General features: G+C 35.0%; 6 protein-coding genes and 2 long non-coding RNA genes across 11 annotated transcripts; 6 read left to right on the top strand and 2 right to left on the bottom strand.

Moving 5' to 3' along the window:
* The first annotated feature begins 19516 nt into the window (after nt 1-19516).
* Nucleotides 19517-29248, top strand: LOC147076485 (uncharacterized). 2 transcript variants are annotated; one of them, XM_085941153.1, is made up of 2 exons: nt 19517-20005; nt 28593-29248. In XM_085941153.1, exons 1-2 carry the CDS (start codon nt 19964-19966, stop codon nt 28869-28871), a joined length of 321 nt encoding a protein of 106 aa, XP_085797279.1. In that variant the 5' UTR covers nt 19517-19963; the 3' UTR covers nt 28872-29248. The 2 variants fall into 2 exon arrangements, with proteins under 2 accessions (XP_085797279.1, XP_085797278.1); XM_085941152.1 differs by lacking the exon at nt 19517-20005 and adding an exon at nt 27087-27276 and having other exon boundaries at nt 28593-29244.
* LOC147076486 (uncharacterized) lies at nt 21681-22738 on the top strand (the record flags this gene model as incomplete). The annotated part of the gene is made up of 1 exon (XM_085941151.1): nt 21681-22738. A coding segment is annotated over one exon (1056 nt), but the record flags the coding sequence as incomplete, so codon positions are not given.
* Nucleotides 29249-31892: 2644 nt separating the features above from the next.
* LOC147076484 (uncharacterized) lies at nt 31893-42633 on the bottom strand. Its single transcript, XM_085941150.1, has 3 exons — nt 42283-42633; nt 38177-38359; nt 31893-35558 (listed from the first exon to the last, which is right to left on the bottom strand). Exon 3 carries the CDS (start codon nt 35418-35420, stop codon nt 32454-32456), a length of 2967 nt encoding a protein of 988 aa, XP_085797276.1. The 5' UTR covers nt 35421-35558; nt 38177-38359; nt 42283-42633; the 3' UTR covers nt 31893-32453.
* A 4390-nt stretch (nt 42634-47023) lies between these two features.
* Nucleotides 47024-53260, top strand: LOC147076483 (uncharacterized). The gene is made up of 3 exons (XM_085941149.1): nt 47024-47060; nt 48881-48932; nt 52688-53260. The coding sequence occupies exons 2-3, from the start codon at nt 48885-48887 to the stop codon at nt 53177-53179; spliced, it is 540 nt and encodes a 179-aa protein (XP_085797275.1). The 5' UTR covers nt 47024-47060; nt 48881-48884; the 3' UTR covers nt 53180-53260.
* Nucleotides 53261-57672: 4412 nt separating this feature from the next.
* Nucleotides 57673-60362, top strand: LOC147076482 (uncharacterized). Of its 2 annotated transcripts, none has more exons than XM_085941148.1 (3): nt 57673-57897; nt 58700-58751; nt 59860-60362. In XM_085941148.1, the coding sequence occupies exons 2-3, from the start codon at nt 58704-58706 to the stop codon at nt 60139-60141; spliced, it is 330 nt and encodes a 109-aa protein (XP_085797274.1). In that variant the 5' UTR covers nt 57673-57897; nt 58700-58703; the 3' UTR covers nt 60142-60362. The 2 variants fall into 2 exon arrangements, with proteins under 2 accessions (XP_085797274.1, XP_085797273.1); XM_085941147.1 differs by lacking the exon at nt 57673-57897 and adding an exon at nt 58038-58224 and having other exon boundaries at nt 59860-60359.
* Nucleotides 60363-61295: 933 nt separating this feature from the next.
* LOC147076481 (uncharacterized) lies at nt 61296-73179 on the bottom strand. The gene is made up of 3 exons (XR_015069507.1): nt 73109-73179; nt 64135-64197; nt 61296-62479 (listed from the first exon to the last, which is right to left on the bottom strand). It is a non-coding gene; the product is annotated as an uncharacterized LOC147076481 (long non-coding RNA).
* Nucleotides 73180-73258: 79 nt separating this feature from the next.
* LOC147076480 (uncharacterized) lies at nt 73259-81564 on the top strand. Of its 2 annotated transcripts, none has more exons than XM_085941145.1 (3): nt 73259-73539; nt 75030-75133; nt 78238-81564. In XM_085941145.1, the coding sequence occupies exons 2-3, from the start codon at nt 75080-75082 to the stop codon at nt 79132-79134; spliced, it is 951 nt and encodes a 316-aa protein (XP_085797271.1). In that variant the 5' UTR covers nt 73259-73539; nt 75030-75079; the 3' UTR covers nt 79135-81564. The 2 variants fall into 2 exon arrangements, with proteins under 2 accessions (XP_085797271.1, XP_085797270.1); XM_085941144.1 differs by lacking the exon at nt 73259-73539 and adding an exon at nt 74021-74160.
* A 6477-nt stretch (nt 81565-88041) lies between these two features.
* On the top strand, nt 88042-96111 carry LOC147076479 (uncharacterized). Its single transcript, XR_015069304.1, has 2 exons — nt 88042-88155; nt 95798-96111. It is a non-coding gene; the product is annotated as an uncharacterized LOC147076479 (long non-coding RNA).
* Nucleotides 96112-107928: the final 11817 nt, after the last annotated feature.

The raw sequence follows: 107928 nt of genomic DNA, 5'->3' as shown, positions 1-107928 counted from the left end.
ATGTCGCGTTTTTACTCGCGATTCCAGGTACACGTGCTCTCATTGAGCCATCCGCACAATCTCAGGGCGAGACAATTGTTGCGCGCGGTCAAGGTACAGGACGGTGACCTCATTGAGGTGCCCACATGCACTCTCGGCGAATCAAGCGACAAGGCATAATGAAAGGTCACTAATACTATTCCATTTTGGTTCTGCAAGTAAACACACAAATATTTTTTTACAATTCAGTGATATATTAATTGTTGTTTTATTTACTGTTTATAATTGAAGAATTTTCAAAGATAAATGAGGCCGTAGTATAAAAGAAAACTCTTTGCATGGTTTAGTAAAAAAACCACGAATGTTTTGCTGTAGATAAAAAATAATTCATCTTCGAAAATAGTTGTTTGCGGTATTATTTACCCAAAGATTGTGAAAATAGCGGCTTGCTATTTTTTTTAAAACCGAGTTAAGTAAACTTTCTTACCTAACAATATTTAGTTAGACTATTTAGGAAAATTGTGATGTCAGTCTATCTTTTCGGTTATAACCATGAAACATACTGTGGTTAAATAGTGGTTAGTGGTTTACCTTCTGTGCCAGGTTGTATCAAGGCTTAAATCTCTAGTGTGGAGACATATGGGATAAACTTAAACACGCGTTAAAAATGTGCTGTTTTCAATAGTTAAAGTTTGTCACATGCATAGGCAAAACGAGCACCCAATTTTGTGTAATATTTGAAAGTAATCGGCGCGTTCTGCGTTTCTTACGATTTATGGAGTGACAAAACTTTGCTCCATGGCGACTGGCTTTTACATTACTATCTTATTAATCTGTTCTGTGATTATAACTCAAAAACTGCTGGACCGATATTGATAAAACGAAGATTCCGGAGATACAACATAAAAATTCTCGAAATTAACGAATTGGATAAAAAGGTCATCACGCAGCGATGGACCGGTAAGGTGAGGTGTGGGTATATAATATATGAGCGTCTACATTCAAACGTTGAATAACGTATTTGCAACAAATTCATCATGAGTAAATAGTAGTAAAATCAGTTAGCAGCGCTGGAGTGGTGAGGTGAGGTGCGGAAATAAGGGAGCGTGCTTATATCCAAACGTTGTCGAATAACACTTGTAACAATCTTTCACGAGTAAAATAATCAAAATATCAAACGATGACAAATGAAAATGAATCATGCCTTTCAGATCAAGTGATTGCAGTCATATAAGTTAGGATAAGTGGGTATGTACGTTTGGAAGTATATTTTTTTCATGACTGAGAATGTCCCAGGAGCACTTACCCAAAACTGAAGTCACCATGCACTCAAATGTGCTTTGACTGAATTTAAATGACTTTAGGGCAAGGGTACCCTTTGAGAGAGGAGAACGTAGAGGCAAAATTAAAAAATATGTAATAAGTAGGTACAAAAAAAGATCTTCACGTTGGCAGTATGACGCCGCAAATTTTCTTAATGCAACAACATTGGTCTCTGTGGCGACCAGGTCGGACGGTCCGATGTGCCCAACAGCTGGTTGAACCGACTTGAGCAGGTCTTCTCTTTCCGTACACATTTTAGGACATTCCCAAAGGATATGGATTGCATCAAGTATTTCTCCACCACATGGAAATGTTAAGCGGGTAACAAGACCAAGCTCATAGAGCCGGGAAGCGAAGCCAGCGTCTCCAGTCATGAATTGACTTGTGTAATGGTCCAGAGTCAAAGCGATTATCGCCATTCGCCATTTGATATTTGGATGAAACATTATACCTAATATGTGTGCCTGCCTTTGGTAGAGATATCCCATTTTGAAAGTGGTCTGGTAGCAGCGGTGGAGTGGTGAGGTGGGATGCGAATAGCAGTGACGAAGAGTAGAAGTAGGCTGTTAAGATTCGACATAAATAGTGCTTCACTAAATTTTGTCAGTCAATCATATTTATTTTCAATGAACTAAGGCTATAATGTGTAGATGGTGTTTGTTAGTTTTTAATTTAATCCAAGTAATAGCAGATAATAGTAAAAAAATATTCGTTTATCTATCTATAAAATATCTAAAATTATGCCATTAAACCATACATTATTTTCGATATTTTATACAAAGAATAATATTTTTTATCGATTGTGGTTTTGTTAGGCAGAGCTTAATGATTTTTAGAAAACTAACCAACACTATCTGTAATATATATATAACAATAGCATACATTAACTATTATGGTTTGGTTTAGGTAGAGTTTAATTTATTTTAAAAACTAACCAGCACCATCCGAAAATTGTATTCTTATTTCAATGTAAACAAATAAGTATAAGTGACAAAGTTTAGTGGGCACTATTTATGTTGAATCTTAACAGCCTACCTCCGCCTTTCGCCACTGGCGGATAGAAGGGTCCACGTCTGTATCTGTCTATATTTTACTTGGATGAAGTCACGGGTTATAATATAGGTTTTATTAATAATATTTATATTACATATATTTTTTTAAACATTTTATTTAAAATAAATATTCATTTAAATAATTATTATTAAAACACACAGAATCAGTGCAACCTGAAACAATACTTATATGTAAATATAATGAAATGTAATTTATAATGATTTGTTTAAATTGTATACTTACATTAAATATATTAAAAATTGATTTGTTTAGCTGCATAATTTTGCTTTACTGTATAAAAACTAATAAAGCAGTGACGAAAAATCGATTCTAAGCGGATACTTAGTTTACCTTTGAAAACATTATAAAAATAAATTAAAAACGAGAAATTTTCTAACTAAATGGTTATCAAATATAAATCCTGCAACTTTCTCTCAATGAGTTGATTGTATCACATGCTGTATGGCATGTTGCACTATATTGTTGGAACCACACATCGTCCAGATCAAAATCATTTAATTCATGCCACAAAAAATCAGTAATCATGTTTCTGTAGCGTTCTCCTTTGAAGTGACGTCCCGTGGGGGTAGGCAGATTGAGCGTCGCTTAGGGGCGGCAGTCACTTGAAGGGTGGCAAATCGAGGAGAATCATTTGATATATTTATAGAAATAGGTACCTAAACTCAAAATAATAGAAATATCTTACTGAAAAAATCAGCTCTCTCGTTGGAAACAGAATGTATTAATTTACATAAAAGGTTTAACAGGACTTTGATTTTTTGTCGGATTTCCGTTGTCCGTGTAAATTTGCGAATTATATTAAAATTATAGGTAGGTACATAAGTAGGTACTAAAGTACCTAATTAATTTATAGAATCATTCTTGTCAGTCATTCGCGAGTTTTGAATTTTGTCAGGTGTATTTGATGGCATTTAAATTAGATTTAGTGCTATACAATATCCTGTTAGTAATGTATCCATACAACACATTTCTTAGATATTGGAGTCATGAAAGGGTGATAAAAAAATGCTGTATAAAAATATATGGTGCAGTTTTGGTGCAGCCTAGGGGCGGCATTTTGTCAAGGGACGTCACTGTTCTTTGACAGTAACTGCAATACCATTTTCATTAAAAAAAAAACCCCCGTTCTTTTACTCTTCCATACCGTAAACCACACCGAACTGTTAAGCTTTGTAGATGTGAAAGTGTTTCTAGAATAGCATGTGGGTTTTCATTACTCCCAATGCGCAATTTTGTGCTTATTTAGGAAGTCATTAAACCAAAAATGAGCAAATTATGTTTTCTTAAAATAATGGGTCTATTTCAAGTTGCTCTAATAAAATTTTGACACGCCAAATGGTCATTTGATTTAAATTCTCGTATTAACTGTATTTTATAAACCTTGAAATGCCAATCTTTATGAAGAATAATCCATTTAGTGACCATAAGAAAGTCTAAGGTCTCGAGAACGACGTGTATTTTTTTATTAATTCACAACATCGATATTTTCAGCAGTAAGTTTACGTTTTTGATAGGTTGGATACTTAACATTGCAAAAATTACCATTTTACTCGAATTTTACAATTAAATTACTAATAGTATCTAAGCTTTGTAGGTCGATTATTTTGACCATAAATAATGTCCGAAACGTAATTCGAATAGATTCATTATTGTAGTAATTCATTTTAACAATTTGTATGCGCTGTACAACTGTGTATCTTTTCTTGACAATCTGCCAAGCAAAATTAAACACAAATGTCACATTTGGTGAGAATCCGAAACAATGCTTGCTATGACGTTTTAAAAATATATAGTAAGTACTAATTAAATAACCCTTTATAAGAACAGCTGTTTAATACTTCCACAGATGCTGGCTGGATTATCAGAGATCTCCCATGTCTTCATATTATTGTCTAGGTCTAGAGTACGCCCTAGTTTTGTTCGGAGTATGTTGAGCATGGCCCCACAAGGGGGGGGGGGGCTGACAGGACTCTAGCCCAGTAGCGCACCCAGGGGGGGGGCCAGGGGGCCTTGGCCCCCCCCAAAATATGAAAATCATCAGAATGATTTTACACATTGAAATTGAAAGCCAATAAACTATACCTTGGGCTTAGACAAACAACACGGCAAAAAATGATTTGTAATTCTCCAGCACCCTTTTTAGTAAAATTTCTTAGATTTTAATTTCTAACACAAAAATTTCGAAACACTAATGTCAGGTTTTTTTAGAAACCCGTTCCCTAATGAAATTCTCGGTGTCCACCCGAATTCCGGAGTGGTATAGGTCATGGCTGGGGAGGGTTGACAGGGCTCTAACGTGGGGGCCCGGGCTGTGGGGGGCCTGGCGTGTCGGGTTGACCAGATAAGTGAGATAAACACACATCATAAATTAGCTTTAATAGTAAAAAAAGTCGCCTGCGGTGCTATTATACTTTAGGACTATGAACATTTTAATTTATATAATTGACCAATATATTTTCTGATTATTATGTGTCGATACTCGACAGCTCCATTATTAAAGTAGATGTATTGAAAATCGCCAATAATTCACTGTATAAGTACCCTCAATTTGAACTAAAACACAATTTGAAAAACGTTAATGTAGTATTTCACACTGCTTTTAATCTAAGCGGTGGATAGGGGGCCCGTCAAATACCCTAAACCAGTGGTCGGCAAACTCATTAGTCAATAGAGCCAAATATCAACAGTACAACGATTGAGATTTCTTTTGAGAGGCAAAATTCTTAAGGCCATTGGACCCGTTTTTTCCTGTCTTCTCAGAATCGTGGAAATGGCAAGGACGTTTAACACGAATTGACAAATAATAAACACTTTATTTATTTAAAATCTAATAAATAATATTCAAATAACACTTTTTGTGTCATTAAAATTTTCTGATTCGCTTTACTTTTTAAAATAAATGACAAATAGTCGGTCCTGTTTTCGAAATTGGCCAAAACGACTGTCACGCCACAGTGAATTTTTGAACTTAATAATAGTTTTGCAGGTATATATTGTATGAAAGAAATGGGTAAAACAATACATTTCATTGATTAACTCACGTACTTTTTTTAATTTCAGAAAAATAAAGATTTTAAAGCCATTTTAGTTTGAGTATACATCAGCCAATTTTGAATGATTTTTTCTCACAAAATAATATATACTGCACAATAAAAATATTTTTTTATTATAATATAACATTTTCGTAATACTATAAATAATAATTAACAATGAAAAAATAAATAAAACCCTATAAATTCGGTACAATTAGTGACGCTATATTACCAAAACACGTCGTACGTTTTCATGTATTTATCCTATTTTCAGACAATTTAGATATATAATTATTTTGCAAAATTAACAAAAAGAGACCATTTGATCGATTAATCCATATAGTTTTTCTAATTTCTCATTTCTAACCTTAGTAGGCTTCTAAATTTCAACGGGTGAGGACGTCTTTTTTTTCCAAATTTTTATCCGTCGCGAACAGTATTTTAACTCATAGAAAAATGACCTTTACTCGCATTGCAGTAACAATCAAATTGGCAAGACCACATGACGTAGACCAGGTGTTATAATTTGTGTTGACAAATCAAACATCATAAAATACCAGTGAATGTCAAACTGAGAAAAATGTAGTTATATTATATTATTTATTATCTTGTAATACAAATGGTTGCAGCATGTGAGATATTGTAAGATAACTGAATCTTATAACCACGATGGCTACAAAGAAGTCCTAAAGGTATTCGTTCGGTGCAACATTTATAAAAAAAAATATTTTGGACTTAAGCAGTTTAGATAAAATATAGGTGGACTTTAATTATTTTGATAAATACCTACTTGGTTGGGCTTTAAACGATTTGAAAAGCTTTGCATGTAGGTACTTAATACAGTTTTTATGTACCTGGGTCGCCATGTTTTGTTATTTTCAAAGGGACGTATCCAGGAGTATGTTCATTGGCATTATCAATAGAAACAAAATAATATTATTTTTCAAGGTCTATTTATTATCGATCTTAAGTGGTTTATGTCACAAATAGTAAATTTGTAGAAAATTTAAAGTAAAATACGTTTTCGAATGCTGTCATAGTAATGGCCACTGAAACATGTGTCATAATTTTCCTAATCGTCAAAATAATAATAAAATAAGTGTTTTGGGGCAGAAAATCACGTATATGTTTTATGATGTATGTATTTTTCAGATGGTTTGTGGTAAAATCTTTTTTTTTCATACTGCCACAATTCAACTATTCATAATTAATTGTTTGTTAAATTTTTCATTGTGCACTTTGACTTAATAGGTAGGTGATAAAGTTTTTACCTTACTTTATTGTATTAATTTATTGTATAGTGAGAATTAGCTGCTTTCGTTGTCAGTGTGTATTTGATGAGTGCGCATAGTGCCTGACGATGTCGAAAGGCGAAACCAGGATTGCATAAAACGACTCAAATGAAATAGTACAAAACTTAAATCCATTAGAATTTAATATATTTAATGCCGCGTTGAATTGAATGGAATCACCTTAGGCATTTATTAGTAATTATTTAACACAAGTAAAAAATATATTGAGGTAAGAACCTAGTTCATTGAATAATAAAAACAATATTACTCTTTACATCACAACTGACAAGATTTATATGAATTGTATATTGCCTGAACTCATTGATCCTAGACTAACACGGTCGATGGATATAAGAAACCCTCAATATCATAATTATATTAGATGCTATCAATAGAAAAGAAAAAAAAATAAAAAATAATAATTTATAATAGTTATTCTAATACATTACATACCGTTAAGCCTGTACACTAATTAAAGAACCAATTATTAATTTTCTATACACACTAATGTTCCGAAATCCTCCGCGGCGACCAAAACGTACTGCCGTCAAATACACGTTATTATAATAATGGTTTCTTAAATCTTGATTGTTGCGTAATAAATTTAAAAAAAATTGTACCTCGACAAATATTCATTGAATTGCTTTCTTTTATGAGTCATGTTTTTATAATTCAATAAAAACGCAATAATAACAGAAATATTTTATGCATCTTGTGAATGTTTTAAACTTATAATTTGTAATGTGAGCTCATGAAAAAATGAATAACTTTTGTATTCATACACACCGATATATATAAATAATATACCAATTTGAAACACCTCAGAAACATACATAAGTATTAGATTTTTTTTTGAAAAATATTTGAATTTGAACCCACAATATGATAGGTTCAAGAAAAGGTGTCACTTCACAAATTCAGCATATCAATAATATGAGGTTCTTATTTGGAGGTCTACTATTTTTATTCTTATAATTTATTCTACCTACCACAAAAATGTTTATAAAATTTGTTAGGAAAAAAAATATTATTAATTCAACACTTTTAAAACCTCTGATTTCGTATCTACTCACAGAGACGCCGAGCGAAGCGTTTTTGTTTTTTTATGCGCGCTCCGCGTATTGCTATTTTGTTGTGGCGCTTAAGAGGACGTTCTACAGAAATGGCCTTGAGAATTGAAAATATGATTTTTTAACATGTGGTCCATAATATCTGGTCTACTAGTTAATATAAAAAGGTCGTGTCAAAATTGTTTGTGTTAATAAATTTGCTCTGTGACTGATCCGACTCATATTTCACATTTATTTCATCAGGGCTGTCGAAGACATAAATCATAATATATATTTATAATTTTAAATTTTTATTTATAATATATATTATTTAAGTTTTGTGCATCTAATGCCGGGTCCACACTGGCAACAAGTTAATTTGCTGGCAACCTCGTTAGATTTTACGATAATTATTGTAAAATTTCTTAAGCAATTATGGTAAGTATCGTAAAATTTAATGAGGTTGCCAGCAACTTGTTGCCAGTGTGGAAATGGCTTAATATTCACTGTGGTTCACGTAGTGGCATGGACCTGGGGTTAGCTAATTCAGGAAGTCAACACCCATGATAGAATTTTTTCCAGTTTTGGTTGCATTATATTCCAAAACTCTTCTGTAAAAATCGTTTCCGAGTTTATAAATGGAAATTTCTCGGTGTACATAGTAAACAAACCTACGAATAAAAAAAGTCAAAAAGGAACATACTGATTCATCGCAGTAAAATCTGGTAATCAAATTCGCCATTTTGAAAAGCGACGATTTTGCGTAAACAAATATCACGTGGTCTGTACGTGTGCGGCAAACTTCGAATGTGTTTGTAATTTTGTGCAAAGTGCGAATGTAATGTTTTCAAATAATTGATATGGATTAATTATACCATCGTATTATTTTCTCGAAATCATAAACATACTATAATAGTATTTGAGTATCAACCTATGTTCAATTTGAATTGGGTTATAATAATAATATACCCGTATATATATCAATAGTATGTTTGCTACAAAATCCACCCAAGTTATCAGTACGTACTTGCACAGGTTTGATTAAAAACCATGATGAAATTAACATTTAAAAAATATGAATGCTTAATATTATTTTGACAGCGCTGTTTTCTGATCGGCTTCATGTCGCAGGTGTTCATAAAATAATAATAATTCTCCGCGTGGCAGAAATTATCAGTAATAATAATAATATTTCTTGAAATAAAATCTCCGATGATTAGTGATTTTTGCGAAAAGATCGATTTAAATTGACGTAGTTACGACGCCGAGGTCCTTTTTATACTAAATTATATTTGAACGGCGGGCTCTTCAGCGGGCCCTTAAGTCAAATTTGATTCTTACGAATGAACCCATAGGCCTTAAACTTAAATTATATACGTAGGTAGTAAGTAGGTACACTGCTAATTTACTTTATTATTAAACTGGCGCTAGGGGCCGTTCAGGTCCATGGCCGACTGCACAATGTTTCTCCAGGCATCTCTGTCCAGCGCTCTCTCTTCCCAGTTGACTATCCCCAGCCTTTCCGCATCCCTTTGAATGTTGTCCGCCCATCTCCGTCGAGGGCGGCCAAGAGGTCGAGTGCCAGCTGGTGTGCCTTTGTAAATCCTATAGAGAGTTCTAGATCTTTCAGATCGTACAACGTGGCCCGCCCATCTGAGCCTTCTTGACCTCAGAATATTAGTAATTCTAGGTTGGTATCGGTCGAAGAGCTCAGCGTTTGTGCGGATGCGCCACCGGTGGTTCTCATTGACGGGTCCAAGTGTTCTCCGGAGGATTCTGTTTTCAAACACTTGGAGCGCCTTTTCTTGTTTTTCTGTTAAACCCCACGTTTCACATCCATACATGACGATTGGTTTGATGACCACGTTATACACCCGGAATTTCGTTTTGATGGACAGCATTTTGGACTTGAACAGACGACTCAGCGCGAAGTACGCTGCATTTCCACTTCTCAGTCGGTCAGCGAGCTCTAGGGACATTTCATTTTTAGAGGTAATGTTGGAGCCCAAGTACTTGAAGAGAGAGGTTCTCTCGAACGAGGAGTTTCTTATTCCAATGTTTCCAGAGGGTTCAATGCCTCTTGTCATTTTCAAATACTTGGTCTTTCCCACATTTACTCGTAGGTTCAACCTTTTCGCTGTGTCCTCCAGAGGAGTAAAAATATCTCTGACTTCTTCTTCAGATTCTCCGAGCACCACCAAATCATCTGCGTAGCCCAATATTTTATGGGACCCATTCAGGGTAACTCCACCTTCTGCTTTCAGAGCTTCTCCAACTTACTTTAGTCAAAGTTTTAAGTCCTAAATAAATTATAGGTAGGTACACTGAATAAAACTGAATATCATACGTAATAATGATCTTATTTATTAATAAAAATTAAATTGTAAGTCAGGTATCCATAAAATTGAATCATGACAATGTGACAAACTCAATGTGAATAATGGCCTTGCATCTCCTTGTAAAGTTTGGTTAAGTCAGGTTCTTATGTTGTTGATTTAATTTTAAGCACGATTCCAGGTTCTCATCAATAAATCGATTTCTTAATTTACTCTTGATTTCCTCTCTTGGAAATCTTTTTACTAACCACAAAACTTGCAATATTAACATTGTTGACAGATTTTATTCAGTACCTAATTAAATACAGAACTTTATTTTTATTGACTCTTCTCCTCAGCTGCTTTCTTCCTTGCATCATCGACAGAATATTTAGCACAAAATTACGAGTTTTTAGTTGTATCTTTCTAAATTTCAATGCGCAAATTTTTCCCGAGACATAAATACAGGTCGGTAAGCCATTTAAGTTTTGAATAAACGCGAAGTCTCGGTCTATTCAACATTACATTTACGGTTATCTTCTTCCATTTTCTTTGTTTCTTCTTTGTAGCCATGTCAAATATGGCAGAGAGCATCTGTGGCAGAGCCGCACTCAAGGGGCCAAAGAGCCGCAGTTTGCCGACCACTGCCCTAGCCTGAGAGCCCGTTTCAGGATGTGGGGGCCATGGTGTAGGTACACCGAGTGCAATAGATAAAAGACCGATAAGCGAGATATTAGGCTGTGTTGTATTGAGTTGTGTATAATTTAAATGCAATAATCCCTTTTTGTCCATTTTCGATTAATATGTGGGAACCTCAATATTGAAAAACCAAAAATCTACGACAAACATTCGTCGAAAAGAACGACTACACCCACTACGGTGGTGGTGTAAATCAAAAGAACATTTTTTTCGGTGAAATTCGGCATAAATATTGTAGCTCTCTAGACCAGTGTTCCCCAAGCTTTCGACATCTGTGTACCCCTTCTATAATTTTCGTAACACTGAGAAAAATGCATATAAGTACTTTAATAACAATCAAAATATATTTATATATTCCTTTTGTAGTACATAAACAAAATAATAATAAACGACGAATAAAATTCATTCATAATAAAATATAAATCAAAGTTATATTATAAAAAATAACATTCATTGGTAATTAATTTTAATCTGAGGTGCGGTTTCACACCCAAAAGACTGTTCCTTTTTTACGTAATGTCTACAAATGCTGAAAAAGCAACTTCACATGGATATGAAGTTGGAAAAGGCAAGATGTATTTCAGGAATGTCTCTGTTAAAACTGGATACACATGTTGCATTTGCAACCTAAATGATGTTTAAGTACACTCCTTATATTTATTTTGCAAGAATCCGTCTGAAGTTAATAATTCCAACAATTGCTCTTCTTCCGCATGCGATAAACCTTCTAGCATGGATATTGTATTAATGCTTGTTGCACCAGGCGTAGCCATAACCCGGTGCAGCGCATACCCCCACCAAACTCTTCCCGTACCGCAGGGGGTACGCGTACCACACTTTGGGAAACACTGCTCTAGACCAAGCGGGTAGCACAGCCGATATTATTTAAGTAATCTTTTAGCATACTAGGTACACATGTCCAGCATGGTCGCTGTTCACTTCCAATCCGCCAGTCGCTGATGACACGCTCAACGGTTACCACCACTATGCCTCCAATTTAATAAAAACTAGGAGAAACTGTACAAATATATCGCCGCCGTGTATTGTGAAAATATCTAAAAATATTTATATGAAGAAGAAAAAGAGCCTATGGGACTAATTTACATTTTCCTCCTTGGGCCCCCTCCAATAATAAATCCTGGGTGCGCCACTGCTCTAGCCTGGTGGTGCGGGCTTAGGAGGGGCCCTGAATGGTAGGTCAATCAGTTAAGTGAGATAAACACAGGCCACAAATTTACTCTAATACTAAAAAAGTCGCCTGCGGTGCTATTTCAGTAAATATTAACATAACAAATATGTAGCTGTGTGAGGCAATTTGAAGTGATATGATAGTAGTGGTGGTGTGTAGAATTTATTTTATAATTATTTATGGTGTTTTGTTTCTTGTTTAGTGGCTATTTATCCGCTATTGTCGCAATTGTCGCGATCAGTGCTCCATATGACCTGGGGGCCCGCTTCAGGATGTGGGGGCCATGATATTGAGAGCTTTCCATGTATTTACTCGAAACTGGCGCTGGAGGGTGAATGCTCTGCTGGACTTATCCATAATTCTAGACCCTCTTCGACTATAACGTCAAATTACAAAAAACATTAAAAATAATTGAGCATAGTCTGGCGAGAGACATGGATTTTTGTAGTCAAAAGGTGGTATCCTAATACTCTGTAGTCTCCATTGAAGAGTGATGAGCTTAAGCTGATACTGAGGCTAAGAACAAGACAGACAATAGGTAAAAGATATTATATCCTCATGGAAAGAAGCGATTCGCAGCTCTGCAATGAATGTGATGTTTTGGAGGACATTGTACATAATAGAAGTACAATGCCCTAAATATGAACGACACAGAGTACAGATGCGAATTGCGGATATCTTTGGGCATGTCGTCGAGTGGAAAGGTGGTTGGACGGAAGAGCTTGCCAAAATTGTAATATTCTTTAACAGAATTGGAGTGAGGTCCTTGATCGGCGGATTCTCTTCTAGATGAGAAGAGGTGATATGACAGCAAGTCGCAGTCAAAGCCTCGGTAAAATCATGGAAAAATACTCTGCTCGATGAGCGAAATTGGAAGACACCAAAACAAGATGTAGATACGATGAGAAATAATTACAAGATAAAAATAACTTTTTATATAATCTTACCACGTTTTTAAATTTTTGTTGAATCATATAAACTTGACAATTTTATGCTATGTATTAATAATTTAGGACAAATAAGGCAATTGTCAACAAATCATTTCTTTGCTATTTTATAAAAAAACAAACAAATAATATAGAATACTGAAATGTCATTTTGATTTCCATAGTAACACACGTATATATTAATAGTTTTGTTGCTAGGACCGTAACTTTAGGAAAATTACGGATTTCTTCCGAAATAACTTTTCATGCAAAACAGAATTAACTGAAATTGATTTCAATTCTACTTAAAGATGGCTAAAAGTATTAAAAAATGCATTGGCATCGTGTTCTGATATATTCTAAAAGTTTCAAATGTCTAGCTATTCGGGAAGTTAGTTAAAAATCGATTGCAAGATTTGTATTGGATAAACAAACAAGAATACGAGCTAATAAAAACGTGTAAAATTCCACAAAATCACTCGAGCAGTTATTTAATTCTAAATTTAAAATAAATAATACAAAGGTACACTGTACAAAGTTGGTCTTTGTTTAGAGAAAATATTATTTATTGTTTTAAATCAATACTGCAAAGTAATCAAAGATTTATAATACTATATAAAAGATGGGCAACATTTACATTATCCGACAGAAGATAAGTTTTTCTGGTCCTGGTAGTTAGTATTGTAAAGATAAAATGAAGATAATTTTCGTATTGGCAGCGGTCTTTTTGGTGGTGGTAAGATGTGACATTTGTTATAATTTATATGTATTTAAAGATACGTGTTAAGAAGGTCTATAAACTTTAAATAACCCCATTAACAGAATACTTAGTTACGCACTAAAGATAAAACCGGAGGCTTGGAGCGGATCCTATTTTGAAATTCTCCGTTCCGTGACCCAATCCTTGCTCGAGCTCCGCTCCAGGGTCTTTTTTGAAATAAGGTTTATTATTCGTCCTTTTAATAATTAATTCTATTAAACAAAATTCCCGCCAGCAACTCGTCTTTCATTATCTACCTCTTCCGTCAAAAAAAGTGAGATGATTTATCACTCGGCAGTGTTTAGACAATTCCAGTGTTGCCAAGACGTGTCAAATATAATTTATTTTCATTGGATTTTAGGACGAAAATTTAATATTAAAAACAACATCTGCTCCACTAGCACTACAAATTTTCGGTGCTTCGGTCCTCTTCTGCTCTGGGTAAAACCCCATTGCTCCACTGCCCCTTGCTCTGCCCCAAAGCTTTGCACAAAACAATTCGTGGGGACATTGTCCAGTGATATTATGAATAATAATGGTACTCATTCTGTGACATATAATAATATATAACAGGGTCGCTTCGTTCATACGTGCGAAATATGCATTGTATAAGAGTTGCTAAAAATCTCAAGTAATGTATTAAAATGTGAAAAAACACAGTGTATAAACACTTGTGTTGTATAAACACACGTGTACTTATATGGGGCTAGTTTTTTTCCTAGAGAATAAAAATATTTTTGGGAAAACTTACTTTTTTCCCCTTTTACTTTTAACCCTCAAAATTAATTATTGGTTGTAAACATACAAGCTAATATATTATAATATTCGTTTTCTTCTTATGTGTTATAATAAAAAAATGCGCTTTATAAAAATTCTAGTAAAACATTTGTAAAAGTTATGATCGTATAAAGGTCAAAAATCAAACACACATTGAAAAATAATTGAACCCGTGCTTTAACGAGACGTCCGCTGCACCAAATTGGCCATCATGAACGTAAATAGTTAAATATTGTGTTTGTATTTTCTAGGACGCTTCTTCCATAATTCCATTGTGTCCGAAAACTACCAAACCACCGTGCCCGAAGACTACTAAGCCACCATGCACTCCAAAGCCTACGAAACCACCGTATACAAAGCCTACCAAGTGCCCAATACCTACTAAACCACCCACCCCACCACCCACTTTACCACCGACTTTACCACCTACATTACCACCAACTCTACCACCCACTCTACCACCCACTCTACCACCGACTCTACCACCCACTCTACCACCCACTCTACCACCGACTCTACCACCGACTCTACCACCAACTCTACCACCCACTCTACCACCAACTTTACCACCTACATTACCACCAACTCTACCACCAACCAAACCACCAACCAAACCACCAACCAAACCACCAACCAAACCACCTACCAAACCACCAACTAAACCACCTACTAAACCACCTTACACAAAGCCCACTAAACCATGCCCGGAGCCCACAAAACCACCTTGCCCGAAGACAACCAAACCACCGTGCAAGACAACCAAGAAATCATCTTCTTCTTTGCCCATATCCGCCCCTTAACTGGAGCATATGGACACCACGCGGCGCCTCCAAGAATCCCTGTCGCTCGCCAGTCTTCTTGCTTCGTTCCAGGTCAAACCAGCATCCCGTAGCTCCGCCGTATACACTCTGTAGATTGTATTTAGCGGCCTTCCAGGACGCCGGAATCCGGTCGGCTTGAAGAGCAGGCAAGCCAGGTTAAAGTTCTCTTCTGGCATCCGCAGCACGTGGCCGAGCCAGGTCCAACGTCGCCTCTTCACTTTCAGCGTGATGAGAGGCTGCTTGGTACGTTCTCTTATCTCCTCGTTGCTCCTAAAGTCATACCACCGCACACCCAGTATTCGTCGCAAACATCTGTTTTCGAAGCTCAGTATACGGTTGCTCTGAGCCTTCGTAAGGTGCCATGATTCGCTACCGTAAAGCAGCACCGTCAGAATGCAAGCGTCGAATAGGCGGCATTTGGTTTTGACCGAGTACAATCGTGAGTCCCAGACATTTCGCATCGAGTTGAATGTTGCTCCAGCCATTCCCATTCGGATAGCGAGCTCTTTCTGCAAAATGCCATCTCCCGTGATGTGTACCCCCAGGTACTTGAAGCTGTCGACGCTCTCGATGCTCTGTCCATCGCTAATCAGAGGGAAATCTGGATCAGGACAGGTGCTATTGCACAAGACGTTGGTTTTCTTCGCGTTGATTTTCAAACCAACGCGAGAGGAGTTGTTATGCAACCTGTCGATTGTCTCTTGAATGCCCTCGATTGAGTTGTCGAATAGGACAGCATCATCGGCGTATTCCAGGTCGCATAGCTTCACCGTGGGGGTAACAGGTATGCCTCGGTCGGGTGGTATTGACTTCCGTAGTATGAAGTCAAAGAGAATGATAAAGAGAAACGGTGCAAGGACACAACCCTGTCTGACTCCGGTCGTGACCCCGAACCATTCCGTGACAGTGTCTCCAATTCTGACACAGCATTCGCTATTCTCGTGCAGGCTTTTGATTATGGCAATGATCTTGGGAGGGATCCCGTATGCTCCCAGTATCATCCAGAGGGAGGGGCGGTGCGGACTGTCGAAAGCCTTCTCATAATCCACAAAACAGCAGGCCATCGGACTGTTCAACTCATGGCTCTGCTGGAGAAGACATCGAAGGTTGTGGATTTGGTCTGCACACGCTCGACCAGGTAGAAACCCGGCTTGGTTTTTCCTGAGGACGTGCATTATTGGGTCCCGTATTCTCATCAAAATGATGTTTGCCAAAATCTTTCCCGGAACACTGAGTAGCGTAATGCCTCGGTAATTGTCGCAGCTTAGAGGGTCACCTTTTTTAAGAAGTGTGATGATTTCACCGTTCACCCAGTCCCTTGGGCAGCGCTCTTCTTCCCACACCTTTGTCATCAGATGAAACATAGGGTGCAGGATTGCGCTCAAGCTGTACTTGAGGAATTCAGGATGAATCCCGTCTCCCCCCGGTGCCTTTCCGTTCTTGAGCCTTTTCACAGCCGATTTTATCTCAGTGTGCGTGGGCGGGCAATCGGAAATGTCGGTCGCTCGGGGAATGTCCAAAAGTAAAGCTTCCGCAGATATGTCAAAGGGATCCAAGGGGGGTGGGCGGTTCAGCACTCCGCAGAAATGATTCTTCCAAATCTTCTTGACGCATTCTGCGTCAGAATCTATTGCTCCACTGGGACCACGAATGGCTCCGGGAGTCGGTGGTCGCCTGCCGCAGACTTCACGGGTGATTCGGAAGAGTTTCCTGGTGTCATTTCTGCTTGCTGCCTCCTCTGCCGCTTCAATTTGCCGGTTCATAAAATTGCGCTTGTCCAACCGCACGGATCGTTTGACTACCCTGTCTTGGGTCTGGTAGTCAGTCCGGCGGTCCTCGGTTCGGTCGGGGTCTCTCTCCTCGTCTCTCAAGGCTTTCAGCCTGGCTCGTTCATAAATCAGAAATCATACCCTAAGTGAATTCCCTAGTGAATCCTAACCAGAACATTGTTGCAAGATATACACTATTCAAGGACTTAAAATGCTACCCTCTTGAGAGCATAAAGACCCCTGTCTCTGAATCAAAGATACATGCTGGTGACCCTGGACCCCCACTTAATTTATAATTAATTGTGTCAGTTTGAAGTAATTTATGTTTATCAAATATTTTTGTACATTGTAATAATATAACATTATGTGTCACCATAAAAAAAAAGTAACAATTGGTCAGGAGATTTAAAATTCGAGAGGCAGTATTTCCTCTCGAATTTAAGAGCCTCTCGAGTTAAAGTTTTTGTCCCATAATATTATCATTGGAGTGTATTGATTCAAGAAATCCAAAAAAAAAATATTTATTGATAATATTCATATTGTAGTGTTGAAGATTGTAATATAATATCTCACAACGCAGTGAACCGGTTGTAAAGAGTAAACTGAAAAACTAATTAATTATAGATATCATAATTTATATTACAGGTGTAATTTTATTGATAAAAAATCTGTAAATAAACATTATTGAATATTTTTATATAGAAATTGTTATTTTGAATATTAAACTTTTTTCCATTGATATTAATTTTGTACTTATTTATTTTATTATTATTATTAGGTATAATCAAAATGTGGTGTCTATACGATCCACTTGAAAAATATAACATATTTGATTTGATAAGATGAGAAAAACTGAAAAAATCACTTAAAAAACTGTTTTGATTATTCTAAATTGAATAAAATCTAATAAACACACTGTATAAACCAGGGTTGGCGAACCTTTTTACGTACGCGTGCCAAAGTTTCCGAAATATTATTTTTCGGTTGTGTCGCGTGCCGAGTAGTTTTTCATGGGAAAAAAATAGTTTTTAAGAATCCTATTTACAAAATGATGATGTTCTAGATATCACTAACAGAACTAGGGATTCCAATCCCGGGATCCCGAGCTATTTTCGATACCTATGAATCCCGGGATTGATAAAAATAATCCCGGGATTTCGGGATTGATTTTTTTATCAATTTTTATGGAACGTAAAATAAAAGCGAAAATATAACAGAAAAAATACTTTTAATAAAAAATAACTACATTAGAAATAAACTGAGTTTGAATGAAGTTTGATTTTTATACCCATGTGTAAGTTGCCGATTCATTTTATTTTATCACATAAATTATTAAAAATGAGAAAGATTGGAAAAAAATAATGCTTCGCACTTTTAACAAAGTAATTCCACCATAATCTCATACGTTTTACGTCAATTTCATATTTGGCTGGCTAATTAGATTTATGAAGCGGAAAGGCCATAAGTAGAAACGCCATGATTGTTTGCTTTACTATTTTAAATTTTGCTAATCTACTAAGTCTTTACTATCAGAAACGGCAATCTCGTATTAAATTCACATTATTATTTATATATATATATATATATATATATATATATATTTAATATTATTTATTCCATTAAACTTAAGTATTTGCAAGATTGAACATAGATATACAATATTAACAATAGATGTCTTAAATATTATAAATTATACTTGATTTTTTTTGACCGATTTTATCAATGTTATGTGTAAATATAACATTTTTGTATTAACAGTGGAAAAAAATGCCAATCCCGGGATTGTCAAATTGTAATCCCGAAATCCCGAGATCAGAATTTTGGCTGGGGATTGGATTCCCTAAACAGAACATAGCACACATAATATAGCTTTATCACTTTTTTCAATTACTATTTTTGAAACTGTCTGACAGAATTATACTAAGTTTTTGTTTCTAATATCGTGCATCCATTTTTTGTGGAAATAAATTTAATGATTTGTTGGTGTATTATTTAGTTTGATTCTTTACGTACAAATTGACACCAGAATTGCTCCGATAAAATGAGGCAATCTCTCGCTACAATGGTCTCAAGCAATGTAAATTGATCAAAATTAGGGGCTCGCGGTGCGACATCCCCCGCCGCCTGATGAAGTTAGTGCGATCATATTATATTTGACACGTCATAAAGCCTAAGGAATGTCGTATGCAATTATTACATTACATTTAATGTAATGCTTATTCTTGAAGAGTATTTGCCTGGTATTTTTTATACAATGCGATCTGTCATTTATTATTATTATAGGTATTTTTACAACGTTTTTCTTAGCTCGTATTCTTATTTGTCCGGTGGTTCTTTGTCCGGTACAAATCTCGCAATCGATTTGTAACTATCTTCCCAACTAGCTAGATATTTGAAACTTTTAGAATATATCAAAACACGATGCCAATGCATTTTTTAATACTTTTGGCTATCTTTAAGTAGAATTGAATTAATTTTCAGTTAATTTTGTTTTGTATGAAAAGTTATTTCGACACCATTATCGGTTGCTAGGGGTCTGGGGTCATAGCAACAAAATTATTAATATATACGTGCGTTACTATGGAAATCAATATGACATGTCAAGTATATTTTTTTTGATCGTTTAAGCTAGTCTTGTCAAGTTTATATGGTTCAACAGAATTTAAAAACGTTGTATATAAAAAATCTTTTTATCTTGTAATTATTTCTTTTCAAACGCGTGTTATGGAAAATCATCTCGCATACCACTGGTGGCACGCGTGACATAGGTTCGCCACCACTGGCTTAAACATTATCTTTGCCTATAGAAAATATTGTATAAATTTATTTAAACTAATACTGAAAAGTAATCAAATATTAATTAAAATACTATATAAAAGAAGAAGTAAGTTTGTACTCGTATTATTCGACAGAATAAAAGATTTTCTGGTCCCGGTAAAGTAGTATTGCAGATTCAATATGAAGATAATTTTCCTGCTGGCGGTGGTCTTTTTGGTGGTGGTAAGATATGAACTCTTATTTTATATTTTATTTTATTTATAAAACAAAACTTATGTGTACTTAGGATATTAGATTAAAAACAATTGAACATACTAGGGTCAAGATTTGATCCTTGAGGAACACCCGAATCTTTATATATTGACAATGACCTAATTCAGTGTATAAGAAGGTATACGGACCCATTATCAGAATAGTTGTCAAACACTAAAGATAAAACCAGAGAATACAAAATGAATGTCGAGTGTTGAAAAATAAAATAAACTTGTTAAAGAATTTTTTATTTTCTATAGTTACGGCTGTAATATAATATCTATTAACGTTTGCCTCGTTTATATAATGTGTATTCAATATTATTTGTAGATAGTCTGTGCGCTTTGTGTTCCTTGCTTTTATTTTTTCCCACTGAAGCGGACGAAACCGGTCCTAATATATTAATTAAAAGTGGAATAAGTACTATAAAAAATTGCGTTTTATTAAATAAAAACAACAATACAATGCAATTCCACCATGAATTGACAGTTAACAAAATAAAGGAAATTATGTAATAAAGTCAACCCTGCTTCAAAACTGTCACCATACCCGGTAGGATAAGCAAGTTCTCAAAGTGGGAAAAATAGAACAAGAATGGTTCGCTTTTTATGAATTACCTATAATGTGGTACGCTAAGATGGTCGGTTGCACAATTTTCAAAGTATAATAATATAGTGGCAATTTTATTTTAAGAATTTTTACTACCTATATATTATTATTTTGTATTGCACTGTGAAATGCATTTAAAAAAATCTCATTATTTTATTTTTCGTTGTGACATCGTGACTGAGGATGGTAACTGATGGTGCTCTGACAACCTTTTCCACGGCTACGGTCCATCCGTCTAGGCATTCGGCGGCACGCAGGACATTATTGAGACGACCTGTCAGAGGGAGATTTTATTAACCCCTAGAACCTTTCATCTCATCCAATACCAAGAGTTATTTCAAGTTCTCATCTTCGTCTCAGTCCTGCGAAAGCAAACCGAGGAGAATCTGTCGAATATGAAGTTCGCGATTGTTAATATCGAATTGTTTTAAATATCTCAATATTTCGTGTACCTACTGAAAAAAAATAAAACTGACACCAATGAGAGCCGACTGCTTTACAATTGTGCACGTGGTTTACATTATCAAAATAAACCTACATTCTAGTTTCTATTAGCGATCACATGGGTGAGCACTGTCCGATATCGACTCCTGAAAAAAGATCTCATGTACCTCTTCGATCATCTGCGATCGAGGAGGTGACTGCTGATTTTTTCGAATTCTGCTTGTCCACGAATTTTGAAATTAAAAACTAAACATACCATTACTATTGTGACCGAGTCTCCCGAACACAATAGCACCAGGTTTCAATTCCAGACGTTGAGTATTATGGACGTAAGGTCATGATATTTTTGAGTGAAATATAAATAAATTTAAAGACACTAGTTTTTTGGAACATGAAATATTTGTCACTATATTGTTAAAATAAATGATAATTTATTGTGGGTGTATTTTCTTCTCTGTAGGATGCTTCTCCCACACTACCAAAGCCACCGTATCCGATGACTACTTGGCCCACTTTATGGCCAACATTACCACCCACTTACCCTACCCTACCACCCACTTAACCTACCCTACCACCCACCTTACCACCTACCCTACCTCCTACTCTACCACCCACTATACTACCTACCCTACCACCCACTCAACCTCCTACTCTACCACCCACTATACCACCTACCCTACCACCTACCCTACCACCTACCCTACCACCTACCCTACCACCTACCCTACCACCTACCCTACCACCTACCCTACCACCTACCCTACCACCTACCCTACCACCTACCCTCCTACCACCTACCCTACCACCTACCCTACCACCTACCCTACCACCTACCCTACCACCTACCCTACCACCTACCCTACCACCTACCCTACCACCTACCCTACCACCTACCCTACCACCTACCCTACCACCTACCCTACCAGCTACCCTACCACCTACCCTACCACCTACCCTACCACCTACCCTACCACCCACTCTACCTTCCACTCTCCCACACACTCTGCCACCCACTATACCACCCACTTTACCACCCACTCTGCCACCCACTCTGCCACCCACTCTGCCACCCACTCTGCCACCCACTCTGCCACCCACTCTACCACCCACTCTGCCACCTACTCTACCACCTACTCTACCACCCACATTACCACCCACTCTACCACCCACTCTACCACCCACATTACCACCAACTAAACCACCTACGAAACCACCGACCAAACCTCCCAAAAAACCACTCACGAAACCTCCCACAAAACCACCCACGAAACCACCTACCAAACCACCAACCAAACCACCAACAAAGCCACCCACAAAACCACCGACAAAACCACCCACAAAACCACCAACCAAGCCACCCACAAAACCACCAACAAAACCACCCACAAAACCACCTACTAAACCACCCACAAAACCACCAACCAAGCCACCAACTGAACCACTAACCAAACCACCCACTAAACCCCCCACCAAACCACCCACCAAACAACCCACCAAACCACCCACCAAACCGCCCACTAAACCACCAACCAAACCGCCCACTAAACCACCCACCAAACCGCCTACCAAACCTCCCACCAAACCACCTTACACAAAACCCACCAAACCGCCCACCAAACCACCTTACACAAAACCCACCAAACCTTGACCGGAACTTGCAAAACCAGCTCGCCCGTAGACAACCAATAAACCATGCAAGACAACCATGAAGCCCTAAATCTAAATTCCATCTCAACCAAGATATAGCGGAATTGTGCTGCAAGCCATTATTCACTACTCAACGGTTCAAAATGCTACCCCCTTGAGAGTATAAAGACAAATTATTGTCTCTGCTCACCTGTTGGTAACCCTAGAACCCTATTGATTGTTTACAAAAATATTTTGTATGCGTTGACATAAAAAATGTAACAACTGGTCCGCAGATTAATAATTCACTAACATGTGGTAGGTATAGGTCTCTCAGCCAGAGTTGATGCGTACACAGATTCGAAAGATTGTGTGTATTATTGCATTTCTGAGGCAACGGACATTGCACAACGTCTACGAGAAACATACGTTTGTCTTGCTTACGCCTACTAATTGCGCTTATAGCGAAAAGAGGACAACATGCATATACGTTGATGTCGTTGAAACATCCTTTTTGTAAACAATGCGTCTGTGTGAGTATTACTTGGCCTCAACTCTTGTTAACACATCTATACTGCCTCTAACCGTAAAGCTAATTCATTGTAATATATCATAGATAATAGGTATTATTGATAACAAATGTATAATAATTATTGTTGGCTATTTTTGTAATACAAATTGTTATCAATTGATGTTAATTCTCTACTAATTATTTATTTGTTTTTATAATTATTATTTGTCTGGGTATTATAATTTCGTATATGGTATACAATATAAACCAATATATTATAATACAAGACAATAGATTAAAAAAATAAGGTTGTATAATTAAAAAAATTACAAGATAAAAATAACTTTTTATATACTTACCACGTTTTTAAATTTCTGTTGAATCATATAAACTTGAGAATTCTATGTATTAATAAAAACTTTTTATTGTATTATACTGAATAAATATTATAGAATACTGAAATGTCATTTTGACATTTCATATTGATTTCCGTAGTAACGCACGTATATATTAAATATTAATAATTTCGTTGCTAGGACCCCCTTAACCAACAATAATGACTTTCCATACAAAACAGAATTAACTGAAAATGAATTCAATTCTGCTTAAAAATGGCTAAAAGTATTAAAAGAATGCATTGTCGTCGTGTTCTGATATATTCTAAAAGTTTCAAATGTATAGCTAGTCGGGAAATTAGTTAAAAATCTTCAATCGTCCAATAAAAATCACGGACAAAGAAGAAAAAATCTGTACCGGACAAACAAGAATACGAACTAATAGAAACGTGGTAATAATACCTACCTGGTAATATATCAGCTGTCAAATACACCGCCGCTTGTCCGTATGGGTCTCCACAGAATGGAGGTTTGTATTAACATTTTTTTTAAATGAAAAATGGATGTTAGCCACTTGCCCATACTCTGACTCCAAATACAAATTGAAAATCAATATGCGTATTTTCCCTAACCTAGGAATCGAACCTGGAAACCGTGACATTATAAGCCGCCCGGCCACCGTGGGCGTCGATAAGTTAGTATGGTAATTATAATAGGGATAGGTTGCTGTAACCTTAGACAACAAATACAATCAATAACAATATAGAAACATTATGGATGCTATAAACAAATGTACGAGTTCAGCGATGGCGTGCTCGGAAAAGTCAGCAGACTCTACAAAGGATCCGCTGGGCGGATCCACCAGCTCACAGACAAATATTGAGTCTGAAACACCAGACAAAGACAGTAAGACAGAACATAAACGTATAAGAGAGAGGGAGACTGGGAGAAACATGATGAAATTTACTAGAACTTTAAAATAATTATATTTGGGTAATATTTTATCAATTTAAAGGCGTTCTAGGAAATTCAAGTTGAATCCCTTATTACAAAAATGTAGACGTTCTGGTATTGGATCCATCGCTATGCTCTTGTGAGGGTAATATTTTTGTTATAATGTAAATCTCATTTTGTGAACGTCTTTCCCATTCTCCACAATGTTTTGCTTAAAAAAATTGAATTGCTCAACATTTTCAAGAAATTATAATGTGTTAAATCAATAAATTGTGGTTTATTAATTGAGTACATAAAATCAATGCAGGCTGAAACAATAATTGAAATTAAAATAATGTATATTTGAATAAAATGTGTACTTAACTACTGAGATAATAGAAAAAAACAATTAACGTTTCTCCTCACAATATCAAATTAAATGTGGAATAATAATTTGCAAAAATGCAAAAAACAACAGGTGAATCTTATTTTAAGAAATTATTAAACAACACTTAACTAACTCACTCACGCAAGTGGAATATCGATACCTTATTTATATTAGGTAAACAACTCACTCAGAGTAATAATAATATAAAGAGAGTGTATTTTTCAGTGTTATATGAAGCCGTGTTTCTTGCTTATAACGCACTAATGTTCCTCAATTCTATTGTTATTAACTTAACTATGAAATTAACTATTTCCTTGAGAAGATTTAAGAATGTACCATTCTAATTATTATTGAACATACGTCATTTTGAAAAACACTATATATTATAACCAATCGGTTGTATCGGTAATCGTTAGGGATCGAACCTGCATCTCTTGGGTTTACGCCCCGTTCGCGCATTATCCACTATGCTACGAGGTGACATACTAATGACGACAAATTTTAACTATTGGCCTTTTAATACCTGCTCATTATCGTTCTTCCAAATCAAGCTACTATTGGCAATCGATTTTTGTTTATTAAATCAAAGTACGAAACGCACCGAAGCCCAGCTCCGGTTCGTGTAATCCTCAAGACTACCGCTCCGTCTCGTGGAAAAATAAATTAAAAATGGCACTCCAGTTCGGGAATTATTATGAAAATCATTTCATTTTTAATAAGAAACTTGAGATGTCATACATACATATTTATAAAAATAGTAATAGGATTCTGTGACATTTTGTTACAAAGTTTTTAGTCTATAACGATCTATAACTTATATTCAGATTTGTACTATTACAATAGAATATGAATCCAGGATTTGCCTTTCGACATCTTCAATGTCTGTATATTATATTGTATGATATTACTATTATTGAACTAATTACACGATTGTTAATAATATTATTATATTTAATAAGTATAATGCAGTGACGTCCCACGAGAGTAGTTGCAGAATGAAAAATATGAATACTATTTTTGACAGCATTTTGAAGTGGTACTCGGGCGGCAGCCATACTTGGCTGGCCCTCCATTCGATTATACAGACTTGACCTGCAGGTTGGCGAGCAATGGAGATTCTAATTTGAGACAGATACATAGTTTATTTATTTAAGAAAAGAAAACATTGTGGACATAACAAATCAAAATTCAGGACGTTCACAACATGAGATTTACATTATAACAAACATTACGCGAGACGTGGACCCTCAACACGAGAGATGTCCAAAGGCTAAGAGTCACACAGCGAGGCATGGAGAGGTGCATGTTGGGCATCACGCGAAAGGAACGTAAGAGAAACGAATGGGTTAGGAAGCAGACAAGAGTACGCGATGTAATAGACGTTGCCAAACAGCTGAAATGGAGATGGGCGGGGCACATTGCTCGCCGAAAGGACGGCCGCTGGACAAATGCCGTCATACAATGGTACCCAAGCGGTACGAAACGGCCACAGGGTTGCCCTAAAAGCCGCTGGATTGACGAACTGGTAAAGTTCGGCGGAAATACGTGGCAGCGAACGACACAGGACCGAGAGAGTTGGAGAAAGCTTGGGGAGGCCTTCATCCAGCAGTGGACTGACCCCGGCTGATGATGATGATGATGACTCTCACAAGAGAGAAGAAGAAAATAATAATAATAATAATAAAAACAACATAAACAATTTTATATGGTAAAATAAAGTTTCAAAAACAAAATCCAAAGTACATCATTGAAAATGTCTATGTGTTGGAGGAAGCACATTGACTAGTCTTGCATCCCTCGCTAATGGTGCCTGACAGACTTGACTCAAAGAAACAATTCTGACCCAGAATATATCATGGCTGCGACCGCGCAGGTAATTTATGATTGACAGGTGCATATCAATTTAAATTCTTTAGGACGCCAGGATTGGAAACCATCCCTCGTGATAGCAGGGAAAAATGTTTCAAGATCAGAAGTGACCTACGAGATTCAAGAGTGTGAAAGGTGAGCATGCCCTGTAGAAAGGCAGTCGGAAATCGTTTATCGTTAATTGTTTTCATATCTTCAATATATTCGATGAAGATCACGTTTTACTTGCTGGGTATTTCTTCTAAATAAAAAATAAACAACAAACGCATATGTAGTGCAAACTTTGTTTACTAGTTTAAATCTTTGCTTAAAGACAACAATATCATTTAATTTTAAATCAATAGTATAAAGTAATCGTAGGTTTGTGACTTACCTATATGGCATACCTATAAAAGAAGAAAAACAATTACATTTTTCGACAGATAGAATAATACGTTGCGAAGTAGTTATTCTGGTCCAGGCGAATTATAATTGCAGTTTCATTATGAAGATCATCTTCCTTTTGGCGGCTGTCATTTTGATGGTGGTGAGATATCTAATTTATTATTTCATCGATCAGTGGTTTCCAAACTCACTCACTTCAAAAATACCAATTAGTTGAATGAATAATCATGTTTGCGCAGTTTTACAATTCGAAATGGAGACGGTGGCTGACAACAATGGCAGTGCTGTTACGCCTCAGGCAGTGGCTAAGGGTAGAATTAGGCTGCTAAGATCCGACATAAATAGTGCACACTACAATTTGTCAGTCAAACGTATTTACGAGTATTTTTATTGAACTAAGTGTAGATAGTGTTTGTTCATTTTTAAAATTCCATGACATATAATAGTCATAAAAATATTCGTTTATCTATAAAAAATATCTAAAATTAATCCATTAAATCATACATAATTTTAGATATTTTATAGATAGAAGAATATTTTTTATCGATTCTGTGGGTCTATTCTATACTTATCGAACACTAAAGTGATAAATAGTATCAAACTTAGGGTAGGTTTGTATCAAAATATTAGCACTTATTGTAACAATTACACGAAGTTGGTTTTTATTGTTGCAATAAGTGCGATATTTCAACAGCAGCAAGATAGGTGCTGTTAAAATATAGCACTTATTGCAACAATAAAAACCAACTTCGTGTAATTGTTACAATAAGTGCTAACATTTTGATACAAACCTACCCTAAGTATGATAATATTTATTACTTTATCACTTTAGCGGTCGATAAGTATAGAATAGACCCAATGGTGTAGTTTAGGCAGGGCTTAATGAATTTTAAAAAATTACCGACATGTAATATTGTGTATTTTTATTTAAACGAAAACAAATAAGTATGAATGGAAAAGTGTGCACTATTTTGATCGTATCGTCTATCTATACATATAGTGTACTTAAACCATTATGGTTTAATTTAAGCAGGGTGTAATTGAATTTTAAAAACTAACTGCACCATCTGCAAATTGTATTCTTTGTTCAATGAAAAAAAAATAAGCATGACTGACTAAGTTTAGTGTGCACTATTTATGTCGAATCTTAACATACTACTTCCACTCCAGCATCAGGTTTATAATATCGTGGGTCCTGGATTCGAATCATGTGTCTGGAAAATTACAATATTGTTTATCAACGTGTGTTTAGTGTGTTGAGCAAATGGTTAAGATCCATTTCTCATAAAAATGTTATAAAATGTGAATTTGTTAACAGGTCCCATCTTATTATTACATATTATTTTATAGTCGCATTTATTATTAAAATTTATTTGATTAAGTGTTTTATATCGAAGCTTAAAGATTTTTGACTAATTCACAGTTTTAGCACAATTTTATTAAATTTCTACTTCACAGGATTCTATCAACGCTTGCCCGAAGCCCACGAAGCCACCATGCACAAAGCCCACCAAGCCTCCGTGCACTAAACCCACCAAACCGCCATGCCATTGCACTAAACCCACCAAACCACCCTGCACCAAGCCACCAGTGAATCCCTACCAGAACATGCTGGACTACTGCAAGAAGCACCCTCAACTGATCAAGTGTCGCTGCTTCCAGGCCTGGTACAAACAGTGCCATCTCCAGAAGCCCAAGAACGACCTCTGTCTTTGCATCAAGAGGAGGTGCTGGTAATCATGAAAACTCTCCATGCGATCTAATTAATAATTGATAATGACTTTTTCAAGTGTCTGAATTATTATTGAATATTGTAAGATCAGCTCTGTTATTATTATCTAAGAACCAGATCGCTGTTTAACATAACTATCTTTCGCGCATAATTGAAATTATATTCAATTCAGTGACATACATTATAAATTTAACAACCTGTTCGTAAGCTGAAATGGTGTAAAAACGGGCTAGCATAAATCCAGCTGTTAAAAATAAGTGTATGATACCACTTCAATAATACATTAAATATTAAATAAAAATATTATATCGACTGTGTAGGTATACATTGATTTGATTATTATTGAATAAAAAAATATTAAAACATTGCATATTTTGTCAATTGATGTTATTAATTTGTTATTTGAGACTTAGCTCCACCCCTTTGTGTTAGTGCGGAGAAATCCGGAAAAATCACTAAGAATTTCATTGATAACTACGCCCTGTATGACTGTTGTATACCCTGAATTTTGATTGGTGCACTACCAGTACCTCAGTGCACTATTTCTTGATAATGTGATGCGTTGGAAACTGTGATTTATAATATGGTATACCTACAAATCATACAATTGTAGTGTTTGTGAACTCAAAAACTATTTGACCCATATAGATGAAAGTTGGATATCTTATAGACTATCTATATTACAGGTATCAATTTAAAGAGTTTAGTATTATTTTGATGCTCCAAACATGTGGTCTTCATACAACCCTTTTCCTGTCGGCGTCGAAGATTTACTATTCGATCTCTCAAAAGAATCACAAAAGAAAGAAAAACAAAAGTAAATGACTATCAAATATAATATTAAATATTGATTTAGAGTCTTTACCCACTATAACAGCCAGTCGCTGAAACTTGACGCAAGGGCTGGCAGGTGATCATGCAGTCCGCGTAGAGTCTGTACTGTTTGGGTATGAAGAGAGAGGAGGAAAGGTACTGATGCGGGAGGAATAACGTAAGGTAAATTGAAGTCGTTGGTTATAATCGACTTATAATCCTCCTGCTAACACTTTTCAACACTTTTTGCATTATTAACACGTTTACACAGTCACGTTACACCAACTTGCAGAACGCATAAATAATGAACGTCAAATGTTTGCACGGCAAGGGGAACGAAGAGGAAAAGGCTAGGGAATATTGTAGTTCTCGAAACGGCCACGTTTCACGCTATACTTGCCGTACTCTATGTCTCTATGCCTGTAACCACCGCCATCTTTAGATTAATAAAACCTGAGCAAACAGATTGCTTGATATATTGATTTGGCCTTTCTCGTTAAAAATTGAATTATAAAAAATTCTCAAATCGAATATAATATCAACTATCAGTATTATTTATAAATAATATACATTCCTGTTATTCATCAGCTGTCAAAGTCAGACTAGTCCTTCAAAAAACCGGCGGTAATATCGATTTCCAAAAATATATAGCATTGATCTATGCATTACATTACTTTGTAGAAGGTGTATTAATGCTAGTGTACCTATTATTTATCATTTAACTCATTTATCCAAATCAAACCATTCCTTGTGTCAAGACAGCTGGAAATATCGATTTGTAATAACATCTTAAAACTCATATTTTTATTAGCAGTGTATCCATATATTGTGAATAGTGTAGGAATATTTTTTCTGAAAATAGAATAGAAATAGAACACGACAGATGTGTCAGTATGAGCACTACATAGATAATGACAGGCAATGACAGGTCATCCATAGAAAACGGGAAGGGCGGAAAGGTAGGACCAGTCGTGAATGTATCAGCTTTCTCTTCAGTCGGCAATGCTGTAACACATCAGCGCTGATGCTAGATGAAGCAATTGATAGTGAAATGACTTTTTGATTTTATGTTGTCGAAATTCATGTTGATCAGGCATAAGGTTATTGATCGCTACAAAAATAATATTGATGATATGCTCCACCTGGACGTAGGATAATATAGAGATTAATAAAATAAGACAATTGTATAATTTGAAAAATATATGTATGTTTAATAAATAAACGTGTTTAACACAGATACAATAAATTAATTATAAATAAGATAAGAGTTTACACATAAACTATACTATATAAATGGTACTTATAACATTAATTTTACGAAATTATATTGTTTTTTTAAATACGTATTACAATAATAAATATATAATTTACGAATATGATAAAAACATAATTGAATTACCAAAATTAAAAAAAAGGAAAAATAATGATTCATGATTGGGTGAAATAATTGTGAGGATGACTAGAATGAGATGTGAGTATGAAGAATGTGTGGGATATTATAATAATATGTAATAAAAATAAACTAAAGTATACACCTACTATGGCTGAGCAGCTAATGCGTCGGCTTTTAATGTCGTGGGTCCCAGGTTCGGATCCTGGGTCAGGCGAATGCAAATATTGTTTTTTCGATGTGTGTTTGTAGTCAGAGCAGGACTTAATAGGCTAAGCAAATGGCTAACATTCATTTCCCGTAAAATAAAAATGTTAAAAAAACCTCCATTTTGTAGATGCTCATAATAAATGATATTTTTAGGATAGGACATGGTCAAAAAATGTGTGTTTTACATCACTGTAAAAAATCACCTTTTCGCTTTTTTATAGTGTCGATTTTATTTGACGCAGATGACGCGATCGATTCTTCAGAAGATTTAAATGAGGCCTCGAGACAGCATGGATGCTAGGACGTTATTCATTATTTAAGCAGACATTGATAATACAATATAATTAGTAAGTATTAATAGTAATTCCAGTTACTTGATACCTATTAACCCAAATACAATATCCAATCATTTTAGGAGATATTTTAAATTATAAAATATGACGAAAGATAATATTTAACTGATTGGTTCAATTAATTTTTATCGTGCAGCTATCTGAATCATTGTGTGTAAAGTTTTGATTATATTGAGATGCATGTCGCGTACTGTCACGGCTATAAATTTAATATATGGTTTCGTCATTTTACAGAATATTTTGAACGAACACGATCTCTGTAAATTCAATAATATTTTGAAACGTACCTACCCAACCCGCAGACCATAGATAATAGACAACATTCTTATGGAAAATACATAGTGCCAATCGCTATAAACAAAAAACACGCGATTCGACATGATTCAAAAATGTGTAGGCATGTAGAAAATGATAAAAACGTCCATTGAGTCATGCGGGTGTCGGTGCAGTTCGGTACGCGTGAGGTGACCTGATTGTTGTTTTGGTATTTCGGTAGATTATGCTAACTGACAACAATGTTTGTTTAAAGATTCAAAATGTGTTACGAGATGGGAGCATCCCAGTCTGATAATATTTTAAATACCAAGAAAAACGACATTACACACCTTTTCCCGTAGAGGCAGCTTACTGTGAAGTCACGTGATAGTATGCGATATGAATCTCAATATAATCACAACTTAATAGTAGTTTCCGATTGGCTGTCAGCAAGAATCTCTAAATTCCTGATATTGTTCTTGTAATTAAGATTTTAATAGTTCACTGTGAATTAATATGAACAGTGAAAGGAGTTGAGGAGGTAAAAAGTAGTCCGACATTGATTTTTAATAGCAGCCACAATAGTTCTTGCAGCAACGCGATCGTCTTCCACAGTGACAGTCACTGTGGCATGGATTCTTCATGCAGAACTTCCATTTACTGTAACTCAAGTCCGAATAGCCACACTTGCATTTCTTGCAACACTTATGGTGTGATTTATTGAAGAGGTATTCATAGTCGAAATCATCGGCGTCACTATCGTCGTCGTGATATCGATGATGCCTATGGTGACGGTGATGTTTCAATATTGGTAAATACTCTTCAGAATCGTAGTCTTCGTCGGAATCTTCCAAAGCACTGGAATCATCGTCATCATGGTGATATTGGTGATAATGTATTTTAGAATGATCTGCGTGTACTTCTTTCTCTGAATTATCACCGTTGTGGTGGCGCTTATGATGATGGCTTAGATGCAGGTGAATGTTTTTATCTTCTGGTATTATTTCTTCTTCCAAAATATGCCTGTGTTTATTGAGGCACAGGCAATCTTCTGCGTCCGTTGCGCTGTCGTGATGGGATCCACACGAGTGGCAGTGGTACCCGGAGTGTGACTCTGAACTATTGTAACCTTCATCGTCTTCATATTCTATTTCTTCAGAGTCATCACCTGCCGAAGCGTGTCCACTAACTGGTGAGAAATTAGCACTACCGCCTCCAAAAGATGCATGTGCAATTCGAACAGGAGTATGGGATTCAGAATCATCTTCTTCCTCTTCTGAATCACTTTCTGCCCAAGCGCTTGCACTTCCTGAAGAGGCATGAGCTTTACTACCTCCAGCGGATGCATGTGCACCTCCAGATGATGCATAGGATTCAGAGTCATCTTCTACATCTTCTGAATCACCTTCTGCCCAGGAATGTGCGCCTGATGAGGCACGAGCCTTATTAATAGACGACGACGAAGCACTGGAACCACTGGACGTGCAAGACGAACTGCCGGCAGACGATAAATGAGAACTATCTGACGACGTATGCGACTCCTCTTCATCTGAATCACCACCCGCCCAAGCAGATGCACTGCTTCCTCCAGTTGAAGAATGGGTGTTACCGCCGCCAGCCTTTGCACTAGCGCCTCCTGCGGACACATGTACTACAGAAGCTGAATCATCATCATCATAATATTCTTCGCCTTCTTCTTCGGAATCACCACCAGCCCAAGAGTGTGCGTTACTAGAAGAGACATGAGAACTGCTACTACCAGAGAACGCTGACGCACTTCCACTGGAAGAGTTAGCAATGCTTCCACTAGCTGAAGAATATGATTTGTTTGACGAAAATTTTGATTTAGAATCTTCTTCTTCTTCTTCTGAGTCTCCACTAGCCCATGCTGATGAACTGCCAGTTGAAAAATGAGTGCTGCTTCCCCCAGAAGATGCATGTGCACTTCCAGCTGAGGAACACGTGCTGCCACCTCCAGCACTTGCACAAGCGCCTCCTGCGCACACATATACAACAGGAGCAGAATCATCATCATCATCGTATTCTTCTTCTTCTTCCTCGGAATCACCACCAGCCCAAGAGTGTGCGTTACCAGAAGAGGCATGAGAACTGCTACTACTAGAGGATGCTGATGCACTTCTACTTGAAGATTGGGCACTGCTTCCACCAGCTGAAGAATATGATTTTGTTGAAGAAGAATGTGACTTAGAATCTTCTTCTTCTTCTTCTTCTGAGTCTCCACTAGCCCATGCTGATGAGCTGCCAGTTGAAGAATGAGCGCTGCTTCCTCCAGAAGATGCATGTGCACTTCCAGATGAGGAACACGTGCTGCCACCTCCAGCACTTGCACAAGCGCCTCCTGCGCACACATGTACAACAGGAGCAGAATCATCATCATCATCATATTCTTCGTCTTCTTCTTCGGAATCACCACCAGCCCAAGAGTGTGCGTTACCAGAAGAGGCATGAGAACTGCTACTACCAGAGGACGCTGACGCACTTCCACTGGAAGAGTGAGCACTGCTTCCACTAGCTGAAGAATATGATTTTGTTGAAGAAGAATGTGACTTAGAATCTTCTTCTTCTTCTGAGTCTCCACTAGCCCATGCTGATGAGCTGCTAGTTGAAGAATGAGCGCTGCTTCCTCCAGAAGATGCATGTACATTTCCAGCTGAGGAACATGTGCTGCCACCTCCAGCACTTGCACAAGCGCCTCCTGCGCACACATGTACTACGGGAGCAGAATCGTCATCATCATCGTATTTTTCTTCTTCTTCCTCGGAATCACTACCAGCCCAAGAGTGTGCGTTACCAGAAGAGGCATGAGAACTGCTACTACTAGAGGATGCTGAGGCGCTACCAGCTGAAGAATGTGTCTCTGATTCTTCTTCTTCTGATTTCCCACTAGCCCAAGAAGATGCACTACCGCTTGAGGCATGAGCACTGCTTCCTCCTGCAGACGCATGCGCTTCAGAATCGTCGTCGTCTGAATCCCCACTGGCCCAAGCGTGTGAGCTACCACTAGAGGAATGGGTACTGCTTCCACCTGCGGAAGCACTAGAACTAGCACCACTTGAATATCCATCATCTTCGTCTTGTTCTCCTGACCAACCTCCATCTTCACTATACGAATGTGACTCAGATTCACTGTGGGAACCACCGCCAGAACTCGAAGACGTTTTAGAATGCGCTTGAGACATGCTACTGTCTTCTCCACTGTCATCAACTTTAGAATACGTATGTGATTCTGCGTGAGAAGACGATTCCTCATCATTATCTTCACCTTCTCTATCAATACTTAAATAAGAACTAGAATACGAATGGGATTCACTGTGGCTATCTTCATTACTGTCATTAATCTCACCAGAATCACCCCATTCTTCATTACTGTCATGGTGGTTGATACTGCTGTGGTGGTTGCTGATGTGGGAATGGTATGACCCACCGCAGTTTGATATTTCGCCTGAATCCTCATCGCTGTCGTCTCCACCGTGCGATTTACCATGTTTCTTGATCTTTTTGTGTATCTTCATGACTATACTAGGCGCCACGTGTGTCTCGACGCGCACGTGGGAATGTGAACTACTGCTATGGGAGTGTTTGTCCAGTATATCTGATATATCGTCATCTCCGTGACCATGGCATGGTAGTGAATTAACATAATTCAAAAGCTAAAATGAAGAAACATTTAATATAATATATTATAAAAAACTAGGTACAAATATGCAAAATAAAAATATGTTTAACTTGAAATCAGTTGTATTTATATAATCAAATCGAACTCGAATAATAACGAACACAATACACATTGAGAAGAAAGCCATTTATTTTGTACATCAAATGTCCATGATTAGAGTTGATATATAACTTTGTCAAATTATTATTTTCTAAATACGCCTACGATATATTAAAATTTAATGATAATAACATTATAATATTATAGTATATCAACGAACAATTCACATGATTTAAGAATGTAACATTTTTTTCTTGAACATACATAATTTGAAAACGCTTCTGAGAAATATATATTTTTTTTCGTCCATGTCTGATCCTAAAAAGGTTCATATTAGGTTTGTACTAACAGCTTTTTTTACGAGAAATGGTTTGTCAGCCACTTGCTCAACCTATTAAGTGCATACTCTGACTGATACACAAATTGAAAAACAATATGTGTACTTGCCAGACCAATGAATTGAACCTGGGCCCCACGACTTTATAGCCATAATATATAAACTAAAAAGTCTTTTTGAAAAAAAGACACCCATCTATGTGCACTAATTACTATGCTATATATAACTTATTTAATTGTGACAAATTTAAATAATGATTTTCACAATACTCTCTGAGGCGCTTTCTAAATTGCGTTACTAATTTCAAATCGGTTTTGTATTTTAAATCAAAGTATTAAATTACCCTAATTACCAAACGGTGTCAGGATCACATTTTTAGTTTTTACGTAATTCCACTTGCTGATAATTTAATAAACTATTTTTTTTATTCAGCAAATAATTATTCACAAGATTTCAGAATAATATAATATTATTTTGTTGAACATACGTAATTGTAAAACGTTTCTGAGAAATAAATAACCACTAAAAATCTTTTTGAAAAAGAAATATGATTTGAACCTGTGCCCCTCGGAAATTGCGCCCACGTTTACTGACCAATATGCTATAGGTATCTTATCTAATTGCGACAAATATTCGGTAAACAATTCAATGATGTCTCTAAAATGGCTTGTCTCAAATTGACGACATGATGACCGATTGACTGGAAACGAAAGGCGAAGAACTAGGTAAGCTGGAGTGGTTAAATTGTAGCAGCGAAGGTTCACCCAAGACTTTAGCACTAGTTAAAAATATGAAGGTAGTCAATGACCTTTGCCCCACGTTGGGCGCTAAATAATAAATTTATCGTCACTTTAATACTAAAACAATAGATAATTTGATTTTCACTGTTTTTGAGATAGCTATTGAATATTATGATTCTACATTTATTTCTCTACAAAATGTTAAAGCTAGGTAAGTCATAAGTTAATAGGAACTGCATTGATTGTGTAATTGAAAATATGTATTAGATACCTAACTTTAAAACCATAAATGCATTAAATAAATAAAATTATATAATATATACAATGTTTATTCATACAATTCAATATTATTTAATTGTTCCCAATTAGACAGGCACAATTTTCCAAATTTTTAAATTTCATTTCCCCAACAATGACCAAATCAGAGTTTGTTGTACTAGTTGTAGTATTGCGGTGACGATATAATTATTGTAAAATATCGATGAAATTTAATCTCACCGTAAATAACACAGCTATTTTCCAAATTTTTCTATATGTTTCCATGTTATTTTTTTGTTTATATTATATTTTTTTTGTCAATATAAATTACACCACTTCAATATCAACCTATTTAACCACTTAACAAGACTGTAAGATGGGCATATAGTTTTAGGGTATATATGGGAAGTACTTTTTTGTTAGTAAATATTGTATTAAATGATAAATAAATAAAAACATCTGCTGGGTAAAAAATACTACCTATTCAAAATCAAATGTATTATTCTATATTGAATAATTATAATACTACAGGGCATTCGTTAAACTATGCGAAGGTAATGTGTAAGTTTGACCATATTAGAATATTATTAATACGCATAGAAATTTAGGGTTCAACGAGGGAGATGGTTATAATCGTGATAAAGACAGCGGTAGTAGAGATGGATGTAGATTTTTATTGTATTGATGGAGAGTACAGAGTATTGCGGTGAACTAGGTGCTCAGACCGAGCCGTGTTCCAGTAATGATGATGAATGAGAGAGAGACAAAAGTCGAGTGTCGGACTCGAGTGGAGTGGCTCTTATCAATCGTCCTTCGCTATTTATATAAAAACAATCAATACCTTACGTGAGCCGCTGTTCATCTAAGGAATGGGACAACTGGGAGCCGCACTGTCGAATGAAATAAATAGACGTTCGTTACGATTTTATATAGAAAGTAAACGAGGATTTTATTCAGTTTCGGTCTGCTACTAAATAGTTTTAATTAATTTTGGTCTTAACATAATGTTTTTTTTATTGCAGATAGAGAAGTATCATGCCCGAGGCTTTATATAAAATAAAATAACTCTCTTCTCATTGGAACTTAAACGTATGCAGAATTAAATCATTATTTACGTGTGTATAATATGTAAATTCTCACCAAGTATTATAATAATACTTATAATAATTTAAATATAAATAATAGTAATAGGTAGATATACATTTTAAAAGTACATACCTTTATTCAAGAACGTCTATTTATTTTCGAATTCCGTTCGATTGCGTGGCGCCCAATTGTCCCTGCGCCGAATCGTCATAGACCCATTATCTAGGTTAATATTGAGAAACCAGTTGACCGCAATGTTAAACGATTACGAGGTGTTTTATGGGAAAGCATGAGATAGCCGATTGCTGTCATTGCCTGTAATAAAAAACGCCGATGTTAGATGAAGCCATTGATGGTAAAATGAATTGTTGATTTTACGTTGTCGAATTAAGCGACTAGCTATAAGGTCATTGATCGCTATAGAAAATGGTTGCATATTCGATTTCGGCCGTCCAGGTATTTTCTTGCCCTCGGGGATGGTGTACATAGTCCGCCTTGCTGGTATATCCTTCGATATTCTATAAATAATTGCATATAAAAGATAAATACCTCAATAAGTTCAATATTTATTTTATAGGAACTTTTAAGAATCGACATGTCTCAAAAACTCTTCAAAACACATTTAAGATGATCGTCAACTGCGAAGATACACGGAGAAGAAGATTATTTATGGACACCTCGTATTTTGTGTATAAAACAATAATTTGTTTACAAATCTATGAGTAGTTTTGATTTGATTCAGAGTCAAAACATAATTAATTATTCATATTTTTGTAACAATCCAAAACATGTGTTTTATTGTATATTGCCAATAGACAATAACTTCGATTACCATAGTCAATAAAATTAGTATTGCTGTCTTTCTATAAACAATAATTGTGCATTTATTTTATGTTGTCACATTTAAAAATTTAAATTATGTAAATGGGTTTTGAATTTGTGAATAGGGCATTTGACGTCAAATTGTCAAACAATTCTCATAGGGCAAATATAGGTACTTCGTTATGAATTAATTTATAGTACCTACCTACCCGGGCAATTACACGCATGGACAGACTGGCAAGCCTTACTTTCGTATATATTTTAAAACCCGAAAGAAAAGCACGTTCTATACAAAATAATAGCGCCTGTACACGTGAATGGATTTATTGGCAGCAATAGTGCGTATTTAAAACTATCGTTACAATAACTGTTTACACGTAAAAGTGCTAACTGTCTCTCCAGTCTCATTCTTCAAGAGAAAGCGAGACGCGATGTTGTCATTATATAGTACTATTTGACAGGTAGTGAAAATCTGGTAACCTCAAAATGAGTACAGTTTGTTTTTTTTCCGGCAGGTTCGTCACTATCGTTCTACTGCGCAGGCGCAGATCGACAAAATCCCTAATGTCGCATGAAAATTCAGAAGCTCTCAAACATTTTTGATTCATGCATGCAAGCTTGCAAATGCAGGATAATACATGTTTCCCATACATTTAATTATATTGGCCGCGATAATACTTACTGTCAACAGTAAATCCATGCACGTGTAAACGGGGTATAAGGCTTATCTTATTAGTCGAAAATTAGTAATTTGGAGAAGGTACCTATATTTTGGGAGTTTAGTTTTGAACAAATTGTAGACTATTTGTAGGAATGATGTATATTATATCATTAATATATGGAAACTTTACTCACTTTAGAACTAAACATTTCGTGATCATAATAACATATTTTAATAAGAGAAGGTACATCTGGTGTCAGTGATTATAGCAACTTTTAAAATATATTTTATTGTCAACACGTGCATTATACTTTCTATTAGACTTTATAATTGACTCGTATATTTGGATAAAAGGAAACATTTTGCGGTTTGTAATAAATGTCTTGAAATTTTTAAATTATAAAGTCAGATAGCTAAATCAGGCACACTGTACTTGTCTTTTGACGTATAGTATAACATGTATACATCAGTAAATCGTGTAGTTTAACTATGAATTTACGACACTGTTCTTCGACTTGTTGTTTTAGTAATAGCTGTCATTATCAGACCAAAGCATCAGCCGTCAGCAAAACATCAGCCAAAACCGCGCGTTTCTAAACTAACCGAAAACCAGGTAATTTTACGCAGTTAACCGACCAAATTCTTATTAGGTATTTGTACGAACAAAATAATAGAATTATGTAAATCACAAATATCAATAACTGCGCAGCGTGGCATGACAAAAAATTAATACAATAGGGTATTACATACTAATTTTGTAAACTATTATTATTGCTGGGGCTAGTCAACTAATAAAACATTTTTTCAATGAAAATCCCGAATCTCAGCTACTTAGCTGATTTCACATCGTCTCTGTTCTGGCAGAACACACTAACTGGAGAATACGTTTTGAGTAATTTGACTTTGAAGTTGTTAAAATGTTTGAAATAATGGGCTTCTATCATGTGAGTTTATTAAGTAATCGTAAAAATGATGACTTTAAAGTAAAGACTGTTTATTTATTAAGAAGGTTTCCAGACGGTAAAGTTTGAAATAAGGAACATTTTGGTATAACTAACTCAATATGTCATTTTTTCGAATAAGTGTCTTCTGCCAGAACAGTGACGACATTCTATGTGCATTTAAAAAATAAGCCCATTTACTTACATTCGGAGAAAGCACATATATATAATATGTATGTATAGATGGCCATGTAGGTATTATTTTAATTTATATACTATGGATCGAAATAAAATTGAAATTATTTAATATTTAAAAATGCAATATTTTTTTTTATTTGACGATTTAAACCGGTTAACCAGTTAGTTATTAGTATCATGAAGGTGGGGAATTGAGAAAACTGGATCTCATTTTTTTAAAGTGATGAAAAGAAGAAGACTAGTGTTTTCTTCATTCAACGCTGAGGCTTGAAGCTAAAACTTTTCGCATATTTCTGCATAACAAAGCAGCATACTTTTGAATTCATTAAGGCCTAAATACACAAGTAGATTCAACAATCGTTGACTTTTTACACTGAACGATTCAGCAACCAATGCAATCGTATTGACGCTTAATTTAATTGGTTCATAATAATATACCCTCAGTTGCTAAGTGAACAATTTAAAATAAAACAACAAACATAACGACTTGCTGTCTGTTAAAATAATGAACAAAGTCGGTTACATGTAAATTGTATATAAAACATTTCACCGTGGCACAGTTCGCCATGAGCTTTCTTATCGGAAAGAGATGACCGTATATCAGTGGCGAAGGGTGGAGGTAGGATGTTAAGATCAGCCATAAATAGTGCACACTAAACTTTGCCAGTCATACGTAAGTATTAGTTTTCATTGAAAGACAATAATTATTTGGTTAGTTTTTTAAATTCAATTAAGCACTGAGAACCAAGCCATAATAAATAATAGTCAAAAAATACTCGTCTATCTATAAAATATCTAAAATTACGCAATGAAATCATACATACAATTGGATATTTCATAGATAGAACTATATTTTTTATCTATTATAGCTTGGTTACGGCAGGGCTTAATGAATTTAAAAAAATGAACCAACAATATATATTATGTACTATGTATTCTTAATCCAACGAAAACAAATAACTAGGTATGAATGAAAAAGTGAACACAATTTTTTCGTATCGCACAAAGTATACCAAAACTATTACGGTTTGGTTAAGGCATGGTTTAATTGATTTTTAAAAACTAATCAATACCACCTGTAAATTGTAGTCAAAGTTCAATAAAAGCAAATAAGTATGACTAACAAAGTATGATATGCATTATTTATGGCGAATCTTAACATCCTACCTCTACCCTTCGTTACTACCGTATACTATACGGTCTCCAATTTTATTAGATTCAATAATTCAATTATCGTCATAGCTGATTTTGGCAAAATAAAATTCATGAATTCAAGAATGAAAACCTAACCTAACAAATAATCCAGTATATCGGCTATTTAAAAAAATTGTTTGCTGCTGGCTTCCTGTACCGACAAGAACCGTGTTTTATTTAGACATGAATTTTGTCAGTATTATACGACCCAAAAGAGGTTGGGCGGTCTTTAATATATTTCCGATCAACATTTCACGCTGAATTACAGCGAACTGCATACGTACAAGTTTCAGGACACGAATAAAGTCAAGCAGCCTTCATTAATATTATAAACGTTAAATTTGTGAAATGTCAAACGCTAGACATGACACGCTCGCGTAGCTACTTTTGGAAGCTCAATGTTAATTCGGATATTTTCGTACGTTTTCGGTAATCTTCGACACGATCATTGGCCTGAGAATCTACCAATGTAATTTGAGCTTTTATAATGTACGTACATATTATTATTTCTCTAGACATGTTTATATAACGAACTGTGGCATTGGAACAGTTGAACCAACATAAAGTCAGAAATAAAAATTCTTTTCTAGAAGAAAGTAAATACAATAAGTAGGTATTATGATTTATTATTTTTTTATTGTAATAACAATACGGTCGATTTACTGTGTATACAGATTTTAATTTTTGCAAAAGTAATTTATATTTATGGTTGCAAAGTCACGTAAACCAAATCAAACGATTGTGACAGTATCCAGAACAAACAAATCGTTATCCAATGTGAATTCAATGTTTTAAGATCAGAGCTAGAAATAGAACCAATACAAATGTATATCCCTCCAACCAGCACACCCGGTTTTAATCAAGTCTATCGCGAGACCCGGGGCTGACAGGGCTCTAACCTGGGGGGCTGGGCGTAAGAGACGGCCAGCGTTACAGGTCGAGCAGTTAAGTGAGATAAACACACAGCACAAAAATTTGCTCTAATGGTAAAAAGTCGCCTTTAATGGCTATTTATCCAATGTGGCGAAGGGTCAAATTTATTACAATATACAAAAAAAAACACTAACACTCTTCATTTTACCTCGTGGAACCGTGGAGTTCCGCGGAATACCATTTTGGGAACTCTATTGTAGAACATGATACTGCCCTTAACGTTAAAAATAGATAGGGGGCCCGCTAAAAATCCTGGCCTAGTGCCCCGCTCCAAGATATGGGGGCCATGATGAGACTGTACGTTTGTTGTGAAGAATCACCAGTTGTTTATACCTGGGAATGTTATCTAAGACTGGAGTTGTCTCGCACAGTGTGTTTTGATTGAGTTTACATGGCTTTGAAGTAAAAGTACTCATGGGAGAAGGTACACGAACATGGAGAACAGGCAAAAATTAATAATAAAAATATAAATGAAATGTTAATATTAAACTACGCTACATTTTTTTTAAAAGCAATAAAATTGTCCTTTGTGGCGACTAGGTCTTAATGCTACTTTGGTCTGTTAAGACATTTTAAGTCCCGTTTACTATCTCGCCGAACTAAAAGCCCTCTTTACATCGGAAACCTGGACATTAACTCTGCGAAATGAACGAGCCATGAACATCTTTGAAAGAAAAATTCTCCGCCGTATATATGGACCGGTCAGGTATGGCACCAATTGGAGGAGAAGATATAAAGCTGAGCTCTACGGGCTGTACGAAGATTGCAGCGCAGTTCAATCAATTAAGATTGTGAGACTGCGATGGCTAAGTCATGTGCACCATATGAATGACAATGAACCGGCAAAGAGAGTGATGTCCAGCAATCCAATAGGACGTAGAAGAAGAGGGAGGCCAAAGATTCGCTGGTTAGATGGAGCTGCCAGTGACTGCCGTATTCTGAGGGTACCAAATTGAAAAGCGGCCACACTGGATAGGGACAGGTGGAGAAAGCTTTTGGAGGAGGCCAGGACCCACACCAGGTTGTCGCGCCCCTGATGATGATGATGATGATGAGGTCGCACGGCATGATGCGCCCAGCAGATGGTTTAACCGACTTGAGCATTTCTTTTCACATATTTCATGGTATTCCCAGAAGATGTGGTTTCTATCCTATATTTCTTCACCACGTGGACATGTTGGTAAGATAATAAGTCCAAACTCATAGATTTTGGCAGCGAAGTCGCCATGTCCAGTCAAAAATTGTCTGGCGCAGTTCAGAAGTCTGAGAGATTATTTCGAATCGCTATTGTATGTAGGTACATTGGAGAAAAACAAATACCATAACTATAAGTACCCTAGAATTAGGGCTGGTTCTAGCAAATAAAAGGTGCCGCAGGTGAGTTAGAGGATGGTATTTAGTGGCTGTCCAGAACGGTAGAATCTGGTAACTTAAAGAACATATTGTAGATCGGGTTGAGAATTGAGAAATCCATGGCATGTGGCTAGGGATTGCAATACCGGTATTTCAAAACTGGTATTCTAGTATTTATCAATACCAAAATACTGGTTTTAAAAATCCAAAATACCGGAATTTACTGTATTAACGGCCCACTTACTCAGCGTACGTCAAAATTGAGCTTTTATGCTATTTTCAAAGCATGATCCTGGACATTCCTTAAACGTTGTAGATAATCTATCTACATAATTTTGAAGCCTTCTTATCCTTTATATTTATTTTAAACATTTGATGACTGCATAAAGTATTTTTATTACATAATATAGTATTCTTTTAAACCTCTCGCTCTAATGTTTTAGAATATAGTCATATTTCAATAAGTCCATATGAAGTGGTGTTAAAATTTTTTATATTCATTAATTTTTAAAAACATTTATAAAACCATTAGTAAAATTTATGTAGACATTGTTATAGTGAAATATTTACAATAAAAATTATATTGATAATCTCTGTGACAAGAATTAGGCATTTTATTATTCAAAAAATGGGTAAGATTTAAACATTTAAAGATAATTTTAAAGATATTGATTATAAGTTATGTCTGACCATTCAAATGTGATAAACATTCTACGAATAATGTTTGCTTTATAATAATTATTGACATAAGAATAAGGTAGAATTTTTTTGAAAAACTACATTTTTATTGGCATTTCCCAGGAGCTAAGCTACAACATACGGCCATGGCCATAAATTGACAAACGATAAATGAAGTAGGGAGTAAGATCGTGTTAACGCGCGTGTTTGTACAAGTAATTGTCGCGATGAATTATCATATTATTATTTCGAAATAAAAAAACATCCGTGACAAAAATATTCAATTATTCTATAATTATTGGTGACTGTACAAGCATTGAATTTAAGAAGCTTTTCCTGCAGCCGGAATTTATTTACACTTGATGAACTTTTGAGGGCTTTAGTTAAAATTATCAATATATTCAAAGTATAAAAATCGTGAAAATCACTAGTTCTACAATTATGATCAATACATATTTTTAAATGTCAACATAATAAATGTAGGTATGTAGGTTTTTGCTATAAAATAATATTTTAAAAAGATTTTAATAGCTATATTTATTGACAAGCACCTACTTCTGTTTTTGTAATGTTTAAGAAATACCGGTATTCAATAAGAAATTCCGAAAAACCGGTATAGACATTTTCATTCGGTATTGCAATCCCTACATGTGGCTGAGACAGGTCCAACGTCGAACCCATCGATCCAGACTCGAAACCATCCCCCCTGCTCCTTGTGTTCGGGTATGTACCTATATAATTATGTATTGGCATAATATTTTGTGAGAGATTAGTGACCTATATTTTGTACACAATATGTACGACAAATTCCTGCTTTGATAGTATGGAAAAAACCGCAAACTCTGGATGAAGTTATATCCAAATATTTACCTGTGTATTGTGTATCTATGCATATCTTTAAAATATTCATTTAATTTGATTATTTTTTAAATAATTCAATAATATTATTTAATATACAGACACGGAGAGACCAATAAATCATTAAAAGTTTTTATTGAAACAATAAATACTTTCATATTTAAAAAAATGTTGTAATATTTAAGCATATGTATAAATAACTCGTAACTGACACGCCATACTTTCTTTCCATATCTGCACACTATTCCTGGCGTATACTGTAACGTAACGAACGTGATGGGTTCGACATAGTTGTGAATCATAGCCATATATAAATCATGCATGTGGATTGGTTCAAGCCTGAAAATACGTCCATTTCATAACCGTCCCAGACATTTCGAAATGTGTGGTGGTTTCTGCACTTTGTGGTCGGGTCTTACTGTCTCATTTTATAAGTTAGATAAGGCCTTGTCCAGACGGCGCGATTTGACTCGCGCGTAAAAACTCGCGCGCATTCCAGGTACATGTGACCTCATCTAGATATCCACATCCACTGACGATGAGTCACCTTTCGCGCGCGGTCGAGGTAGAGGAAACCTCATTGAACCGTCCACATGCACTCGCGACGTATCGCGGCGAGAAACGCGTCATCTGGACAGGCTCTTAATCGTTTTTATTAATTATTTTTTTTAATTACACCAGTAAAATATCTATACGCAATACAAATAAAAATAATAGATGTCGTAAAATATAATATAACATAGTAATGTTGCAGCGTTGTATATTTACAATGTTTATGCGTTCAAAGCATTTTACTTATTCTATAAGTACTTAAATCATATTTTGTATAAACTATGACTTATCTGCGGTAAATTATAGAAGCAGATCATACATTTGATAATGAAAAATGCTTTTTTTTTTTTTTAAAATGTTTATCCGTAAAAAAAATAATTATGAACTACATAGTCACAAATCTACCCTAGATAGCTGCCGTAGCGGCCGAAAGCAGTATTGTGAATATAATAGATGCGCAGTTCCCATTACTTCTGTGTTTCCTGACGCACACTATACACTATTTTATAAAATTGTTCATGTTTTCTTCTTACGCGTTATGCCTAGCATGCCCCTCTCCATTTCTGGTAGTTTTACCCTACTCTATATGGGTAATTAATCAGATTTTATGAATATTGCCACAGGATACTGAATCACGAATGGTTGAGCGACTTCAGATTTTTAAAATAAGTAACAGAAAAATTCGCGCTCGTCTTCTGCACATTTGACTATAATTTAGATACTTGGTATTTCAACTTGACACTAAATATATCTCAAGTTATATATATAATTGAATTAATGTATGCAATACATTATTAGCACGGGCACCCATTAGGTGTTGTGTATTGTAAGTACATATTATATTATTATTCTAATTATTAAACAATCAAAATTGGAAGTTAAAAAAAATCTATTGTATATAATGCCTATGTAGATTATAAACTAACATTTTTATTGAATGGATTTGAAATTATTATAATATCAAATTCAAACACGTTTAAACTAAAATTTTGACAGAGCCTGACGCCATCTAGGAATCAAAGTTATACCTATACCTTGATCAAAAATAATACAACACCGACACCAATATCAATGGAGAGTGCGATAAATCCTCGGACGCATAGTTGTTAGTAAATTTCTGTGTGTTTATCATGGTGTACGTGTACATTGTTCAATATTGGCAGCCAAGCAGGTTCAAATCCCGTCCTGTCTCTACCAATATTATTTTCAAATATCCATGTTTCTGAGATCTTTCAAATTTTGTTCTATAACGAGTGCTGTATACATTAACAGTTTAATTATAAATACAGTTTACAGACGTTTTTTACAGACTTATTTATTAAATTTAAAAAAATAGTTTTTTTATTCTAGATATTAGTCTGTTCTCGTGTTATGCTCATAAATTGCATTGTTAATATCAATTAAGTAAAGTTTCATCTCGACATTTGAAAACGTTCTAAAGTCAAAATTAAAATCTTTTAAAATAACTCACTTGCAACAATATATCGAGAATAGGTAAAATGGTTAGATTGCATCAGTGTAGTGGTTCAATCATTATCGTTCGGACGTGCATAATCGAGTGTGATACTGATGTACCTACGTGTGTAAAAGCACTATAAGAATATTCATAGAAATGGAACGGCTGGATAAGGGAGTATGCGTCTAGATCCAACCGTTCTCTATCTAATTGATTTGAAACATACATAGGTATTAAATAAATGTAACATTCAAATCGAATCACTACGTATTTTACTTTTACTACATAATATTTTAATTGTTACTCCGTTAAGGCGAAGTCTTCACTGAGCCTTTTTTAAAGAGGCACCTAGCGGAAAAATACGAAGCTTGCAATTTGAGACATTTTTTTGATAATTTACAATTTCAACTGTATTAATGAATACATATGTATCTGAAAACATTAAAAAGAAAAATATTTTTTATATACAGTCAAAGACATACTTACAATAATTATTGTAAAAAATGTAATAAAATGTGAATTTGTTGAATCGGATCGCACCCTATTATAACATATATTTTATGGTCATATTTATTATTTAAAATTAGTTTATTAGTTTTCTAAGCATCACCTAAGAGATTTTTGACTAATTCATAGTTTTAATATTTTTATATCTATTTTAAAAAACATCGATTTTTATAAAAAATATAAATGTGTATAACTTGAAATCCTTTTTATTTATATCAAATCAAGTTTCAATATAAGGACCATGCATAAATAAAGTGAAGACTTCGCCTTAAGGCTATACTCACTTCAGTTGAGGCATGGTGTAAAAAGATCGTGGCTAGGCGATGCGCGGATTGTGCAAATGACGCGTGCCGAACGAAATATAATTTGTCATAAAAATCCAACATGCGCCCATTTAATGTTATATTACTAATAATAATAGTATATTCATTGACATGATTTCTTTTTTAAGTACCAACGTAAAGTTTTTTAGTCATCTTTGCACGATTGAAGAATCTTTTCATCCGACGACAAAACAAATCGACGTGCGCACACCTCCACTATCGGTCTCCGATTGGCGACTAGTGAGAAATTTCGTCGCACCTTCTGTTGAAAATTATTTGCCGTTTCACTGAAGTACGCTCTTAATGTTTACTATAAGTTTGTAAATAGTCTGTATTATAATTTCTTTTTTTTTATTTCAGAAGCATGGCAAGGATTTCTTTACTCATAACAGGATGTTTTATGATATTTGGGGTAAGTTGTTTTATTGTATCACTTTTACTGAAGGTTACTCACAGTTATTGCAAGGCCCACTACAGCCAGGCCGTAACATGAAACTGTAAACATCGATCGTAGTGATAGTTATTCCTCAGAAAATATATGGTAAACTGTTTTAAGAAAATTATGATTATTGCATAATATTTAAGTAAATGCACTACAATCATAACTCGTAATTAAAGACCACGGTCTGAATATAAATAGTTGACCTTGTAGTTATTATTAATGTATATCAATGACGAAGAGTGCCTGTTGAACGGAGGTAGGCTATAATAAGAAGTATTACCTAGCGCGAGATCGAATCTGAACCAATACCACGGCTCCATTGTCGGCCTTCTTATACACCGAGCAACTGAGGCAAAACTAGCGAATTTGTATGTAAACTAAACCGAACTAGACAAACGCTGTCTTTTGCCGATACAATCTGATATTAAGAGTATTCGTGACATCATGGGCGTATTTTTTTAGACACATAATTATTTTGTATTTTCTGTTGAATGTTGTTAGAGTTCATACTTGAATATACACACCACGTGAGCGAAATAACTAAAGCGGGAACCACATTGAGGTGCATATCACGGTGCATGTCGCCTACTATCACGATGTTGCGGCGAAAATTTAGTCTATGGTTTCGTCATTTTGCAGAATATTTTGAACGTGCACCATCTCGTAAATTCACTGAATAATGACACTGATGAAGAGTGCCTACTATAATGTATTAGTAATTTGAATTATTATTAATTATTCATGCTAATTTCAATTAATTTTAACAGTGTCTACGTGTGCGTACATTAAAATACATGCGGCATGACATTCATAGATAATAAAACTCAACTTGCAGATCATAGAAAATAGACAACATTCTCATAGAAAATACATAGTGCCAACCGCTAAAAACAAAAAAAATCGTGATTTTGACATGACTTTCGAAAAGTGCAGCCATGTGGAATATGATAAAAACGTTCAAAACGCCATGCAGATGCCGGTGCAGTGCAGTTCAACGTGAAGTGCCCTCATTGGTGTTTTAGTGATTACGGCAGATTTTTTCAACTGACAATGCTCGTTTAAAGGTTCAAAATGAGCTATGGGATGAGCGCATCAGTCTGGTAACATTTTTAACACCAAGGACATTTAATTACACACCTTTTTTTCCCGTAGCGGCAGCCCGTGATAGTAGGCGACAAGGACCGTGACATGCACCTCAATTTGGGTCGCGCTTAAGTGTCATAATAAGATTTTTTACGTGATAGCACGTGCTAAACTATTTTATATAAATTAGCAATTATTAAGTGATATCAAGTCAGTGAAACTTAGGCTGACGTTCCAGCTTATTCCATTTCAAACTAACTCATATAATAGGTATTATCTTTATCACCAATCGCAAGTAGAAAATAAGTTAATTCAGTACTTGGGCAACTGCAACAGTTTACGCAGGGCTCAAAGTCAGGGTTCAATCTACAAATTTACGCAGGGTTCAATTGAATTTTAAAATTACAAGATAAAAAGAACTTTTTATATACCACTATTTGAAGTACCCGACTTCGCACAGGGTCGCTTCGAGGTTATATTTATCTTAGATATTTAAAAAATAATAAGAGATAATTATTTTTTTAATATTAAAATATCTGTGTTATACAATATGGCAATATGAAAATAATTCTAAAAGGAGTAAAAGTCAAACAAAGGACCACTAAATTAAAATCGAATCCAAAATATGCAAACGTTATTAATGATATTAATATGTAGAAAAAAAAAATCAAAATTGCATGGAACAAACAAACAACAAACGTTGTATTTTATATAATACTATTTTAGAAACCTTTGCAGGTGTGCGCACAACAACTGACAAAAGTTTCATCGCAATCGGATGAATGGTATAGGAACGCATATGAATTAAAGAAAATATAATGATGAAGAAGAAGAAGATGATGATTTTTCTAATTCAGAAACCTTTGCGGATGTGCATACAACCACTTACCAAAATTGCATCGCAATCGGATGAATGGTACAGGAACGCATACGGGACAGATAGAAAGACAGACAGACAGCTGATAGGCATACATAGAGACAGACATTCATTTTTATATATAGGATATAGCCTATAATCTTCGAAAAAGTGCAAGCAATGAGTTAACAAAGTTTTATTGCAATCAGATGAACGGTATGGCAGCGCATACAATACGAACAAACAAACAAACAAACAAATATTAATTTTTATGTATTAGATGTTTTTAAATTCTGTTGAATCATAATATAAACTTGACAATTCTATATATTATTAATACGTTTTTAAATATTTTTGATGAATTCCACCAACTTGAAAAAAAATGATCAAATGCGTAATACAGAGAGCAATTATAAGAAATTTTCAAACATTTTTTTTTTCAAAATCGTCGAACGCCGTCACAGAAAAGTGCAAGCATTGAATTCGATCGAAGCGCCACCTTGCGAATTTTTCCGAACTAACTTTCCATACAAAACAGAATTAACTTAAAATGAATTCAATTCTGCTTAAATATGGCTAATAATGCATTGTCGTCGTGTTCTGATATATTGTAAAAGTTTCAAACGTCTAGCTAGTCGGGAAGTTAGTTAAAAATCGATTGCAAGATTTGTACTGGACAAACAAGAAAACGATCTAATAAAAACGTGGTAAAACTAACTAACACTATTTACAAATTATTGTAGTCTTACTTCAATTAAAATAAATACGTAGGTATGACTGACAATGTTTAGTACCTAGTATCATTTCCGTCCATTTTGGTAAGTGAAAAACCAACTGTCACTTTTATTTTTAGTATCTGGTTTATCGTCTGCGTCTTAGGATTTGGAGGTAGATAATTAAGACACCGGAATTGTGATCAGAAACGGCGAGTTTATTTAACGTTAATATTTTAATCGTTACATTTTTTTATAATTTAATTTTGCGGAGGACTAAATCGGCGTGTTGGCGATTTAGCTGTTTGTAGCGTTCTGCGCGCCATCTTGTGTCAACGAAAGCCGTCGCCGAAAAAAAAGTGACGTTGCAAATCTCCAACGGTTATAATCTACTCTACGGCATTGCCGGTTCGGCTCATTTAATTATTTTCGCAATCAGCCGTTATTATTTGTTGGCTTCGATACCGATTCGGGCCTCTTCAGATACACAAAGACATCCCCAAATGGGGACCATACGGGGGTGTCATACTAGCTATGCACTATTTATGTCGAGTCTTAACAGCCTACCTCTAGCCTTCGCCACTGATATCGCTTCGCTAATAACTACCATAGTAGGTTCTACTGTAGATGTAATAATATTATGTTCTCTCTAAAGCGTCGATGACATCGAGCTCCTTTACAAGCTAGAAGCCAGCAAAAATCTGCTTGTATACTCGCCCAGTGTCTTCATCGAACTAGCTAACAAGCAGATTGTAAACAATCTACGCAGGAAAGTTGAAAGCCAGGCTACTTTACTCGCTACTCGCTGGCGTGTGGCGATCTGCGTCTGCGCAGTAGAGCGATAGTGGCGAATCTGCCGATAAAAAAAACGATTTACTCAATACGCCCTGTCAAATATTATCAAAAATGACGGTTTCAACTCGCTAGCTTGTTGGCTTCTGAGCGAATGGAAAGTTTTATGTGTCATCACCACAATCGCACTAGCTGACTTGCCGACTAGCAGCTTGTAAAGTAGCTCAATGTCATCGACGCTTTCGAGTAGTGATTCTTATTAATCAATCTTTCGTTTTCAGTTGGTACAAGCATGTCAGCAGAAGCCGTGGCACCATGACTGGGATAAGTGTCCTTCAGCGGGCGACCCGTACTACGATCTATGGTACTATTGCAAGCAATATCCACAAGACAACCCCTGCACGCAGCTGTGCCATTTGCCCAGAAACCACCCTGACCATATTCTGTGGCTGCACTGCATAAGATGTCCCAGCGACAGACAATGCATCAGGTTTAGACCTACAAGAGTCATCGAGCATCGTGGATCTGGATCTCGCGAGAATCGTAGACCCGGTTCCCGCGAAAGGCGTAGATCTGGTTCCCGTGAGAAACGTAGATCCGGCTCCCGCGAGAGACGCAACCGGTCACGGTCTAACGAGAGGCGAAGGTCTGGATCTCATGAGAAACGAAAGTATGGGTCTCATGAGAAACGAAAGTCTGGGTCTCATGAGAAACGAAAGTCTGGGTCTCATGAGAAGCACGGCAAAAAATGTAAAAAGGGGAAAAAATACTGATTTAATTTAAAATTACTCTAAACAATTAATTCAAAATGTATTAGGTACAATAAAATATATTATTTTTTCATTCAACATTCACTTTGATGTTTTATTGAATTTATTAATTGTGCTGTATGCGCCTACTGTGGAGCAGTGGCGAATGCGATTATTTAAAGCATGCCCAACCCGCGGCCCGCCGGGTGTCAGCTTGTGGCTCGCGGAGCCGTGAGAAAATAAAAATAATATCAAATGCTGCCGCTAGATGTGCTAATTTCACAAATTGAGATTCGATATTGGCTTGCTCGAATTTGAATTTGCGCGCGAACACGCACATACTCCCAACACCCCGCCTCTCCCCATGCCGCGTCACTGAGCATCAGCCAATCTGCGGCGAGTTTGCAACGCTGTTGGAAGTATGGTTGCTGTGTGCGTTATCGCCACGTGCTTCGTGAGATTTTCAGATCATTTAGACATATCCTGCATTTTACAAACATGCTCTAATGATGACTGCTATTATTGGAAACACTTACACGTGTCAACAGCTTTTTAGTCGGATGAAGCATATCAAATACCGAGTGAGAACACGAATCACTAACGTGCATTTGTGTGTAAGAACAATCTCACTCGATATTGATGCACTTGGTTCTGCCACACAAAATCAAACTTCTTACTAAAATTTATTATTTCTATACATTTTGTTTTTTTTTTATTTAAAAAAAATCTTATCTAATAAATATGTTTGATTCTCATTTTAGTTTTATTTTATTACTCAATATATTTATATTATATAGTATAATAAAGAAATCGCCTGTGCGGCCCGGTAGGAAATCTCAATCTGGCCCGGCTTCTGAAAAGGTTGGCCACTCATGATGTAAACTGTACAGCCTACCTTAAGATATTAAAAAGTTAAAAAAATAAACAGACCCACCTGTCGTCAGAATCTTTAACTGTTGAAGTTAAAATTCGTATCAAAGGTAAGAAATATGCGACAGCGCCATCTGTCTTCTTACTATTGTCTTCTTCTAGTGTATATTATATAGTATATTTTATATTCTATATCTGGCTCTAAAGTGGAGATAGAGTCAGTTACGTCCCTAGCCAAAATGCCGCCCCTAGGCAGTGCCAAAATGCCACCCCATTTTTATACAGAATTTTTTTATCATCTTTCCATGACTCCAATTTCTAAGAAATAATGTGTTGTATGGATACATTACTAACAAAATAATATATACCACTAAATCCAATTTAAATGCCATCTCTACTTCAATAGACAATATTGCGAGTGACTGGCAAAATATTTGGATAAATTAATTAGGTAAGTATGTACCTACCGATAATTCTAATCTGCACGTGTCATTGCTGGTCATCAAGGATGTGACGTCAAAGGAAAACGTAAGTAGGCTAGACATCGCAAACCCGACAAAGAAACACTCCGGTTAAACATTCTATGTTAATTTACATTTTGTTTCCAACCAGTGAGCTGATTTTTTAATGGAAAGATATTTTCGCTATTACTAAGTTTAGGTAGCTATTTTTATATATTATACCAAATGATTCTCCCCGATTGGCCACCCTTCGAGTAAGCCCGCCCTAAGTGACGCTCATCTGCCTACCCTCACGGAACGTCACTGTCTGGCTCAGTGGCGCACCCAGGATTTAATATTGGGGGGGCCCAAGAAGGAGAATGTAAATTAGTCCTATAGGCTCTTTTTCTTCTTCACAGCCTAATTTCTCGTTTATCGGTCTTTTGTCTATTGCACTCGGTATACCTACACCATGGTCCCCACATCTTGAAGCGGGCCCTCAGGCTAGGATATTTGGGGGCCCCCTACCTATCGCTAAGATTAAAGGCTGTGTGAAACACTACATTAACGATGAATTATTGGCGATTTTTAATACATCTACTATAATAATAATGGAGCTGTCGAGTATTGACACATAATAATCAAAAAATATATTGCACAATTATATAAGTAATTAAAATGTTCATGGCCATGAAGTATAATAGCGCCGCAGGCGACTTTTTTTACTATTAAAGCTAATTTATGATGTGTGTTTATCTCACTTATCTGGTCAACCCGACACGCCGGGCCCCCCACAGCCCGGGCCCCTTGCCCCCCCCCCTGGGTGCGCCACTGGTCTGGCTGTAAAGTGGGGATGGACTGCTGCAGGGAGCAGTTGTTGGTAAATGATTGGACGATAGTAGCAAAAAAAATAATATCGTGAAGGTGGATAATTGAGAAAGCCAGAGCTCAATTTTCTGTAGCACTGTAAAATAAGAAGAGTATAGCCTTTCCTTCTTTTAACGTCGAGGTTAGAAGATAAAAGCCTTTCGTATTATAATACGAAACACATAAATTATATTTCCTTTTGAATCAGTTACGAATGGATTATTGTTTATTTTCTCTGGCCATAAATCTCTAATGAACTGTAGCATTGGAACAGTTGTGCCAACATGAAGTCAGAAATAAAAAATCATTTGAACCTAGAAATAATTACATAAAATTTATTAAACGAAATATAATTTGTCATAAAAATCCAACATGCGTCCAACATGTTATGTTTATCGTTATATTACTAATAATAATAGTATATTCATTGACATGTTTTCTTTTTTAAGTACATAGATTTAAGAATATTTTCATCCGACGCTATGACAAAATAAATCGACGTGCGCACACCTCGACTGTCGGTCTCCGATTGGCGAGGAGTGAGAAATTTCTTCGCACCTACTGTTGAAAATTATTTGCCGTTTCACTGAAGTACGCTATTAATAAATATAATTCAAATAGGCTAAATTTAATATACCTCAATATATCTACTACATTTGAAGCAGGGGCTTAAATGTGTGAGTGTCCTACAAAAATGAAACGCACATTATCGACGTGCAATAACGTGTGTGTTGCAACCTTCAAATACAGCAATATTGAACGAGCGTCAATGTATAAATCGAGAGCAGTTGTCAGAACGAAGGATATGCTTAGAATAGAATGTATTATTGACACGTGTTAAAGTGGTTTCTAGTTGCCAAATGTGATACCTACCTGAACTAAACTAATCCTTTGGAAAGTTCATTTGGTTATTTGGTCGAGCGAATCATCTTATCTTGTTAATTTGTTTTCTTGTACCGTTTGAAGTATTCTCTGTTATTGTTGATTAATCTCTGTGAACTCTGAATAAATACTAAAACCTGGAAGTGTTTCTTTTTTTATAAATAAAAAACATAATTACTAAAATATATTCATAATAATTAATATTCATAGAGAATTTGTAATTTCTACAAAATATACGTGAAATCCCTGCTTAGATATTTTAGTAAAATATTAAACTACAAACTGTGGAAGAATTTAAACCCGAGTATTTATCTACATGTATGTTATGACTATATCACTATACCTTTACAATTTTCGTTAACAATTCAATATGTCATTAGATTTCAAAATTAGAACCAATTCAGAAAAAAAATCAATAATAATATTTGATATACAAACATGTAGTGATCAATAAATCATTTTTAAAGTTTTTTCATTGAAACAAAAAATACTTTTATACTCAAAAAAATGCCGAAGGTAATATTTAAGCTTATGTACAAATAACTCGTAACAGACAAGCTATATTTCCTTTCGATGTCTCCAAACTATTTCTATCGTGTACTGTAGTTGAATTAAAATTCAAAATCCATTTATTTTTACATCTAGTGAACAGAGTCACATAGCGAAGGTTTGTAGTAATATATTTTTGTTTTTACGAGAAGTGAACGTTAGCTATTTCCTCAATTTATTAGGTCAATACTCTGACTCCAAACATACACTGCAAATCAATATGTGTATTTTTTGTCAGACCCAGGTTTCGAACCTGGTGGTAGTAGGTGGAATACATCAACATAGGAAGCAACATTCTCACTCGTAAATATTGTTAATGCAGATTAAGACCAAGTGTGATGGGGGGCGAATTAGTTTGGACGGGTCTATGCATGACGTTGATATAGTATGCCAATCTTCATTGCGCGCAGTGCTACTCTACTGAACTCTACTCTTTCTCTCTTCTTGGAAATTACCGCCATGGAAATGTGTAATCTTTTGAACGACTAAGACTTTCCACTCCTCTGGATCCTCAGATACTCTCAGGGCAGATTGAAGGCTACCACTATCACTTGGACACTCAAGCGCGCCGACCCTCTTCTTCTGATTCGCCTTCCCTGGAGGCTACCCAAAACCACAGTCTCTCCACGTTATTCGGTCCTCCCTAAAGTCTAAAAAAACTGCAAACTGTTGAGAGCCGTTCCTTTATCTGTGGCCCGGTTCTTGATACCTCGATATCATCGCTCCGTCTCGTGGAAAAATTGACAATCTGAGCTAGGTTTACCATATAACAAACATAATTAATATAACACACTTATTTTTGTAAAATATACATTAATTGGAAAAATATGTCAATAATTTTGGAAAATCCAATACGAAGAATTCGGCCTCAAAACCACACTTCGAAGGCATCAATTGCCTTCCACTTCCTTGACTTCAGTTCCCATGTATTCTGAATATTGCCGACTAGAGCAACTTCAGATGATTTTTGTAAAAATAATGTAACCGAGAAATAAGCGCTCGCCTTCTGCACATTTGCCTATAATTTAGATACAAGTTATTTCCACTTGACACTCAACATAATATCTTTCGTTATATATATATATGATTTTTGATATGCATTAGTATCACGGATATCCATTCGCAGTAATATATGTAAGTGGGCATATTATTATTCTCATTAAACAACAAAAATTGGAAATAAAAACTTTCTAGTGTAAATTATAATATATAGCTAAATAATTAATAATATCTAAGTAACTAATTATAATATCTAACTAAATAAGAAACCATGCCCATGGATGTGGAGTGGTCAGATTAGGTGTTGATAAAGGGGCGAGCACCTAAACCCAATCGTTGTCGATCGGACGTGCATACTTGAGTGTAATACTGACAGTGTGTAAAAGCACTATAAGGATATTCATAGAAATGGAACGGCTGGGTTGGAGAGTACGCGTTTAGATCCAACTGTTCTTTATCTTGGTTTGAAATATTAATTATAAATATTAGTATTTTACTTTATTTAGTGTTTTTTTCTCGTTTTTCTTTATGAATGTAGGCGATCGCTAGTTGTACGCATCAATGCGTAATATTTTATTAATTGTTACTCGGTCAATGCTTACTATATGTTTGTAAATAGTCCATATTTTAATTTCCGTTAAATCACTAGTTGTTTTATATGTTTTTAAGATAGGGTCTATCAAAGTTCACTCTATGTGCTTTCATCTACTTTTATTTTATTATTTTGTTATTTTATTTCTGTTCTTATTTTAATTTTTTATTTAATAACTTATTGTATTATTAACTCATACTTTCTCTGTATTTTTATTTTTAAAAATTATTAACACTTATTTTATGTCATGTCGTGAATGCTTTGAATTTATAATTTGTTATCTTTATTATATGTAAAATAAATAAATTTGATTTGATTTACCTACTTATTTTTTATTTATTTCAGAAGCATGGCAAGAATTTCATTATTGGTGTTAGGATGTTTTCTGGTATATGGGGTAAGTTGGTTTATTGTGACATTTTTAATAAAGGTTAGAAGTTCTGTAAGGCTCACTACAGTCAGGCCATGACACGAAACTGTAATCATCGATCGTAGTGTTAGTTATTCCTCACACTTCGAATGAAATGTTAAGTAAACTATTTGTAGAAAATGATTTCATATTAAAATAAATGGTAATAACCAATAATAAGTTACCACAACGCATTCGAAGATAATCAATAACTGGCACTAACATAGTAAATTGCAATTGAATGCCAAAATGATGCCTGGTTGTAACTGATCTAGCATTATTTCGTTTACAGTTATTTCCAGGTTTAGTTTGACGTTGCAGTTTATTTTATTTTACTCTAATTCATATATTTATCGCTAATATCAAGTAGCCAATAAGACACTCAGCCAAGTCACGCGTCTTACAGTCAGTAAGTGCGTGTTGACTTCAGTCTTATGTAGCGTTGTAGTGTTGCGCAGTAGGTATAATGTAGAAGAGATCTTTATTTATCTACGTTTTTATTGTGTTGATATTATATTCCACTTGCGTGAGAGTGAGTTTCGGTGGACGCTTTTTTATATATTCTTAAAATAGGGTGTCCTTAGCAAACTCGGTGTTGTCCTTAGCAAACTTTTGTTTTTTTCACTGCTTTTGTTTGTAATATTATTATGTTCTCTTTTTATATTTTCATTTTTATCTATTTTACTACTTTTTTCTTTATAATAATGTTTCATGTCATATTGTGAACGTCTTGAACTTATAATTTGTAATGTCCACAATATTTGAAATTTGAAATATTTATCGCTAATCTCAAGTAGCGAATAAGACAGTCAGCCAAGTCACACGTCTTACAATCAGTAAGTGCGTGGGGACTTCAGGCTTGCGTAACTGCTCCTGAGATAGTCCCGTCATAAAAAATACTCATGCTTCACATCCAAATGTAGTATCCTATGATACACCCGATTAAGACGGAATATGGCTTGGTAGGGTTTGGTAATGCCAATAACTTCAATATTACACTCACATGCCCATTTTGTTCAGGCATTGGGTTCTACTGTAGACATACTGTACTCTCTTTAGGAGAAGTAATTCTAATTAACCTATTTTTCTTTTTCAGTTGGCACAAGCATGTCTACTGAAGCCGTGGCACCATGACTGGTCTGATAGCCCTTCAAAGTGCGACCCGTACCACGATCTTTGGTACCATTGCATGCAATATCCACATGACAACCCCTGCACTATGCTGTGTCATTTACCCAGATGCCACCCTGAACATAAACTATGGCAGTACTGCTTCAAAAACCCCAATTGCAAACAATGCATCAAATTTAAACCTTCAAGGCCCATCATGAATTATGGTTCCAGCCCGCAAGTGAAACGTAAATCTGGAAAGGCGTAGATCTGGCTCCCAGGAAAGACGTAGATATCGGTTCTCGCGAGTGGTGCAGCAAATCACGAACTCGTGACAAGCGAAGGTCTGGATCTCACGAGAAGAGAAAGTCTGGGTCTCATGAAAAGTATGGGAGTAAATGTAACAAAAATGAAAGAAGCACTTACTTATTTTTTTTTTTAAATACCTTTATGTTGTTTGTAGTAAGTACATAATAATAAAATATAATGTTTGATACAATATTTTTTTCATTCTGTTTATTTGATTTATTAAATGTGCTGTTGTGCGTGCCCACTGTGGAGTAGTAATACATGATGACGTATGGAAAATTTTTAAAGTTCATTTATCATGAAAAAAACAAAAAAAATAATCTTATATTTTTGCGTTCATCAAAATTCTAAATATAAAAAATTCAGTGCTCAAAAGCCTGCCATTTCGGAACCCTTGAGTCATTAACAAATCGCGGTGACAATCTTTGAGATTTATGGTATAGACCTTAGAAATACAAAAGCCGATTGCCAATAGTAACTCAATTTAGAAATCGCTTCAGAGATTTTTGTAAGAGCCATTAGTGTAAATTTGTCGCAATTAGATAGGATGCCTATAGCATTGTGGTCGGTGTGCGTGGGACGAATCCCAAAAGACGCAGGTTCGATTCCTGCCGGGTGCATTTTCTCAGAAGTGTTTTATGTATGTATTATGTTTGGCTGAGAATACTTAGACATACGATATTAAACAGTAACACTTTCAACAGCACATGCAAATACTCAATTTCCCATTCGTTGTGAAAATGATGAGTTATGATATCGTCTCGGGCATTGCATTCATCGTCAAACTATTCTCCAACTGTGGAAAGACCGAACTGCGCAACGGTAATGGGGCGTACACGTAATTACCATAAAGTTACGTGCTGTCGCGTGCTATCGCGGTAAGCTCACGCTACGGGAGAAAATGTGCAATGTCGTTTTTCTTGGTAATTAAAATGTTATTATACTTATGCTCCCATCCCGTAGCACACTTTGAACCAAAAACGAATATTGGTAGTTAGCAAAATCTGCCGAAATGGCCAGAACAACAATGAGGTCACCTCACGCGTACCACGCTACAACATCAACCGCATACGGCATATGGAAAATGTCTGTAGGTATAATAAAATACACAAATTCAGTCAAATATATTTATTTTGATTACATTTTATGTAGGTATAAAAGATAAATGAATATTCTGTTTGAAGAGAAATTTAATAATATGGTTGCCAATGGATCCAGCCCATTCCTCAGTACCTACTAGATTATGTACACATTTAAGCAAAGCGAAGATTTCTTTTGTCAGTATTTACTTACTATATTTTTATATTACATCGAACCCTTCTGATATGGACATCTTAAATTTAAAACAATTTTACAACGTCCACAATAAGTTAATAAAATAAATAAAATTGAAAAACAGCAACCCCGCCACTTCACTTTATCGTGTACGCTATCAACTTTGAATTAATTAGTGCTATCGTAAGGTTTGTTCCAGCTATTGTTGTCAACGGTTTTCTGACGTTTAGCGCATGCGCAGTACGCATTTTTGTTGTTAGCTATCATCACAGTAGTGATGAATTCAGTTCCCGCCAGTCATAATTAACTATAAAGTTCGTCAGCTGAATGCAGAACTATTCTAACTCACATTTGCAATATTTTACAGAAGTGTTATATATGGAAACATCCTATTTAAGTTATTTCTTATTTATATAATAAAAACATTTATAAATATTTTTTTCATCAAAAGTCCTCCTAAAATATGATGTATTCACTTATCTATACATTTAACAAATAATTAAAATAGGTTATAATAACAAAGAAATCCCTTCTAAAATATTTCAAATCTGAGATTGAGGTTTTGGATTCAGCTGACGAGTAGTAAAAATGTCATTTAAGTTCGGAGCGTTGTAATGATTGACGATATTATGAAATTAGATTTACGCATGCTTATAAAAATTGTCAAATGGAATCAATTTGACATGAGTGTGTTAGATACACTAAAAGTTATTTTTGATGTACGAAACTTTCCATTAGAGACCGTTTACAATTAAAAGCTGGTTCAAACTTAAAATGTAATTATTGTTTAGGTTCTAATGATGACTCTTTCCCTTGGATGATCTACATGATCCTTTGTGCTCTTTGGATCCGTGGCCACCGTGTCCGTGCTCTTTGGATCCGTGGCCACCGTGTCCACGCTCTTTGGATCCATGGCCACCGTGTCCGTGCTCTTTGGATCCGTGGCCACCGTGTCCGTGGTGATGTACAATCGGGGCTAGACAGCGAGGTTTTGGTGCTGGTTTAACGCATGCATTTGAGATCTGAAAAATGGTCAAGAATACTTTAGGTATTTAAAATAAACTATTGATTTTAAATAATGCAAACGGGTGGATCGGAACCTCAGATTTGTTTAGTCCTGGTAAAGACCTCGTAAAAACGACGAGTAATTAAAAAATACATAAATAAATACGTATAGAACATTTTAAGCCTGCGATATCTGGTTATGTTGTCTTCAAAGTATTTTACTGGATTGTCATCATAAGCCGGGGTCTGCTGGATGAAGGTCTCCCCTAGCTCCCTCCACTCTTATAGGTCCCTAGTTATTTTTTGCCACGTAGGGATTGCAATCTTCTTCTTCTTCTTTCACCCTGTCACGTCCCAACGTTGGGGCATAGGGCAAGCACAAGTTGGCGCCACTTCCCTCGGTCCATCGCCAACTCCTGTGCCTCCCGCCATGTCAGACCTGCAGCACGTAGGTCGCTTTTGTAGCATCGCTGCAGGGTGAGGGAGGGCCGGCCACGGCGACGGAACCCTTGAGGCTGTGCCACAAGGGTACGAAGTGCCGCACTCTTTGGCGGCATCCGGAATACATGTCCCAGCCACGTGAATTGTCTCTTCGTGATAACTTCAATCACCGAAGGCTGTTGTGTCTGCTCACGAACTCGGATGTTTGTAACGCGGTCGTACCAATGTACCCCTAAGATTCTGCGGAGACATCGATTCTCAAAGCTCAAAAGCCGAGACTCTTGAAGCTTAGTAAGATGCCATGTCTCACAGCCATACAGGAGCACAGGTAGCACGCACGCGTTAAACAAACGACATTTGATTGCAATACCGAATCAAAATACCAACAATAAAAATAGAAATATCTACCAATAAAATATAATAGATATAAATATCTCTTTAATATAAGTACAATTTAATTTAATTTATTTTATTGGAAAAATATCTATAAAGATACTTTCATATTTTAATCTGTAAACTTATAAAAATATGTAAAGGAATGATATGGTATAAATGCTGATGTTTAAAAGTTCTGGGTTACTAAAATGATTATACAAACGAACAGTATTTGACCGCGATTTCAGATACATCTACAGTAGTGTAATAATTATTAGTACCCAGTAGAAGTGCAACAATCGCAAACACCCAGGTTTTATGAATCGAGAATCGAACCTGGAGTCCACGGACGAAAGGCCAACGTCTTACACACAGGACTGCGAAGACCGATGGTATCTTAATCAGACGTGGACAACAGGCAGGTTGGTTGTGCCGGACGAAATCCCGAAAGCCGAATTACAAACAGTAATAATTGCGCAATCTCAACACTTGTCTTGAATTGCGCAATTTTTACAAGAGAGACAAAAAACAATTTTTTTGTAGAACACTAGGTTTTTGTTTCTCCTGTAAAAAAATGCGCAATCTTAACACTTATCTTGGATTGCGCAATTATTACTGTTTGTATTTTTTTTTTATTTTTTGGGATTTCGGCCATTTGGGTTTTCAGCATTGCGGATTTCGATCTTCGGGATTCCGGCTTTCGGGATTTTGACCCAAACCCGCAGGTTGGATATCACTGTATGACGGCATTTATTTTGTCCAGCGGTTGTATGCTCGCCGTGCGGGTTGGATTGTATTGAAAAATTAGATCATTATTTATACTGAAAGAAATATTTTATTTAATCATTTAACTTACTTGAATCAATAGCAAGCAACCGAAGATAAACAGTAGAGACAGGCGCACCATTTTCAAAGAGTTCTGGAAGAAAGAGTACAATAACAATATATTAGGTTATTTTATTATAAGACTTCTTAGTTCAATGAAAACAAATAATTACCTCCACTCTTTGGCACTGCTACCTAGTTTTCATGACTTTTTGCACTTTGATTTCATTATTTTCTAACAAAGCCACCTCCTCATTCACGTCATGAGAACCGCCACTGAAAGCTATTTTTATTATTTCTTTTATGTTTTGTCTATGTGTTATTGTTTTTATATTTTCTTCTTATGTTACACATAGGTATATAGCGAAAATAATAAAATTATTTATGCCTCGTAATTCTGTCACTAGATACCTATCTCAAATACCTATTTTACAATTTCTTTTAACCTCCCCTTTACGATGTTAATAAATTCCGTCCGTTCCGGTGATGTCACCTTGATTTATCGTAAGTAAAAAGAAAATGGTTATTTTGACAACATAAATAAGCACAATAAGGTTTAATCAACATTGTTTGCTATTTGTTTTATCTATAAAATGGTTATTTGTTTCAAATAATATGACACATCTGACATTGAAAAGATCCCTTCTGAAGAGATTCCCGTGGACGAAACTGGTTCAGATAATATTTAATAAAAGTCAAATCAGTAAGATAAAATTTATGTTTATAATGTAAACATACAATGCATTACCAGCTACCACTATGAATAATTGACAGTTAATACAATAAAAAAATATATAATTATCAAAAAGGCATCAAAACTTAATTATTATCATTTCTTTTTCTCACAATTGATTGGGGATGTCTCTCTTAGTCGCGTTTACTTTTAGATCTATCTGTTTCGTTCGTAATTGAATGTGACGCTCTGTTTGCAATATTCATTTATAATTAATTTATGACAGTTAAGTGAAATCTGAAAGATATCTATCAATTATATGTATTAACTGGATGATGACTATTGATTTTGAAAAAAAATTACATTTTAATCAGATGAAATATTGATCATTCTAGTAATAACCGACATACTAAGATTAGGAATTTCATATTAACTGAAATATTTTTAAGTAGTTTAATATTATAGTAGGGCTAGGTAACCCGAGACGACATTACAGTTACGGGAGTGTTAATAAAATAAAAAGGTATCGAATCAATCAAGTATCTCATTTTACAAATAGATTCCTTGATTTATTAATTTTTACATACCTACGGCGAACATTACAAATTATAAATTAAAGAAGTTCACAATATGACATTTAAAACCAAAGAAATATTTATTAAAACAGTGTAAAGAAGAAATAAATATAAAATGTAGTATCACAAAAAACAGTATGAAAAGTAAAGTAAAAGTTATAAAGCATGGAAGCACACCGAATGAGCTCACTATTTTAAGAATTTATAAAACAACGCCCACATAATATACTCATCCTCACTTACTGAAGATTTTAATATGTACTCACTTTTTATTGTGTTGTATTGATCTTGAAACAACGACTTTTATTTCTGATAAAATATTAAAGAATTACTCTTTATTTATACTGCAACAAAATGTGATTAAATTTATTAAAAAATATTATTTATTTAAATTAAACATGAATGTCTGATTTCTTAAATTAATTTATATTTGAACAAAAATATTAATCCTTAAGTAAATATATTGTATGCATAGATTTGTAAACAAAAAAACAGTTGTAAAGAGTGTGTGCTTATAACTTTAGGTATAGTTAGTAGGTGCTTAGTCATTAGATCTCTCATTTTTTCAAAGGTTCGGTTTCAGTTTAAAAAACAAATCAATCACCACGCCCGGTCTTAATCGTGATGTGACTGAGGGTCGAACCTAGATAATTTCTTTTCAACGGATTGGTCTCACTGCTCTCGGCACGAGAACGACACAAGCGGACACTAACGATACTAATAATAATTATTATTATGACCGTTAGATCACGCGCATTTGATAACGACTTGTGGGAGCAACAGCTCGCAATAACTCATAGCTGAGCACACTTAGTTATACCTACAGATCAGAAGTTTATAGCTAGGTTCTTTTATTGTGTTAACTGTCAATTCATGGTGGAAATGCATTTTATTATTAATTTAACTTAATAAAACATTTTCAACTCTCTAAGGTGGATGAAACCGGTCCTGATATAAAATAAAAGTGGAAAAATTACTAAGTATAGAAATTTGCGTATTATTAAATTAAATTAATAATAGTTTATAGCTAGACTCAAAGTACTGAGTGTCTGGGTATGGAGAATGTACAAGAAAACATGTAGGGTCGCGATTGAAGTGATGAGAACCTATAAGTTAGCTATCCCGTCGGGTACCGTAACGCAATTTGATAAGCATTTCATGTAAGAACTACTTGTTAAAATCGTCGTAATTAAGTAGGATGTCCGTAGCTTAATTGAAAAAGCACATTGACGGTTACAGGTTCATGTCCCGTCTGGTATCGTATTTTTTCTAAAATGATTTTTTTTCTAGTGGGCATAATTATGTATGAGATGTTTTCAAATTATATATTATGTTCAATATGTAGGTATATTATACGTGTGTAATTAGAAACGAAATATATTATTTGTTTGCCACCTAGTTTTAAACCAGTTGGTACAATGATTTACTTTTATATCATTGTTTATTTTTGAAATATCAGAACATTATTAATCGCTTTTTGTTATTGTTTCAATCTGTTTCAAAGCATATGATTTTAATATTATTATTTTAATACTTGCAAATTATAAATACAAGATAATTTATTATATTCAAAGATTTTTTACTTTCATCCATTGTTGCTTGAAGACTTGTTGAGGCAGGTTTGTTTCTTGTTCTTCCATTATCACTTTCTGAAATGAAGTGATTGCATGACGTGGCCCCTACTCCCTTATCACTCGCCAGGTTCATGATAAGCTAGAAATACCTTCATTCTGTCAAAATTTCCAAGATACTGGAATTTGACCATTTTCAAGACGAGAGAGATGAGATTCAAACTTTATTGAGACTTTTCTACTATTCGACCCAACCAGCGTTACGTTGCATCTTCATGATTAGTTGATTTTTACTTTATATTTTCTAATTTCATCAGTCTAGTTTTTTGCCTTTGAATGAATACATCTTAAAGGTTTCTCCATTATTCTGAATCTTTCATTTTTCGTTGTAACATACTCCTGCCGAAATAATGGTGTCCCTTTTTTAGGTCGTTAAGTCCTTTTTGGGTACACTGTGACTTCATTTATCCAATGTTTATGCACTTGTCAATTGACATGCCCAACCTGTTACCATTTAAACAGTTTGTGAAAATTTATCACATCGCATATCATGCCCAACATTAATTTTTTATACAACATTCTACTATTCACAATCTCTGGATCCATACATACGCGAGCACTAGAGGCACAAACAAGATTGTTACTGAGAGAAATCTTGTCGCAAATACTGTCGTCTTTGTATAGGTACCAATTTTTGTATACTTAGGTACTTGACTGTTATAGAGAATACCTTCCTATATTAGAATCGAAAACAACACGTCGTAAGTGAGCTGATGTTCTTCATTAATATGAATTCCTGTCTTCCCAACCAATACCCCTGAATATATTATTATCTTCTAGTCTGGCGGTTAATAATTTAAGATAGATTATCTCACCTTGCTTGACACCATTATTATGTGACTGATATATTATTATTATAAGGCATTTATTTACACTTTTTGATTGATTTTGACTACTCCAGAAACTTTTTCCATTTCGGACGATACTGCGCCGTCGTTTTACAGTTTTTTTGGAAAGACGCGTTCACAAAAGAGGGGGGGGGGGGTTCGGATCCATACCCCCTCCCAGGAACGGAAGAAATACAATTTATTTAGGATATTTCGGTAAATATTGTTTCTTCTTGTTCGTCAGGAATTTGTGACTGATGATTGTGACTTGAATGATTTCGCAGCCTTCTCAACGAGTTAACTCTATTTCTCTTGGCACTCACAAATTGGTCCAAATATTTGGAGCATCCAACGTTTGATTTACTGCAGCATGGGCCGACTTTGGCCCAAATTATTCTTCTACTCCAAGAAAACTAATATACAATCGAACTCGAACTCGAACGAAATGATGGGTTGAATATTTTTAGTTAAATAATACGAGTATTGTTAAACATGTTTTTATTTATTAGGAACATTTATATAAGTTTTATATTATTTTCATATGATTATTTATTTAAAAATTGTTGGTCAAAGTTTTACAATGGGTGGGAATACTTTGGCCCAAAAATAATTTAAATATGTAATATAGTTTGAATCATGGGATCAAGTATCATCATCATCATCATCATCATCAGCCTGAATCTATCCACTGCTGGATGAAGGCCTCTTCAAGTTGCTTCCACTTCTCTCGGTCCTGTGCATTGCGTTGCCACGTACTTCCGCAGAACTTTATCATTTCATCGATCCAGCGGCCTCTAGGTCTACCTTGTGGACGTTTTGTACTTCTTGGATACCACTGGATGACTAGATTTGTCCAACGATTGTCTCTTCTTCGAGCTATGTGTCCAGCCCATCTCCATTTAAGGCTTTTAATAAACTCTATTACATCGCAAACCCTTGTCTGCTTCCTTATCCACTCATTCCTCTTTTTGTCCTTTCGCGTTATGCCCAGCATGCACCTCTCCATACCACGTTGTGCTACTCTAAGTTTCTGGATCTCTCTTTTACTTAGGGTCCATGTTTCACACGCATATGTCATCACGGGAAGCACACACTGGTTGAACACTTTGCGCTTTAGGCACAGTGGAAGGTCACTTTTGAAGACATTATTCAGGCGGCCAAAAGCACTCCAGCCTAGCTTTACTCTGCGAACAATTTCATCAAATATACATCCATCTATAGATACTTGTTGTCCCAGATAGATGTAGCTTTTCACCTGTTCGAGCTGAGTGCCATTGATGAGGATCTCTTTTTGGCCTGCAAAGCAGTTGAACATGACTTTCGTCTTTGTTACATTTATTTTCAAACCTACTTTGTTGCTTACTTCAGCGAGTTCCTGCATTCTGCTTTGGAGGTCTTCTGAGTCTTGCGAGAAAATTACTATGTCATCGGCAAAGCGCAGATGACTCAGGTATTCTCCATTTATGGGGATCCCTTTGTCATTCCAGTCAAGTTGCCTGAATAAGTCTTCAAGGGTAGCTGTAAATAGTTTAGGTGGGATTGTATCACCTTGTCGGACTCCTTTGCTGATAGGAAATCTGCGCGATGGTTTATGGAGATTTACAGATGCTGTTGCGCTACTGTATATATTATTGAAAATATTTATATAGCGTCCAGGGATTCCTTGTTTTCTGAGTGCGTCGAGTATTGAACATTTCTTTATCGAATCAAACGCCTTCTCATAGTCTATAAAACCCATGCATAGTGGCAGTTTGTATTCCTGGTACCGCTCTATGATTTCTCTGACGACTTGGATATGGTCCATAGTGCTGTATCCTCCTCTAAATCCGGCTTGTTCTCTCGGTTGGTTCTCGTCTAGTACATTTTGCAGACGGTTTGAGAGAATTTTTGTGAACGTCTTGTAGAGAATAGGGAGTAGACTTATTGGACGATAATTTGCTAGGTCTTCTCTGTCACCTTTTTTGTGAAGAATGACAATGCTGGCATTTTTCCATACCTCTGGGACATCCTCTTTGCATATGCAGGCTGTGAACAATTGTGCAAGTACTTCATTTGCATCCTTTCCTGCTTTTTTGAGGATATCTATCGTTAAACCGTCTTCCCCGGGGGCTTTCCCACTTTTCATGTAATTTAAAGCATGGGTTACTTCCCAGGATGTAATTTCGGGAGTATGGTCTTCCGAATTTCCATTTCTCTGAAGATCTAAGTCTATAGTCGTATTGTCAGTGTCATCACTGTAGAGATCGCTGTAGAACTCTTCAACTCGGCTTAACAAGTGTTCCCAATTTCTGACGATAGAACCATCTTTTGCTTTTAGTGCTGTGATTTGACGTTTTCCTATCGACAAGCATTGCTTGTTTTTGTTTAAACTTCTGCCTGCTTTCACAATTGCTTGTATGAGGTTTACATTGAATTTACGAAGGTCTTCTCTAATCTTCCTTCGGAGGGTTTTGCAAAGTGATGAAAACTCCATATCGTTTTGCGCCTGTCTATCGCTCTTGGTTTTCCTTCTCTGCTCCATAAGATTCAATGTTGCCTTCGAAAGCTTGGTGGAAGGTGTAACTTCTGAGCTTTTTACGCCTGTTTTTTCTGCACATTGTAGAATAATATTCGTTATATCCTCCGCGTTGGATAGGGAAACGGTTTCGTTCTCATCTAAGAAAGCCGATAGTGCATTTTTGAGTTCATTTTGGAATTCAGTATTGTTCTGCAGGTATACGCGAGCATTTGACTTCTTCTGCAGTTTGGATCTTTCTGATTTGACGTTCAATCTTATCTTACATCTCACCATCCGGTGATCACTGCCGGTGTTAAACTGATTGATCACCTTACAGTTTAAAAATGTATATTTTCTGTCAGTGAGGATGTAATCGATTTCGCTGGTCCTTCCTGTCGGGCTTCTCCACGTCCATTTACGTGTAGGTTTATGTTGAAAAAAGGAATTCATGATGTGAAGATTGTTGGTTTCAGCAAACTCCACAAGCATGTCCCCTCTACCATCCCTTGAGCCATGTCCGAAATGTCCGACCGCTACGTCATCTCTTTGGTATGATCCAATACGTGCATTGAAATCTCCCATTATGATGTTGAAGTGGCATTTACTTTTATTTTTCAAGGATGTTATTTCCTCGTAAAACTCTTCCACTTTTTCATCAGGATAGCTCTGTGTCGGAGCATATACTTGCAAAATCTGAATGCGGTACCTAGCATTGATTTTAAGTATCACGCTTGCGACCCTGTCAGAAATGCAGTTGAACTCGACTATGCGGTCCCTCCAGGCTTTGTTGACAACAAATCCAACACCGCTCGTGCGTCCTTCATCGGTTCCTTTGGAGTACAGCACATGTCCGCTTTGTAAAGTAATAATACTCTCACCTTTACGCCTTACTTCGCTGAGTCCGACAACATCCCAGTGGATATTCCGGAGCTCTTCTTGAAACTCTACAAGTTTGGCATCGCTGGACAATGTTCTTGCGTTATATGTAGCAATGGTCATCTGTTGGCAGCCTTTTCCGGGTCTCCGGGGATTTTTAGCACCCTCTGCCTTCCTTCGCTGATCGCTGCCGTGATCAGTATCAGGTTGGCCTCCGGAGAATGAGGGCCGGGTTCTAGAAGTTTTTGTTTTCATATGAAGGTTTTGTTGTTCAAATTGTTGGTCAAAGTTTTACAATGGGTGGGAATACTTTGGCCCAAAAATAATTTAAATATGTAATATAGTTTGAATCATGGGATCAAGTATACCCAGTGTTATTATCATACACTCAATAATCGTACATACATTTTGCAGAGTTTCCGAATTTATCAACAAAAACAGTACAAACATGTTAACTATTCAGAAAATATTAAGAAAATCAGACGTTTTATATAAAATCAACAGCAGTTGGAATGCTACCTGACAGCACCATCTTTAGATTAATAAAGCCTGAGCATATCTTTTTACACAAGCAACGTGGTCCACTGTTCAGCTGCTGTCAAAATCAGATCCCAGATTGCTTGAGATATTGATTCGCCCTTTCTGGTTTCAAATTGAATTATAAAAAATGTCTCAAATGAAATATATTAACTATTAGTGTTATTTATAAATAATATACATTACTGTTATTCATCAGCTGTCGAAGTCAGACTAAACTTTCACACAAAAACCGATGGTAATATCGATTTTCAAAAAATATGTAGCATTGATCTAGGCATTACATTAATTTGTAGAAGGTGTGTTAATGCTAGTGTGTTATTTATCATATAACTCATCTATCCAAATCAAACCATTCTCTGTGTGAACACGACATACGCGTCGGTATGAGCACTCTATAGAACAATGACAGGTCATCCATAGACAACAACGGGAGGGACGGAAAAAGTAGGACCAGTCGTTGTACGCAGATGATTTGGTGGTGCTCGGAGAATCTGAAGAAGAAGTCAGAGATATTTTCACTCCTCTGAAGGACACAGCGAAAAGGTTGAACCTACGAGTAAATGTGGGAAAGACCAAGTATTTGAAAATGACAAGAGGCATTGAACCCTCTGGAAACATTGGAATAAGAAACTCCTCGTTCGAGAGAACCTCTCTCTTCAAGTACTTGGGCTCCAACATTACCTCTAAAAATGAAATGTCCCTAGAGCTCTCTGACCGACTGAGAAGTGGAAATGCAGCGTACTTCGCGCTGAGTCGTCTGTTCAGGTCCAAAATGCTGTCCATCAAAACGAAATTCCGGGTGTATAACGTGGTCATCAAGCCAATCGTCATGTATGGATGTGAAACGTGGGGTTTAACAGAAAAACAAGAAAAGGTGCTCCAAGTGTTTGAAAACAGAATCCTCCGGAGAATACTTGGACCCGTCAATGAGAACCACCGGTGGCGCATCCGCACAAACGCTGAGCTCTTCGACCGATACCAACCTAGAATCACTAATATTCTGAGGTCAAGAAGGCTCAGATGGGCGGGCCACGTTGTACGATCTGAAAGATCTAGAACTCTCTATAGGATTTACAAAGGCACACCAGCTGGCACTCGACCTCTTGGCCGCCCTCGACGGAGATGGGCGGACAACATTCAAAGGGATGCGGAAAGGCTGGGGATAGTCAACTGGGAAGAGAGAGCGCTGGACAGAGATGCCTGGAGAAACGTTGTGCAGTCGGCCATGGACCTGAACGGCCCCTAGCGCCAGTTCAATAATAATAAGTCGTTGTGAATATATCGGCTTTCTACTTGAGTCGGCAATGGTATATTACATATCAGACGAAGTTAATTTTTTTCTACCATACATATTTATATATTTTCCTATGTACCTGACTATTATACCTGCTGGACGGCAATTCCTGAATAAAGCACTATGAAGCACAAGTGACCAGTTGCGCAAACATTACGCAAACCTACTACACTGTAGCATGCTAAAACTAGGTACTAGGCTAGGTACATGTGTTGCCGCTAGAGGCGCTGACGGTAAACGTCAGATCTAATGTCAACGTAATATTGTAGAAAGCTGTATGTACATCTATTGTATTTTGTCTTTTAAATACCTAACTATTACCGTTTAAAGTATTATTTTGTGTTTAAATCCTCATTTAAATATTTATTGTAATTTTGTACTACCCAAACACACATGTTAGTTTGCAAAATACAACGGAATTTCCGTGTTGTAATATTGTTATATTGGAGACGTAACTAGCTTGTTTAAAGATTAATTGGCTGCGTACTTCAACAATGAAAGGTTTAATAATTCAAAATTAACGGTAAGTACTGATTAAATATGAATTCTTTACCAAAATGGATAAAAATGTTATTTAATTTCCATGAAATTGACAAGAGGTCCGTCACGACATGTTTACTTTCTATCTTACTCTAACGCATAGACATGAGGTATAAGCATGTTGAATGCTTTCTCACTCGCACTTATATGCCGTGTATCCGTTTCACTCGAAGCTCTGTACACACAATATCTCCTGTAAAACTAAAAATTTTACGTGCTTCAGTTGAAGCGGTTCGGTGACGTGTTTTGCACAGCTTCATTCAGGAATTGCCGTCCTCAGGCGTTGATCGCTAGATTTAAGTGCGAAGTGTTTAGGTATTGGGAATGTACGTGGAAAAGTCAACGGCATGTCGTAGATTCTATTAACCACATCCCCTCCCGCCACCTTAAAAATCAATCAAGGAATTATTTCAGAAAAGCTGAAATAATTTGTATAAAGAACTGTATCATACGATTTGACAAACAGTAATACTAAAACAGACGACATTAAAACACCTGTGTTCATACTTTAAAAGCGTTTAGTTCAATATAATAATATTAAAAAATGTTCGTATGCATTGCCGATTGTTAGGAAAGTAATATTGGTAAAAAGTGATTGTAAAAGGTACATCTATTATAGTGTAACTAACAGATATTACCAGGGAGGAGTACCACCTGTCAACAATCTCATGCTTCGTCTCCCTGTCTTTGTTCTGGTGTTTCAGACTAAATTATTTTGTCTGTGAGCTGCTGTATCAGTCTTTGTAGAGTCTTCTAGTGCCGTCGCTGAGCTCGTCCATTTGTCAAACGGCGACACTTGTTGTACACAGTTGATAGTTCTTACTTATCCTGAATGTTTCTATTTTATGATTGATCGTGTATGCTGCCTAAGTATACAGTAGGATACAGCATCCCAACTCTATTATAATTACCGTTAATTTTCTTGGATACCATACTTATCTGTTATCTAAACACCACTTTGTGGATTTTTAACACTCTCGCTTTGATTTATAGACTACCAAAGTGTCGGATCGAATTATGGAAATTTATTATGGAAGAGATATTATAGCTATCATTTTAAAAATCATGTTTAGGTATCCTATCCGATACTATTAAGTACTTCTTCATACGTTTCCGTCAATCTGTTACAAAATAATTATTGTTATGTCATTTAATACTTACTATATACTCAATAATATGCTATTACTTAGTGCACTGTAAGCATCTGTCAATATATTATGAGAGTATCAATTGTTGTTTTTTTCACGACCCGATTAAAATAAACGATTCCTCCGATTATTCAAATTTACAATATGCGTGTGGTTAATACGTTTTTTCTCTGACTCGCTTTCTCTTATACATGCCCATGTGCTGCCTTTCATGCGTTACAGATAATTCAAGACAAATATATTACTATATAAGATTACACGAATTTATAATAAAAAAATACTTAAATATGTACATAATATTTTTATTGCCTATTATTTTGTACAGGTATTCCAGAATTTTGAGAGAAAATAATTGATTATATTATTAAAGAAACAATGATGAAACGTAACGTGTTGGCGTTTATTTATGGGATTATTTTTACCATTGTCGTAAGTATAATATATTCTTCTTTCTTTGACCATATTATTCGTTATCCAAGTAGAACCTATAGATCAGTGATTTCCAACATTTTTTTTGTATGTCGGAACCGTTCAAGCACACTCTCGTGAAACCCCACCTAGCTGGTCCAGAAAGGAAAATTACATAATTCAAATATGTGAAATAATTGACCAATATGAGTGTAGCGCCGCAGGCGAAAAAATTGTCACAAACGTTATAATCTATTAATTTGATGTTACTATTGTTAACCCTTAAATGCAAGATGGCAACGTTTGAATGTAGGAAGATATTATTTTTCTAATCGGTCACAATTAATGTTTAATATATTTTTTCATTAACTATTTCTTTTATTCAACGAATAATTCACAAGATTTAAGAATGTACCATTCTTATTATTAAACATACATAGTTTTGAAAAACACTTCTGAGAAAATGTATTATAACCAAACAAGTAGGCCACCCCGGCAGGGAATCGAACTTTGCATCTCTCGGGCTTACGTCCCGTCCGCGCATTTATCCTTTATGCTACAAGGCAACGTACTGATTGCAACAAATTTTAACTATTGGCCTTATTAATACCTGCTCATCAGCGCTCTTCGAAATCAAGCTACTTTGGCTTAGATAATTTCAATTCGGCGTTCAAAATTACAAGATTACGATTATACAATTCGCACAGATCACGAAATTCTTCCAATGCACTTTTTTCTGTTGGAGCATCTTTTCCGTTTGGAAGAAGAGTTAAAAACTGCTTTAGTATTTTGCGATGTCGCATGAAACGTTCATTCAGCTGATTTCATATTTGGTCAATAAATGACAGAAAGATAGTGCTCCGGTTAAGAACCACTGGTCTAGAGCTACACTATTTATGCCGAATTCCACCGAAAAAAAATATTCTTTTGATTTACACCAACACCGACTGTGTAATCGTTCTTTTCGCCGATTTTTGGTTTTTTAATAGTGAGGTTCCAAAATATTAATTGATAATGGACAAAAAAAAATATTGCATTTAACTTATACACAAACCTACTCAACAAACCACAGCCTGATTTATCGTTTATCGGTATATTGCCTATTTCACTCGGTGTACACCACTCCAGAATTCGGGTGGACACCGAGAATTTTTGACAGTTCCATTTGGGATTGGGTTTCTAAAAAAACCCGATATTAGTGTTTCGAAATTTTTGTGTAAGAAATTAAAGATTTTTTTTCTAAAAAAGGGTTCTGGAGAATTACAAATCATTTTTTTGCCGTGTTTTTATTTGTCTAAGCCCAATGCACAGTTTATTGGCTTTCAATTTCAATGTTTTTGGGGGGTGCCAGAGCCCCTTGCCCCCCCCCCCCCTGGGTGCGCCACTGATGTGGAATCTCGCCATGCTAGTGGCTTGCCACGGGTGTCCCGAGTGAAACGGGTCTTAGTCTTTATTCTCGCACTTGCGCTTGTTTTTAATGGACGTTCAAAAATAAACCTAGCGTGTTCACTGCAAAATGAAACGTGTTATATGGACGCAGAACACATTAATTGGTACTCGAGCCGCGAGCGTAAAGCGCGGTGAGACACGCGCCATCTGGACAAGGCCTAACGCGATCCTTGAATGGCTACCTTTATGCTACGTCATTTAAAAGTAAATTATTAATTATTCTTCCAACGATGTAAAAACATATAAGACATGTCATATTAATACTATGTAGGTATAAAGTTAATATTTGTTATTATTAATGATTATTATTCCTTGCCAAACCAGACATATAAATTTCTTTATGAAGTCGCAAACACTTGAGTCAATATTCATTAAATGTTTTATAATATTTTTTCAAATGCGTTTTTGATTAAATACTGGAAAAAAATTTAAACAACATACAGTTTTGTACAAATATTTATAAAATATGCAGCGTTCGAAATGGGACGTTTTACAAACTGGAGCTGTTCGACAATATTCTAAAAATATTTTCTGGTTTTTCTGGCACACATTTGGATGGACGAGTCCGATAAAAGTATTTATACATCTTACATGCATGATAATATAATATGCGAAGGATTTAATAAACTGTCAAAAACTCATCCTTCATTATTGTCATTCATAAGTAGTGCATAATCTGCCTAACTCTATGAGAAGTCACTGATTCATAGTAAAGTTATACATCCTTGTTATTATCATGTTTTTTCTACGGTACCCTAAACCAAAGTTAACTTGTTTTTTGGGTAATGTCACCAAATTCCATCTAAGACAGAGGATGACTCATTTATTTAGATATTTTGGGTGTTGTTGGTATTAGATCAATTCCTGCCTACTCTGCCTCAAGGATTTTTTAAAATTTAATTTCAGGTCTTGAGTCCGCTGCATTATAGCCCAGTGAGATGGGTGGAGGTAGGCTGTTAAAATCCGTAATAAATAGTGCATACTAAACTTTGTCAGTCATACTTATTTGTTTTCTTTGAACTACGAATACAAGTTGCAGTTGGGGCTGATTAGTTTTTTAACTGAATGAAGTCCTGTCTAAACCAAACCATAATAGTTTTGGTATGCTATGGCCGATGTGATAAAAATAGTGCACACTTTTTCCGACATACGTATTTATTTTCGTTGAATTAAAAATACCTACATAGTATTAAAGATGGTGTTAGTCAGTTTAAAAAAAAAATTAAATCCTGCCTAAACCAAACCATAATAGATAAAAAATCTTATATCTATAAACTATTTTAAATTATGCCGTTAAAATTAATAATTGACGAATATTTTTTGGCTATTATCTATTAATCATGGCATGGTTGACGCAGGGTTTAATTGAATTTTAAAAACTTACCAACACAATATGTACAATTTGTAGTCTTAGTTCAATGAAAACAAATACGTATGACTGACAAAGTTTAGTGTGCACTATTGATGTCGGATCTTAACACATAGACTGCTGACAAGATAATTATTTTTTAATTTCCACATTTAAATAGCATGCTAATTATACCGAATGGCCACCTAATCGTTAGCGTCTTTAGCGTCCAATGTATAAGTAGCCTATCTCCACCCTTCACCACTGCTATTAGTTTTATAGTAAATTCGAAAAATACTATTCTGTACCTAATTATTATTATTGACAGAGCATTGCAGATGTCACCGAAGAAACAAAAATATGCGATTGCGGTAGAATTGTAGCATCAGCTGATGAGGCCGCAGATGACTCCATCATCACCTACAAATGCATAGCGTGCGTAAGGAAACATGCCCAACTCGAAGAAGACGATGTGCCAAGAGCTGACATTAAACACAAGAGACCAGACGTGGATATTCAGCAGTCACTGGAGTTCATGAAGACGCCTTTGAAAAAAGACTTACAACATCAAAGAAAACTCTTGGATGACGTTGATAACATAAAACTAATGAATCCAAAAATATATAATGCTTTCAGTAAAAAAGACCATAAGATGCAAAATAAGGAAAGGTATATACCTGATGTTAATCCTAAGTATTCTGGATCAGTAACTGTTACAAGAGAGATCGATTCATATTATGAAAGTTTAGAATATTCTGTACCTAAATTGAATTTTGAAGAAATCTATAAGTTAAGTAACCCATTGGGAGGGCGGGGTGATATTGTGCCAAAGTCAATTCCTCGTCGCAAAGAATTAGGCACTGAAAACACACACGCTGTCGCGATCAGGTTAGGTTTCTCCCAAGCCATGATGCATCATATTAAAGATAAGGAACTGAATCCACGAGATATCGACAGTATACTTGATCGTAAATGGGATAACCTTAAAATTGTAGACGTCAAACGTGGCGGACATTTTGATATTCGTTTACCGTTGGATCGTGATAATGTTGCGAGGGTTCTTGGTACCGATTGTGGTATGGCTTTCAGGGGGAATAGAAATGATGATGAAAGAATATCAGGAGAGACTTACAAGATGCCATTTAGGGTGCGGCCTGTAAGGATATTAGCGAAGATTCCTATATCTTTGGATACCATAAAAAAACTTAGGGATTTCAATTATTGAGTAACTAATTTCCTTGTATTTGAATCGAGGTTTATGTAGTACTTCCTTGTTCTCTATTATTTTGAATGGGAGTTGAGTGAATTGCTGATAACTAATCTGCTAAGTAAAATACGCTCGTTAGATATAAGCATAGTTACTAGAAATAAAGTAAGAGTGATTGACACAATATATAAAATCTGACAACTAGCGCCGAGCAACCAGCCAATGCACTTATAGATATACCCAGTGGCGACCGGTGAGTTATTTTGCTGGGAGTTCACTTTTTTCACCTTTTGACTGCCGTAAAAAGGCATTTGCCTTCATCAAAACTTCACCAAAAAATCAAAAAAAAAACTATTGGTTTTTTTAATTTAGTACCTACATTTAAAAGAAATCATAAATAACTCACTATTTATTATTTGTTGTACCTCTAAAAACAGTTTTTATTGAAAAAAATGGATTTTAAACATTAACACAAACTGGTTGACACGAACTATTTTGTTTTGACCGAATTATTAGTACTACCGAAATATCTCGTATCTGGCAGTGACCGGGATTTATTGTTCATTTGTATGAGAAATCCATTCTTCTGTTTTTCATCGACACAAATTTTTCAATTACGCGTTTGTTGAAGTCACGAATCTCTTGTATCATTCTTTTTTCGATACTGAGCATACATAATGCGTTCAATCTTGATTGCGCGATGGCGTTTCTACTAAAACACTTGATCCGTTTGAGTGTGAAAAAACATCTTTCGCTTTCCACTGATGTCATCGGAATAGTAAAAATTAAATTTAATAGTAAAACCGTTTCCGTAAATGTGTCAATGAGATTTTTTTCGATTAAAATGTTTTATAATGCTGAGGCGCCATCAGCATTATAAAAATTATCCAAGCTGTAAATAACAGACAATTCATTTTTGAGTTTATTTTTATCTAAAATGTCAGACGTATTACAGAGCTAGTTTGGAGAGATATCATAATTGATAAACATTGTGAATTTAGTTATCAAACTGAAAAAAAACTTTAAGTTTATTTTTAAATTGTACTTCGCCTAAATTTGAGAAATGTTGTCAACATGTGCGGAAATTTAAATGCGTACTGTGAAAAAAAATTATTTTTATAATAATATTGAATAAAAATTGTCAAACAATAATAGTACGTGTGATACGGGCTGTATTGTTTTAAAACCGATGAATCTGCGTTCGGGCCGAGAGCGACTGAAACTGTCGCTCCCGAGCACGTAGAAAAAATATTTACGTATTGCTATCCCACGCGACAGACGACGCTCTTTCTCATTGCAAAGAAATCGAAATTAGATTACTGGGCGCTTTGGTCGAGCTATGGCGAATATCGCTCACATCAACATATAATATTATTATTTAAAATAGCCGGTTAAAAACACATATTAGAATTTGTTTTTGTATATGAATTAATGACTACAGTAATAGATCAGAACACTTTTATTTAATCAAATATAAATTAAATACTCATTTAAAAAAAGTCTTTTCGCATAAATTGAGTGGGTGGGTGTGCACCGCTCCAGCGCTCTCAAGGGAGAATCGCCACTGGATATACCATCATAAATTGTCCGGTATTTTGAGCTCACCACAGTATACAAAGTATTACATTGTATGTCAAATTTAATGTTTGCATGTGGCGCCCTCACTTAGCTGACAACTTTTATCTACTAGTGGATCTGTAGTAAGAAAATTAATATACCTATCTCTAGAATCACAATATCTTGTACCTAACTAAAAATAGTAATTATTGAAGAAGATATATTTTTATTTATAATCTGTAGGTTATGTTGGTTGTAGGAATTTTGTTGGGTAATATTGTACAAGTACATACTCAATCTGTGAGAAGTATGTATCTTTTGAAGATTTGGGTATAATTTAATAATTAATTGTGTGAATGGTTTGTTATGCTCAAATTACATTGGCAGATTGCATCTGGCCCGATCGTCTGCCACAATTGCCAAAATCTATAGATTTTCCATGATCGTGAACGATCGTGAGTAAATTGGAACCAATCCTATTTCCGTCTGCCACCATTCACGAAGATTCAAGCAAAGATTGCCGAGAACATACGAAAATATCCGAAGGTACAACCCGCTTGCAAGGTTAGGTTTGACAGCTGAGTTTTGACGTACAATTACAATTGCGAGAAATAGTTGTCGGTCAACCTATATTTTTAATAACAGCAACACGGCCGGAGTGGAGCGTTACATCTGGTTGGATCTGCGCGTTTGCCAATGTAATTAAGCCTTTATGACTGTTATGAGGCGCCCTTTATAATCTTTTAATGAATCATTCATCATTTACTAATTTACTATAATATAATAGTTGTCAATATTTATAAACAAATATATATTGTTTAATATGAAAGTACCTACTTGTTTTTATACCTACTGATTGTAATAAATTAAAAAAATAAAAATATATTTTTATGTTGTTTCGTTATTAAACCCAAAAAAACTGTTTCTGAACGTATGTTATTTTAACCTAACTAAGGAAGCAATCGTGCATGTCAGTCTTTTTACTTAGGTACAGTAATATTATTATTACATTTTACGCGTACGAGTCTCGTTAGGTTAGGTTAGGTTAGGTTAGGTCTGTGGTTTAAAACTTTTGCGTTACATGACGAACAAAGTGAGCTTAAAAATTGGGACCATACCTTAATAATATTTCATATAAATAAAAAGGATTTCAAGGTACACATTTATATTTTTATAAAAATTGATTTTTTTTAAATAAATATAAAAAATATTAAAAATTTGAATTAGTCAAAAATCTTTCCGAGGAAAAATTGAAAACTTGGGTATGAGGTATGATCCTGGACATACCTTAAACGTCGTAGATAATATATTTATATAATTTTGAAGCCTTATTATCCGTTATACTTATTTTAAACATTTGATGACTGCATAAAATATTTTTTTTACATAAAATAGTATTCTTTTAAACCTAGGCGTAAAAAATTACTGATGATTTCACATCAAACGTAGAGCCTCATGATACGCTTGATGAGGACCGAGTGTGGTGCGGGGCGAATTGGCTTAGGGAGATCAATGTTTGTGTTAATGATACAAATTGCAGATGGTTTTGGTTAGTTTTATGAAATTCATTTAAACTATTTCTAATTCAAGTGATTATAGATAATAGAAAAAAAAATGTTAATCTATTATGTATTATGGTTTGGTTAGGCAGTGGTATCATGAATTAAAAAAAACTAATGAACACCATCTGCAATTTTGACTCTTAATTCAATGAAACAAGTAAGTATGACTGACAAAATGTAGACTATTTTTGTCGGATCTCTATTACGATGGTTTGACTGGTGCAGGGTTTAATAATTGAATTTTTAAAACTACCAGCACCATCTAAAATTTGTATTCTTAATTCAATGAATGAGAAAGTTCAATAATACACATTACACTCCCCTTGAGGGCGGACGTGCTCAGCGTGGGTCAAAATGGAGCTTTTTTTCTATTTTCAAAGCATGATCTTGGACATACCTTAAACGTTGTAGAAAATCTATTTATATCATTTTGAAGCCATGTTATTATTTATATTTATTTTAAACATTTGATGACTGCATAAAGTATTTTTATTACATAAAATAGTATTCTTTTAAACCTCTCGCTCTAATGTTTTAGAATATAGTCATATTTCAGTACATAACTGTGCAGTGGTGTTAAGGTTTTTTACATTTATTAATTTTTAAACGCATTTATAAAACCATTAGTATAATTTATGACGAGATACTTTTTGTAAAATATTTACGATAAAAAATTATATTGATAATCTCTGTGATCCCAAATTTGACAAGAATTAGACATTTTATTATTAAAAAATGGGCAAGATTAACACATTTTAAGATAATTATAAAGATACTTAATATAAGCTATGTGTTTGACCATTCAAGTGTGATAAACATTCTACGAATAATGATTGTTTTATAATAATTATTGACCTAAGAATAAGGTAGTGTTTTTTTTGAAATACGCCATTTCTTTTGGCATTCCCCAGTGGTTAAGCTACAACATACGGCCGTAGCCATAAATTTACAAACTATAATTGAAGTAGGAAGTAAAATGATGTTAACTCGCGTGTTTTAACATGTACCGTTTAAAAAAAAAAAGATTTTTTTTCGGTTAGGTCCCCCCTTAAGAATAATTCAATTGAATTAAAATACAGTAGTGACCTCTATAAAAAAATAATTATATATAGTACGCATATCTTTCAAAACATCGATTCGAATCTCTGCTAATTGTTTTCATTTTCAATACACAGATATCACTATAATAATTTCAAATAATTTAGTGGAAAGGTCACAGTAATAAAACTCGACAATTTTATACACTTTTATTTCCTCTAGAAAAAAACCATGTAGTTATACATATTGTAATACAGTATTATACCTTTTCGATAGAACTTATTAACCTACATTTTTAATAATCAAAATAATAACAAAATTGTATTAATATACCCCATTTGATGGTGTGTAATATCGTGACTATAACAAGAAATTGCACATGTAAACACGTATAGCCGTGCAGCTTTAAAAGAAAAAAAACGAACTACACCACACATGGCATTTTTGACGTTTGCCAATTTTTACAACCTATCAAAATAGCACCATACAATGACAAAAACGCGTCTCGCTTACACTTTGCAGAATGAGATTGATGAGACATTCAGCACCTTTACTATAAAATAGTGCACACCTTTTCAGTCATACTTATTTGTTTTTATTGAATTCTTCTTCTTATTGTGCCATCCCCTAGCGGAGGTCGGCCACCATCAAGGCGATCTTGTCTTTGTCGTCTGCTACCCGGAACAGTTCAGTGGAGTTGCACTCGTACCAATCACGGAGGTTCTTAAGCCACGAAATGCGGCGCCGTCCTCTGCTACGCTTCCCATTGATCTTTCCTTGCATGACAAGTTGGGGAATGCTGTATTTTTTTCCTCTCATAATGTGGCCGAGGTATTGTAGTTTCCTGGTTTTGATACTACGTAGAACTTCTCGGTCCTTCCCCATTCGATTGAGAACTTCAACATTTGTCACCCGGTCAGTCCAAGGAATTTTGAGGATGCGTCTATACAGCCACATCTCGAAAGCTTCAAGTCTCCGTGACATCTCTTGGTTTAGCGTCCATACTTCCATACCATACAAAAGAATTGAGAGCACATAACAACGTACCATACGCAGTCTCAGACCTAGGTTAAGATCTCGATTGCTAAGGAGACGTCTCATTTTGAGAAAGGCGCTCCTTGCGATCTCAATTCTAGTTTTTATTTCCTGAGATTGGTCCCATTTCTCATTGACCCATGTACCTAAATATTTATAATGGGTCACACGTTCGATTGGTTCGCTGTTAATGACAAAATTTGTGTTGGTGTCTAGTGTCATAATAAAGACTATAATAAAGAATACAAAATATTACATAATATCGTGTGGGTTATTTTTTTATTTATTTATTAAGACACATTGAGCACATAACAACTTATCAATTCAAGACGTTCACAATATGACATTTAGAATAAAAAGTACAGGCAAATCAACATAATACATAAACATTGTAGTATTAGTTCAATGAAAACAAATACGTTTGACTGATAAAGTTTAGTATGCACTATTATTATGTCATATCTCAACACCCTACCCCCACTCTTCGCCAGTTGTGTACGTTTGTGTCGTCCACGCTGTCTTGTCTTTTAGACATGCAGCATCGGAATAATAAAGCAAACATTACATGCCCTAAATAGTTGCACCATTTTATGGGTCTTCCAGTGACTACACGTCTTTCGTGTCGTAAAATGACTGGAGGAGTAGAGCCGATGCTGTTGATGTAGGCTCACATTCCAAAACTATTACGGTTTGGTTTAGACAGGGCTTAATTGAATTTTAAAAACAAACCAACACTTGATTTTTCCTCCACCACCCGGCATGTCTCCACACCCATTATGCAGGCGTATACCGTGGCGTAACGAACGTTAGGTGCTCTTCAAATTTGTGCCGAAAGTGTCCCAGGAGCAACTTCCCAAGACCTTGGTTGGCGTGCATTAGTGTATGCGTGATCCCTGCTATAATGTATTACAGTCAATTCTCGATGAGAAAAGACCATCTCGCTCGTGGTAGAATGCCGCAAACTTTTTAATAGCTGAGAAAGTTTCCCTCATAGATACCAAGTCGCAATGGCCAACCGGTCCAACTGAGGGTCGGACCGACTAGAGAAGCTCTTCCCTTTCAACCGACATAACTCCCAGAGGATTTGATCGCCATCCTGCAATTCGCCACATAAGGAAGTCGAAGATTCTATTAGGCCAAGCTGACAGAGCTTGGAGGCAAAACCACCGTGTCCGGTTAAAAACTGAAAAGTCCAATGGTCTGGACTCTGGAGTCAATCTGATTATCTCCGTGCGCCTTCTTTCTTTCTTTATATTGTACTAACTAACACCATCTGCAATCGGTATATATTATTAGTTCAATGAAAACAAATAAGTATGACTGATAAAGCTTAGTGTGCACTATTTATGTCGGATCTTAACAGCCTACCTCCACCTTTCGCCACTAGCGTACAGTGAGGTATAAAGACTAAAGGTTTGTAAATGGAGCTTGCGCCAACTATGCTGAAGACGCGGGTTGTTGGAATTTCAGTATGATCCAGATATTTTCAAACAATTGCTTTGTTGATTAACTTGTACGTCACAATATACGCACAAAAATGCATTTATTATAAAATAACCAAAAGGCAGTCTGTTTAAACATTATTAATTATAACAGTTAAGTAGACAATATTTACTTTGGAATAGATTAGCAATCAATTATATTGTATGCACATTTTTGTGATGCAGCGTTGGAAAAGTGCACAAACAATTATTATTAGTGAATATTGAAAATATTGAATGGTAGGGTAAAGTAAAAATCTGTTAAAATCACATAGATTGGACTCAGAGAGGTTTTACCAAACTTTATATAACTGACATGTCTATGCTCTAAAAATGAGCATAGACAAAACCAGAATGGAAACGTCAGAATTTGATCACTTCAATATAGGTACACTTATTCGCGTACCAACCTGACTGTAATGTTCATTATACTAACGAGACACACGTCTATTCTTAAGTTTCAAAGTTAAAAGATTGGATATAAAATGTATGGCGGTAAACAACTCATTGCTTGTGTCAGCAGTTTGATCCATTCCCATAGTATCAAATTATATGAATACAATTAATAATAAACAAATAATAAATTCTCAGCTACTCCAAATCATTGACGCAAACGCCAATTATTCGCTGACTCGAACAAATAATTATTTCCTAATATATTGTTTAGATATTATTATTCATCGAAATGTCACTCTAATATACGTTTCCAGTCTGTTACTATCGCGGTTTCTATATCGCTTTGCACAACATCTCGTAAGTAATAATAAGTAATAGTAAGTACTCATAAGTTTAGTATTGTAACATAACTGCTGTTACATACTATTTGTACCGACCGTCACGCCTAATAAAACTCGTTCCTGCATCCATCATCGACTTCTTCATCATCATCCTCAACACTGTAACCTACGATACCTCAACGATGCCCCCCCCAATGGCTACCACAGTCAAACCCCACAAATGTTATAATTAAAAACTTTTATCTACGAGCCTAGGAATTATCCTAACTAGTTTTTCGACAATATTGCTTTAGTCCTTCTCTCTCTTTCGGCTGTCAATATAAAGTCAAACATGTTTGAGTTTGTTGCACTCGTTGCAGCATATAAAACCATTTCGGGGTTTTGCGGAACACCTATGTTCCATGGAACATAGTTTGAAAAACACCGCTTTAAGCAACAGAGTCATCCGTCTTTAATTTAGGATATTCAAGTATATCGAATCTTCTATTAACACTGTAAACGAAGGCTTGGTATGATCAAAAGTTTTTTTGTATAACATTTGATGGTGTTTGGCCTTGAGATCGGATCTACTTCATTACTCCTTTGCGCATTGGCTATGTTATTGTGCGCGCTGTAAGTAAATTCCGTGTGACATACCGGATTAGAAATTCAACTAACAAAGCTGTAGAATTTTCTAAAGTTAAATATAATATTTTATTTTCCGAATTCAAGCTACGTAAATATAGCTGTACTAGGAGTTTCTTCAGCCACTTACCACAGCTCAACTTTCTTCAATAGGCACCATTCGCCACTAAGCGGTCTTATAAGATTAAATTGTCAAATATTTATAAAAATTGAGAGTGATCAAAATTTATTTATATATTTAAAAAAACACATTTAGCACATAACAAATTATTAATTCAAAACGTTTACGACATGGCATTTAGAATAACAAGTTCAGGTAAATCAACTTAGTGAAGAAAAAAACAAAACAACAATAATTCAAGAAAAATACAAATTTAAAAATAAAATAGAATATAAAAAATATTACATAATGCATCGCTAAAAATGTCTGCATTTATATGGACCAGCCGCACAGCCCTCGCTATTGGTCCCTGGTGAGTCTGATGACATGAGGAAACAGCTTTCACCCAAAATAGGTCATGGCTGTGGCCACGCATGTTATTAATTGACGGATGCATAACAATTCAAATTTTCCAGAGTATTGGGATTGGAATCTATATCACATGAGAGCAGGGAAAAATGCTTTCAAGTGACCTATGAGCTTCAAGAGAATGAAAGAGAGAAGAGGAAGTCAGCAAGGAAAATGGGATTTTAGAAGAAAGTCCAGCTGAGCTGAAAGAAACCTTTTGACTGAACCCCACGTAGGAATGTTGCCATTTTGAATTTCAATTCGTGAATTATAAATCAATCGATTGTTATCCAAAGTTCAAATGCATTAAAAATAATATTGACTGAAGCGAAGCTGACTAGACACAGAAATCATTTATAAATGGTGAAATTTGAAATCGAAATACTGTCTCACCCTATCGCTTAGATTAAAAAGACTTATCTTACATTATCTAATACACAATGTTGTTCAAGAATTTTGTTTGGATTTTTGTGGTCTTCTTTTTTGGGTCAATATCGGTAAGGATGACTATAATTATTATACTATTACATTTTTTTTTACTGTTTTTTTAGGTTTCATAAGTAATAATATTTTAAAACACGCGGTGGACCAGAGTTTAGTATAATATGTACCTACTCGTTTACTGATGTGCACCTTCTATATATGTTACGCCGAATGTGCGAAATTGAATATTACATGAAATGGGCAACATTTTGCCTAAATCATGAAAAATGCAAGCCCGTTGTCTTATTCATGAATTAGACAAAATATCTGGAGAGTGCGTGAAATCGGCAGTAATTTTTCTGCCTACTTCATGTCTTGGACAAATTAGATAGTAGCACTACGGTGGTATTTTTTGCAACTAAACTAAATGTGTGAAATGCTCGTGGATTGGTCAAAATATACGTGTATTATCTATGGTCGAAATAGGTGGTCGCGCTCCGGTGGTATTTTTTGCAACTAATCAAACTAACCAAATTTGTGTCAAATGTCATTGATTATAATATAAAAATATACCAATCAATAACTAAAATGACGTTCATGTCCATTTACTATGCGCAAAAAAACTAGAACTATAATATGATAACGGATGAACTTTATTAAAAGGTATTTTCGTGATTTGATTCGTGCTTGGGTATCGTACATGCAATGGTCGATTGTATTGTTGACACTTGTTAGCTAACCTCAAAATGGACATTCAGTTGAATAATTCAGAATTTCAAAACCTAACCTAACCTAACCTAACCCAACCTAACCTAATAATATTATATTATGTCCAATTATAACTAATAAAATCATCCGTATTAAATTTACTTTTTCTGCTGTCATGTTGACAGTTTAAGAATTCCATGCCCTGGCGACTTCATGTACTCGGCAGAAAATTTACCTTATTCATGAATAAGGCAACAGGCTTGACTATTACATGAATTAGCCAAAATTTAGCCCATTTCATGTAATAGTCGATTTCGCACATTTGGCGTAACATATACATATACATCATGGCGCTGTTTGTGATACGCCATGCGATTTTTGCATGCTGGCGGTATTGCAACGGTTTTAATTCCAGAGACGACCGCGGTGATGTAGGTACCTATATATGGAAAAAAACAGCTCAATCCGTGTCAGCATATTGATTGGCAATATTAGATAACTGCCCGCAATTATAAATTCCGTAATAAGTATCCATTTCGCGTAGTTTCTAATTATGGAAAACGCAGTAAATAGCTTACTGCAATTATAATTTCCGCAATGTCCGTTTTTCTACATAGTCAGCCATATCCAATGACGTAAACTCCATATAAAGTAGTTGACTCAATTATAATAATTATTTCCTAAATATTCTTTTCAAGACATTATTTTGATTGTGAGTACGTCAATCAATAGCGGATCATAATTCATTGGACATGACACTCGAATATAAGTTCTCGGTCTGTTAGTATCTCAGTCTCGGTATCGCTTCGCATAACATCTCATTCTACCGAGACTCAGACCTCGGAACGGTATCATAAGTAATGTAACGTAACCGACTGTTTACGCTGCAAATAAAACTCGCTCCTCCATCCATCGGAGCAACCACCAAATCTCTACTTCTTCATCCACAACACCATGACTCCCACATATAAGTCTCGATGTAGAAGCCGCAGTCTAACTGACTATTGGTCGAACAACTTATCTTTAAAACTGCGTAGGTTGCGATTTTTTCTACTGCATAGCCGTCGGTATTCTGCGAATAAGCATTAAGTCAAAAATATTAGTTTTGAGATAATCGAGTTTGAAAGTTTGGACGGTCTTAACTTGTTTTATACATATAAAAGGCAAATTCCTTTCTGCGATATTGCTTTGAGTATGACTTCGTGCAGTTTCGCACGCAGAATTTTGTAAATATATCCTGAGAATGAGAAAAGCAAATGCACTAAGTCCCTTTAGTGCCTTTTCTCTGAATTGATGTATGTTTTTTTGACTTATTTAAGATATTAAATTATTTATAGATATGACTGTGTGTGTTTTTGTAGACTATAGAGCGTACTCTTAATAAGATTACCCCATCATTAAGTCAAAACAGCAAAATTTTGACTTAGTGCTTTTTCGCAGAATACCCACGAACGAATTACATAGGGTGAATTTATTTATTATTGCAGTAATTATTTCCGATTTATTTTATATGAAGCCCATTGTCTCTTTTTCTCTCGCTCGGCGGCGTTCTAACTAGGTATAATATGTAATAATATTTTCTGTAAAAACTATAAAATTTTACGTTTATGTGATTATGTTTATAGTGGGTAGAAAAACTTTAGAGTTTAGACCAGCGGGTCTATTTTATACAAAAGGCGACTATCGACCGCTAACGTGATAATGTGTTAGTATTTGTTACATATATTTTATATTGAAATATTATAATTGTAATTGTATTGTAATCAGTTAATCAGTCGAAACTGTCTCTCTCTCGCTCTCTCTCTATCGCTCATGCTCTAAATTTTAGCACAGGCAGGGGGCATGCCATTAAAATATATCATTTATTGCAACAATTATTACCGGCTAATTATAATTGTTACAATACGTGTTAATAATTTGAAACAAACATACCCTAGTTAGCGGTTTTAGCGGACGAAAGCAGCCTTTTGTATAGAATAGACCCGCAGAAGTAGGGAATCTGTGACCTTATAGCAGGGTTTGCGAACCTTTTTACCTAGCAGTTTTTCATGGCGAAAAAAAAAGTTTTTGAAAGTAAAAAAATAGTTTTTAGGAATTATTTTTAACCATTTTTAATAATTTAACCATTAAAAAACGTTTGAAAATTACAATTGAGTTCTTGATATTCTATCTTTCATCGTACTTCTAGCCGAATGCATAACTTTTATTATTTGAATATTTTTTTTTGTGTAACAATTTGAAACAATTAAAAACAAATAGCATTTAAACCACTGTTCTTTCATATTTCATAATATATGAAGCGCCTAGTTTCAGAAGCCCCTCAAACGATTTTAGGTAGTTCTGAGAAAAATGAGAAAAACAGTTTTAGGTAGTTTTGAGAAAAATGAGAAAAAATCATATCTATTAAATCTGTGAACTTTATGTATTTATTATTTAATTCGTTACATTCTAAAGAGTATTTTGGCTTTCCATTTAAGCGGTATTTGAAAAGCATACCCAACCATTTTGGCGGGTTTTGAAATTTACCCTAATTTTTGATCATACGTATTGACGAATCTTGGCGTTTTTTAAAGGTCAATCTTTGGCCATCACATAGGTCACAAAAATAATAAATAACTAGGCGCTTCATAATATATTCTCCATCACTGAACGGTTTTCCATTTTTAGAGATTATGTTTGAGGCACTTATTATATTTGAATGACCACGAATAATTATTTTCATTAGGTTTGTTGATTGAATATTTTTATTTTTATTGCCCGATCCTAGGGACCGACCTATGCAGTTGTATATTTACATTAAACGTAATGATGATTCTTGAACAGGATTTACCTACCTGCTAATTTTTATACAATGCGATTTGTCATTTATGCATGAATTACATCGTTTCTGTTTGCGCATCGATTGGTAAACGTAATATGAAAAACCGAAGAAAATACACACGGCCATGTCGTCATTCTTTTTTTTAATACTATAATCTCTATATATATAAAAATCTCGTGTCACGATGTTTGTGGTCGAACTCCTCCGAAATGGCTCGACCGATTTTTATGATTTTTTTTATGTATATTTGTTAGGTATGAGAATAAGTCAACAAGTATATTTCATACCGCTAGGTGATTAGGGTATCTCTATCCAGAAAAATTTTCTTTTATTTTTTAGATTTTTTTTTTTGTATTTTTTTTATTATTTGGCATAAAAAAATACCTTTAACCTCAAATTTTCACTTTCCTACCCCCATCCTCCCATTTTTTAATCGCGATTATTTTATTTTTGTATGAACAAATTTAACCGTCGTTCGTATTTCAAACAGAACGAAATTATTTATGTTGTTGAATGACAGATGGCACTACGTCCGAGAAGAATTCAAGAGAAGCGTCGCGTCATTTTGACATTTCATTCGGCAAATCACAACGCAGTGCGTGCAAAATTTTGTACGATTTATTTTAATTTATCTATTTTTATGTGCGTGCATTACAGTGCACAATGCCAGCAAAACGCAAGGGGGGCCATTTGGGCCGTCTAACGAATAAAGCAACAAACATGCGAAATAGTAGAGTAGAAAGAACAGACGAACAAATCCAACAAGATAACAAAAACGTGCGTGTAAGCATGTCGCAATTGCGTGCATCTCAATCACAAGAGGCACGAGCTGAACGAAATCAACAACGACAATTGGAACGGAGCCAAGCGCGCCGGTTCGTAGTTAACACACGCAGAGCAAATGACCGACAACGCCAACAAGTACATCGAACATTTACATCCGCTTCGTTCCTTCGTCTCGCATTCGAGTACGAGCCAGATATTGAATATTCCGCTCATCCGAAAGTGCTGATTGGTGCTATGGACAAAGAATGTCCCCATTGTCATGCGCTCAAATTCAAACATAAGTCAGCCGGGATGTGTTGCGCATCAGGAAAAGTGCAACTCCCAGAAATTGAGATACCACCAGAACCATTGAATAGCTTGCTCATTGGCACGGTTCCAGATTCAAACCTGTTCCTGAAGTCCATTCGCACATTCAATTCATGCTTCCAAATGACTTCGTCCGGAGCAACAGAAATAGTTCACAATACTGCGGCAAATGGTCAACAATTCCATTCTACGTTCAAAATCAAAGGTCAACTATACCACAAAGTAGGCTCATTGCTGCTAATGCCAAACGAACCACATACATTTTTACAAATCTACTTCATGGGCGCGGCGGTGAGGACATCAATCATCTGGATGCACGTTGCGGCTACAATAACCTCAATTCGCCTAATGCCAGGCGCATCGTCGGCGAACTGGACGCTCTGTTGAATGAGCACAATGAATTATTGAAATTCTTCAAAGCACACATGCACGAATTGCAAAGTGACAATCACGCTATTGTCATCAATCCTGATAAAACACCAGCTGGAGAGCACGTACGTCGATTCAATGCGACTGTTGTTGACGACATTGCTGGAATCATAGTTGGCGACCGCACATCGACGCGAGAAATCGTGATTCGAAGAAGAAACAATAATCTGGAGTTCATCGCTGACACACACCATTCATACGACGCTCTCCAATATCCGCTAATTTTCTGGAAGGGACAAGACGGATATTGCATAAACATTAAACAACGAGATCCTGTCACAAGTAATTCATTCATTATGAACATCATTACTCATTTAGAATTGGGAAAATGAATGGTTGATGTTTTTTTGTTTTTATCGGCGGTCATCGTCTACAGTGCTATATTCCTCTTTCTGTCATAGATCCCATCCCCACACACTTACGATACATTCGTTACTTTTTATTTAACAACCAAAATATTCACTAGAAATAATTTATATGGCAGAACAACGTTTGCCTGGTCAGCTAGTAGGTATATAAATTAGTAATTACTTTTCTCATCAAAATGAAACATTCGCGTGCCATAGGTTCGCCATCCCCGCCGTATAGGCTATACCCTTTTAAATAAATTACAATTTACAGAATAATGAATAATTAGTTTTTAATCGTCCTTTATTATTTGTTTATTTTGATCTTAAAATTAAGCCAAAATCCAATTTATTTCATACCAATTATAAAAGTAGTCGCAACCATTAATATATTATTATATCTATATGATACAGCATTCCATACAATAACTGAGCAGAATATAATAATATGTACCTTTTCCGGAAAATATTACAAATCAATAGACATCTGACAAAAATCTAAAATACTCACTTTTATTGGAATAATATTTTACACAAATCATCATTACCATCATCAGCTGGTGTCGGTCTACTGCTTAATGAATACCTCCAATCTTCTCGTTTCTTAGTTTTTTGCTGCTGCGTACATCCACCGAAATTTATGAGTCAGTCTATCCAGTGGGTTTTTGGGCGTCCCTGTGAGCGTTTAGAATCTATCCATCTATCCATTGGGATTGGATACAATGACATTGGATCCCACTGTATGACGGCATTTGTCCAGTGTTGTCCACTCGCCGAGCGACATGTCCAGTTGATTGCCTTTTCATCTGCTTAGTTTCCTTATCAATTGGATTATTTTGTGAGCTTTCCTCGTTATGACGTGCATCTTTCCATGCCGCGTTGCACTACTCGTCTTTATATAATAAATATCAAGTAACAAATAATTATTTTTAATTAAATAAACAGTTTAGAAATTCATTCTTATTACAATGCAGATATCGTTCATGTCTATATTTTATCGGTATGAAAAAATATTTTTTTTGTGGAATGATTCTGGCAGCAAAGTTAGTTGATTTAAAATTAGGTACTTAACAAAAATCCTCATTTTTTTATTTTCTTATTCAAATTTCGACAATAAATAGCCGATGGGTACCCAAGAATTAATATTATTTTGAGTGTTTATTGGTCCTAAAACGAATGATGTCACATTTAAAAAAATTTAAAACGTTGTACGTCAGTGTGTTTGAGCAAGTGAAAGTACCTATCTACCTAATTAAATGGGCAACTTGTTAACAAAATATTCCTTTTACAATGTTCTATTAATAACCTACAATATTATGTGATGCCCATATTATGCTCCATTGAAGAGCGAATATTGTAATTTATGTTTTTTATAAAATAGGACCACTAAGTTTTAGCGCCACGCTGAATCGCTAGGCTTTGTATAAAGATTGGCAATGAATGCCTTCGTGTGCCATAATTTATATTTTTCTCATTAAAGGCCAAAGTGGTTAGACGCCAATTTGTAATTCTTTGTTTTTAAAGCAACTGGCGAGTACCCGGCATGCGTTGCAATGCCACCCAAAGAAAGAAAGTGTTTGTGTTTTAATTCTGTTTGTTGAAGTGCTTATGGATACACAATATTTTTTTATTTTTCCGTCTGGTGCATACACGAATAAATCAGAAGGTTTCCAACGCGTGAGAAGGCCACAAAAAAACCTACACTAAATTTGGTGTAGGAAGGTATACGAATGAAAAAGATGGTTGTACTAATTCAGAAACCTTCGCGGGCGTGCGCACAACAACTAACCAAAGTTTCATCGCAATCGGATGAATGGTATAGGAACCATACGAATAAAATAAGATAGAATGAAGAATAGGAAGATGGTTTTTCTAATTCAGAAACCTTCACGGGTGTGCGCACAACAATTCACCAAATTTTCATCGTAATCGGATGAATGGTATGGGAACGCATACGGGATACACACAGACAAACATTAATTTGTATATAATAGGTACCTATATAGATTTATACTATTTTTTTCGTATTATTTGAAGGGTATTTGATTGAAGTAAATTGTGCATCATAGAGTTAATTTTATTTAATTGAATTACCTATTTATTAAAAAAAAAATGATTTTTTGGATTTCTGCCGTCCCTGAAACTTGCCGCCCGGGTTTTTCATAACCCTAACACCCTCGAAAATTTGATATAATATGTGCCAGCTTCTGAAAAAATACAACCACCGATTTTTGGCGGCAAACTGAAGGGTCAAGACTTATTTAAAAGATGGTCATGAATTCCTGCGTTAATTAATATTTTTTTAAATCTTCGTTTCAGGTTTCTAACTGCCATTTGATGTTACCACCAAAGTATCCACCAATGTATCCTCCAGCGATACCACCAATGATGCCACAGCCTATGCCACAACCGATACCACAACCGATCCGGCCATACTATCCCCCACAAGGATGCTATCGACCACCTCGGAGATGTTAGTCGAGAAGCTCCACCAAAGACAAACGGCGCTAAAAAGGCGTTTCCACACTGTAATATAATATTACGTAACATAACTTTATAAAATACAATATTAAAATTTATTATATTATTGTGAAATTATAACTAAATATAAAACTAGCCAATACTCAAACCAATATATTGTTATTAATTAATGTTAATGTGTATCACAAGATGTCGCCGTTTAATTTAATGTAATAATACTAATAATAATTAGGGATTGCAATACCGAATGAAAATTTCAATACCGGTAATACGATATTTCTTATTGAATATATTAAATTTAGTTAGAAATTAGATTAAATTTTATTAGAAATTAGTATAAATATTATAAGAAATTAGAACAGAAGTATCTATTAATAAATATAGCTATACAAATGTCTTTAAAATATTAATTGAATAGCAAAAATATAGACAATTATTATACATTTGCTGATGCTTTGAACTGAAATATGGCCTCAAAGACTACTACATCAATAATATACAGGATTATCAATTAATAAGAGATATTTATATTTTTAACTTAAGGGGGAGACGCATGCCAGCAGAGAACCTAGCGGAAATATACGAAGCTTGCAATTTGAGATTTTTTTTTGATAATTTACAATTTCAACTGTATTATTTAATAAATTTGTATCCGAAAACATTAAAAATATTTTTTATTTTTTTTTAATAAATATAAATAAAAAGGATTTCAAGTTATACACATTTATATATTTTTTAAAAATCAATGTTTTTTAAAATATATATAAAAAATATTAAAACGATGAATTAGTCAAAAATCTACACCACATAAAATCTAAAACTTAATAAACTAAATTTTAATAATAAATATGGCCATAAAATATAATGTTATAATAAGATTTGACCCAGCAACGAATTCACATTTTATTACATTTTTTTACAATTGCCAGTTTATCTTTAAATTTAAAAAAAAATAAAAAGTATTTTTAGTGTTTTCAGATACATATTTATTAATTACTACAGTTGAAATTGTAAATTATCAAAAACATCTCAAATTGCAAACTTCGTATTTTTCCGTTAGGTGCCTCTTTTCGCCTCTGATAGTATAAGCATCCCCCTTAACTCTCGATAAGTTGATTTTGTCATGAGCTGTATAGTAGATATATTACACCCAAGGCCTGAACAAGAACGAACCATAAGTGCGAGTGAGAAAACATTCGGCACGCTTATATCTCCGTAATATGCGTTAGAGTACGATAGAATTTCTACGGCTGAATTAAATATTTTTTGTCGCGTCGCCGGTAAATATTGATTTGAATGAATACATTCGTTTAAAAACTGCGAGCACGTGTTGCTGATTATTTTTGTGCTAAATAATATGTAGTAAGTGGTAATTATTTCATTCAATTAATTCAGTAGAAAATATGGCTAACTATGTTGTGCTTAAATTTGGTAGTCGTACTGAGAAGCAACATGATGGTATAAAATGTCATAGTTAAGCTGTTAATAATAATAAAATAATTGATGTTCTACTGTGCGTTACCCTCCTTTCACACTATACGGTTTTGGCTGTACGGCAGAAAATCGAACGGTCAAAATCCGAATCGGCTCTCTTTTCTCACTATACGGTTTATGCACGGCTTTTTTCCGCCACGAGCTCAGTTTGTGGTTGAGTGTTGTACTGTCGAGTGTTGCCAAGTCAAAATTTAAAATATCATTAGATTTTGACAAACAAAAAACAGTAGATTCTATAAAATATCAGTAGATTTCGGAAAATGCAACATATTATATATGATTTTAAAATATGGAGAGAACTCACATTGTGCAGATAACGACTTTCGTGCACTTCATAATATACCTACTCGTATAATAATTATGAAAAATAACAATAATATAAGTATTCAGTAGATATGAGCCTTTTGTAAACCTTTGAATAATGCTCTTGTTATAATTAATTATTGTTCAACATCGTTAAATTTTATTTGTCGATATGTCATGGATTAGTATATTTTTATAATATGTAAAACCATACCTAATACATAACATTATTTTATTATAACCAGTAATGATGTCAGTGGGTAAAATGGCACTCTTGAGTTGAGTTACAATGCTTTCTTTGTACATTTGGAAGCGTCATACATAAAAAAGGCGTTCGTTTATCATTTTTAAAGTTTATTATTAAAATTATCATCAGAACACACAAATGTGGAAAAACACAAAATATCACTAGATTTCTTGAATTTCGAAAAAAAAATCAATACTTATGTTGGCAAAAAATATCAGTAGATCTACTGAAATTTCAGTAGACATGGCGACACTGTACCGTCTAATAATAATATTGTGAGAGCGTACAATTAGGTCATGTCCGGCCGCCGTGCAATGCAGTGGCGATGTACGGCTACTTTGTTTTCCCACCACCACCCGTCATGTATGTAAGACTGCTAGACGGTGCCGTTTCGGTTTTTAACCGTGGCCGTGTAATGTGAAAAGGGCTATTCACTTCTTCGCGCCACTAAAAGAATGTCGTCGTTCAATTTTTAGCCGTACGGCTAAAACCGAATAATGTAAAAGGTGCGTTATACGCAAGAAACACGAGTTCATTTTACCGAGCAACAGCTACTCTCTTTGACGTTACACCATCTTGTTGTCACCATATAATATCGTCCAGATCATAATCATCCAATTCGTGCTAAAAATATAATATAAATATTATGTTTCTGTAGCGTTTTCCATTGATAGTGACTGCATTGGCATTTTCGTTTTCAAAAAAGTATGGTCCAATTACACCTCCAGACCATAAAACACACAAAACTGTTAAATTTTGTGGATGTAAAGGTGTTTCAAGAATAGCATGCGGGATTTCGTTACTCAAAATACGATATTTGTGAATATTTACGAAGCCATTTAACCAATAATGAGCTTTATCGCTGAAAATATTTTTTTCATGAAATAATGGGTCTGTTTCAAGTTGCTCTAACGCCCAATCAGCAAAATTGAGGCTCAACGAATGGTAATTATTTCATATAAGTTGTTGTGTTAACTGTGTTTTATACGCCTTCAAATGCAAATCTTTATGAAGAATATTCCATTTAGTGTTAAAGTGCTCCAAGTTCGCGAGAAAAACATGTAATTGCTTGGTCTGGATTTTCGTTCACACTTTACGTAGTACGTTTACGTTTTTGACGAATTGGATTCTTAACATTAGAAACATTGCCATTTGACTGAATTTTTCCAATTAAATTACAAATAGTAAGCTCTATTGGTCAATTATTTTGACAATAAATTTCACGTAATGCCCGAAACGTAACTCGTATAGATTCATTATTGTTGTAGTACATTTTAACAATTATTTGTATACACAGTTCAGCTGTGTACCATTCATCCCATCATAATTTCTCAAACAATACTGAGCACAAAAAATGACAATTTTGGTTGGAATATAATAATATCTACTTACCTTGGGCGAATAAATCGCACCCCTAGTTTTAAACTATTACAAGTCGAAAAAGTGACATTTTGAGTTAATAATGCAGAACGGTTGAAAATATCATTATTTATCTGGTCAAAGACTATCACAAGTCTAAATGAATTCTACGGAAATACAGGACAGAAAGAATAGTCTATAATTTTTATAAATAGTATTATGTGATATTTAAAGACTATGCTATTTTGAGTTGCTATAGTCTTAAATTAGGATTCAATTTTTTAGCGAGTTTAAGACTATGACATCTTGAATTATCATAGGTCAGGAATGGACAAAGTAAATAAAACTTGTGTTGTGGTCACACTGGTGACTAGCCATTCTGAAAACATTGACAATTTGACAGTAGTTTGTTGATAAACACAATAATAAGTAAAACAAAGAGTGATGAAATCATAGAAAAGGATCTCAGAGGAATACGTGAAAATCGTAAGAAAATTGATACCGAATTAAAACAATATGTTAGAGATCACATCGAATGCATTCCTAGGGTAGACTCCCACTTCCTGAGAGCTCAAACTTTCAACCATGTCCGATCTAATAAGATCATATGGGCCTCCACGTGTGGTTTGTAATAAAAGATTTTTGTTTTTTACGAGATATGGATGTCACCCACTTGCTCAATCTATTAGGTTCATACTCTGACTCATACACAAATTTAAAAACAATATGTGTACTTGCCAGACCCAGGATTTGAATCTAAGACCCACGACGCTACACCAGACTAACTACCAGATAATTTATTGATGGCTCTTTAAATTTAGCAACACTATAGGCTATACAAAGGAAAGTGTCGACAAAATGATCGACCTTTCGTGAAGTTATCTCAGTATTCTACGATCTTTAATACAGAATTTAATATTAGGCGCTTTCAGTCAAAAAACGATCGATGGTCAGCACAGCATATACAAATTTAAATGATACACAAAAAGCAAAACAATTAATTGCAGTTCTCTCATAACCCTGTGGTGAAGTCTCAAACTTCTATTACACCAGAAAACTTGCAATATATTTCACAATCTTTTATATTGGTGAGAAAAAGGGTTCTGTTATATCTGGAACGAAGCGACTCCTAAAAGAGATTCTAATGAAATTGGTAGTTGTATTTACACACCATTAATTGAAAAATAAATTCTAAAAAATAAGAATGTGCATATTTGGTCCGATAATTGTGCTGGACAGAATAATAATAAATATTTAGTTGCGTTGTATTTATTATTGGAAACAGAAAATATAAAGTCTATAACGCAAAAATATTTGACCACGGGTCACACCCAAAATCAGTGAATTGCGATGCACTCACTCATTGAAAAAGAAAAAAGAGAATGCTAAAAGTGCTCCAGTCTTCATTGCAGCTCAATGGATACCCATTATAGCCATGGCTGAAAAGAACGATGAACCTTATAGAGTTAATGCAATGGCAACTGATGATATATTTGACCTGAAATTGCTGTCCGACGAGCTGGGACAAAATTATGTTATAACTACCGTAGGTACGAAGGTAACATGGCAAGCAATCAAAGTCATGCATTTGAAAAAAGAATCACCGTATAGTTTTTTCATTATTTCTTCTTCCTACGAGGAAATTAATATAATGCATCGCATGACGGGTCGTCCGGTTCACATGAATATGATAATTTTACAGAAAGCTTATAATGAGCCACCAGGAATAACCATGCAGAAAAGGCAAGATCTTTTAACTATATGCAAAAGAATTGATACCGATGACGTACCACGATTTTTACAATAATTTGAAAGTCGCTAATAGTACTCAAGTGGCAAGAAATGACTTGGTTCACGAAGAGAGTGATGGAAATTACTCTGATTAATTCTAAATTATATAATAATTTTCATTACATAATATGCAAGAATCTTGAAAAGGTAATCATAATCTTATACAATTATATATTTTAAAAATTCGGTAGGTATGTGGATGGTTTACCTGTTCCAGTTATTTTATTTTGAAATAAAAATTTCAAATAACCATTTCGTTTATTACTTTACTTGATATGCATAATATATTGAAGAGATTTTATGTTGTTTCATATTAGTTTGTATTGTGTGCATGATGGGTTATTTCAAAATTTATCAAAATAGTCCAATTTTAGACTATGACATTTCAAAAAAACTACCAAAAATATGTGTTCTGTATAATTTTTCAATATAATAATAATTTCATACAAAAATACAAGCCCTAATACACATTGAGCAAGAAAATCAGTTCGGTACATACATTTTTAGATTTAGTTGAGGGGGTTTGAATCTTTGAATCCAATTATCTCAGAATGCTGTTTTTTGACTTGTCATACTTTAAAACTAGGGGTGTGAAATGTAATAACAGTTTTTATGCTTCGGGCATATTCTGATTAAGATTTGAGTAAGCAACGATTAACAGCGCCGCAGGATAAAAAAAAATCTCGCTTCTACGATATAAACTGATAAGAATAATTTTACTATTTTCTTTTAATCCTTTATCTGCCACCCATAAGCAGTGCATAAGGCCTGCCTAATCGTAAAGACTAGGAAGTATAAAACTCTCATTAATTAGATATTATATTATTGATTTTAACAAAATAATAGAGAGGTACAATAGGGTATATTATGTAGGTATATCAATCATTAATTATTATTATTCATAAAATAGGTGACGCTTTGGTTAACACGCGTTTGTTTGTGGAATACACTACACAAAAGTTTGTTCGCTGAAAGCCAAAATTGTACAGAAACATTGAATCGCATATAAAAATCTTTGTAGCAAAATAGCACAAAAGCTTATTATCACTGGTAGAATAAGGGGTTAGCATAGGTCATAACCCACGGTGGCCGCGCGGCTTAAGCGTTGGACTATCACGCCGTGGGTCTCAAGTTTGAATCCTGGGTCTGGCAAGTACACATATTGTTTTTCAATTTGTGTGTGAGTCAGGGTATGGGCCTAATAGGTTGAGCTAGTATCTGACATCCATTTCTCGTAAAAAACAAAATCTGTGGAGGCCCATATGATCCTATTAGGATCGGACATGGTCGAAAAAAAAATTTCATAAATCTGATTTATGTAATGCATCAATGCATTAAAAATATGTACAGTAAATAAATTGAACTATTCACGAACTGGAACTCAAATTTTATGCTCCGGTGCGTTCCGGTTCATTTCGAGCGCTGCGTCATTTTATTCGGGAAAAGAAATTTTATTCTGTTGATATCTCTTGGATACCGATGATTCGTTTGCAATCGGGCTCTGCATTAAATTTATACAGTGCAGCAAATTGCCAGCCTGTTCGTAAAAATGCTGTTCAAATATTGAAATATACCTATTATTATTTTAATATAATCGTGAGCAGGTGTCTTTGAAAACACTTTGGCATTCAAAGTATAATTTACTTTTTCTGAATTACTTTTGTTCAGGACTTGCAAAAAGATTATCATTATTGCAAACACATTTGTAATAAAGGGTTATGTTTATGAACAGGCTAATTTTATTTATTTGGCATAGTTTTGCATTCATTTTGTAACTAATTAGTAAAAAATAATAATTTGACTTTGAATTTCCTGAGCTTATTGCTTTAGTAATGACGTTTCAAGACAAGTCCATAACTAGGGGATGACGACCCGGTTAAATTAGCTCAAATGGGATAAAAATACAAAAAATGAAGGCATCTCACGAAGACTCAATAAATTTTTTTTTCAAATACACAAAATGATAAATTAGACCCATCTATAGTAGTGTAGATAGTAAAAGAGTAGAGTGGTTAGTTCAGTGATGTCCCTAGACAAAATGCCGCCCCTAGGCAGCGCCAAAATGCCGATACATTTTTTTATACAGTATTTTTCATTATCCTTTCATGACTAAAATATCTAAGAAATGTGTTGTATAGATACATTACCGACAAAATAGCTACCTACTACATCAAATTTAAATGCCATCTCTGTTCCAATAGAAATATTGTGAGTCTACGGTTTCAGATACATTTAAAAATACACCTGACAACTTCCAAAATTCGCGAGTGACTGGCAAAAATATTTGGATAAAATTAGGCAAGTAGTGTGTACCTACCTATAATAAAATCTCCACGTTTCATTGCTGGTCATCAAGAACGTGACCTCCAAGGACAACGGAAATAAACTAGACATCGCGAACCCAACAAAAAATACAGTCCTGTTAAATCATTTATGTTAATTAATACATTTTGTTTCCAACCGGTGAGCTGATTTTTTAATTAAAGGATATTTCCGTTATTACTAAGTTTAGGTAGCTATTTCTATATATACCTAACGATTATTCTTCGATTTGCCGCCCTTAGAGTAAATCCCAAGTCACTGGGTTAGTTGTAGTAGTGAAATAATCGTAGAATCACAAAGGCATGGAAAATTACAAAGATAAGATATTATGAACTCACTCCTAAAAAATTGACTTGAGAGTCTTATATGAGAAAACAATGCCTTTGAAGAGATCAATGTGGGTTGAAACAATTTTTACATATTTTATGGTAATAACTTTCACAATTTCACCACCAACCCAAGAATCGATGTAATAAAAATCAATGTCTGTATAATCTACAATCATCACACGTTTCAGTTCCATGTAGGTATTAAAGATAGTTTAGATATTAAAGACAAGTAATACCCAACCACGATTCGAACTCGGACTAAAAATGTGCTATCATGGCTGTCGGGCGTTAAGACCGCGAGACTGTTTCGTTATCGGCATACCCAAATGAATGTACCTATATTGTTACAAACAATACGCCGTTGTATTGATCGGCCAATTAGGCTAAAATACCTACAGCATCGGGTTACGTGATAGTATGCCACTGGTTTTGTTATTGTGTTTTTTTACAAAATGTGTGTTGTTTGCGTGAAATGTATCAAATTAATTGAAGCCTCTGTAGGATTGTGTTGGTGTAATGGCTGCATACGTATTAATTCCAATAGCCACGTGTCCGTCTATTTAAGCAAGCTGGAAGTCAATCTTTAACACGTACTTACTGACAGATGCTGATGTTAAATTATCTCGTTATTTTAGAATATAAAATAATGATTTTTTTTAAATTTAAATACCTAAATAACACTTTAAATAAATATTATCTTTCGCCACTTAAAAGGGCCAGGATTCCCGTATATGGAGGGTCCTTAAGATGGACAACTAATTTGAAAAATCCACAATAAAACCGTGTCTAGGACGGCTTGGCGCCCGGATAACTGGACGCCACGTAATTTGAAATTAAATAGAAGTTAGGCACTTATAGGTAAGTATTTTAAAAAATATATTTAATATTTATGTTTATATTAAAATTTAAATTATTATATTATGATTTAATAGTTGGTGAGTATTTAAATATGCACACGTAAATAATTATTTAATCTTGCATAATTATGTTTAAGTTCCAACGAAAAAAAAGTTTTTTATTTTATATAGAGCCTTAGGCATGGTAATTCTCAATCCGCTATAAAAAAACATTATGTTAAGAGTAAAATTAATTAAAACTACTAAGTAGGAGATAGAAACTGATTAAAATTCCTCGTCTACGTCTGTATACGTGTCTACGTCAGTGCGGCGTCCAATTTTCCTGGCGTCCAGTTGTCCCATTCCCAATAAAACCTTACAGTAAAAGAATTCGCAAAAATACGAGTTTATAGATTATAGAAGATGAGTGCCTCATTCTACGTACAATTCCTAACGTTAAAATCTTTAAAAACAGTGTTCAGTAGGAATACCGGCAATTAAATTGCTAATACCCTATCCATCCAAAGTTTTCGAATGCGATTTTACGCCAGATGGCGTCCGAAACGTATAATTGCGTTCATGGATATTTTTTATATAAGCATCTCCCCGAATCCGAGCACAGAATGCCCCTCTACGGCCTCTACGGCGAACCGATTGCAAAATTTGCCAAAGTCGATGTTTGACAGCTTGCAACTTACAGCCCGCGTTTGTTGATAATAAAATTGTCATAAATACTTGTTTTCTTCCGTATTTCATTATGATTCAGTGAATTATTTTGATTATTGTTTAATGGTATTATCTATTTTACAATTGATCCTATAATTGGTGCTTCATTTTAGTCAATCATGACTGCTTTATTTATAGTAAACTTTGCTTTCGTAGATGAAGCTAATCAACAATGGCGCAAATTTCGCAAAAGCGGCGACGCTTTCGAATTCAAGAGTTTCGTAAGTAAATGTATATCAGACGCAGATTCATGAAAATCTAATAAATATAATATTATATTTTTAACAACTCAATTCACATGATTGTGCTGGAATCAATGTATGCATAATAATTATATGGTAGGTACCTATACTATCACGATAACTTTTTACTTTTATTTGTTTATCCTCCACGTAAAGAGATTTCCTATAAATAATTAATATTGTAATGATTATTTATATTTATTCAATAACGTTTATTCGGCATTCGGATTATCCGGCCATAATGTAGTATTAAATCGAAAAATAAAAGAAATATGAAAGTATGTAATAGCGAGTTCAACATAATATAGAGACTAATAGGGATATCTAGCGGCAAAATGCGAAAATTTATCGTTTTTTTGGCAGTTAAGCGCCCATAGACATCAAAAAGTGACCACAGAGGAAAATGTTTTTCTGTTTATATATATATATATATATAAGGAATACTTGTTTCAAATAGACGTGCATGTACAAACACCGTTATTTGAATGGAGCATTATGGCGGCATTATTAACGAAGCGATTTTTGTATACAGTTTCGCACGCAACTCCATGAACACTCGACTAGTTAGCAAATGGTTGTAAATGGAAACAGCGTAAGTTTGGAGGGTAATATGTGATTCGCTTTGGCTTATTTCGATGGATACCCTATAAGACAAAATTTAATATCATAGTCCACTTTGTCATGAATTCAAAATCATTTGTGAACTACTGATGATATCGGTGGCGAAGAGTGACTTTTGGAAAGAGAAGATCTGTGGAGAGCGGAGAAAAAAAACACTCTTGTCAAGTATACTTAAAGGAAATAAGAAGATAATACGTTATCACTACTGATGAACAGGTACACACTAATGACAACGTCACACCAATTTAATGAAATTTCAATAGCTCACTGACGATATAAAATTGAGTGATAAGTTTAAATTATAGAGTTTCCTAAACATTTACATACATCAAAAATCATTAGGTTCATAATTTTTTTTTTATTACAACGTTTTCTTAGGTCGTATTCTTATTTGTCCAATGGTTGTTTATCCGGTACAAATCATGCAATTGATTTTTAACTAACTTTCCGACTAGCTAGACATTTGAAAACTTTTAGAATATTTCAGAACACGATGCCAATGCATTTTTTTTACTTTTAGCCATCTTTAAGTAGAAATGAATTCATTTTTAGTTTATTCTGTTTTGTATAAAAAGTTATTTCGATACCATTATTGGTTGCTAGGGGGTCCCAGCAACTAAATTATTAAATAATATATACGTGCGTTACTATGGAAATCAATATGAAATGACATTTCATTATTCAGTATTTCTATCAAGTAAATTTTTTTCGATCGTTTAAGCTAGTCAAGTCAAGTTTATATGATTCAACAGAAAATTTAAAAACGTTGTATTTAAAAAGTTCTTTTTATCTTCTAATTATTTTTATTATATTATATGATTAAATGCCATAGAAACTATCTAAGTATTAATTATTTTGAACAAAGGTGCAGTCATAGTCAATAATATTATAGGCGAAGATTTTAGGCATACACATCAGAGCCTATAGTTATGCATAGGTACATTGCGATAGACATGCTGATGGCACGTGCCATAAAGTTCATACAAAAAAAATATTCAGCATTCCCAGCGAATAATCCGATAAACACATTAAAGACAGATGTCTCGCTGTGGTATATTTTGTAAACCATTAAAAGATGGTGCTCTAATCGGTATCCTACATATACGGCAGATGTCTTTGGCAAATAAAATTATTTTAAATACGTCAATATGTAGATACCTAGGTACCTAATTACAAAATATTTTTCTTAACACGTTGATCGCCATGGGGTCACCGGTGACCGGCAAAGAAGACCTGCCTTAGAGTTGTTTTACAGCGCCGGCGGGCACGCGCGCAGTGCATTTTTTGATACGCGGTGACCGGCATGGCCCTTCTGTATATTACTGCCACTTGGCCTGAAAATATGTCTTCCCAGTCACAAAATATAGGCTCACTAATGTAAAGAATGTACATTATGAAAAAAAAAGTTTTCCTTTTAAATTGTAAATGTGTTTTTATTGATATAAAAATAAAAATTAAATAGATTTAAAATGTAAGTTATAAAAAATATGTAAATAATAAAAAATAGATTACAAAAATGATTATAAGGTATGTATACATATATTTCCAGTTTATATGTATCCAGGTATTATACTACCGAATTTGAAAACTTTTATTCCGTATTTGTGCCTTTTTATGTTTATTATACTATCTAAATCTAAATATAATTCGACCGCGAAATGGCACCATGCTTTCGTCAACACATATTGACAGGTGACCG

The sequence above is a fragment of the Rhyacophila brunnea genome, unplaced genomic scaffold (assembly GCF_057557595.1).
Source record: "Rhyacophila brunnea isolate RB1 unplaced genomic scaffold, BYU_Rbru_1.0 scaffold_13, whole genome shotgun sequence".
NCBI lineage: Eukaryota > Metazoa > Arthropoda > Insecta > Trichoptera > Rhyacophilidae > Rhyacophila > Rhyacophila brunnea.
This window is presented reverse-complemented; position numbering and strand designations above follow the sequence as displayed.

Excerpts from the sequence above, each read along its gene's own strand:
- LOC147076484 (XM_085941150.1), bottom strand. The coding sequence starts at position 35,420 with ATGAAGATACACAAAAAGATCAAGAAACATGGTAAATCGCACGGTGGA.
- LOC147076483 (XM_085941149.1), top strand. The coding sequence starts at position 48,885 with ATGGCAAGGATTTCTTTACTCATAACAGGATGTTTTATGATATTTGGG. Across the intron at positions 48,933-52,687 it reads GATGTTTTATGATATTTGGG|TTGGTACAAGCATGTCAGCA; the intron begins GTAAGTTGTTTT and ends TTTCGTTTTCAG.
- LOC147076480 (XM_085941145.1), top strand. The coding sequence starts at position 75,080 with ATGATGAAACGTAACGTGTTGGCGTTTATTTATGGGATTATTTTTACC. Across the intron at positions 75,134-78,237 it reads GGATTATTTTTACCATTGTC|AGCATTGCAGATGTCACCGA; the intron begins GTAAGTATAATA and ends TATTATTGACAG.
- LOC147076485 (XM_085941153.1), top strand. The coding sequence starts at position 19,964 with ATGAAGATAATTTTCCTGCTGGCGGTGGTCTTTTTGGTGGTG. Across the intron at positions 20,006-28,592 it reads CGGTGGTCTTTTTGGTGGTG|GATTCTATCAACGCTTGCCC; the intron begins GTAAGATATGAA and ends TCTACTTCACAG.
- LOC147076482 (XM_085941148.1), top strand. The coding sequence starts at position 58,704 with ATGGCAAGAATTTCATTATTGGTGTTAGGATGTTTTCTGGTATATGGG. Across the intron at positions 58,752-59,859 it reads GATGTTTTCTGGTATATGGG|TTGGCACAAGCATGTCTACT; the intron begins GTAAGTTGGTTT and ends TTTCTTTTTCAG.